The sequence below is a fragment of the Bidens hawaiensis genome, unplaced genomic scaffold (assembly GCF_021521415.1).
Source record: "Bidens hawaiensis isolate Kalapana, Puna unplaced genomic scaffold, B.hawaiensis_p1.1 tig00010810_1, whole genome shotgun sequence".
Classification (NCBI taxonomy): Eukaryota; Viridiplantae; Streptophyta; class Magnoliopsida; order Asterales; family Asteraceae; genus Bidens; species Bidens hawaiensis.
Window position 1 is genome coordinate 316526 of NW_027491832.1, and position 144179 is coordinate 460704.

Below are 144179 nucleotides of genomic sequence, written 5' to 3' on the forward strand. Positions count from 1 at the left end.
TATTATTGGTGGCCCGACATGAAGAAGAATATAGCTACGTACGTCAGTAAATGTTTAACGTGTGCAAGGGTTAAGGCTGAATATCAAAAACTTTCGGGAATGTTACACCAACCGGAAATACCACAATGGAAATGGGAACAAATTACCATGGATTTTGTAACACACCTCCCTAAAACTTCCCGAGGAAATGATGCAATATGGGTGATAGTTGACCGACTAACAAAATCCGCACACTTCCTTCCAATCCGAACCACTTACATAACCGAAAAACTTGCTCACATCTACATCAATGAAATCGTATCCCGACACGGCGTACCCGTTTTAATCATCTCTGTCGTGATAGCCATTTTACCTCTCGTTTTTGGCAAGCCGTACAAGAAGCTTTGAGAACCCGAATTGACCTAAGTACCGCCTACCATCTCCAAATCGACGGTCAATCTGAACGAACCATTCAAACCTTAGAAGATTTGCTTCGCGCTTGTGTACTAGACTTCGGTGGAAACTGGGATCAACATCTTCCACTGGTTGAATTTTCGTACAACAATAGCTATCACAGTAGCATTCAAGCGGCACCATATGAAGCACTATACGGGTGGAAATGTAGATCACCTTTGTGCTGGACTGAGGTTGGAGATACCCAAATTACACGATCTGACTTGATTCAAGAAACCACCGAAAAAATCTGTAAAATTACAAGCAAATTGAAAATCGCCCGAGATCGACAGAAAAGCTACGCTGATGATCGTAGAAAGCCGTTATCCTTTGAAATAGGCGACAAAGTTTTTCTGAAAGTATCCCCGTGGAAAGGCGTCATTCGATTCGGAAAAACCGGTAAACTTGCCCCGCGATACATTGGGCCATATGAAGTTATTTCTAAGATAGATCCGGTAGCTTACCGACTGAAACTTCCTGTGGAGTTGAGTTCTATTCACGATGTCTTTCATGTTTCGAACCTGAAAAAGTGTCTTACTGACGAAACCTAAATCGTGCCATTAAAAGACTTAAACATAAATGAAAAAATAAATTTTGTTGAGGAACCAGTGAAAATATTAGAGGGAAAAATAAAACAATTAAGACACAACAAAATCTCTCTAGTAAAAGTTCGGTGGAATTCATAATGGGGACCAGAATTCACGTGGGAGCGGAAATCTGAATTCAAAAAGAAATACCCGCACCTGTTTCCAAGCAAAGCAAAGTAGAATAATCAAATTTCGGGGAAAAAATTTTCTAAGGGGGGGAGAATGTGATATTTGAGCCAAAACAAGGTACACCTCAATACGTATTTACCGATTAAGCAAATAAACGCCTTTTGCGTAATAAACGAACGATTAACCGAACGGGTAGGGTTATGACCCAGATATCTCGGGGGGCCATCTATAAGTGATATACAATCTATACAAGCTAAAATATTAGAAATATGGTCTTAGTTTGATAGCAAACAAGTTAAACGAAAACATGCTCGTTTAACTACCCGCTATAGATTTAAACGCAAAAGATAGTTACAAAGCAAGCATTGTATCATCCGTTAAGCTGAAAAAGACTTTTCAAACACTTATTTGAAATGTTTTAAGCGATCCGTGAAAATATTTTTGATTTTTACAAACATATAGTATGTTTTTATAATTTTACACAAAACTAGCCGAAAAACACTCGTTTTCGCGTTGTTTAACGCACACGGTAAGTTTTTCGAGCCAAAAACCGAACCCGAACTAAATTTAAACCGGGATTTTCATATTTGGGCTTGAAAAATCAGAAACTTGGGCCAAAATGGGCCCAAGGTGGGCCCATGGAGCTCCGATCACAACAGCAGCGCCCCCCCCCTTTTAGTTCTTTCACATATAAACTAGATCCAAGATATTTTCAACATTATTTTCTTGAAAACTCTGGACACAAGTTCTGCTCCAGCCAAAAAACCTTCAAACCCTAAGGTAAGGAGCTTAAATAAGTAGCTTTTGTACTTGTTTAAACTTGTTTAATACCATAAAAACATGTCTTGATTACTAAAAATCATTCCTAACCGTGTAAAAATCCTAAAAATGGTCCATAAACATGATTTGATCATAAACACGGTAAGGAACCTGTTTTGGTAGTTTTTTTTGGCCATAAACACGGATTAAAGGGTTGAAACGACGTTTTTACGGCTCGAAAGTTCGTTTTTGTGCACTAGCCGAAACCCTAAGTTAAGGGCTGTTATGTTGATGAAAAATTGCTTGGTTTGTGATATAGGACTTGTACCTAGCTTGCTTAGAAGCACAAGAACCTGAAAACTTGATTAAAAAGTCGGAAATGAGCCAAACCCGCTAAGGTAATGCCGAAACACTCGCTTACGGGCTATTTAGGTTAAGGTTGTGATGTGCATATTTTTAGGACTTGAAATTTTGCAGGGACATCAGGGACCATGTCAATGAGTCCCTTTTCAAGTTTGGTAATTTTTCGACCATCCGAGAATATTTGGCGAATTTATTTCCAAATTGGGACGTTTATTTGGGAAAAATAGCTAAAATACTTCAAAAATTATGAAAATTTTCTGACACTTAGATTTGATGTATTTCCATCTCATATGAATTTTGGGATCATTTGGAGAAGTTTAAAGGTGTTTTGTTTATATGCGTTCGTGTGAATTTTTATAGCCGAATTTAGGCCGAAAAAAATATCGCACGAACTTTTTACATTTTGAAATTGATACAAGTTGTTTTGGAACATGATTTGAGCATTCAGGAATTTTTGGAAATATTTTAGGGTAAACGGACGATTTTCAGGCGAAATATAGCTGATAAAATGAATTTTTATAAATTAATAGATCAGTAAATAATTCCAGAAATATTTTTATAAAAATCTACATATTTTAGTTGATAAGTGGTTAAATTTTCATAATTTAATGATTAATGGTTAATTAATTATACTAATTTGAATATTAAACAAATTCAGTTTTTATAAAAACCGGCAAGTTCGCGACTAACGAACCTGCGGGAATATCAAAACACCAAGAGTGATCAAAAATCATATTTTTGAACTAATTAAGTGAAAACGAACTTTTCTATGAGAAACCTGGACAATCCGGATGGATTGTGCACGTTTCTTCTTAAATCAAACTTCTGAATAAACGGAAACGGGCCCTGTGGCTAATCCGGGACCCCAGTATGTGATCTTTCTTTATAACTTAATCATTTTGTTAACCAATATATTTACCCAAGCTTATTTTCTCATAACTGTTTTCTGAACGCGTAAACGAACAACTTGGCCCAGCTGGGAAAACGGGAATCTGAGCCAAGTTCGGTTTTAAGTATTAGACATTGAACAACATCACAACCTAAGCCTATTGCCACTTTCTGGGCGTTCCAGCTACACCCAGATTAGTTATACAGCCCAGTTTAGTATTGAGATTATAATAATATTAAAATATTAATATTATTATAATATTGATTGTAGGAACTACTGATAGCAGACCGAACAAACTACGAGCTGATATAGTACTGATTATCTACTAAACCGTGAGTTTCATGACCCCACTTCTAAACTGTTTTACGAACTTTTGGGGTGAAAAGCATGTTTGCTTATATCTATATACTTATCTGAAACATGTGATGATATGAATTATCTAAGTGCTAACACATGAAAGTCCCCACTAACACAGTGATTAACTTCGAGCCGGTGGCTTGTGAATAGTACTATTGGTTTGACAAACCTAGGCGGGGCCAGCACGGTTGCTGAGACATTATCCCGTTTGCACATGTCCATAATTTTTACGAACCAGCTATGTAGTGTTAGACATAGCTACCGGGGCATATTGTGGGCGGAAAGGGGCCACAGTGGTTGATTGAGCGTGGGAAATGGAGGCACGCGGCACGAACAGTCCAAGCTTCACTGTAGCTTAGCATAATTACATCACATACATCATTTACATACATACATACTTATTTCATGATTACAAGTGTTGACTTGTGAATACTTATTACTGTTTTCTTGAAACTCGTGAAACTCACAAACTCTAGTAGTTGACCCGTTTTAAACTGCTTCTCAGGTGTACCTAAATCGGAATGATTTGGTGATCTTTTACTTGCCCAAGGTGTGTGGTTGATGCTATGTGAATAGAGGCAAGGGTGTTAGTAGTAAGACGTATAGTTAACGAATTAATTTGGTTTGTATCACCTAGACTGTAAAACAATGATAGAACAAAGAAATGTAATATATTGTAAATTAGTTTGTAATGTTATTTATAAACAATGTGTTGATATCAGAGGTGTCTGTTACATTCCCGTTTTACGCTTCCGCATTGTGCTAGTCGGGGTGTGACAGATGAACAGGCTAAGTATATAATATGTATCTTTGGATGCGTATTGGTAAGCAAATGAATGAAATGCATGTTGCTTGATTAACTAAACCTCACTCAGCGTAGCTGACTTTTAGTATGCACGCAGGTAAATAGGTTAAAGGAGCTAGCTTGAGGGATACACATGGCATGGACTGATGAGGCTGGAATCTATGAAAAAATTCCATGATGTTTCCGTTTATGATGTTTATGTTAAGAAGATTTAAATGTTTAAGACAAAAAGTTGAATGTATTGTAATATATTGCTGAAGTTTTAATATTTGATATTTGGAACTGTGTTTATGAGTAAATCCAACACCCAATGTAGCGCACCAGAATTGGGGCCTTACATGTTTGTTCGTGCTACGTGGCTTCCACTATCCACGTTTACCACTATGGCCCTCCTTCCGCTCAAAACATTGTTAGGCCCCCGGTGTCTTACATTGGGTGTTGGATTTACTCATAAACACAGTTTTAAACATTAGGATGAATTAAAATTTGCACGGAATAATAAAAACTTCAATCATTTTCTACGTAAGTCTAAACTCTTTCAAATAATATTACACATTGTCTTCCAAATTCAAAACATAAAACATCACATGACTCTTTCTTCTTCCGATGCCGGCCTCTATTCTTCGATGCCATGTGTCCCTCCTCAAGTTAATTGTCTCATTCTACTCACTTGCGTGCATACTAAAAGTCAGCTACGCTGAGTGAGTTCTAGTTTAACAAGTCATAGGTTAGTCTTACACATTTATCTGACGTATTCATATATGTAGATACTATTCTTACCTTTATGCTGCACTTGCTCTCTTACATCTCACATACACCTTGTTTTACGCTTTCATATACACATAATCATTATTACGCATTCTTACATATTCATACAATTGTTACTTTCTTTACTGTTACATATTCATATATTTACTCTTATGCATTCTTACTTAACCATACAATTATTCATACAGACTTGCATAAATAGTATAAGGGTCTATTGCCCTAACTCTTGCAAAGATATTATAAGGGTTTGCCGCCCTAACTCTTGCACAGATATTATAAGGGTCTGCCGCCCTAACTCTTGCACAAATATCATAGAGTTGGCCACTTTATCCTAATTAAACAATTTAAACACACATGACAAATTCTTACAAACATTCTTTCATTCTTTGCAATAGTTATTCACACTCATCATATACATATATATTTAAATATCATTCTAGTCTTACAGTATGCACACAACCCCGAAAACTTTCAAAGAGAAGGGTCTCAAATTCACATGGATTCGGTTCCTTTTTGAGTTTATGGTCACACCTCTTCTCAGCTTGGCACGACTAACTGTTTAACAAGTTACAAGTATCAATTATCTAGTTCTAACTATCTCATACTTCTAGGTTAGTGGAACCCTTAACTAACAGGGTCCGAGGTCAGCACCCCTGGTAGCGGGGTCTAGAGGCAGCAACCCTTAGTAGGGTGCAAGGGTAGAGCCCCTGGCCGTGGTTGAGCTGCCAAGTCAGCTTGGAAAAATTTTATTCTCCTTAATAAGCCTTCACTAAAAACTCATCAGAAAACTGTCTTTCCAAGATTTTGAGTTAAGTCCAAACGAGTTGAATATGCCATTAGACTCGATTCGTTTCATTCAAGTCGAATTTCCATTAGACTCTATTCGTTTCATTCGAGTCGAATTGCCATTAGGCTCGATTAGTTTCATTCGAGTCGAATTTCTATTAGACTCGATTTGTTTCATTCGATTCGAATTGCCATTAGACTCGATTTGTTACTTGTTTTTCATGTCTTTCCTTACCGGTCACTTCCTTACATCCCATTATGCCTATTTTACTGATAAAACTAGTTCTGGGCCGTAACAACTTCATTCCCTTGCTTACCACAGCCCGAACATCGTGTGTTCATCCTGTTTTGTTCTAAACAACTTGTTTACTACAAATTCTCTATTTTTCTTACTTTATGAGACCTGATTTGCCTAGTTATTGGATCCTTAAAACAAACCGACATAAAAAACCTAACCTTTATAATAAAGGTACCTTCTTGGATTTCGGTTCGGTTCGGATCTGGACCAACTCGTGAATCTTGACGTGTTATTCTTGTTGTTTTTGATGTTTCTAGAACACGAAATATATTCCTATTTGGCTTGGATCTAGATTCGGATTGAAGAAAGAAATGTTTGTGTGTTTTAAGCGTGTGCATGGAGGCAGAAGGTGGTGAAGGAGAATGTTAGGGTTTTAGGGAGGTTTAGGAGTTTAAATACTCTAAGCTCTGGACCCTAGGCCCGTAACCATTCTCAAGTCCATGTATTATCCTTAAGCCTACCACTTGATCCCATTATTATTTAACAAATTTAGATAACGACACACATTTAATAATAAGACTTTCTTTATTTATTATTTCCAAAAGACGGATGTTACAAACATGCCCCGAGTAGCTATGCCTAACATTACATAGCGTGTTTGTATAAACATGGTCATGTTAGAATTGTGAAATGTCTCGGCATCCTTGACAGCCCCATTTGGGTTTGTCAAACCAATAGTAGTATTCACAAGCCACTGGCTCGAAGTTAATCACTCCATTTGTGGGGACTTTTTGTGTGTTAGCACATAGATAATTCACATCATGAAACATTTCCAGATATATAGATATAAGTAAACATGTTTTTCACACAATTTTTTCGTAAAACAGTTTAAAAAGAGGGGTCGTGAAACTCACCTCATAGTAATGTACTCAGCATAATATCAGTTTATAGCTCGTATAACTTGTTACCACTCGATTCATATAATCGGTATCATTATTTAATATTTAATATATTAAGATAGTCCCCAGACTGAATCGGGCTGTATATCTAGTCTGGGTATAGCTGTCACACCCAGAACATGTCGGTAGTCTTAGATTGTGACATTGTACAATGCCTAATGTTCAAAATCAAACTTGGCTCATTTTCACCGTTTCACGTGTTTGGCCAAGTTGGTCGTTTACGAAATTTGAAAATAGGAAGATCAAACAAACTTGAGTAAAAGTGTTAGTTAATAAAATAATTTTATTGATAAAGAAAATTCAGAGTTTAGATGTCTGGATTCGCTATAGGGTTCGTTTCAGTTTTATACACTCTAGTTTAGAGAAACTCGCACAATTTATACCAATTGTCTGAATTTCTTACAAAATGTTCAGTTATACGTATTTAATCCAAAAATATGACATTTGACAACTCTTGATGTTTTGATATCCCAGCGAGTTCGTTAATCAAAAAGTTGCCGGTTTTTTTATCAGAATTAGAACTTTCAAACTGCACAACTAGTAATCTGATTATTGTTAAATTACGAAAATTTATACAATCACTAATTAGTATATGTAGATTTTTATAAAAATAAATTTGAGATTATTTACTGTAACGCCCGTTAATTTACAGTTTAAAGATTTAAAGTTGTAAAGTATGTATAATTCTCAGGACTTAACCGACACTTCTCGGAATCCTTCTCGTCATCCCGGTACTTTATAACCTTTAACCTTTCAACCAAAATGTTAATTCTTTATAATTGGAGGGACTAGATGTGAAAATTGTTTATAACATAAACAACCTAACCCTAACCCACTCTAAACCTGCGATCGGCAGCTTCCAAGACCCCTCCCCCCTGCGATTTTTCTTTTTCCAGCTAAGGTGTGAGCGTTAAACACCAATTAAAGGTTAGTACTATGATTCCCCAAGTCCTATACACCTTAATTGACCATATTAACGTGCTTATTGGTCGTTAGGGTTGAGTTTTGATGATAACAGTTTGCTGACAGATTCGTATACGTTTATTGTAGGGTCTGTAACGCGATGATAATCCATTGTTTTTAAAAGAGTCTTGATTCCGACATATTCTACTTTGAGTTTAGTTTCCAGAAAGGTATAATATATAATTTTTGGACGAGATTTGAATGGTTTTTATGAATTTATAAAATCGAGTGTCAAAGCTGATGCAGGATGATGGACTTTGGTCTGTCTTCCCGACATCATAACTCTTTTTCGACAAGTCCAAATTAGTTGGTTCGACTTCTGGAACTTAATATTTTGAGTTAAGAATCAAACCCAATTGGAATCGTTTAATTTGGTTCGGTAATGAATTTTATAAAAATAAAACCATTTTGTTAAGCACTGAAATAGCTGCACGTATCTTGCTGTGTTGGAGGAATTTTTATAATTTTTGTGTCCACTATAAAAATATAATAAAAATAATTTTATAAACCTAAGAAATTTATTAAAGTTTTTTAAAAATTTAATAATTTATTTCAAAGGTTATCCTATGTAATTAAATGCATCTTCGCATGCTAAAATCTGCACGTTTTACTTGTTATTGACCGATAGGTTCGTTTTAGGCTTAACCGGTGGATGTTCAGTTTTATTCTTGTCGAGGCTGTTTGAAGTGAGTTTTTGCACCACAATCTTCCTAGGTATGTGCCGTATATCATACCTAAAAATCATGTTCATTGGTGTTCGTTAGATTGGTCAACTAGTTGTAGCTTGATTGTTAGTGTTCGGTTGACTAGAATTGTAGTTTGTTGCGTTTAACGCGAGGGTGGAAGTGATTAACGACCAATTCAGCTCGGGGGAACTTGGTTTGATGTACGGACTGTTGAAAAATCATTTTTATAAGTTATGGGGCTGAATTGGTTGTCGGTTACTCCAACGGGTCGGTACAACGCGCAATTGCGTTTATTGAGTAGTTGGTGCGTTGTACTTGCGAGTTACCGACCCATTTGACTCGTGTAGCGTTGTGTGGACTTGTTGGCTGTGATTTTATCATAATGGGTCCACACGGGGCTGACTTGGATGTTAACGGCCTAAACGACTCTTAAACGCGCGTATTGGTATCACCTAGTGCTTTCGGGGGTAATTTGGGAATTCTTTATTCCCGGGAGTATCTAAGGGTCGTATTGGTGAATGTGAGGCCTCTGGGGCTGTTGTGATTTAGTTTGATGAGGTCGAGGCTTTAGGTGACCCGAACCTCGTTAGAACGTCTCGTAAGATAAACGAGTCATCTTGATGTCGTTAGTATTGATTGAATGTAAACCGGTAGGTGTTTGAATCTTGGGATTACCTAGGGATTCTCTAGCTTGTGGTGAATCCGTGTCTCGTGTCAGGTGAGTTCATGATGCCCCTTTTTAACTCTTTTAAGTTTTGGGCTAGCATGCACACCTAAGTGATTTTCTTGATGAAACGTTTAAACTGTTTTACATAGGCTTGCTAGTATATGGTAGGCCTTGGGATGTTATAGTATATATACATATACATTATTGTTAGGCATTTGGCGATGTTGTAGTCGTATCGACTACTGATGTTACGTATGCCTACTTTTTGTTTGCATACGTTGATGAGATGTTACGTGTTTGGGTTGTACGTTTGCTCGACCCTGATGTTACGTGTTTGGGTTGTACATTTGCTCGACCCTGTTGTTACGTGTTTGGGTTGTACGTTTGCTCGACCCTGATGTTACGTGTTTGGATTGTACGTTTGCTCGACCCTGATGTTATTACTTGGATGTTATATATATATATTTATATATATAGGGATGCACTTATAAAGATGTTTATATGTAGGTTTGTATATGTATATATACATAAGGATGATTATTTATCGAAGACGATGGCCTAACTGATGTATCCCTTTTATAGTTTAAAACCTTGGGAATGACTATTATGATTATTATATTGATGTTATTTATTAAAACTTGAACTCACTCAGCTCAAGCTGACTTTGTGTGCATGTTAGCGTGAGTTTCAGGTTAGGAGGTGGATGCATTGCCGCTTAGACGTGCACGAAGCTACTTGGACGGTGGAGAGCATACTTAGTCGGATGTTTCAATAATAATAAACGTTTTCTTTTTAACATTTATTTAAATACATTTAAATTGGTTTTGGGAACTTATTTTATTATTTATCTTTTCCGCTGAATTATACTCTGAATTGGTTATTTTAATGAAATGTATTATTTTCAAGTTTAAATATTTTTATAAGTGTTTTGTATGAATACCAACTGTGGGGTTCCCGGGGTTCAGGGCCTTACATTTACTTATTTATTAATTTATAAAAATTTATTTTTAATGCAATTTTTAACCGATAAATCGTTCGTTTATAACAAACGATTTCCGAAAAATCCGATTATTTTTCTAAGTGATCAAAATGGCTTCCAAAAATCTCTGTAAAATTATAGAATCAAAAAATTTGGCTAAAATACCTTTTTGTGCAATAAACGTCCGTTAAAACTTGATTGAACGTGAATCCAGAAATTATAGTTAGGCCTATCCAATTGACCCCAAAATTTAGGTGTGACCTTGTGATGCATTATCTGAGTTCTTTACAAAATTTCATAATGTTTCAAGATTTTTAAGTATTTTTCCCAAATTATCCCTAATAAACGGTAATTAAGTCGATAAATATTATTCAATTATTGCAAAATTCCCAAATTTGGAAAGGGGCTCATTCATATGATACCTGATGTCCTTGCAAAATTTCATAGGCTAACAACAAGTACATCATATGATCCCGGGTGTTTCGGCTCCTTTCTTGCCTTTCTGGGTTCTTGGCTATCTAGCTAGTGTATCTACAGGCCATTTATCACAAAACCAAGGATATAACATCAACCATCAAGCCTTGAAACCAAGGTTTTGGTTAGGGTTTCAAAACGAGTTTTTGAGCTGTAAAAATGCAATATGAACCTCCTAACTCGTGTTTTTAGCCAAAAAAGTATTTGATTCAAATTCTACCCATGTTCAACCTCAAAGTATGTTTTTGGATCGTTTTGAAGAGTTTTACATGGGTAGATATGGTTTTACCAATCAAACTATAATATGTATATAAACATTATCAAAACAAGTTTAAACTCATCAAAACTAGATTTTACCTTACGGTTTGAATTTGGAAGTGTGAAGAATAATCTGGAGCAGAAGTTGTTATGTGAAATATCTTGTTATAGTAGGTTAAATTAGCTTATATGTGAAGATATCTCAAGGGGGTGGGACCTTTTCTAGCGGCCGCCACTTGGGGGGTTGGGTCTCCTTGGGCCCCTCATTTGACTATTTACATTGTTTTGTGATTGAACCTGATTGGATCTAGATCTTAAGATGACATCGATGAATTCATCGATTTCGTATACGATTAGGATTGGTTACATTAACTGTGTGTACTGTGTGTGTTCAGAGTGTATTTGGACAGAGTAACGAGGTGGAAGAAGGAATAATCAGAACTGTTACACATTAGAATTAGTTACAGGGGTATAAATAGGGGATGAACTTATTCGTTAAGAAAACCTTAACGAATGAGTCATTCGTTACATTAAAAGACTAACGAATGAAACAAGTCATTCGTTATACATTTCATACCGAATAGCCTTCATTCGCTATGTTCCATTCGTTAATCGGGGTTAACGAATGGAGCTTACATTAGAACGAATGTGACACATTCGTTACGGGGTAACGAATGTGCCTTACAATTTAGGCGAATGGGCAGAATACCTTAATTACCAAAATGCCCTTTTACATTAAACCCCCCTATAAACTAAAACTATTACATTATCAGACAAATAAAGACCGAGACGTACAAAACATGTATCAACAAACTCCCCCTCGTCTTGATCTCTTTATTCTTTAATGCTAGAACATCCTCGTCTTCCAGTATACACAACTATGAATCTTGTATGCATAACAGACTCGAACAACCTTCTGAAACTGCATAGCAAGCTCATAGTCGCATACATTAGCAAATCTTATATGACTTGTAAATAACGCATCGTTATCAGACTCAGATAAATAAACAAGCCACATCAGATCAATCACACCTATAGTCTTCGTGTTTGAACCGGAACCAAATACGATAACCGCTTCACCTGTATGATTATCATAATACCAATAATTAAACGAGGTGAAAAGACTCTGAGGAATGTCTTCATTGGAGCCCTCTTCATTGTCTTTGGCGGCTTTACTTGTAGAATCATCTTCCTCCAGCCTGTGCGTTGATCCATCTCATCAATGTACTTATGAGTAGGCACCTGCGGCTTGAAGAATTTGAAACCATAACGGGTTTCATACAATAAATGAGCATAGAACCACTCAGCCCACTGATCTTTCCCACGATTCACGAACGGTTTGTTGGCTAGTGTTCTAACATCCCACCTTGGCATAGATAATATATCGTGTGCGCGCTTGAAATAATAAATACCGTGTTCCCACTTTATGATACTGCCATGCGACTAAGTCACCTCTCACATCTTTCATCGGCTTATACTTCTTCATCTGGTATGCAGTTGCTCGAGCCTTTGCCAATCTGACTTCCACCTGTTCGTGATAACGAAAGGTCTCGATCATCTTGTTCATCCTCTTCACATCATGCTCAAACATACCATCCAAAGCAAGTTTGCGCTTCTTTTTTTTTACTGATAGATGACTTGTCTCTGCAACTTTATTCCATCTTTACCTTTCTTCTCTCAACGGATGTTCTGCTGATTCAAAATGTTCTATAGTGAAAAACGGAATACCTGAGTCGTCGTTGTTGTTGTTATCAGAGTAAAACTCAGGATACACCTCAATAGTAACATCCTCAACTTCCACTTCATCAAATTCAGGCACATTCTCAATTTCAACATCCACATCCACACTTTTACCCAATTCCTCAACCTATTCTTCATTTAGATCCAGAAGCAAGGCTATCTGCTCTTTAGTCATTGACTGATCTACAAACTCGCCTTCTTTGATCTCATCAGCATTCACCATACTATACACAATACCATTCAACCCAACAAATATAATCATGTTAGCCGGTATTACATCAATCGGCTTGGCTCTTGTGTAATCCTTGTATGGTACTATCTGCAAACTATTTCCTTTAGACCCACAACCAGCACTCGTATCAGTCTTATTACCCGCCGATGATGCAGAACTACCGCCCGATTGCTGATCCACCCCACCTGTTCCATCCTGATCATCGTCATCATTCTTTAACTTCTTCAACTCGTCATATTTACAAGTGAGTTGGAGGATTATCTCATCGTGTTTATCCAATCTCTCCCCCTGAGCAGAAACCAGTGCTTTCAATTCCCGATTCTCCTTCTGTATAAACTGAATACGTCTGAACATATTCCGCTGCTCTAACCACATTTGTTCCTGAAATGAACGATCTGATTGAATCTGGGTTTGTTGCATATGAACTAGATTCAACAGATTAAAACATTGGGTATTGGGAATCAACTCATAAAAATGTGGATGAAGCAGTTGCATCGGACCCTGAGGACGGTTGAAAGTCATAAACGAATGCTCAGGTCTTGGCAACGGTGTTGGAGTAACAGGTGTAGAAGCAGTTTGTTGTGGAGATTTCATACGTGCCAACAATGTCTGCAATACATCTCCAAAATAAGGATCTGGTCTTGCAGTAGTAACTAAAGTCATAGAGGGAGGCACAGGAGAAATAGGCATTTGAATAGGTGTCGGAGATCCAGTAAATGCAGAAGTAGGAGATCTTGGAATACTCTGAGTCAATGGAGAAGTAGGAATTGGAGCTGAAATAGATACCGGTGGAGTTGATATCTCAAAAGGTTGACTGGGAATCTCAATACCAGAACCACGTCGCACCCTTTGCTTCTTTTGTTTTTCTCCTTTCTCCAGCATCGGTTCTTTGCCTTTACGTTTACGTTTTTGCGCATAAGTTAACTCAGCATGTGGTCCAGGACCACCATCATTTCTACCATCTCCACCATCACCACCTTCACGTTCAGAGTTAGAATCATCATGAGCCCAACGATCATTAGGTGGTGCAACATAATCAATATTCACAAGATGACCAATCAAACGCTTAAATCTTGGTCGTTCTTCCAGACTCTGACCTCAGTAAGATCTTAAACGTCGCATTGTCTCGTCATTCATGTGCTCAAGCTTCATAACCTCATCTTGATATTTAATCAAATCAGGCTGTAGGTCATTGATCATCATTTGCAGAAATCTCGGATACATAAGAAACTTGTGACGGCTCGTGAGATTTTCCTTCAAGTGATAATAAACCAATTCAGAGAAGTTGAATGGTTTATTCATCACCAAGGCAACAAACGCAGATTGTAACATTACTCGGCACTAGTCAAAACCACCTTTGCGTCCACCGAGACAATGTATCAACACATGAAGCAAGTACTTGTATTGTTCGCATAAGTTTGCTTTGTTGTACATTGATTTACCCAAATCTCCATTATACCTTACCCTTCCAAATAACCCACGTATCAAACTCCGATCAAACTCGCATATATCAACTATAGTATCACGGAAACCCAAAGAATCACGAATAACCCCAACATCAATCACTACTCGTTTATCTTGAATTACAGCTTCAATTTGGTTCTCAGACTCATTCAACTTAGCTGTATCCCAAAAAACTCGAATAATCTTCTGATAAACAACTGCACGAGTAGAGATTGCCTTGTAAATTCTCAAACGTGTCAAGAAACTAATCATTCCTCCAAAGATTAGAGAGTCTTCAAAGTTTGGCTCTAGGTATGCACAGATGTTGTGGCTCTTGTTCCATGATAGTAAAACTGGAGCTTGTTCAGGTTAAGCTTGAGCCTCAGGTTGTTGCACTGGATTAACCTCTGCTTGTTGCTCGGGAGCCGGGTTTTGATTAATCTCGTCAGCCATTACTGTGTAATCAAGAATAAATATTTGTAAAATATTCAAAAATTTCACACTGATTAACGAATAAGCATCTCATTCGTTATAAAAGATTATACGAATGAGACATTCATTATACAATTAAAAATAACATTCTTTATATAACAAATCATTCTTATTCGTTAAGATATTCGTTATAATAATGAATCTTAATTCGTTATACTTATTCATTATGAATCCAATAACCCATTCGCTACCCTAGCGAATAAGACTATCATTCGTTTACTCTTAACGAATCCATTTAATCATTCATTATATGAATAACGAATCAGGTTTAAACATAACCATTTGACCAACAAAAGTCAAAGTACCAATATTTTTGACTAATTACAGTCAATAACGACGAACATCGTCATTCAATCCATAGAAATCATATTAATAAACGACTCAGAAACTCAGTTAATACTCTTAAACGTTGATTATCAATTAGAAATTCATCAAAGTGTATGTTTTAATTTGTTAACTGTTTGTTTTATGAACGATCATCAAAACAATCAATTATACCCTAAACACCCGATGAAATAACATGAATCTAGTATACTTATTCGTTATAAATCCAATAACCCATTCGCTACCCTAGCAAATAAGACTATCATTCGTTTACTTTTAATGAATCCATTTAATCATTCGTTATATGAATAACGAATCAGGTTTAAACTTAACCATTTGACCAACAAAAGTCAAAGTACCAATAATTTTGACTAATTACAGTCAATAACAACGAACATCGTCATTCAATCCATAGAAATCATATTAATATCACAATCAGATTCTATGAAACGACTCGGAAACTCAGTTAATACTCTTAAACGTTGATTATCAATTAGAAATTTCATCAAAGTATATGTTTTAATTTGTTAACTGTTTGTTTTATGAACGATCATCAAAACAATCATTTAAACCCTAAACACCCGATGAAATAACATGAATCTGGTATCTCTGATCTCGTCATTACCTGTATAATGCAAATATGTCAGTCAATGTAGCTAAAATGCAGGTTCGTGATTTTGGAAAAATTTTGACAGGGGTTCTTCTTAATATGGAAATAAAATAAGAATAGGCGAATGAAGGGTCATTCGTCTGCCCTTGGGATTATAAACCCCAATAATTTCATGCTTTCCGAGGTCATTTGTTCAAATTTGAACTAACGAATGGCCTCATTCGTTAACTTAAACCTCTGATTCGTTCAAGATTTTTAAACGAATAAGATTTCCATTCGTTAAACTTAAACGAATATTACATTAACTTTTCTTATTGGTTAACTTTCTAATGAATATAAGAATCATTCGTTAAAATCTTAATGAATGATACATTAAATTCATTACATTCGTTAAAAGTTTTAGCGAATGAATTCCGTTCTTTATGTATAACGGAAGCGAATGTTGATATAACGAGTAAGAGACTTATTAGTTATGGTTAAATAACGAATGACTTTACATTCGTTAATTCAATTAACGAATCACCAAATTCCTTAGCGAATGAGATAAAACTCTCATTAAGGATTTAAATAATATTAAAACCAATTAGGGTTTTAATCATAGAATTAAATACTCAATTAAATCCAATTAGGGTTTTAATTGTATTAAATAAAATTAAAACCAATAATGTTTTAATCAATACATTAGATTACCGATTAACTTAAAATTAGGGTTTTAACTTAAATGGATTTTTACGTTAAGATCAATTGATACCAAATGAAAATTACGTTAAGCACGATTAACTTAAAATTTTGGGGTATCAAATTCTTCGTTTTGATTTGGATTATTCGTCAGCTTGGTAAATCAAAAATAACGCAGAAATAAAATCTTTTTGAGTTTTGAAATATCTTTCAAATAACAAAAAAAAAATAAAGAAGTAAGACTAACTAATAAAGCAGTACATATTTTTGTGAGTCGAGCAGGGAATCATATTGATCAAAATTTCCGACCATACCAGTTTTATTATCAGCTTTTATTATGACATGTGTTAAGTCGATTATTGGTATTGTTGTCCACTTAAATCTTCTAACAAATTTTTCAGAATTTTCGGTGATATATATTAATATGTTAAATTAGGCACAAGTATATGAAAGAATTAGTTTAAATCTTGATTCAAGCGTAACTTGATTTTCTCCAAATCACTCCAACTTGACTATTAATTTTTAAGTAATCATAGTCCCTAATCCCCACTACAAGATATACCCCCGTTATCAAGCAATACCATAAGGTCTGTTCCCATGGATGAGTATGCACGATTTCATCTGTCGGTTAACAGACATTGTGTCCCTTGTGGTCCGTTTTTTGATGGTAATAAGACGCGAGCAAGGGGACAATGTATGACTCACAGCGTGGTTTGATCAAATCTGTAATTCATTTTGCACACGAAGTACTTTTTGCGATCAAGTTTAGAGACTTAAGCAGTTACACTGCGGGTTCGCTTTTACAAGCATTTTTAATATTCATCGAAATGAATACCAGATGTAAAACCCCATAAAGTCCCAATGGAATCCGGAACCTTAAAGCATCCCATCAATACAGGATTTAAGGCCACAAGACCATACATTCGTTGAAGCGTTAACCACCAACTAGACACTTTTGTTAAAATTGTTTTCAAATTGATTTGATGGCTTGAGTATGACCAGATTGTTATATTTCTGCCATCATTTTCAAGACCCTTTATAGAACTAATCTCCCTGAATACTTAGCAATTTATGTTTATATCATTTACTAATCCATACTTGTTTGTTCAAAGACCTACCAATACATCAATACAATTAAGCACACAGTCTTTTATTACTTACTTTTTACTGGACTTAGGAGCAAATGATCAATGTACTTTCATTTTCCCTTTTTGCTTCTAAACTCATTTTGAGGAGCATTTTTCATTGTTTTTGAATTTTTCAATATTGGAATGTTTTTGGAGTTTTTAATTTTCTCTATACAAATTGAAAACCCAATATTTTTGGATTTTTATAACTTTTCTCCCCCTAAAAACAACAAAAATTGTACTAAAACAAGAAAATACAAAATAAATTGATTTAACCAAACTTTTGAATATCTTTCAAAGTTTTTAAACCATTTATACCCAACAAATATTGAAAAAGTGTTTTGTCAAACTCTTTGGTATAAAGGTCAGCCTTTTGAAAATCCGTGTGAATTTTATCAATCACATTAACTTCTTTTCAAAGCAATCACATATAAAGTAATAACGGATTTCAATGTGTTTGGTTTTCGAATGGTGAACCGGATTTTTGGTGATAGATATAGCGGCCAAATTGTCAATAAAAATAGGAGTAGTAAGAAACTTCAAACCGTAATCTCGCAAATGTTGCTGGATCCAGAGAACTTGTGAACAGTAACTCGAGGCCGCCACATACTCCGCTTCGGCTGTTGAAGTTGAGACCGTCGTCTGCTTCTTACACTGCCAGGAAACAAGCCGGTTTCCTAAGAACTGTCAACCCGCTGTTGTAGACTTGAAATTGATCTTGCATCCTCCATAGTCTGAATCAGTAAAAGCGGTGAGATCAAACTTATCGTCCTTGGGGTACCACAACCCGATATCGGGATTTCCCCTCAGATAATGTAAGATGCGTTTTACTGCCGCCAGATGAGTCACTCGGGGACTCGATTGGTACCTGGCACACAAACAAATAGCAAACATGATATCAGGTCGAGATGCAGTCAAATACTTAAGAGATCCGATCATTTCTCGATATAGGGTTGGATCTACGCTAACCTCCAATTCATCCGGTGATAAATTGTGACCCACGGGAAGAAGTGTCGAAGGAATTTTTCCGTCTGATATCTTGAATCGGCTCAAGACACCGTTCACTTATTTTGTCTGATGGATAAAAATCCCGGAATCAGACTGGTGAACTCGCAATCCTAAGAAAAAGTTCATCTCTCCCATCGAACTCATCTCGAATTTGGTTTGCATCATCCTCTTGAAGTCTTTGCACAGGCTGTCGTTTGTCGAACCGAAAATGATGTCGTCCACATAGATTTGGACGAGGAGCAGATCATCACCCACGTTCTTGTAAAACAATGTACAATCCATAGTTCCCCTCGTGAATCCACTTTCTATCAAGTGGTCAGCCAACGTGCTGTACCAGGCTCTCGGGGCCTAGTGTAAATCATAAAGAGGCTTGTTTAATCGATAAACGCGCTCTGAAAAGTCTGGATCCTCAAAACCGGGAGGCTGCTTCACATACACCTCTTCATGAATATCTCCATTTAAGAACGCCGATTTCACATCCATTTGATAAACCTTAAAAATTTTTTAGGTTGCATAGGCAAGAAAAATACGTATAGCCTCCAGTCATGCCACAGGAGCATATACTTCAGTGTAATCAATGCCTTCTTGTTGATTGTAACCAAGAACAACCAATCGTGCCTTATTTCTCACGAGTACCCCGCGGTCGTCCTTTTTGCACTTAAAAACTCATTTTGTTGGAATAGCTTTTTTCACACAGTCAGGTTTATCAATTAAGTCCCATACACCCAGTCGAATAAATTGTTGCAGCTCCTCTTGCATCGCTGTAACCCAAGATGGTTCCTTAAGTGCCATCATGACACTTGTCGGTTCAATCTGTGAGAGGAAGCAGGTGTATTGTGCAATACTAAGGATACCCGAAGAGTGCAAATCCGCATAAGCACATACTGTCGAATCCTCAGTAGTAGATAAGTTACAATTAACCATATCATCACATACATTAGCTATTTGGTGTCTTGTACGAACCCCATCGTTCACATCACCAATTATATGTTCCTACGAATGATTAGAATGAATCTTTAAGGAAGGATTAGCAGATACAGATAAGTTGTCACCCAGATTGGTGATATGTTCCTCTGCCGTGTCTAAAGAGACAGTTGGTGAGTCATCAACAATTAGAATAGGCTCGTTTGTGTCTGTAGCTTCATCCAATGGAACTGACGATGATTCAACAAAATCAGCTTCATCGGAAGACTCAGAAACCTCATTTGATGTTTCTGATACATTAGGAGAGTCCTCTACATCAATCGAAGAAGACCTTGGAATAGAAAGACATTGTTTTTCCAGATATGATCTAATAAAATCTTCAGGAACTTCTTCAACCATAGACATAAATGAATTAAATAACCCGTCGTAGTCGAACATCCAATCGGGACCTGTACCAGTTTGAGGAGTAGTATAACTTTGGCAATCAACATGATACCATTCTACTACACAACCAGAAGAGATATTGAAGATCTGTTTCTTAGGAGAATTGTATCCCAAGAAATAACCCTCAAAAGCTTTTTCATCAAACTTTCCAGCATCTCTCTTCAATACAGTACACGGACACCCGAACGGTTCCAAATACTTTAAGTTTGGCTTACGATTGTTCAGAATCTCGTAACTAGTCTTCTTGAACTTCTTTACACTTAGTACATGATTCAGTGTGTAGCACGCTGTATTCACAGCTTCGGTGCAAAAATTAAACGAGTAGCATAGAATCAGCAAGCATCTTTTTCGCAGCTTCAATCAACGTACGATTCTTTCTTTCAGACACACCATTTTTTTGAGGAACATAAGGCGCACTGAATTCCCGATGAATTCCTTTCTGAATGCAGAAGAAATCCAATACATTATTCTTAAATTCAGTTCCATTATCACTCCGTATTCCGTCTCACTTTTAGTTTGTAAAGTGATTCGATCTTCGTGATAAGGTTCTGAATTAAGATAGGCGTCTGATATTTCGACCCCATAAATAGAACCCATGAATATCGTGAGAAATCATCAGTAACCACCAAGCAGTACAGATCACCAGCGATACTAGCATGATTCACTGGACCAAAGAGATCCATATTAAGTCGTTCTAGTGGTGTATCAGTCGAGTTAATTGACTTGTTCGGATGTGACTTCTTCTTTTGTTTGCCCTTCTTGCATGCAACGCAATGATCATTAATCTTGAAGTTTTTTTAAGAGAAACACCATCCACCAATTTATTTGAAATGAGAAAATTCATTTTACTTATGTGAATGTGTCCCATGTGTTGATGCCAAAAGATAGAGTCTTTTTCTATTGCTTTTGATACGAAACACGTAGCCAAGGGCGAAAAACTTACATTACAACTCATGTCAAGTACATAAATATCATTTGATCGAGGTGATCTCATGACACACCATGTCTTCAGGAGTCGTGTATCCCGGTTGAATGATAACACATTCCATATCTGTGAAAATTGTGGTAATCTTCTTATCACATATCTGCGAAACGCTCAGCAGATTATGATCCACCTTTTCACAATAATTAACCTTTTCAAACGTCACTTTCCCGTTTGAAACTTCTCCTTCCTTAGTTATCATCCCACCGTTGTTACCAGCAAACGCTACAAAACCCCCTTGAATATCGTTGACATTATTCAGAAGATCCAGGTTGCCAGTGATATGCTGAGAACATCCACTATCCAATATCCACTTATGATTTGACACGGATCTAGGTTAACTCTTCACAACAAGGTAAAGATATTAGTTCAAAAAGGCAGCCCAAAGCTCAGTCCTGTGCTCTCCCTTTGATAATTTCGGAGAAAAAGATAAATTAACACTAGCATTCGGTACTTGAGTATACGTGACCATTTTCTTGTTTTTCTTCTTTAAGTAACCGTCACGTATGATTCCCGAATCAGTGTTTTTACAAATTGGTTGAACACGGTTAAAAAATTTGTTAGATACATTAAACGATTCAACCCAAACTACTTTCTTCGGATTAACATTTGAATACATTATAATACACTCATCAATGTGTTTTTCTTTCAGATTCTGATTCATTTCAGTCTTTCGTTTTGATGACAACTTGATATCATCAACCCTTGCTTTATGTAACGCCCGCTAATTTATCGGTTTAAAATTTCCTGCTTGTAGAGTATGTATGTTTTCTTGGGAGTTGTCCGGCATCTTTCGTTGACCCGACCATCTTCCCGGTACGTTAAATTACCTAATCTTTCCTTCCAAGTTACCATATCCATTAAACCTTGAGGGCTAATGTGTAACATTTGTTTTATATCATAAAATATGAAATAATCCTAACCCTAATCATTCTAGCGGCCGATTGGACTCATCACCCCCCCTGCTCGAAAATATTCTGTCCAGCCAAGTTTGATCCTTAAAAACTTCAATTCAAGGTCGGGTTTATGATTCCCCATATCTTTTACACCTTAATTGATCATATTAACGCGCTTATTGGTCGTTAAGGTTGAGTTTTGATGATAACAGTTTGCTGACAGATTCGTATACGTTTATTGTAGGGTCTGTAACGCGATAATAATCCATTGTTTTTGATCTATTCTTCTTTCCATAATGTTCTAATTTGAGTCTAGTTTCCAGAAAGGTATATTATGTAGATTTTGGACAAGATTTGAATGGTTTTTATGAATTTATAAGGTCATGTGTCAAAGCTAATGCGGGATGATGGATTCTGGTCTGCGTTCCCGACATCATAACTCTTTTTCAACAAGTCCAAATTAGTTGGTTCCACTTCTAGAACTTAATATTTTGAGTTAAGAATCAAATCCAATTGGAATCATTTAATTTGGTTTTGTAATGAATTTTATAAAAATAAAACCATTTTGTTGCGCACTGAAATAGCTGCACGTACCTTGCTATGTTGGAGGAATTTTTATAATTTTTGTGTCCAATAGAAAAATATAATAAAAATATTTTTTTAAACCTAAGACATTTATTAAATTCTGGTAAAAATTTAATAATTTATTTCAAAGGTAATCCTATGTAATTAAATGCATCTTCGCTTGCTAAAATCTACACGTTTTACTCGTTATTGATCGATAAGTTCGTTTTAGGCTTAACCGGTGGATGTTCAATTGTGTTCTTGTCGGGGGCTGTTTGAAGTGAGTTTTTGCATCACAATCTTCCTAGGTATGTCCCGTATATCATACTTAAAGATCATGTTCATAGGTGTTCGTTAGGTTGATCAACTAGTTGTAGTTTGATTGTTAGGTTCGGTTGACTAGAATTGTTGTTTGGCGCGTTTAACGCGAGGGTTGAAGTGATAAATGACCAATTCAGCTCAGGGACACTCGGTTTGATGTACGGGCTGTTCAAAATTCATTTTTATAAGTCATGGGGCTGAATTGGTTGTCGGTTACTCCAACGGGTCGGTACAACGCGCAATTTCGTTTATTGAGTAGTTGGTGCGTCGTATTTGCGAGTTACCGACCCATTTGATTCGTGTAGCGTCGTGTGGACTTGTTGGCTGTGATTTTATCATGTTGGGTCCACAAGGGGCTGAGTTGAATGTTAATGGCCTAAACGACTCTTAAACGCGCGTATCGGTATCACCTAGTGCTTCCGGGGGTAATTTGCGAATTCTTTATTCTCGGGAGTACCTAAGGGTCGATTTGGTGAATGTGAGACCTCGGGGGCTGTTGTGAGTAAGTTTGATGAGGTCGAGGTTTTAGGTAACTCGATCCATGTTAGAACGTCTCATAGGATAAACGAGTCATCTTGATGTCATTAGTATTGATTGAATGTAAACCGATAGGTGTTTGAGTTTTGGGATTTCTTAGGGATTCTCTAGCTCGTGGTGAATCCGCGTCTTGTGTTAGGTGAGTTCATGATGCACTTTTTACTCTTTTTACTTTTGGGCTAGCATGCACACCTAAGTGTTTTCTTACTTGATGAAATGTTTTAAACGGATGTATATAGGCTTGCTAGTATATGGTAGGCCTTGGGATGTTAAAAAAAAAAATATATATATATATATATACATACATTATTGTTTGGCCTTTATTTGGCGATGTAGTCATCTCGACTATAGAATGTTGCGTATGCCTACTTTGTGTTTGCATGCGTTTAATGTTACGTGTTTGGGTTGTACGTTTGCTCGATCCTGAATGTTATACGTGGATGTTATATATATATATTGTTATATATATAGGGATGTACTTAAAGAATGTTTATATATGTATATTTTGTATATGTACATTTGTATGAGAATGTTTAGTCTTCGGTAATGATGACTTAATGAATGTACTCTTTTTTATTTTTTTAAAATTTTTGGCATGACTATCATAATTTCCATTACTGATAATATTTATTTAAAACTTGAACTCACTCAGCTCAAGCTTACTTTGTGTGCATGTTAGTGTGAGTTTCAGGTTAGGAAGAGAATGCCTTATCGCTTGGACGTGCACGAAGCTACTTGGACGGTGAAGGGCATACACGGATGGAAGAATGAATTTTGAGCAATTTATTTTAATTAGTTTTAGGAATTATATTTAAAATTGGTTTTAGGCAAAATTCCCGGGTTTTAGGGAACTTATTTTACGATTAATGTTTTCCGCTGAATTTACACTCTGAGATGTTTGTTTTAATAGAAGAAACCGTTTTCAAGTTTAATCATTTCAATAAGTATTTTGTATGAATACCAACTGTGGGTTTCCCGGGGTTCGGGGCCTTACACTTTACATTTCTTTGAAACATGACCCGGTTCACCACATTTAAAGCATAAACGTGTCTCTAAGGTCTTATGTGGTGAAACACTTGGTTTACTTTCATGCACAGGTTGAGGAACCTCTAACTTAGATTTTTCAAAAGTTACTTTCTTAGGAACAGTATATTTGAATCCCTTTTTATTTTGATAAAACTCTAGGTTGGTTGAAATAGAAGAATTCTCCATCCCAGATGATTTTACAAATTTTATGGGTTTAAATTTTTTATCATTTGCCTTTTCTTGAACATTCTCAAGTTTTGATTTGTTAAAACTCTGTTAAAGCTCAGTAACTTTTGATGTGTCATCTTGAAAAACACTTTCAATCATTTCAGGATTTAAAAGATTCAAAGGAACTTGTTTATTTGAAAACACTTTTGACAACCCTTTTATCTTAAATATCTTCCCACTTGAAGATTTATGTTGAGGATTGATGAACCTCATCAACTCTTCATCAGACACGGAGGGTTTGTCTGATTTAGGTACAGTAGGTGATACGTTAGGAGTTTTTAATGAATCACCTAAAGATTTTATACCATACACTGCTTGTTTAAACTCTTCAGGTTCACATAAAATGTGATTGTCAACAGGTATGTTCTTGTTTTTATAATCTCATTTGGTTCAGACAACTCCTCAATAGAACCATCCACTTCACTTTTGGTAAACACTGATTTACTTGTAATATGAATCGGTTCTTTAGTTGTTTTAATTATTTCAACATCATCAGATTCAACTGTATGCATTTCTGGGCATTGTTTCACATCGGGAATGCTACAGTAATCTCCTTTAAAAGGAGGAGGAATCTCGACGTACCCTAATCCCGCTTTACCATTTTTCTTGTGAGAATGGTTTACTTCAATGATCTCATTTAAAAGAAACGAGGAATCTCGAAATCTTCCAAGTTTATTTTTAAGTTCTAAAACTTCATTTTCCAGATTAGAAATGTAGGTTTAGAGTAAGAGAATCTCATTGAAATGTTGCTCAACCACAATTTTCTTACATTGAACCTCAGCTTTGAGATCACGATTGCTTTCAGACAGATTTTGAATTTTTAATGTAGATTGTTCTAGTAATTTTGATTTCTGTCGATAGCATTCATTGATCATAAAGTAATCGTTGGTGAGATTAGTGTTTTGAATTAAAGCTGATTCAAGTTTAGTTTTGAGTTCAGCACATTCAGTACACTCAATCACACCAGCTGAAGGTTCAGATAAATTAACTTGAGGTTTAGGACATACCTCCTCGATCTTAGCCATGCAAGCATAAGATTCAACTTGATCATGAATTGATTTATCAGATTCGATTTGCACAGACAAACCTTGATCAGAATCAGTTTTAGAGTCAGAGGAGTCGCTTTCTTCAGATACATTATCACTACTTGCATCTTTAAATTTCTCAATTGGTTCAATGACAGCAAGGTTGGCCTAATTTCCCAACAACCTTTGAGACCAATCAAACCCTTCATTTGTTACAAGAGCTTGAGTGTTGGACACTTTAGATTTGTCACTTTCTGATGAATTCTTCTTACTTTGATCACTTACCGATGCATTCTTTCCTGGGTTCTCTTAGCATTGCGTGGCCCTGAATACTCCTTTCTTGGTTTATCACATTCTTAGGCGAAGTGGCCAAAGTCCCCACCATTTTAACACTTGACCTTTAGTTTATCAAACCCAACTCGCTTGTTAAGGGTAGGAAGGTCTTTCCCGTTCTTTGCATAAACCTCTTAACCTTTCTGACAATCATTTCCATAGTCCATTTGAGATCCACTAGCTCAAGGTCATCGGGATCAATCTGATCATAGTCTTTATTGGTCAACTCACTTGTTGCAATTTTTCTACCAACCAGTTGTTCATATGAAGTCATGAATGCACACACAAAAGCAAATTACTGTTCAGCTTCTTGAAGATTTACTTTTGGCAATGAACTTGAAGCATTGGCAGTTGACTCAGACTTTGCACCAGTTGCCATAAAGCATACATTAGGTGAGATGTTTACATTAGAGGTCTCAACTTGAGCTTGAGTGAAGAAAGCAGTAATTGGAACATAACTTGAACTTGAAGAATTGTTTGCTGGCATTGCTCCACCATAAAGTGAAGGATTCTGGTTTTGATTATCCTTCAATTAGTTTTGGCACTTCAACTCAAATTCTCTTTCTTCTATCTTGTTAATAAATTGCACCGCAGTGAGCTCTGGGTTACGAAAGAAATCATTTTCTTTTAACACAAAGAGGAAAGTAGAATATGATGAGGGCAATGCGTTCTTGAGAGTATAAATTTTGTCAGTTTCGGTTGGCTCAAGATTCACACTTGCCATTTCAACAACTAGATGACTAAAACGATTAATCATCTCTTCCACAGTTTCATTCTTCATCAAGATAAAATTTCTAAACTGAAACTTTACAAGATTCTTCTTACTCTCTAGCGTATTACCCAAGCTTCTTCTTTTCAGAGTATCAAATAGAGATGCACAAATCTTTATAGTGCTATATTGGTGAAAGATTTGTTCGGGTAAAGCCATTGTGAGAGTTGAATACGCCTTTGTCTCACTTTCAAAATCTTTCAGTTCTTGTGCTTCATAATGCATAAATTCCTTTAGAGTCCAACCAAGATTGTCACTACCTACAAGAGGTGCTGCATAAACAACATCGAGATACCGTACACTACTTGGATAAACCGACCCTAAGTGAGCACGAAAACTCGGTTCCCACCGAGCAAAATCATAAAGATTCAGAAGTTTAGGACACTTGTTGTGACTACCAATCTCCTTGTCCATCGTCAGCATTTGTTGCATTAAAGCATTATGGGATGCTAATGCATTGAACGAAGCATTCTGAGAAGCCATGTGATAACAAGTTTTGAAATACAGGGACCAAGCTTGTCAAATTTTAAAACTTATGATTTACTGTTCAAACGAATCAGAACAATATTGAATGAGTAACGAATGGAGTGATATTCGTTTACCAATTCAAGCGAATGTGAGAGAAAATCAATGAGTCTTGTAACGAATGAGAGTCTTGTAACGAATGTGAAGTTTAAGCGAATGCGAGGGATAACGAATGAGATATTGCGAATGAGTTTCACGAATGATGATTGTTTAACGAATGAGTTGTAGCGAATGTGTTGTAACGAATGATCAGTTATAGCTTAACGAATCAATATTCATCAGATAACGAATCAGAACTCATGTTAACGAATGAGTCATCATGTTCAAAAATTTTCAGATCTTAGTTCGTAATCATCCGTAATCAGTAAGACTTAGATCATTCAACTCGCAATAAAATTCCGAACCTCTTCTTATCAGTCTGAAATCATAAGCAACTACAATACTAATCCAATTAATCTGTTCGTGTACCACAACTTCGTATAATACTCAAATCATCTCAGTCAAAAATCAATCACGTCAATCCGAACTCAAATCATACTTAATTCAAACTAAAATCTCGATTATCTATCTTCAATTACCTGAATCTTAGTCCACAACCTTTAGAACAGTCTAATTACAGTTAAACTGAAAAGCTCTGTATCACCGGAGCTTAACTAATCACGAATTAGATCGATTTATAACGATATTGATTCATTCCTTGATTAATCAATACAATTATACAACGAACAACATCGAAGATCAGATTAGAAGGCTCTGATACCACTTGATTGAACATGATTGGATCTAGATCTTAAGATGACATCGATGAATTCGTCGATTTCGTATACGATTAGGATTGGTTACATTAACTGTGTGTACTGTGTGTGTTGAGAGTGTATTTGGACAGAGTAACGAGGTGGAAGAAGGAATAATCAGACTGTTACATTAGAATTAGTTACAGGGGTATAAATAGGGGATGAACTCATTTGTTAAGAAAACCTTAACGAATGAGTCATTCGTTACATTAAAAGACTAACGAATGAAACAAGTCATTCGTTATACATTTCATACCGAATAGCCTTCATTCGTTATGTTCCATTCGTTAATCGGGTTTAACGAATGGAGCTTACATTAGAACGAATATGACACATTCGTTACGGGGTAACGAATGTGCCTTACAATTTAGGCGAATGGGCAGAATAGTTTAATTACCAAAATGCCCTTTTACATCAACTAAGTGTTTTGTAAGTCTTTTTATCTTGAAGTAATTTTGGAAATAACTTCATACGGCCTAGTCGGTATGCTACGGGAACAATTTTGGAAATAACTTGAATGAGCATGGAGTTAATGATCAATATATGATTAGATCTACTTCTTTGATATGATGTATAGATTCGTTGAATATACTATTAGGAATACTGATAGATCTGGAAGCAATTTGGCAGAGTGAAAGTAAGGTTTCAATAATCACTGCTTCTATAAATAGAAATAAAGGAGATGAGGTTCATTCGTTAGACACGCCTAATGAATGAACACTCATTCGTTACATCATACGTTATCTTCTAACAAAAAGACCCATCCGTCTTCCCATTCGTCTTCCCGTTCATTATAAGTGAATAACAAATGAGCAATACATTAGCGAATGGTCACATTTGTTATAGGCATATAACGAATGTGCCCTACATTATACGAATGAGTCAAATTCGTGACTTACAATTACTAAAATGCCCCTATACATTATTTCTAATAAATTAATATATTACACAAAAACCGAGACGCAAAACCATGTACTAACAAACTCCCCCTTGTGTCGTGCTCTTTATTTCTTCAAAAATACTTTAATGCTTGAATCTGCTGGTCTTCCAATCAACATAGCTGTGAATTCTGAATGCATAACAAACTCTAACAACACGCTGGAATTGCAAAGCTAAGTCATAATCTTTAACACCCCCCCATCTGATTTGATTGGTATAAAGCACATCATTATAGGATTCAGATAGGTTTACCAGCCATATCGGATCTATCACTCTGATAAACTCCGTCTTCAAGCTCGATCCCAATACTATTACTGCCTCACCAGTTTTATTGTCGTAATACCGCCAATTAAATGCCGTGAAAAGACTTTGAGGAAACGTCTTAACAGGCACTTTCTTTATAGTACATGGTGGTTTAACATTCAAAACCAGTTTTCTCCAACCGGGGCACTGATCAATCTCTTCTTTGTACTTACGAGTTGGCACTTGAGGTTGAAAATACTTAAACCCAAAACGCACCTCGTGTAACAAGTGTTGATAAAACTATTCAGCCCACTTATTGTTACCACGATTAATAAATGGTTTATTCGCCAGAGTTCTCACATCCCATCTCGGCATTGATAACACATTAACAATACGCTTGAAGTACTATATCCCGTGTTCCCATTTGACGATACATACCTTAAGATCTGAATCATACATCCAAGATATAATATTACTTTTCACCGTCTTTTCACTCATGTACTTCTTCATTTGGTATGCTGATGCTCGAACTTTCACCTGTTTGTAATACTCATGTTCGTTGTAACGTAAGGTCTCAATCATGTTGTTCATTTTTTGCACGTTATGTCTGAACGTACCTTCCAAAGAGCGTTGTGTCTCAGTCTTGACCACCTTCTCTTTTCCTTTACCCTTATCCTATCTCAGACGTTCTTTGGCTTCTTGAAAGTGTTCAGTAGTAAACAAAGGAATTCCCTCATCAGTGTTTGAATGAGTATACGTATCGGGATATTCCTTAGCCATCACGTCCTCAACTTCAATGTCTTCAAAATCAAACGAAATATTCCCAGTCGGAATACTCGTATCAACACTTACATTAACTTCCTCCTCTATCTCAATGTTAGGGCACAGATTTTCAGTATCCTCAACAAACATTATATTCAAAGCGAAACTAGGATGCAGTATCCTCTAAGGTAACAGGTATCCTAATTATGTTATATAACTAACGCATAGTCTGCTACTTTCCTTATTTACCAGGTCAAATGTAGTTGCCATGATCTCCCGAGAACTCACACTTGCTGTTATTAGAGCGTGACCAATAAGGAAACGTGATGATTAGAAGAATTAATGGCTAATTGGACTCATTCCAAAGCTTCCTTAAATATAAGACTTCTTGTTAGTTTTATTTGGGTATAAATAGAGCTCTATACGGATCATAACACACACTCTAGCACTCGAGAACTTACTAGTACTCGCATTCTCTGTAATCACGATCAAGTATGAGCTCCACAATTGTAATCACCTTTATTATTAATAAACCGGTGGTGATAGTTTTCACCGCCCGGGGTTTTTTGCTTGTTATCCTAAGGATAACGAGTTTTTTCCTCGCAACAAATCCTCGTGTTCAAGCACTTTTACATTCATTTCATACAAGCACCTAGTCCCGATTACTAATTTGGTTACGAAATCATTGTTGTTAATTTTTGACCAAAACAATTTGGCACCCACCATGGGGCTAACGGTGCTTTAATCGATTAAATCCGTTTATTTCATTCACCTTCATTCTCTTTACAATGGCCTCACAACCAAAAACCAGCTTAGTCATTGCTCCGGTGGTCACTACTGCTTCAAGTGTTAACCCAGGACCTCCACCATTGCCGAAGAAAAATACTCAGCCTAGAGGAAAACTTCCACCATTTGCGGGATCCTCTACACGGGTAGACCCGGTTATTTCTTACAATGATATTTTTTCTTTGATGAAACAGGTCAAAACACACATGGAGCAGCAAGAAAATACCAACTCAAGGCTATTTAAGGAGATTGAAGGAATCAAAAAGAAGCCAGGGCAGGAGGCTACTCCAATCATGCCTAGGGTTCTTGATTTTGGTTCTCCAGGATCAACCATCCTTTAGAATCCCGGATCCTTGGGAACACAATCAGCAAGGATTCCATTGCAGCAGCAATCAGGATACTGGGGAGCTTTACCTTCGGTATCCTCGGAGTTACCCGGACCAACGAGGCCAGGGTCCATCAACATGCAGCCTCGCTCAACCGTGCCTACCGGCATATTCTCATTAGGATTCCCTACGGTGTCCTCGGAAGTGCATGTTAGAGATGACATCCCTATGTAGGCACCGCCTTATCCTGGAGATACCTTAAATGGAGGAATTAACCACCCAAGCTCAGGATACCAGAGACCTAACCAAGATCCTGGTAACAGTTTACTTAATTTATACACTAACCGTGGATCTGTGTAGGACAAGGGGATCTCCCCCGATATAGCCAGGGAATTACAGAAAATGAAAGATATGATTTCCAGGATCCCCGGGATAATCCGTTCCATAGCTGAAGTTCCGGCGGGTAGTCACAAACTTTCCAGGTTCACTTGGCCCATATGCGACGTGGAGATCCCGAGGAAATTCCAGACACCCAACATGAAACTTTATGTCGGCACTACGGATCCTGAGGAGCATTTAGCTCAATACAGAGAAAGGATGGAGGTCAACCCTATCCCCGCAGAAATCAAAGAAGCCTGTCTATGTAAAGGGTTTGGTTCAACACTAACGGGGCTGGCCCTCAAATGGTTATTAAGTATTCCTTCCAATACTGTCACTTCCTTTGCTCATCTAATTAACTTGTTTAATAATCAATTTTCTTGTAGTAGATCTTTTGAGAAAATGACAGGTGATTTATATCGAATTGTTCTGCATAACAATGAATCCTTAAGGGATTACATAATCAGATTTAGCAGGGAAGCTTTGGAAATCCCCATCCTTGATATGGCAGCTGCTGTTGAAGCCTTCAATATGGGACTTAGGAGGATTCTCCATTCTACGACGACCTCGTCATGACTCCATGCAGGAATCTTGATGAAGTCAGAAACAGGGCGTTGAGATACATTCGGCTGGAAGATGATAAGAAGGCTCATGGAGGTTTGGTTATCCCAAAGTACGAGTCTACCAACAGGAAATCAAACTCTCCCCAAAAGTTCTTTAGGCCAAAGCCTTATTCCAAGTAGGATAATCCCAAGATCAACACTGTGGAAGAAGACGAAGAATATCCTAAAATATCCAAATATTGTTTTAACCTAGATATTGGTGGTGTAATTTGTGCCATGGAGGATCTAGGTGACAAGGCTAGATGGCCTAAGAAAAATGAGAAGCCCGGATCCAACAAAGACAAGTCAAAATGGTGTGCATTCCATGAAGACTTTGGCCATCGGGCAGATGATTGTATAGCACTCCGGAAAGAGATAGGATACCTTCTCAGTAAGGGACACCTGAAGGAAGTATTTTGAAGAAATAAGAACAAGAGTCTGGATCCTGTCAAGATACCTGAAAGGGCACCTTCTCCACCACCCGGAGCTAAGGTGGTATCCTTCATCTCAGGAGGATCTGACATCTGCGGAACCTCGAATTTAGCAGCCAAGAAACGTTCCAGAGAAACAAAGATGGATAACGGAGAAAGACCACTCCGTACTTCCACATTGACAACTCAAAGAACCATATCCTTAGATGAGGAGGATAGATGTGACCTTATGGATCCCAACCATGATGGTTTGGTAATCACTTTATGTATAGCTAACTGTTTTGTGCGTAGGATACTCGTAGATGGAGGAAGCTCTGTAAACATTATCCAGATGGATGCCTTGAAGAAAATGGATATCCCGGAAACGGAAATTATCCCGAAATTTTCAGTCCTTGTCGGATTCAGTGGCAAGACCAAAACCATCTTGGGAGAAATCAAACTTCCAATATATATTGAGGGAACTAACTCCCTACAAAAGTTTTGCGTTATTGACTCTTTATCTTGTTGTAATGTGATTTTAGGCAGGCCCTGGATCCACAGCATGAAGGCAGTACCTTCAACCTACTATCAATGTGTGAAACTCCCAAGTCCTTATGGGGTCATCAAAATTGAGAGTGATCAACAAGATGCCAAGGAATTGTTCGGTCTGATTTATGATAAGGAAGATTGGAATCTTCTCAACCTCCTCAGAAAACGGTTAAGTATGGACTTCGAGCAAGCCTAGACGATCGAGCATGGTTTTACTACTTCGAGCAAAGTCTTCAGAACCTTAAGTGGTTGATTCTTCCAAGTGCTAAGGCTTCGAGCAAGCTACACCTCAACGAGCAAGAGTATTCTTCTATCGAGTATGGATTTCCAATCGAGCAAACAACTTGATCATACAAGTTTTAACCAAGTGTTACGAGCACAGGATGATCGAGCACATGGGGACAAGCATGGATGCAATAAGAAGATGTCAAGTGATCAAATCAAGGACTTTGAGCACAGTTCAGTTCCCGAGCAAGATTTAAATCCGAGCATGCTAAAGATTGCTGAATAAGAAAAGCTGAACACATGAAGAAGAATGAGCTTGCTCGATGGACTAGTTCGAGTAAAGCATGGACCAATCAAGAAGAATGAAGTCTGCTGGAAGGGAATATCTTCACTGAAGACATTCTAAGTAAAGTATGCTCGAGGACACACATCGAGCATACCTAGCATAGTGAGCTTGCTCGAGCAAGATTGCTATCTTGCTCGAGGACTCAACACTTGTATTATTTTGTATTACATTATGTAATGATTAGGAACTTCTAGAAGGAATGTCAGGGTCTATAAATAGGGGTCCTAGGATACCTTTTAGGACATGGATTTCCAGATGGAATACAAGCTGGCACACACTGAATAAAAAAACATTCCAAAGAATATTGTAACACCCCAACCTGGAATAGGCTGACGTGTCATATTGTACGGAGGTATGCAGAGGCAGAAGACATAATTCCACTAGTTAGTAATCTTTATAAGCATCCTAAAATTTTATTTCACTCTCTCCATACCGCCCAAAGTAACTTGTAAACCTGAGAGGGGAAAAAATTTAGGGGATGAGCCGAATGCCCAGTACGGATAAAAGGCTCAAATAACCATGCAATAAATAAAAACAAATATAGATAGATAAAGAGATAAAATAACATAAATGATACGATACAAAGTATGCAAGCCAATAAAATAAATCGTATCATACGGATGATACCCATGAGCCGAAAACATATAACATACCAGTGGGACTACATAGTCCTGTAGAACCATGCACCCAAAATAGTGCGATGGGGTGTTGGCATACACTTAGCCATCCACGATCATACCATACATATCCATACAACCTAGGATCGATCCATATGCCTCCTAATAGCTGTGGGCCACACTTACCCTTAAGAGACGCTGTGAACTAATCTCTCTGTCACGGAAGGAGCACACAACATCGATACCACAATGTTGTGCCTGTGGGACACTCCACAGTAAGCGTAGAAATCAGGGTACCAGAGTACAACCAATTCCAGTAATGCGATTAGAGTACAAATGATAACAACAAATATATATTTACAGCATAATAAGTTCAGTAAATGCAGGTAACGCACTCAAAGTACAAACAGTATCAACAAATTATCTATACAGTGTAATAAGTAACAGAACATGCGATATTGAGTACAAACTTAAGAATTATTCGCATGCGTACAATATCAATCTATATTTTGAGTCCAAACGAGCATAACCGGATCTCGAAGCAAAATAAATTAGATCCGATTTATATTCCAAAGACGTTTAGGAGTTCCAAAAGAATGCGAAACATCAATAGGGTTTAAACAATCGAGCAAGATAATAACAAGGGGAGGGGTAAGAATCTGTACCTTTATTTTAGTGTTGTGTTGATTTACAAAGGTGCGATACTCACTTAGGTGTGTTTGTAACAACCTACATAGTAGTTATAATCTAAATGAGAATTTATTATAAAATTTCTTTCAATTAGAAAAACATTTGAATCAATGTCTAATGAAAATTTTACCAAATTTAGTATTGTTATTAAGAATACATTTAGTTTAAATTTAACTAGATTGTTTGTTATCTTTTGAATTCATTTAGTTTAACGACCAAATGCAATTTGCTTATTATTTGAACCACATATTTGTTTTATGTTTATAAATATAAGATATCGAGCTTAAAATGTCCTTGTTTGGAAAAGAATATCTATGGATCTATTTATTTGTTAAAACATGAGTATGTAATTAATATAATGTATAAGACTATGGATTGACAAATGAATCTGGTTAAGTGTGTTATTAGAAGGAATATATGCTTTAAACAAAACCATTAGAGAAGTCATACAAGAAAAAGGGTGTTAAGGGACTCATGTGTCGTCTGCATCCTTATTATTATTATTATTATTATTATTATTATTAAAACTTTTCAAATGGTTACTTGTTGTTTTTGAGCTGTCGGCTACAAAACCCAACTACGCATAACGTTGAGTTGTCGGCTACAAAACAACTACACATAACGTATTTAACATATATGATTAGCTTTAGGGGTTCGGTTATAGCTTACCTCGGTAGCAAGCGGCGTAAAAAAAACTAGTTGTTTCCGGAAAACGACTTGCAGCGATGGTTGAAGGTTGTTACGGTGCTACTAGTGGTTCGAGGTGGCGGCACGTAGCGGAGATGACTAGCGGCGAAGTTGGTTTCGGGTTGCAATGTTGTCTCTCCATGTCGAAGATCTCGTTTCTTGCCGAAAATGGAAATCAAACTAAGTAGAGAGATAGAGGTGTGATGGACAATAAGACGCGATTGTAACCAGATTGGCTCTTGATTTATAGCCGGTGGATTCTGATTGAAGTTGTCTGGCATCTGTGGGGGGCGGGGTTCACGCGGCGTGCAGGTGGGTTGCGGGCAGCGGTACTGCAGCTCCTGTGTCCTCTTGTCTGTGCATGTGATGTACAATATATATTATAAAATTATTTCTTACTATTAATCGGTTGATATTTTTAAGGTTTTATTTAATTATTATTTGTTTTTTTTTCTTTTTCATTTTTTTTTGTTTCATAATTAACCAATTAACCGACAAACAAGGTGATATTTCTCATTTAATTACCAATGCAGATACAATATGACTTTCATTGTTGTTTTATTATATGAATGAATACCTACGTAACATTGTTAATTTGTTTATTTATTTATTTATTTATTTTGCAATCAACATTTTATATCTATTTTATGTTTATATATGTTTTACTATATTAATATTAGTTTCATATTATATATTTTATTTAGCATGTTTTTCGTCCATATTTCAAATATTCTCTTTGTTTTTCCTGGTACAGCCGCCGCCGTCACACGAAACCCTAGACATTCCTTTCACTGTTCCATTAATGATATATTAAATACAGTGAATCTTTGTCTTTGAATGATCTTTTATTGACTATCTATTATTGTTTTGTGTTTGCTATTTACACTCCTTCGTTCCCATGAGTTGGATATCCTGATTCCGCCGGGATATTCAACAGGCCTTCGGGTAACAGAGTCGGTGTGTTCTTGTCAACCTTTTAGAAGGTTTCACCCGATTATCGGTCCTGACAAGTGGTATTAGAGCTTGTGTAAGCTCGCTGAAGGCCACGAGACTGAAGGTGTGTGATAATGCTTGAAGCACCTTGTCTCTATAGGAAATATTGTGGGCTATGTTGGTAAAATGAAGAATGCTGAATTACTGATACAAATGGAATTCTTGAAGAACTTTGTCTCTATAGGAAATATTGTGGGCTATGTTGGTAAAATCACTGAAGGAGAGAAGTATAAAAAGGTGTCACCACCTTTTTATGATAGCTACCCACTGAAGGTAGACAAGGAGAATAGAAGTGAGTATCTCAAACAATTCAAGAATGTCTTTGATGATAAGGCTGAGTTTGCTAAGCAATATGGTTATGTGATTGTGGATGAGAATGGAGAGTTTGCAGTAAAGTAGAGTGAGGAGCAAGGGATAGAGAAAAATGAGAAGATAGAAAGTGAGAAGAAGAAGTGGAGTGAGTAGTCCAGTGAAGACAGTAACTGCAGCTATGGAAGCTCTAAGTCATCTAAGAGCAAGAAGAAAAAAAGAACAAGCAAAAAGAAAAGTGATAAGATTCCTCTTCTACCTAAGATGACTCTAAAGTTGAAAAAGCACTATGAGAAGATGAGAAGGGAACATGTAGTGTTCGACATATGTGCAAGACCACAGCCTGTTATCAAGAAAAGAACAGAAGAAACTGTGAAATCTTCCTATGATCAGTCACATTCACCAATTTATCCTGTTTTCTCTAACCGTGAGTTATTTGATATTGGGGATGTTGATTATGTTCCAAGGAAAAGGTCAGTTAAAGAAGAAAAAGGGAGCAGCTCCAGAACCCACTCCATGCTCAAGCCTGTTGTATTTGTCAAAGAAAAATATCATCTGGAGCCTGATCTGAACAAACCAATCAAGATGGACTTTAGCAATTCACTATGTCCTAGGACCTCCCTAGGCTTTGATTTTCCCAAACCCAGTGACAAAATTAAAGACAAGCAATTGCTTGAGGACATGGGTAGTTATGCAAAGATCTGGTGCAAGAAGTGTGATGCATATGGTCACTACACTGACTCTTGTTGGTTTGAAGAAGAAGAATTTGAGGTTCCTGATATAGTTTGTGGGTTTGATATGAAAGGCTACAAGAAAATGTATCAAAGATATTTAAATGAAGAAAGAGGCAATTCAGATGATGAAAAGAAGAGTTCAGTTCTTGAAAAGAGACTGAAACAAATTTTAAAAATCACGGATGAACCAAGTGTATCAAGCAAACCTGTAAGGAACAAAAGGTCTAGTGACAAAGGAAAAGAGAAGATTAGACCTGGTGTTCTCAATGGAGATGATAAATTTATGATGAAACAGGGATTTGAACCAAGAGGGTTCCAATGGAAGACTATGAAGGAGGTGACTAAGGAAAAGAACTATGTGATCGAGCAGACTAAAGAATTAATTAAATCACAAGTTGTAAAGAATGGGTCAGATTCAGACACAGATGAAGAATGTGAAGTTGTATATGAAGATCCACTTCTAGTTCCAGTTCCATTTCCTGATGAATCTTCAAATGATACTGAATTACAGACTGATTGTTGGTTCAGTCGGGACCGAGACGATCCGAGCCGGTTCGAGACGGAAGGTTTGATAACCAAAGACGGATAGAAACAAACACGAAACAAACGATTTCATTGATAAAAAACGAAAGATTACATGCTTGTTAAACACTGAAATCATGATCTATGGCAGGGGGAGGTCGAGCATGGCCTCCCCCCTCATCCGGACAGCACCTGGGCCCCGGGCACGCAAATCCTTAACAAACCACGCCTGAAAGCTGGGTATTTATACCCACTGCTATTCGATCAGGACTCATTCGATCGAATGAGTCCTATTCGATCGAATAGCAGACTCATTCGATCGAATCAGAGACTCGTTCGATCGAATGAGTATCCATTTGAAAATGCTCTTTCGAATGGATGACTTTTGGCGTGGACCACTATCTAGGTGTACAGCATACAACATAAACATTCTAAACTATTCGCCAAGCGACGGCCACAAAACATGCACCAACACTGATGCAGTTTGTGACTCAGATTACAACTAATTCTATTTTATGTATATGTGCAGGAACAGTCCTTGAATAACAATGATTTATGGTACATAGACAGTGGATGTTCCAGGCATATGACTTGTGACAAAAGTGCACTGATCAACTATGAAAGAAAATATGAAGGGCCAGTTGCCTTTGGGTGTGATGAAAATGGAGGGAAGATAGTCGGAAGAGGAACACTCACCAATGGCAAGGTATCCTTTGAGAAAGTTCTACATGTTGAAGGACTTCAATACAATCTGTTGAGCATTTCTTAAGTTTGTGACAAAGGATACAAGGTAGCCTTCAATGATGAACATTGCCTGATTTTGAAACCTGAGTTTGTGATTCCAACTGAAATGATAATGATGATGGCTTCAAGAAATGGCAACCTCTATGAACTAAGAATGAACACTGTAACTTCAAGAGGTGGTTCATGCTTCAAGAGGTGGTTCATGCAACTGAAAATGAAACAAAGCTATGGCATAGGAAGATGTGTTATGTGAACTTAAAGAACATGAACAAACTTGTCAAAGGTAAACATGTTGTTGGCCTTCCCACAAGAGAGTTCAAATTGGAAGAAAAATGCACATCTTGCCTAAAATGAAAACAAAATAAATCCTCACATAAAAGCAAAATGATAAACACAATTGATGAGGTCTTGAAACTGTTACACATGGATCTATTTGGTCCTGTAAGTGTTCCAAGTATTGGAAAGAAGAGATACTGCCTGGTGATCACTGATGATTATTCAAGATTTACTTGGGTATACTTCATGGGCAGCAAGGATGAAACCCCAGACCTGATCAGATCCTATATGCTAAAGATGGAAAATCAGCTTGAAAGGAAGGTAAAGGTCATTAGAAGTGACAATGGAATAGAATTCAAGAATGGAATTATGGATGAATTCTGCACTTCTAAGGGTATATTTCAACAATACAGTGCACCTAGAAATCCTGAACAAAATGGTGTTGCAGAAAGAAGAAACAGAACATTAATGGAAGCTGCAAGGACCATGATTGCTAATGCCAATCTGCCAGTCACCTTTCGGGCAGAAGCAATCAATAACGCATGCTATGTGCAGAACTGGGTTCTACTGAAAAAGGCTCAAAACAAGACTCCATATGAGGTTATCTTAAAAAGAAAGCCTTATGTGAAGTTCTTAAAGCCTTTTGGATGCAGATGCTCACTCCTGAATACAAAGGACTATCTGAACAAATTCCAGTCCAAATGACTAGAATGCTTCTTTGTGGGCTACTCATCTCATTCAAAGGCTTACAGAGTCTATGTGAAGGAGCACATGGTGGTCATTGAGTCATCAGACATAATTTTCAGTGAAAATCATTTTAACAATGTCGATGGTCCCAAATGGCTGTTTGATCTAGAGAAAATGATCAAGTCATTTAAAATCTACAATGAAGATATGGATGACAGTATGTATAGAGCCAGCTTTGAAGAAAAATGAAAAGTCAAACAAGTTGATCTAGACAAACTATGGACATCAGTTGCTCCTAAAACAAATGGATTTAATTTTGGGAGAAGCACCCAAGGAGAAGCTGAAGTTGAAAGGAATGGACAGGAGGCTGCAGTTGAAGTCTCAAATGAACGTCCAAGTGATGTTGAAAGTGAACCTATTCAGAGTCAACAACCTGCTCAGACTGAAGGGATACATCAATTTGAAGATAGGTTTCAATCTTTGTTTGACTCAATGCAATTTGGATTAAATGAAGAATCAGCATCTGAAATCAATCAAAATCAAGAATCTGAAGAAAGTCAAGAGAGAATTGAAGATGAATCTGCTGAGTTAAACATGACAAATCTAGAGACAGAAGTGTCTGCACAACAAGTTGTGCAGACCACCTCTGTTGAAAGAAACCATCTTGTAGAAAACATAATAGGAGACTTGCATGAAAGAGTTACCAGAAGCTCATCTGAAAAGGCAAATATCTGCCTGTATGCTTGCTTCTTATCCCAAGTTGAACCAAAGAACATCAATCAAGCATTAAAGGACAACAGCTGGGTAGAAGCTATGCAGGAAGAATTGGCCCAATTCAGAGACTTGCATGTATGGGACTTGGTGGACAAGCTCAGAGGCAAGTATGCTATAGGAACAAAATGGGTATTCAAGAACAAGAAAGATGAAAGGGGGGTAGTGATCAAGAACAAAGCAAGATTGGTGGCTCTGGGATGCTTACAGGAAGAAGGAGTGGACTTTGAAGAAGTCTTTGCTCCAGTTGCAAGACTAGAAGATATCAGGATCTTTCTAGCATATGCAGCATCAATGAACATTAAAGTCTATCAACTTGATGTAAAATCTGCATTTCTGAATGGAAAGATTGATGAAGAAGTTTATGTCACTCAACCTCCTTGATTTGAAGACCCAGTTCATCCAAACAAGGTTTACAAGCTTAGCAAAGCACTTTATGGACTACCCCAAGCACCAAGAGCCTGGTATGATGAGCTGCCAATCCATTTGCTGGAAAACGGTTTCTACAGAGGAGCCATTAACAAAACTTTATTCTATAAGAGAAGAAACAAAGATCTGCTGCTGCTGCAAGTGTATGTGGATGACATTATCTTTGGCTCTACAAATGAACATATGTGCAAAGAATTTGAGCAAGTGATGAAGTCCAAGTACAAAATGAGTTCTATGGGGGAAATGAATTTATTCCTTGGACTTCAGGTGCAACAGAGAACTGATGGAATCTTCATAAATTAATCAAAATATGTACAAGAGATTCTTAACAAATTCAAGTGCCAAGACTTCAAGACAGTGTCCACACCAATGGACACACATGAGAAAATGGTACCTGATGAAAAGGGGGAGCCAGTGGACCAGCATGAATATAGGGCCAAGATAGGATCATTGATGTATCTCACAGCATCTAGGCCAGATAAGGTCTCATATATGCTAGCAGTGAAGAGGATATTCAGATACTTGAAGGGAAAACCAGATTTGGGGATTTGGTATCCAAAGAACCCTTCCTTTGACTTGATGGCCTACACAGATAGTGACTATGATGGTTGCAACATGAGTAGAAAATCAACCTCTGGAGGATGTTAGTTTCTTGGGAACAGGCTGGTGTCTTGGCAATGCAAGAAGCAAACTACAGTGTCAATTTCTACTGCTGAAGCTGAGTATATTGCTGCATCTGCTTGCTGTGCACAGGTTCTGTGGATTCAAAATCAACTGCTGGACTATGGTCTGAATTTCTTACTTACACCTATTTTAATTGATAATACTACTGCTATGTTTATTGTTAAGAATCCAATCCAACATTCTAAGACTAAGCACATTGAAATTAGACATCATTTCATTAGGGACTGTCAGGAAAAAGGCTTAATAGAGATGAAAAGGGTAGATACATATGATAACTTGGCTGATTTGTTCACTAAACCTTTGGATAAAACCAGGTTTCATTTTCTGTTAAAGTGCTTAGGAATGATAAATGCTGATGAAGTCTGATTTAGGATGTTTGCTTAAGTGAGGTGCTAATTGATTATATGTGTTACTCACTTTGAATGTTTGCATGATGATTTGCTATGCTTAAATGATTATTCAAATTGGATGAATCATGTATGTGACTAAATTGTGTGAAAATCTTGGTGAAATATCTTGCTATTATTGTTTACAGCATTTGGTACTTTGATCTGTGCATGAATGAGGTATTTCTGTGATTCTAAGTACTTCGAGCATGAATCTATGCTTGATAGTGTGTTTGTTGCTCTTCGAGCACAGGCATAGACTATTCTAAGTCATTCGAGCACAGATGTCATAGCTCAGCTGCTCGAGCACAGAAGTTGGTCTTGAAAACTTTCCAAGTATTTCGAGCATGACTCTGTGTTGCATGGTGTGTTTAATGCTTTTCGAGCACAAACAAACCATACTTGTGGTCTCTCAAGCAACTCGAGCATGAATGATGTGTTACTTGTGGTCGAGCATGGACATGTGTCTTAGAAAACTTTCTAAGTAGTTTAAGCACAAGTATACTGCTCGAGCACTCAGCTAAGTCTTTCGAGCACAATCTGTAATGATAAATCTTGCTCGAGTGACTTTCGAGTATGCTCGATGAACTTCTGAGCATGCTCGACAGACTTTTGTGATTATCTGAATGATTTCTATTGTTTGAATGAATGTGTTTTGATACTGTGACAATGTGTGCTTGTTAAAACATGCTTAAATTACAACACTGTTTTTAAAAATCAATATTTCTCAATTGAACTTTCAAAAGGAAATGATTTTTAAAATGGTAAAAGTTTTTGACTAACCAAAACTGTTTTCGGTGAATTTTTCATAAGAAAGATGATAATATTAACCAAGTTCCTAGCTTCAAAGAAGCTAGAAACTACTTTATGTGGAGATTGAATCCAACCCAAAATGGGAAATGATAGAAACTGTTTAAGATAACTAACCCATGGATTATAAGTTCAAAGGGCTTTGAGTATAGTCATTGGCAAAGTACGGTAACTTTCCATAGTCTGTAGTTGTAATATGTGATATACACTTAAATTTGCTAAGTATGATGTGGTGAAACATTGGAAAATAAGGTATGTTCTCTAGCATATCTCTCCGAATGATAGGCAGAAAGGTTATTATCCAATCATACACGAGCCCGTTGGTGTTTCTGGTCTATAAGAATATCTATCAAAAGAATATCTATAAGTATTTGAGCAGAAATAAATTATTGATATATGGCAAACCTATCAAAAGAAAAGAAAAAGAAAGAGATTGAAAAGTATAAAAAGATCAAAAGTACAATCTATATATAATAAGTTATCTGATTTCATGACTTAAGGGGCACTAAGGGAACTACATGGGTGGGGCATACAAGTAAGTCCTAAACACCCTGAATGTAAGGCATGTATGTCCGGATGGCATGTAAGTCCAACGTTCAACCTTACAGTCTGTTATCAAAGACAAAAATATAAATTAGTAACTGCTCTATTATACAAAAATTAATTTTGACCAGGGCATCAGGGGGTCGGAGTCAATTCGAGGTGATTTGGAGAAAGCTAAATATGCTTTGAGAAGAGATTAGAGGCAATCTGAAGCTATAGTGATAACCATTCCTAACTTATGCTCTAATTGAATCCTAAATGTATCACAGAAAGCAACGACCATTATGCTAAGTATACCTGCTGTCAACCTGACTTGAGTCATAATAACACTGACCATGAAGTGGTGTGATTGTTGTCTTAAATAGTCTGATCCCATGTTGAGATCTTTCCAAATAATCTAAAATGAATTTTATCTTGAACTGGATTTTGATCTCTTATTTCACCTTAAACTAACTGTTTAGGTCAGCTCATCAAATTGAAATGATCATTTTTAATTCGAGCAGAAGAACTAAGCTTACAAAGCATGATAACATTGTATGAAGCATCTTATGTGACTTGTTTAAATCATCAAGTGTTTCGAGCATGACTCTTTCAAGCATACTGAAAAATTTGTTATGTGATTCGAGCATGCATCTTGCTTACAGGCACCTGAAATGAAGTGAATAGTAATGTATGTGTATCGAGCATGATTGCATTCTTGTTTGTCAAGTATTGAGTGCAAGGGATTCGAGCATAAACGTGTGCTAGGTGTGTCGGCATGAGAGTTCGAGCTTAAGAAACTGGATCATTTTGTTAAGAAGTTCGAGCAAATTTGTAGACTAGACACTTAAGTTGTGAGTTATGTGTGAGCTCGAGTACAGGCATAAAAACAATTTAATATGCTAAGGCTTTGAAGCGTAAGAATACATCGAGCACAATTGAGCTTTTGTAACCTAAGTTATTCGAGCAAAGGCTCTAACACTTAGGAATGCATCTCAAGCATAGGCCATTGTCATGATATAATTATAAGTATCTCGAGAATGATGTATAGTCGAGTAAGGTTCGATTGCTGGTGTGTCTCGGAAATTTTTATTGACTAAATTTTGATTTGTAGTCGAGCACACTACACCTTGAGTATGACTTCATACTCGAGCAGGTACTATGATAATCACTAGAAATCTGGCTAAGGCATTGAGCACAAATTTGTTCGAGCACACGTTCAGCTGTTAATTTGGCTGTATACTCGAGCAAAGGCTGTACTATGTACTCGAGTATAGTTGGATACAGCTGTTAATTTGGCTGTATACTCGAGCAAAGAAGGTACATTAAATTTGAAATTAAATGACAACTGTCGTGTGCTAGACGGCAAACTGAGGTACTATACCACCCAAACGTTAGGTATAAAAGGGGGACTTAGAAACTTTTTCACATATTTCTTCCTCTTCCTCTTAAACCTAGACAAAAAACCCCTTTGCTCGTGCTATTTCCTACTTGCTCGATTACAAAATTTTACTTTGATTACAGCCATTAGCTCTGTTTCGACTTTGGTAAGACATCGTTATTCGATTATCTTCGCACCGATTTCGAAGATAGGGTTTTCAATTGATTTTCGAACTAACTGTTTACTTGTTTTTACAGGTATGCATATTACTACGGAACAGGTTATTGAAGATACTAATATCATCTACTCATCTCTTTGACTGTTAGTTTTGCAATTGTGTATACTGACATATGTTTTATCTTACAGGACTAATGGCCCTAAAATTTGAAAAGAGGCACAATATGTGCGCTCAGTTGGAGCTCGACGATGAAAACATGGAGTTGGAAGTCATGATAAATTTTCTAAGAAACTCCAATTTACAAATGGCGCTGACAGAAAACCCCACACTCTACAGGAACCATCTTACAGACTTTTGGCAGTCAGCAACCTATGTTAGTGATGTGAACGGGAAGAGGATCGAGTCATCTGTGTTAAACAATGATATTGAAATTACAGAAGCTTCCATTCGAGCTGCATTGGACCTCAATGACAACTTTGAAGCTCAACAATTGTATTCGGTTCCAAGATTGCTGCGAGTCTTTCGAGAGACCATGGGCTATCAAGGGGGTGTAAAAGAGGGACAATTTCAAAAGGGGAGCTTTCCATTAATCTACACGTTCCTGATTCATCATGTGATTCAGTCCCTATCTCCTAGGAGAGGGACTTGGACCTTGTTGAGTAGAGAGCTTGGGAATCTCACAGTAGCCATACTGTATCAGCAACCTTTCAACATTTCCTGACTTATTTTTCAAGGGTTGGCATCAAATGCAAAGAAGCAAGTCAATCAAAGATTTCTTATATATCCACGCTTTCTACAGATCTTGATAAACAGAGAATTACCTGATCTTCAACAAATGGGGGAGGTTTTGAAACTGCAGGACCCCAACATATGCAAAAGAATGAAAGATGCTCAGAGTAAATTCATGGACATTGATGACTGGGATGTACTCCCATGGTTGCTCGTACCAGCTCTAGGCACTATTAATGTGCCTAGAACCCCAGGAAATAGTGATGAGGAAGAAGATGATGATGGTGTAGGCGATGATGATCAAAATGATGATGGAGGGGATGGCCCGGAGGGTGGAAATGACATGGTTATTGATAATAATGATGATGCACAGGAGGTAATTGAGCAAAATGTGCCTTTGATTGATCAAGTTGCCTATGAGGCAGATAATGCAGAGGTAGAGGTCAATGAGGAGATGAATGTACCAGTTGTGAATCCGATCTCACAGGCTACAGATAAGATGGATGATGATACTTTTGTCGCAGGTGTTGTATCAAATGTTACTACAACAATCCAGAAGATAACTCCACCTGACTCCCCACCACCTGAAGTTTACAATGATGACACAGTTTCAGTTGAACTAGATGATGCTAATGATGATATTCCTTCTTCACCAACCCCAACTGAACCTGCCCTATCTGATGCTGAATCAACTGTTAACATTCCTGTCCTCACACCATCTACATCTCCACTGCAAGACTCATATATCCAAGCTCAACCTACTACTGAAACTACTCAAAAAACCCAACCAACCCAACCAACTCAACCAACCCCATCCTCTGAACCATATAAGGTCCCATCCCCTGAACTGCTGATTCTGAACCATTCTCTGAACCCGCCTCAAAGCCAAATCAAGAAACCACATCATCAAGCCCTAACTTATATGATATCGTTTGTGAGAATGCCATACTTGAGTTTGAAAATATAATGTTGAAAGAACAAAATGCCATATTGACTACAAGGAACTCGACATTGGAGGCTGCCCTGAATGAAGCTCTATTGAAGATTTGAAACCTAGAGGGGCATCCTGAGGTTGAGAAGACCTCAGATGCACCAAAACAAGGGGAGAATACTAAAGGTGCAGAGAGTTTAAGGGTAATTGGTGAATTATATGAAAGTTCTGAAGAGGAAGTGGTTGAGGTTGAACCATCAGATGCTTTAAACATGTTAAATCAAGCATATGATGATGGAGACTCGGAGGATGAGGGGGAGGATAAAGAAGAAGAAGAAACTGAAGAAGAGATTTTGAAAATAAAAGCAAAGGGAAAGGGGGGTGGCACTTACTGATGATGATCTACATCCCCTGCCCCAACATATAGTTCAATATGATGATGTTATGTACAAAGAAAATGTAATTGATCCAGTTGCAGAAGCTGAATCTGTATAGACAGCCATAAACTTAATGAATGAAGAATTAGAGGCTTTGGAGAAAGAAGAGGAGGATGAAATCCCTCAGGAAGTGCTTGAAGCACTTATAAACATGAAAGAGAAAGAAGAGGCAGATGAGAGGAGTATGAAAGAGGCTGATGAAACAATAAAGTCTACACTTGATGCCTTGAGAGAAAATATGATTATTGATGAACAAGAATAGGACATAATTGAAGAACCTGTGACAACTGAACAGAAAACACCTGCAATAATTGAACCTGAAATGCTTGAAACTGAATCTGTCGAGATTGAAATAGAAAAAGATAATGAGCAAGAAACGGGTCCGGGCATAAGAGAAGAACCTGAGGCACCAAAGATGCCGTGAAACGTATATGTAAAATTCATTACACAATTGGTAATGCTCAGAACACATTATGAAATCTTGCTACATCCGGATGAGTTCAGACCGGAAACTGTAGCTACAGCCAGGAGGGCTCAAGAGGAGCAAAGACAATAGCAGTGGGGGAAAAGCCAATTCTTGTTGACAGACACATATGAACCAATCATAGAAGAAGATGTTGATAAAAATAACCATGAATCAGAAGGGTCTATGACCTCAGAGTCAGTTGATGAGGAAATTATATTGGATGGACCAGAAGTTGAAATGCATCAATCTAGCTCTCCCACTAATGATCAAACTGAACTGAAAAGAAAAGCTACATCTGAAGTTGAAACACCAAAGTCCAAGAGACAAAAATCAGTAAAGAAGATGATATACAAACTAAGGAAAGACAAACTTGATGAAATAAAGAGAGCTCAATCCGAAAGAAGTGAAGAACCAATGATTGAAGCTCTCTATGATCTTGAAGAAACAATTGATCTGGAAGATGTGAAAGAGGATGACGAGGGATCAGAGGATAATGAAACGAAAAATGATGACAGGGAATATCTGATCAGATTGGAATATGACTTTAAACATCTTCAAAGACTGACAAAAGAACAATTGTCCAAAGAAGCAGAAGGTTGGAGACACAGAGATGTACGAAGAGAATTTCTAATAAAGGCTGGGTATAAGCCTGCATTTTTAAATCTACAATCCTTTGAATCCATCGATAAATTGTACAAAAAGGCTCTAATAGATGATATGTTAAGCATGGTTGAGAAGGTGAACAAAAGAAGAAAGAAATATAAGGACAAGGACTATGAATCCATGAAAAAGAAACATTATATTCAATTCCTTCAAATTCATGGTTTTGAGTATGAGTCATTAATCAAAATCACTCTGGAGGAATTAAAGAAGAAAGTGCAAAACGTGAAAGACTCTCATTCAAGAAAACAGATAGCTGCAAATCTTGAAAGAGAGAAAAGGGAAAATGAGCAGAAAGAAAAAGAGAGAGTTGAATCTGAGAAAAAAGAAACTGGGGCAAAAGAATGGTTTGAAGACCCTCAGAGAGTCCAACCTTTAAAAGATCTAGTAATGGACAAGGGTATAATTGAAGAGGAATTCAATAGAATGCCCCATGCTCAACTACTAGAGATATACAAAAGGGAGCAAAGAATGTATACGGAGACAGAAAGAAAGTTGCAGGAAGAAAGAAGGAAGATGGATGATCCAGTGAGAGCAGAATTGATGAGTGCATTGCACAGGAAAGGAGTGAGTATAGGAAGACTAATCATTCAATCTGATGAAACATTGAAGAAATGGTATGAGGAGGAAGGGCTTGGAGCACAAAAGAAAACTCAGCATGGAAGCACAAGCCTGACTCCAAGGTCAGAGTTTGTGAGGCCTGAACCACCACGTAATGTAAATTTTCCCACACATCTCTTATTCGATAAACAATCAAAGACCTTGAGAGTCATTACTGAAGATAAGGAAGAACATCTCATCATCTTTAGGGATGACTTGATAAATTTCACAAAAGCACAATTGACCAGGATGGCTGAATAGACTTTATATGACAATCAAATCAGAATTCAGCCATTTGGTCAACAAAGAAATGATCTCTCGAAATTCATAAAAGAACAAGCAGAAAGGGGTTTCCCATTCTTGCAACAAAGGAGAAGAGAAACAAGAAGCAAAGCAGAGATGGAGAAGAGGAACAAGAGGATCAGTGAAGTGAACATCTCAGAACTCTCCCTCTTTGATTCCAAGAAATGAAAGTCTGAAGCAAGCAGCTCACACCATAAAAGGAAGACCTTTAAAGAGTGCTTGGCGATGAGGGAAGTGATGCAGGAACCAAACTCGATTGTACAACAATTTGGGAGAATCATGAAAGAAAATGCCGATGCAGGGAGGAGGAGAAGAAGATAGCAGAATGGAGCTCAAAGAGAATCAATTTGTTTCTATTTATCTTTGTTTTTTTGTTTAAATTTGTATTTGATGTATAAGAACTTTATTTTGTAATGCCCTAGTGGTAGAATTCCTACTTATGTAATGAAATGACATGTTCTCAAATGATATTTTTTTTATGGCTGATAAATGTGTAACTCTATGCAGGTATGTTTTGGTGCATCTGAGCTTGTTCCATCTAGGGGGAGATTGTTGGGTCGGATTTATGATAAGGAAGATTGGAATCTTCTCAACCTCCTCAGAAAACGGCTAAGTGTGGACTTCGAGCAAGCCTAGACGATCGAGCATGGTTTTAATACTTCGAGCAAAGTCTTCAGAACCTTAAATGGTTGATTCTTCTAAGTGTTAAGGCTTCGAGCAAGCTACACTTCAACGAGCAAGAATATTCTTCTATTGAGCATGGATTTCCATTCGAGCAAACAGTTTGATCATACAAGTTTTAACCAAGTGTTACGAGCACAGGATTATCGAGCACATGGGGACAAGCATGGATGCAATAAGAAGATGTCAAGTGATCAAATCAAGGACTTCGAGCACAGTCCAGTTCCTTAGCAAGATTTACATCCGAGCATGATAAAGATTGCTGAATAAGAAAAGCTGAAGACATGAAGAAGAATGAGCTTGCTCGATGGACTAGTTCGAGCAAAGCATGGACCAGTCAAGAAGAATGAAGTCTGCTGGAAGGGAATATCTTCACTGAAGACATTCTAAGTAAAGTATGCTTGAGGACACACATCTAGCATACCTAGCATAGTGAGCTTGCTCGAGCAAGATTGCTATCTTGCTCGAGGACTCAACACTTGTATTATTTTGTATTTCATTATATAATGATTAGGAACTTCTAGATGGAATTTCAGGGTCTATAAATAGTGGTCCTAGGATACCTTTTAGGACACGGATTTCCAGACGGAATACAGGCTGGCACACACTGAATACGAAAAACATTCCAAAGAATATTCTCTTTGTTTTTCCTCGTACAGCCGCCGCCGACACCGTCACACGAAACCCTAGACATTCCTTTCACTATTCCATTAATGATTTATTAAATACAGTAAATCTTTGTTTTTGAATGATCTTTTATTGACTATCTATTATTGTTTTGTGTTGGCTATTTACACTCCTTTGTTCCCACCAGTTGGTTATCCTGATTCCGCCGGGATATTCAACAGGCCTTCGGGTAACAGAGGCGGTGTGTTCTTGTCAACCTTTTAGAAGGATTCACCCGATTAACGGTCCTGACAGGAATGTTATGCTTCATCAATGAAGTGGACTACAAAGCCTACTCAAGCATAGCAATTACAGAAATAGCCGAGGAAGGTCCTGCAAGTAAGAGAATAGGATGTAAAGGAAGTATCTTTGAATCCTCAGGATACTGAGATAAAAGTATTGCTAGGATCAAGTATTCCTGAGGATATTGAGATAGAGTTGATATCATTCCTAAAGAAAAGAGCTTCTACATTCGCTTGAAAACATGAAGATATGACAGGTGTCTCTAAATCCATAATAAGTCATAAACTTGGTATAGATAAATCTTTCAGGCCAGTACATCAAAAATGAAGAAAGTTTGCTCCTGAGAGAAACGTTATCATACAAGAAGAAGTGCAGAAGCTGCTCAAGACCAAAATGATAAGAGAGGTCCATTATCCTAAATGGTTGGCCAATCTAGTTGTGGTCCAAAAGAAGAATGGGAAGTGGAGAGTGTGCGTGGATTTCACAGACCTGAATAAGGCCTGCCCAAAAGATCCATTTCCACTCCTACACATCAACTCAATGGTGGATGCAACCGCTGGCCATGAACTGCTAACCTTCATGGACGCATCCTCAGGATTTCAGCAAATTCAAATGGAACCTTCAGACCAGGAAGACAAAGCCTTCATGACTCCTACAGGTATATACTGTTATACTACAATGCCTTTTGGACTTAAAAATGCAGGTGGAACATACCAAAGGCTCGTCAACATGATGTTCAAAGACCAACTGGGGGACACGATGGAAGTCTACATAGATGACATGGTGGTAAAGTCAAAGAAGGCTGAGGATCATCTCAAAGATTTGGCAACAACATTTGATATCCTGGATAATTACAACATGAAGTTAAATCTGGCCAAGTGTTATTTTGGGGTCAAAGAAGGAAAATTCCGCGGATACATGGTCACCAAAAGAGGAATAGAAGCGAGCCAAGAGCAGATCAAGGCTATCCTGGATATCAAATCACCAAGAAATGTTAAATATGTCCAAAGGTTGACCGGAAGAATAGCTGCTCTCAACAGATTCATCTCGAGATCTTCAGAGAAGTGTAAAGACTTCTATGATATCCTAAAGAAGAATCAAAAGTTCGAATGGGGAGAGAAGCAAGAAAGGGCATTGGTATCCCTGAAGGAATACTTATCCTCAGAACCACTCCTAATGAAGCCAGTTGATGGTGAACCTTTATCCCTATACATAGCCGTTTCTGGGAGTGCAATCAGTGCCGTCATGGTCAAGGATCATGAAGGTCAACAACATCCAATATATTATGTAAGTAAAAGTCTAGTAGATGCTGAATCCAGGTATTCTTATCTTGAAAAGTTAATTTTAGCACTTATAATGGCTTCAACTAAACTAAGACATTACTTTGAAACTCATGCTATACATGTAAAAACTAACTATCCTATTAAAGTTGTTTTGAGAAAACAAGAAATGTCAGGTAGGATGGCAAAATGGGCTGTAAAACTTAGTGCATATGATATCTTATATGAGCCAAGGATAGCCATCAAGTCTCAAGCAGTTGCCGACTTTGTGGTTGATTTTAGCCAGGATATACTTGAAGAAGTTGAAATGGAAGTTCAACAATTGGAGGTCAAGGAAAGTTGGACCTTACATACTGACGGTTTCTCCAACATAAGAAGAACAGGTCTAGGTATCCTACTAAAATTGCCACAGTGGGACATAATACCTCTATCTATATCTTATGAATTTCAGGCTACTAATAATGAGGCTAAATATGAAGCCTTCATAGCTGGTTTACAATTAGCTAAGGATATGAAGGTCAGGTATCTTGAAGTTTATGTTGATTCTTTGTTACTAGCTAACCATTTTAACGGCTCTTATGCGGTGAATGCAGAAAACCTAGCAAAGTATTTAGAAATAGTTAAGAAGTTAGCTATGTTTTTCGAAACATTTGATATAAAACAGGTACCAAGGGAAGAGAACACTGAAGCAGATGCCTTAGCAAATTTGGCATCAGCTCTCAAGATACCAGATGATATCAAGATACCCATCGTTCATATCTAGACTCCAGCAACAAAGGAGAACTATGAAATCATGGAGACTTCAGAAACTGAAAACTATCCGGTATCCTGGACCCATCCCATAATACGGTATCTCCAGGATAACGAGACCCCTGAAGGAGAGAATCCCAGAGCATTCCGAATGAAGGTAACCCAGTATATTATCCTAAACAATGTGTTATATAGAAAATCACTTGCAGGTCGATACTTGAAACGCTTGGAAAATCAAGAAGCACAAGAAATTCTCAAGGATATACGTGAAGGTGATTGTGGAAACCACACTGGGGGCAGGGCCTTAGTATCCAAGATACTGAGGACAGGTTACTTCTGGCCAACAATGAAGATAGATGCAATGGATTTCTCCAAGAAATGTGATGCTTGCCAAAGACATAACAACATATTGCATCAACCAGCTGAACCATTATATCCTATCATATCCCCATGGCCATTTATGAAATGGGGAATGGATATTGTGGGAAAGGTCTTTATGCTGGCGATGACAGATTACTTCTCCAAGTGGATAGAAGCAGAGGCATTCGTTCAAGTTAAAGAAAAGGATGTGATCTCATTCATCAAACGCAATATCCTGACAAGATTTGGTATCCCGGCGGAGATTGTTTGTGACAATGGCTCACAGTTCATCGGTAGTAGAACAACCAACTTTTGTGAAAGTTGGGGAATCAAGATGGCAACTTCAACTCCAGTACATCCTCAAGCTAACGGTCAAGCAGAATCCATTAACAAGATCATCATCAACAATCTGAAGAAGAAATTGGGATCCAAGAAAGGAAAATGGGCCGAAGAACTACCATTTGTTCTTTGGGCCGATAGGACCACTTCCAAAAATGCAATGGGACAGACACCTTTCTCCTTGGTGTTTGGGGCCGAAGCTGTTATCCCTACCGAGATGACGATCCTTACAGCAAGAACCAGCATGCAGGATGCTGAGACCAACAACCAAAGTCTTGCCGAAGACCTGGACACCATTGATGAAATCAGAGATCTTGCCAGGATCAGAATGGCGGCGTACCAACAGAGAATAGCCAAGTCCTATAACAATAATATCATAATTCAAAGATTCCAAGTAGGGGACATGGTATTAAGAAAGTCATTTCAGAATACCACTAACCCAGCAGATGGAAAGCTAGCTCTGAAGTGGGAAGGTCCTTACCTGATATATTCGGAGGCAGGAAAAGGGGCCTATAGGTTAATCACTATGGAAGGTGTTCCTATACCAAGAGCTTGGAATGCTATCCACCTCAAGGCATATTTCTGTTAGTATACTTAACTAGTATGTTGGTATCCTCAAGATGAAGGTATGTTTCCTTATCTATTCATACATTTTTTAACTCTATTATCTCTAAATCAAGTTTACTGACTTAAGCATCGGAGGGGTGTTAGCCCACCCCTCATCAAGAGCTTAGTGTTTTGCAGTTATCCTAAAGATAAATTATCTAAACAAGAGTCAGAGGCTGATCACCTCCCACACGAATGTGATATCCCTTAAGGTTTAAAGGTCTTCACCTTTCCAACGAACGCCAGGGGCGCGCGAAAACGATGTAACGCCCGTTAATTCCGGTTTCAAGAATAAAGCTTGTAGAGTATGTATAACTCTCGGGATTTATCCGGCGTTTCTTGGAAGCCTTTGCGTCATCTCGGTACGTTAAAAAAACCATTTAACTTTTCTTCCACAATGCCTTATGTTTCAAATTGGAGGGACTTGGATATAACTTTTGTTTTATATCATAAAACAAAAGCTTAACCCTAACCCTGACCTCAGCTACGATCGGTCGAAGAACAGCCCCCCCTTCTTTGCTTCGACTTTTTGAGCGATTCCAAGGCACTTAGAAGTAGTTCAAGGTATGTACTACAATCCCCAACACTCTTTTTGTTCACCCCTAATCGTTTTGATGCTCAATTTTGCCGTTACTTTTCGTTGGCCAGATTTCGGCCAAGGTGCAATTGACCCACTTCCCGTGGATAAAAATTGGAGTTTCTGGTGTAGAAAGATTCCCAGGTATGGCATTTACATCATATTAAAATTTCGTGGCCATTGGAGGTGTTTAGGTCGGTCAATCGATTTTAGTTCGAAAACTAGGGTTTATCGGGTGTAGAATTGTCAATTGTTGAGTTTGATGCGTTAATCGACTGAATGACCAACCGAATCAGTTTGCATGGCCCTAGGGGAGTCTAAGGGCTGTGGGAAAATTATTTTTTTGATACTCGGGGCTGATTTGCTTGGTGATTGGTCAATCGAGTCAGCGGTGAGCGAATTGTCGTTTAAATGTTAAATTGAGAGTTGTAAAAATGAACCGTCAACCCTATCAACTCGGGTGACATAATTATGATGTATGAAAATGTTAAGATGGGAATTTGTTTCATTTGGGGCTGATTTGTTTGGCAATTGGTTTTAAGATTTATTATGCTTGTATTCGACTCAATTTGATTACCGGCGGGTGAGTTGTGCATCGTGGTTAGCCCCGACCATGATCGTAGGGTGGATTTGGTTAATTGAAAGGTTTTAGGGGGTTGAGGTAAAGTAATTGGGTATGGGTTGGGCCTCGGGCCAAAGTGTTGGGCTTGATCGGCCCATTAGGCAAGTGTGTTCTTACGGTCAAGTTTAGTGACGCGTTGTGTGCAATTTACAGGCCCTTACTTGTGAGTGAGCACTTAGGAAGTCCTTAGCTCATTGCTGGTGTTTGGTTGACCTCAGGCGATTTTGCTTGATGAAATGTTTTAAACTATTTTGCATAGGCTTGCTAGAATTGGTAGGCCTTAGAATGTCATAGAATGTGTGTATGTATATATATTATTGTTTGGCCAATATTTGGCGAATGTTGTAGTCGTTATAGACTACGGAATGTTAAGTATGCCTACTTTGTGTTTGCATGCGTTGAATGGAATGTTACGTGTTGGGGTTGTACGTTTTCTCGGCCCTGAATGTTATCCTTGAATGTTATATATATATATATATTTATATATATAGGAATGCACGTATAGAGATGTTCATACGTAAGGATGATTATTTATTAAATGTGATGACCTAACTGATGTATTTATATTTACAGTTTTAAAACCGTTGGAATGATTATTTAGACTTTTGTTACTTATTTAAAACTTGAACTCACTCAGCTTAAGCTGACTTTGTGTGCATGTTAGTGTGAGTTTCAGGTTAGGAAGATGATGCCTTATCGCTTGGATGTGCACGAAGCTACTTGGACGGTGAAGGGCATACGGGATTTGAAGACTTTATTATTAAACATTTCCTTTTAAAAAGTTTTATTAAAGATAATTAAGTTGGTTTTGGGCAAAATTCCCGGGTTTTGGGAACTTATTTTATTATTTACGTTTTCCACTGAGTTTTACTCTGAAATTGGTTGGTTAATGGAACGATTGATTTTTTTTTAGTTTAAATAATTTATAAGTGTTCTGTATGAATACCAACTGTGGGGTTCCCGGGGTTCGGGGCCTTACAGGTTGGTATCAGAGCCTTGGTTCGAGGGATCCGAGCATCCTCGAATGTTAGGACTCGAACTGTAAGCAAAGAGACACGTATGCCCACCGCGAGTAGTTGCACGCCAAGAGGTAACTTTTAATTATTTAGTCATTCCTTTAAATTTAAAAGTTTCCGGTATGTGATTAACTGTTTAAGTGTTAGATACAAGGCTAACGTTGTTAGGGGCAGGGGGTGGTTAGGACGGGTGGGTAAAGTAAGCGACTAATTACACTTGATCAACGTCATTAGTAGTTTACCCTTACCTTACATGTTCTAACTACCACTTGTACTTGACCGTGTTAAAATTCTGTCTTTGTAGGGATAAGACATGGTTAATACTCGAGCTGCTAAGAGAGGTGGTCCTATTGTTCGCGGCCGTGGTCGTAAGCCACGTGCCGAAGCCGAGAGAGAGATTCCTACTCCCCAGCCGGAGGAGACCCCGATTCATGAGGAGGGGGATAACCCCGCCTTAGATCCTACTATTCGCGCGGCTATCGCCGACGAGGTTTACCAGGTGCTCCATAGCGCCATTCCCAAGATCGTTGCTGAGGCCGTTAGGGTCATGGAATAGTCATTGGTTGGTAAAGGTTCGGATAAAGGGAAGAAGGGTAAGGAGACACTGGTCGAGGAAGAGGAAGATGAAGAGGTGTATGTACCGAGTGGGGATGAGGATGAGGTTTGGACTATTAGTGTATCTACTCGGGGTTGTTCGTATGGGGACTTCAAAAAGTGTGACCCTCCTTCTTTCGATGGTACTAAAGATGCTTTGGCTGCTCATCAGTGGGTGAGAGAGATGGAGGCCGTTCTGAGGGTTACTAAGTGCAAGGGAGATGACATGGTCACTTATGCTACCGCCTCGTTTCGTTCTGAGGCATTATGTTGGTGGGATAATCTGGTGCAGGCCATGGGTGATCGATCGATTAGGAGGATGACATGGGATGGATTGAAGAAGTTGGTTCTCGATCAGTTCTGTCCTCCGCAATAATTGGATAAAATTGAACAGGAATTCTTGACCTTGTAGGCGGGCAGTATGACACATCAGGAATACACCACCAAGGTCCACAAGACGGCTCGCTTATGTCCCGATCTGTTTACCCCTGAGGCAAAAAGGATTAAGAAGTATGTGAAGGGCCTTTCGGTGAATATTCGTAGGGGTGTGGTGACCACCGACATGAACTCCTTTCACTCGGTGGTTACCTTGGCAGGTACATTGTATGATCAGAGGGAGAAGTTACCGCCGACCGAGGCTAGGAAGACCTGGAACACTAATTCGTATGGTAAGTGGCCCGGGGGAAACAATTTTAGTTCGTCTGGGAAAAGGGTGAAGACTGAGACTTCTGAGTTTAGGAGGGATGCGGCTTTCAATAATTGCAAGAAGTGCGGCAAACTACACAAGGGGTAGTGTAAGAGTGGGTCCGGCACCTGTTTTTCGTTGCGATAAGGTTGGGCACCCCCATTACGAGTGTCCGACTCTGACTTGTTTCCGCTGTAAGGGTTCCTGTCACTTGTCATCAAACTGTCCAACTAGTAAGGTGGGGGATGGGGGTCCAGTCAGGGGACTTCCTCAAGAGGGAAGATGGAAGAGAAGCCGAAGGCCAGGGCAAGGGCCTTCAACATCTCCAAGAAGGAGGCTAAGGATGATGCGGATGTCGTTTAAGGTATTTTTCCTTATTTAGTTTTCATTCCACCGTTATAATTTCTTGTTCCTTTGAAATCGTATGTGTTGACCATGTAGCTAAGCAGTAGTATAATATCGTCCCAGGTACTTTTCTACTTGATGAGTTATAGGTGTTAGTTTTATTTGATTCGGGCGCCAGTAGAAGTTTTGTGTCTATCGCTTTCTGTTCCTCGTTGAATAAATCACACGAGTGCGTAGTCGATGTGTTTGAGGTTGAGGTCGCCGTAGGAAAATCCGTGTCCGTGTCTAGGGCTATTCAGGGTTGTTCCATCGAGTTGTCTGGGTATAGATTTCCGGTGCGGTTGTATTTAATGCCGCTTGGCTGTTTCGGTGTGGTGCTCGGGATGGATTGGCTCACGAGTGTTGATGCTCAAATCCTTTGTGGTCAGAAACTTGTTCATCTGAGGGCCCCGGATGGGACCCAAGTCACTGTCTTCGGTGATCGGAATGTTGCAACGCCACATATTATATCCATGCTAAAGGCGGTAAAGTTGATGCAGCGGGGGTGCGGGGCGTATCTGGCGTATGCTGTAAACGTAAATACCGAGGTGGCTACCGTCAGTGATGTTTCTATTGTTCGGGTTTTCTCGGATGTATTTCCAGATGATTTGTCAGATGTGCCACCAGATCGCGAGGTCGAGTTCCAGATAGACCTTGTATCGGGCACCAAACCCGTTGCCCGAGCTCCTTACCGCCTAGCGCCGAATGAAATGAAGGAACTTATGGCTCAGTTGGAAGACTTGATCGATAAGGGCTTTATTCGACCAAGCATCCCACCTTGGGGTGCCCCGGTCATGTTCGTTAAAAAGAAGGACGGTAGCATGTGGATGTGCATTGACTATCGTGAATTGAACAAGCTCACTGTTAAAAACCGGTACCCTCTACCAAGGATCGACGATTTATTTGATCAGCTCCAAGGATCTAGTTGGTTCTCGAATATCGACCTTAGGTCCGGGTATCATCAGTTGAATATTTGGGAGGAATATATTCCTAAGACTGCCTTCCGCACTCGTTATGGACATTATGAATTTCTTGTGATGTCTTTCGGTTTGACCAAGGCACCGGCTGCGTTCATGGATCTTATGAACCGGGTGTGTAGGCCGATGCTCGATAGTTCGGTTATTGTGTTCATCGACGACATTCTTGTGTACTCTAAAAGTGAATCCGATCACGCCGGTCATCTCATGGAAGTGTTGGAGGCTCTGCGGAAGAACAAATTGTATGCGAAATTTTCTAAGTGTTCCTTTTGGTTGCGTGAGGTTCAATTCTTGGGTCATGTTATTAACTTGAGTGGTATTCTGGTTAACCCTGCAAAGGTGGAAGCCGTGAATGAATGGGAGTATCCTAAGTCTCTATATGAAATCCGTAGCTTTCTGGGTTTGGTGGGGTATTACCGCCGCTTTATTCCTGATTTTTCGAAAATTGCTTCTTCACTGACCAGGTTGACTAAGAAGAGTGTTAAGTTCGTTGGGGGTACTGAGCAGGAGGAGGATTTTTTCGAGTTGAAGAACAGGTTGACGCATGCCCCGATTTTATCTTTACTCGATGGCACCGATGACCTGGTGGTTTATTTTGACGCCTCTTATCAGGGATTTATTCTGATGCCTCTTATCAGGGGCTTGGGTGTGTTCTAATGCAGCGAGGTCAAGTCATCGCGTATGCCTCGCGGAAATTAAAGCCTCACGAGGCGAATTATCCTACTCACGATTTGGAGCTTGCGGCCGTTGTGTTTGCGCTTAAGTTGTGGCGGCATTATTGTATGGTGTTCCTTGCGTTATCTATATCGATCATAAGAGTTTAAAGTATTTCTTCGAACAAAAGGAACTAAATATGCGCCAGCGTCGATGGTTGGAGTTGATTAAGGATTATGATTTGGAGATTATGTACCATCCAGGTAAGGCTAACGTGGTGGCTGACGCGTTGAGCCAGAAGGAGAGACCGAAATCGATTCGTGCAAAATCTTACCAGCTTATCCTTAAACCCAATATTTTGAAGCAAATAGCCAGTGTTTAGAATGAGGCTTTACAGGTGGAATGTATTATGTCAGAACATGTTTGGGGTCAGGAGAAAATGTTGGAAGACATCGGTGACGGGGTGAAGTATAAGGATGGTCGTTTATGGGTACCGAAGTATGGGGAATTTAGAGATAAAATTTTGGATGAGGCATACAAGTTGCGCTATTCTCTTCACCCGGGCGCGACCATGATGTACCAAGACTTGAAGAAAAATTATTGGTGGCCTGCGATGAAGTTGTATTGATCGTGGAATATCATTGAGAAATAGGAATCCGTGTTATCAAAGGATTTCCTGCGATTCTTTCTAGTATGGAATGAGTCAATCATCCACTTTTGTATCTTATTGAACAAAAATGGTGATATTGTTCCTCCATTGATATAGACTTTCGATTTTTGGCAAGTCTCACGATCATCCAATAAGAAGGGTTTCAATTTTTTCATTTGAGTAAGTGTTTGACGTGTTTACATGTTAAGGCTGACCATCAAAAGCCGTTCGGGAAGCTTCAACCTTTAGAAATACCTGAGTGGAAGTGGGAGCATGTTACTATGGATTTTGTGACTAAATTGCCTCGTACTCCTAAGGGTAGTTATGACACCATTTGGGTAATTGTTGATGGATTGACCAATAGCGCTCATTTCTTGCCGATCCGTGAAACTTTTAATTCCGAGTAGTTGGCGATGTGTTTATTCGTGAGATCGTTTCTAGGCACGTGGTGCCAGTATCTATTGTTTCGGATAGGGATACGCGTTTTACCTCCAGGTTTTGGAAAAAGTTTCACAAGGAGATGGGTACCAAACTCCTTATCAGTACTGCCTATCACCCGTAGGCAGATGGTCAATCCGAGAGGACCATTCAGACTCTTGAGTATATGTTGCGGGCCTGTGTAGTCGATTTTGGTGGTAGTTGGGATCGTCACTTACCGTTGGTAGAGTTCTCGTATAACAATAGTTATCACGCCATGATTGGGATGCCACCGTTTAAGATGCTGTATGGTAGGGGGTGTAGGACTCCAGTCTGTTGGGGTTCCATTGGTCAGAAATAGTTGGGTAGTTTGGAGGTGGTTGAGGCTACGACTGAGAAGCTGGATAAGATTAAGGCTTTTATGAAGGCCGCTTAGGATCGTCAAAAGTTTTATGCGGATAAAAGGCGAAGGCCTATTGTGTTTGAGGCTGGGGACTGGGTTATGTTGAAAGTTTCTCCTTGGAAGGGCATTATTCATTTTCGTAAGAGGGGGAAGCTCAGTCCGAGGTTTATTGGTTCGTTCCGTATCTTGGCCCGAGTTGGTGAGGTAGCCTATAGGCTGGAATTGCCCGAGGAGCTCGCGGGGAACCATCCTACTTTTCACGTGTCCCATCTGAGGAAATTCTTAGCGGATGAAGAGGCCCATGTGTCTCTTGGTGATATTGAGCTTGATAGTAAGCTGAACTACGTTGAGCAACCAATTGCTATTCTTGACCATCAGGAGAGGCGTCTGAGGAATAAGGCGGTTAGGCAGGTGAAGGTGTAGTGTAGGCACCGTAGGGGTTCCGAGGCTACATGGGAGTCCGAAGACGAGATGATGAAGCATCGGGATTCGGGGACGAATCCAATTGTAAGGGGGGTGGACTTGTAACGCCCGTTAATTCCGGTTTCAAGAATTAAAGCTTGTAGAGTATGTATGACTCTCGGGATTTATCCGACGTTTCTCGGAAGCCTTTGCGTCATCTCGTTACGTTAAACCATTTAACTTTTCTTCCATAATGCCATATGTTTCAAATTGGAGGGACTTGGATGTAACTTTTATTTTATATCATTAAACAAAAGGTTAACCCTAACCCTAACCTCAGCTGCGATCGGCCGAAGAACAGCCCCCCCTTCTTCGCTTTGACTTTTTGAGCGATTCCAAGGCACTTAGAAGTAGTTCAAGGTATGTACTACAATCCCCAACACTCTTTTCGTTCACCCCTAATCGTTTTGATGCTCAATTTTGCCGATACTTTTCGTTGGACAGATTTCGGCCAAGGTGCAATTGACCCACTTCCCGTGGCTAAAAATTTGAGTTTCTGGTGTAGAAAGATTCCCAGGTATGGCATTTACATCATATTAAAATTTCGTGGCCATTGGAGGTGTTTAGGTCGGTTAATTGATTTCAGTTCGAAAAAAAGGGTTTATCGGGTGTAGAATTGTCAATTGTTGAGTTTGATGCGTTAATCGATTGAATGACCAACCGAATCGGTGTGCATGGCCCTAGGGGAGTCTAAGGGCTGTGGGAAAATTATTTTTTTGATACTCGGGGCTGATTTGTTTGGTGATTGGTCAATCGAGTCGGCGGTGCGCGAATTGTCGTTTAAATGTTAAATTGAGAGTTGTGTTGGTGCATAAATGTCAGTAGTTCATAGTCTAGAGTCTGTAATCGAGTCTGTATTGTTATTTATGTTTTTGTTTATAAGCGAAGTTGTCAACAAGTTCGCCTAGGCGAACTTATTGAACAAGCGAAGTTATGGACAACTTCGCTTGAACATATCAGGCGAAGTTGTCGTGTATTTATATTAGATGTTACGGCTTGGTTTAGGTTAATCAGTGGGTTGTTCAAGTTAGTCGTTTGAGTCGATCGAGTTGACGTGAGTCTGTAATAGTGATACGTATCACGTGTTCGGTTATCAATATAACGTGTTCGTTTATCGTATTGTGTTTGTTTGATTTGCGTTCTATACTCGTAACGATCTACGCAGGGATTCCGCACCTGAGTAGACCGCGATATCTCGTACGATCCGTCCAGGGAACCTACAATTGGTATCAGAGCTTCAGCTCGATTGTGTGGTTCGGGATATTCACGCGGGTGTAGATTTCGTCCCGTTTCGACTATTCGCGGGACGTGTTTTCGTGTTTCTAAGTCAATCTTACCTACTACCACAGTATTCAAGCCTTTGCACCATCAAAAACCTTGTTAAATCCAGATTCCAGATCTTCAAAAACGTCCGTGTTCATCAGGCGAAGTTGCCGTCACTGTACGTAGGGTTTCGGCGAAGATATAAGGTTAAGCGAAGTTATCCACAACTTCGCCTACCTTTTCAAGTTCGCCTGTATCAGCGAAGTTATCTACAACTTCGCCTCATTCCTAAGTTCGCTTACCTTAAGCGAAGTTAAGAATCAGCGAAGTTATTCAGCAGAGTTATCAGCGAAGTTCTTCAGCGAAGTTCTCTACAACTTCGCCTACTTCAAGCGAAGTTATCCGTAACTTCGCCTACTGTACTTTAAAAAAAAAAAAAAAAAAAAAAATTACTTTTCAGGTTTCTTACTTTTCGGAAAAGATGTCGTCGATCAACATCTCTGAGTTAGTGAAAGATGGAAGTTGAATCAGGGTCGGCTACCAAGGCCCCAAGATTGCTGAAGGGAACCGATTTCGTTGCATGGAAGGATCGGTTCATACAGTACGTCAAATATCAGGATGCGAAGATGTGGGTATGCATCCAGGATGGTTATATTCCACCAATTATGGAGTATGAAGGTCGTGACCAAATCAAGAAGTATAGTAAAATGGAAGAAGAAGAGAAGAAGATGTATGAGGCTGAGAGCAAGGCTCATGCTGCTATTACCATGGCTCTTCCACAGGAGATCCTTCATACTTTTAGGAAGTACACTTCAGCAAGGGAGCTTTGGGAAGCTCTTGAGAGCAGATTTGAAGGAAATGTAGGAATCCGGGCTTCAAAAATAAAACTGCTCACGACCCAGTTCTCAGTCTTCAAGTATTTGAAGAATGAATCATTAGATGATATCATCACTCGATTTTATCATCTGATGACTGAATTGAGCAACTATTCCATTTCCTACCGAGAAGAAGAAATAGTTGAGAAAGCTTCTGGATGCTCTCCCACCAAAATGGGAGATGTACACTGTGCTGATGAGGGAAGACAAGGACTTTCCCACTTATGATCTCGAAACGACAGTCAACAAGCTCAGGACCTTTGAGCTTAACATGGTAAGAAAGGAGACATCTATGGATCAGGTTCAAGATCCAAGTATGTATGGAGCTAAAGTCAACATAGCTCAGGCTCAAAGACTGAATCGGCTGCTTACTACTCGAAGGGAGAGTCGGGCCCCAACTCATCACATGAGGGGCATGTGTCAGTTAACTCAAATGGGGATGTTTGCTATGTAGCAGCTGGATCTAGTGGTTCTCAACCCCAGGCAAGCAAGAGTAGTTGCTCTTCAAGTGCTCCAAGCAACAACTACTCCAAGATGCCTATGAGTGTCAAGTCTGCTGAATAGCAGTTTGGCCTCTATGCTTCTTTCATTGCTTCCTATGAGAACTATATTCAAGGGAAGATTGTTGATCCAGCTATGTTGGATGAAGATTACGATTAGATTGATGCTCACGATATGGAAGAAATGGATCTACAATGGCAGATGGCCACGATTGTAAGGAGGGTGAAGAGGTTTATGAATAAGACCGGTAGAAAGTTTGTCGGAGGACGACCAGGGTTCGACAAGTCAAAGGTAAGGTGCTACAATTGTCAACAAAACGGTCACTACGCAAAAGAATGTAGGAATGAGCGTGTAGAACGAAGTCAAGGAAAGTCTACACAGCATAATGAGGGAAGAAAAGATTATAGTGCCATGATTTCCAGAGGAGATGGTGAATACAACTGGAACCTGCTTTCTAAAGAAACTTTTGAGCAGGCAAATTTGGCAAAGGTTGAAACTGAAGAAAGTGAGAGGGCTACCAAAGAAGAAAAAGCTCTTATGGCAAATGACAATGACCAGCTCTCCGAGGTATGTTCTAAACCTATATGTTCAAAATGTGAGAACTTGTCTGAGCAACTTGCAACCATAACTGATCAGTATGTTAGGTTGGATGCTGAATTTAAAACCTTAAAAGAAGATCATCACTTTATTAAATCAAGAGAAAATAACTATAAAATTAAAATAAAAGCTTGTGAAAAAGATGTTAAAAGTTTAAAAACTAAACTTGCTGAAAAAATTGAAGTGATTGATTTAAGTTATGAGGTTTTGGAAGAAAAGACCAAACTAATTGCTGAGAGAGAAAAACAGATTGCTGACCACCAGGTGAAAGTGGTGGAACTGAATCGAAAACTGGAGCAGTTCAGAAATTCCTCTGCTATTCTTGATCACCTTGTTAGTGATCAAGGTTCCTCTACCAAGAGAGGAGGAATCGGTTATCATGAGGTTCCACCACCGTACAATCACAATTACACTTTTAACCCTAGTGTTCAGAAATCTGTTGACTTTGAGGTTGCTCAGACAGTGCCAATTAAAGTAACTGTTAAAGAACCAAATGTTAGTAGAGGCGACACAAGTTCGCCTGTTTCAAGTGTTGAAATTTCTGATCAAAGTCCAGTCTCGTCAGATTCGGATAAGTCATCCGAGTCTGGTAAGGCAAAAGAGGAGGTTGTGTTATCCAAGAGTGGAGAAAAAGATAAAACGAATAAAAAGCTTACTCCACTAAACCCGTACGTCCCACCTTATGTGAGACGAACGGGCAGTAATATAGCCTCGACATCTAAAACACCTGTTGATAAAAAAGTTGAGCATAGGTGTTGTTTTAGATGTAATCAATTAGGACATCTTGTTGCAAATTGCCCTCTGAAGCAGCGATTCAGAGGTGTAAGGCCTACTAAAGCTGAGAATAAACCTAATGATAATTATCATACTGCTAAATATGAAAACTGTTCAAAATTCAAAAATGTGAATAATTCAGGTTTTCATAGAAACAAATCTCAGTTTTACACTTCTAATAACCAAACCACAAGCAATAATACTATCAATTCTCAAAGGTTTGGAAGGCCTTACAATCAATCTTCAATAAGATATCCTAATGGGACTTACAGGAGTTATCGAGATACTAACTTTGGAAAGCCAAAGTTTGGGATGTTTAGATCCAAGACCAATTGGTCTTGGGTCCCTAAATTCTAATCTTTTGCTTTATTGTGCAGGAACAGTTGAACAGGGCTGCCAACAATCTTTGGGTTGTAGATAGCGGCTGTTCCCGGCACATGACGGGTAACAAATATTTGTTACACGATTTGAAACCTGTTCAAGGAGGGAGAGTAAGTTTTGCCGGAGAAAGTGGAGGCAATATTACTGGAAAGGGAACGGTGTCGAACGGAAAGATGACGTTGGAGAATGTCAACTTTGTAGAAGAATTGAAATACAATCTGCTAAGTGTGTCGCAGATTTGTGATAAGGAGTACACCGTTCATTTTACAAAGAACGAGGCGATTGTGTTGAAACCAGGTTTTCAGATACCTGAGGAGTGGATCTTAATGAAGGCTCCACGTGAAAGAAATACGTACACTATGGATATGAGATCAACTGAAATGGCCACGGCAGAATCATGCCTTTTGACAAAAGCGAGTGAAACAGAGTCAGAATTGTGGCATAGGAGAATGGGACACATTCATCTTCGGAAGATGAACCACATTGTCAGGAATGCGCTTGTGCTGGGCGTTCCCTTGAAAAATTTCAATTTTGAAGATAAATGTTTAGCGTGCAATAAGGGAAAGCAGCACAAGAAATCCCATCTCACCAAGAAAGTCAATTCAATTGCCTGTACTCTGGAGTTGCTTCACATGGATCTCTTCGGTCCCGTGAATGAAAAAAGTCTTGGAGGAACTTCTTATTGCTTGGTGATCACTGATGACTACTCACGATATTCGTGGGTGTATTTCCTGAAATCAAAAGACGAAACGGCTCAGATGGTGAAGAATTTGATTACCAAAGTTGAGAACGTAATGGATAAAAGGGTTAAGTTCATCAGGAGTGACAATGGAACGGAGTTCAAGAATTTTGAGATGGAGATCTTCTGCCTTCAGAGAGGGATTGAACACCAATACAGCGCTCCGTATACACCGCAACAGAATGGAGTGGCTGAAAGGAAGAATAGAACGTTAATTGAAGGAGCCAGAACTATGCTGGCTGATTCGAAGCTTCCTGTGGTGTTTTGGGCTGAAGCTGTTGCTACAGCCTGTTATGTTCTGAATAGAGTCTTAACTGTTAAAAGACTGGGTAAGACATGTTATGAGCTTATGCATGGAAGAAAGCCCAACTTGAGTGGTCTAGAACCATTCGGGTCCCCTTGTTCGATTTTGAAGACAAATTCTAAATTTGGTGAAGTAGCCGATGAAGGAATCTTAGTCGGTTATGTTGTTGGGACTCCCAACAGACGTGTCTTCAATACATCGACCAGCAAGATTGAGGTGGTGTGTAACACAGATATCACAATTTACCAACCGCCAAAACCAAGCAACGGACCTGCGGAGTTTTTCGACTATGTTAAACTTTTTAAGTCTTTTAACATACCGGATTTAGATATCTCTGAAGAAGAAGAAAGAGTTGCTACGAAGATGATCCTTGATGAGGAAGAAAATCTATTGCAAAGACAGCTGATTGATAAATGTCAACCTTCCTCATCAAATACTATCGATACCCCTGCTGCCTCAACTGAAAAAGAATTTATCAATCCTTTTCACTCTCAGCATGAAACAACCATTGACGAGCTCTCTTCTAACTTGGAAGACAATTTGCATGTCGGTTCTGTTCCGACCACGAGAATTCATAAAGATCACCCTTTGGAGAATGTGATTGGTGATGTGTCCTCCGGTGTACAAACAAGACGTAGCTTGGATGAGCACACCTGTGTTTACACAAGCATTAAGGAGACATGAATAATCAACGAATGCTTGTACACCTGCTTTATCAGCCAGATTGAACCGAAAAATTATCAAATGGCTTTAAAGGACAGCTCGTGGGTCGAAGCCATGCAAGAAGAGTTGGCTCAGTTCAAGAAAATGGAAGTTTGGGATTTGGTTGAAAAACCAAAGCATGTGCATGCGATTGGCACAAAATGGGTGTTTAAGTGCAAGAGAGATGAGAAAGGGATTATCATAAGAAACAAGGCGAGGCTAGTTGTAAAAGGATTCAATCAACAAGAGGGGATTGATTATAATGAAGTGTTCGCTCCTGTGGCAAGGTTGGAAGCCATTAGATTGTTTTTGGCGTTTACTGCATATAAAAAGATGAAGGTATTTCAGTTGGATGTGAAGAGTGCGTTTCTGAATGGGAAAGTTGATGAGGTTGTGTATGTTGAGCAGCCTCCGGGTTTTCCTGACCCAGACTTTCCTGATCACGTGTACAAGTTGAGCAAGGCATTGTATGGACTACATCAGGCACCTCGTGCCTGGTATTCAACTTTATCAGACTACTTGCTTGAAAATGGGTTTGAAAGAGGGAAAATTGATAGCACGTTGTTCGTTAAGAGAGAAGGAAGCGACTTCCTGCTGGTGCAAGTCAACGTGGATGACATTATCTTTGTTGCATCTAAAGTCTCCATGTGTTAGGAGTTTGAGGACGTTATGAAGAAAAGGTTTGAAATGAGTGCTATGGGTGAACTAACTTTCTTTTTAGGATTGCAGGTTGATCAGAAGAAGGATGGGATGTTCATTCATCAGACCAAGTATGTCCATGATGTGCTCAATCGATTCAAGATGGAGGACAGCACTCCATTCGACACTCCTATCTGCGTCAATCACAAATTGGGTGCTGAGTCAGACGGTGATGCTGATGTGGACCCAACTCAGTATCGGGCTATTATAGGTTCTTTAATGTACTTAACTGCTTCTAGGCCTGATATAATGTTTGCTGTTTGTCTTTGTGCTCGTTTTCAGGCAAACCCAAAGGAATCTCACATGAAGGGTGTGAAGAGGATCTTGTGGTATCTCAAGGGCAAACCAAAGCTGGGGTTGTGGTACCCGAGAGGAGGAGACTTGGAGCTAGTCGCTTACACAGATTCTGATTATGGAGGGTGCAATCAGAGTCGGAAGTCAACAACTGGAGGTTGTCAGTTTCTTGGTGGCAGATTGGTGTCGTGGCAGTGCAAGAAACAGACTTCGGTCGCAATTTCAACCTGTGAAGCAGAATACATGGCAGCATCCAACTGCTGCTCCCAGGTTCTTTGGATTCAACAACAGTTGCGCGACTATGGTCTGAATTTCTTACTTACTCCTATTTGCATTGATAACACAGCTGCTATCTCAGTAACTAACAATCCTGTGAAACATAGTAAAACTAAACATATTGACATACGTCATCATTTCATACGGGATTGTGCTTAGAAGAAACTGATAGTGCTTGAAAAGGTGGATACGCTTGATAATTTCGCTGATCTTTATACTAAAGCGTTTGATAAATCAAGATTTCAAAACCTTATCGAGTTTAATGGGATGATCAATCCCGAGTAGCCATGCTTTTCATGTTATATTAAAAAAAAAAAAAATAAAAAAATAATAAAAAAAAGGGTCACTATCGCTTAAAATTTTGTCGGTTACCACAGTTTGAAGGACATGTCTTCGGATATGTTTTGGTCCTCATTTTCTATTTGTAGAGTTTGAGGATAGCCATTAACCAGATGACTGAAAGTGACCGGGGCGGTTTATGATGAGTTTTCATTTTTCGCTTAAAATTAGTCGATCATACTTAGTTAGAAGGACACATACTAGTATGTGGTCGGTCCAGCTGATCCATTGGATCTTCGGGATAGCCGTTCACCTGAAGACTTGATTTGATCGGGGCGATAAATGTTAAAATTTTTACAAGGGAAATGAAATTATTTTTCAAGTCTACTACTTCGTAAGAAGTATGTTTGCTATGTTAAACAGAAAATTGATCCAACCTTGGAAAATGATAGATATACTAACTTTGTGTGCTTAACTGGTGAGGTTATTAGGCTTAAAAGGCTTTAGGACAGTCATTGTATGTCAAGGTAACTTTTTATGGTGCGTAAAAGTAGACGTGATACAAACTAAATTTACTTGATTTTACGTGGAAACTCCTTAAGAGTTTTGCTTGTCTTCATTTTTATCTTTCCAAGTGATAGGCAGAAAAGCAATTACCCAGTCATACACGAGCCCATGGGTGGTCTGATTCCCGTGAAGATAGCGTTTCAAGAAACTGCAGTGATCCAGATTCGGGACTTGCAGTTATTTACTACCCTGAAGTCTATGTAAATTTGTGAGTTAAAAAAAAAAAAAAAAAAAAATTGTGAGTATTGAAACATTCTAGAGATGAAAGTGTCAAGACTTCTCAATCTTAGAGTAAGAAGAAGAACGGGAACCAGATGAAGAGTACTTACAACTTAATCAGACACTATGGGTCGAAGTCAATTCGGGGTGACTTGGGGAAAGCCAAATACGCTTTGAGGATAGATAGGAGGCATCAATATTTCTGAGTTGTTGCCCACTTAAATTTTGAGGCTTAATTGAACCTAACTCGTATCACAGAAACGATGAAAACCATCTTAAGCTATTTACCTGCTTACAACCTGTCTCTTTATGTCATAATACAGCTAAACACGGATTTATGTGACAGTCACATACTTAGTATGATTCCTGTTCGGATCTTTTCTAAAACGTAGCAGTCCCTATCCAGACTGAAATTTGATCCCTTATACTTAAATTTTTTAAAGTTTTCTTTTTCTGTAGTTGTATTTGTTTATAACGGGTTACTTGGACTTGAATGTGTCATTTAGTTCTTAAAGGAAAGTTTTATAACTTAATTGGAAAAATGTTAAACTTATAAGGTTAAATTTTGTAAATATATAGGCGATGTTGTTGAACAGGCGAAGTTGTGGATAACTTCGCCTAGGCGAAGTTATCCGTAACTTCGCCTGAATAACTCCGCCCATATATATGGATTTTCAACAGTCAATTCGTTCATTATTCTAAATATCAGCGAATTTATTCTCGTCTTCACAGCGAACTTACACAGATACAAAACTTGTTATCTTGTTCTTCGATTTCAAACCGATCTAAAGGTTGTTTGGGTTCTTTTATCACATGTTATATGTTCATTGATGTTAATCTAAGGTTGTTTCGACAACCGGTTAATAACCTCGAACAACCGATCTTTAAACCCGAGTTCAAAACTTGTTTTACGTGTTCATGTACAAACTGGTCGTTTAGTTATCATTAATATAATGTGTTTGAGCCTCCTCAATCGTCAAAGTTAATCGAAACACCGGTTTTCTGGATTTCGATTAACCTTACTGTCGCCGTTTCAGATTCAGGCGAAGTTAAGGTTTAGGCGAAGTTATCCGTAACTTCGCTTGGAGCTTAAATTCGCCTGAGGCGAAGTTATCCGTAACTTCGCCTGATGCTCAACTTCGCCTGAAACTTAAATTCGCCTGAGGCGATGTTGTGGTGGTGCGAACTTAAAGATGAAGCGAAGTTGTTCCCAACTTCGCCCCAACTTTAACTTCGCCTGGAACCTTTTTAACTTAATAATTTTTAGTCGAACTTAAAGCTGAAGCGAAGTTGTTCCCAACTTCGCCCAAACTTTAACTTCGCCTATACAGTCTTTATCACAACTACGCTCATGGTAATAAGCGAACTTGTGTTATGCTTTAATGTTTATCTAACTTGGTTCGTTTATTGCATATATGGCTGCTGTTGCCGGTGCTGGAGGTGCTGGAGGAGATGACGGAGGAGACAATCAGAGGCAATTCTTCCCGGGTCACAACATGTTCATCACCTTAGACCCGGAAGCGAGTGGTGTGGAGGATTATCGCGAGATATTCACATTCCTCCTACGCTCGAGGATATTTCACGCAATCACGACAACACTGCCGATATCCTTACCCAATATCGAGGACTTCTGGCAGACGGTGGAGTACGATTGTCGTGTTGAGCCCCCGGTTATGAGAGCAACAGTCAATAACCAAGAAGTTCAGTTCTCATCTGAACAAATTCGGGTGGCGTTACGCTTTGGAGAGGAGACTCGGAACGACCCTACGGAGTTTGTGGCTCCGTTTCGTGATGGAGCATTTCTAAGAATGGGCTATTCTGGTCCATTGGGCGATACCCAGAGACGGAAGGGGTTCCTACTTGATCAGTGGCGCTTCCTCATGCACGTTATGATAGTATGCATGTCTGGGAGGAAGGCGGGCACTGACTGTATGGGTGCGACCATGCAGTCCGCAGTGACTGCACTGACCTATAACAAACGTTATAGCTTCAGTCAAATGGTCTTCTACGAGATTGATAGACAGAGGAGGGCGATGGCTCGTGAGCGGTTCATAATGTATCCAAGATTCATCCAGATGATCTTGAACCATGTGGCTCCAGCTTTGCCTCAACGACGCCCGATAAGATACGTGGAGAATGTGAGCAAACGTATCTTTGCTCAATGCCGTACTTCGAGTGCGAGGAGCAAGCCTGAACGTCGTCCAAGTCATACTCCACTCTTCGGGTACTTGATAAACCCGGGGTATGTGCCAGCTCGGGGAGACGAGTTCATAGACCCTCAACCACAACAGGCAGGAGCAACTCGTGATGTACCTACTGTGCCTGTTGTATCGGCTGAGGAGGATGTAGACCTTGATGCTGCATTTGGCGGCCAAGATTTCTTTGACATGGATCGTTTTGATCCACATGAAGAAGTGCAGGTCTCTGCTGCACAGGTTAGGGAAGTGAGTGTAACTAGAGCAGCTACGACTGTGGCTGACTCAGATCTTGACGATGTGATGGATGAAGCGAGAAGGATGTTGGTGACTAGAGAGAGGACGTTGGGGAAGAGAAAGAGGACGGTGGATGATAGTGAGTCAGAGGAAGAAGAGGAGGACATACACAAGTTGATCAGACGTTCGAGACGGGAAAGGACAGGTGCTGGTATGGGAGCTGGAGAGACTTCACGTGTTATACGTTTTGCTCTATCCGCACTGTCAGGTATGTCAATCGTTCCTACTTCTGTACAGGTTACAAGCGATGCAGATGTTCCTGTGGTGGCTACATCAGCTGTTGGCATCCCATCCATCACACTACAGACGACGACTCCGGAGATTGTGTCGTTACCACCTCCAACGCTTACTCCTTTAGAGGTGGTGGCACAATTTGTAGAGTCGACGGTCGTCGCAACTGCAGGGTTGTCGGTCACGATACCACCTGCGGTTACGTCCACAACTGCTTCTGAAGTCCCAGTTGCATTCGAAATCCCTGCTGAGTATACTCCAGATACATCTAATATGAGATTTGATTTAGATGCAACCATCTCAGACTCGGAGAGAATAGCTGCACTTGAGCGGGTCGTGGCAGAGAGCAATCAAGGATCAACTTTATCCAGACCCAGGCTATTCAACACCTTGTAGCAGAAAATCAACTACAGTCGTCCCTCCTGGTTGAGCATGGGAGGATTATAGATGCTATGAAGGCGTTCCTGGCATCTCAGGGGGAGACAGGCTGTAGAGGCGACGAGTTAAGGACTAAGAAGAGAAACGACAGAGACGATGATCCCAATGCACCGAAAGGTGCAGGTGGTGAGTTGCCAAGAACTACTCAAGCTCTTGGGACTTCCACAGCTGAGGGGGAGTCTGCAGGTGCAGTTGGTGGTGATGAGGTGGTGATGGTTGATGATGAAGATGATGTGATTGATGCGTTGAGAGAGTTAGATGATGATATGCTAGATGATGATGTGTTTGATGATGATGTGCTGCCGTGTGAGGAGATTAAGAAGATTGGCGCACAGATTGTGATTGAAGATGGGATAGAAGAGGGGGAGATAGTAGAAGAAGACGTTGAACACGAGATCCCAGATGTTGAGAAAGCCGACATGGGTACTGAGATGGATGAGACTGAGTGGGAGGAGCAGCCTAGGTGGAAGGAAGGCTGTGCTCATTGGTTTATTAAGACCAAGAAGCCTGCTGTTCCAGCCATGTTCAAGAAGAGTTATAACATCAAAGGCTATGCTGAGTCGAAGAAGGGAATTATCTGTTGGATATATGATGAACAGATAAAGTTGTTTGTGGTGAAGCGTTATGATGGTATTCAATACTTCAAAAGAACCATGAGATCTCTCAATACGTTGCCGGAATGTGAGGTGAAGGATTTGGCCAGGTTGGGCCTGATAAATAGAAGTGAAGACAACATGGCAAGAGTGATTGGGAAGATCGTGTGGAAAGAAAGCATAAAAGAGAAGAAGTTTGAATTATTAAAGCCACAGAAGGGAAAGCTCGTGGAGGATACAGAAAGGGGAATGAGAGCAGATGGCAAGCCATGGATGGTGATGAAGTACAAACCGATCCGATGCATCAAGGAGGTTCCTATGAAGACTATGCCTCAAGATGTGTTGAAGAATCTTAAATGGTGGTATGTTGATTGCCAGACTGCTGAAGCCGTGATGGAAGACGAAGACGAACAAGAAGTGCTGAGGGTGTATGATCCGATGCATCTTGTTAACTTATCGAAAGCTGATCTGCAAGTGTTGAATGAAATGAAGATATTCTATATTCCTGCTTGGAAGGACGAAGCAAGGAAATATCAGCGAGTAGTCACGGTATGTGTTAGAGAAGGAATGCATGCGTGAAGATACAGGATTACAAGACAAGAGCTTAAAGATCAAGATATGAAGCTACTGCCAAGGGGGAGTCTGTTGGTGCATAAATGTCAGTAGTTCATAGTCTAGAGTCTGTAATCGAGTCTGTATTGTTATTTATGTTTTTGTTTATAAGCGAAGTTGTCAACAAGTTCGCCTAGGCGAACTTGTTGAACAAGCGAAGTTATAGACAACTTCGCCTGAACATATCAGGCGAAGTTGTCGTGTATTTATATTAGATGTTACGGCTTGGTTTAGGTTAATCAGTTGGTTGTTCAAGTTAGTCGTTTGAGTCGATCGAGTTGACGTGAGTCTGTAATAGTGATATCGTATCACGTGTTCGGTTATCAATATAACGTGTTCGTTTATCGTATCGTGTTTGTTTGATTTGCGTTCTATACTCGTAACGATCTACGCAGGGATTCCGCACCTGAGTAGACCGCGATATCTCGTGCGATCCGTCCAGGGAACCTACAAGTTGTAAAAAGGAATCGTCAACCCTATCAACTCGGGTGACATAATTATGATGTATGAAAATGTTAAGATGGGAATTTGTTCCATTTGGGGCTGATTTGTTTGGCAATTGGTTTTAAGATTTATTATGCACGTATTGGACTCGATTTGATTACCGGCGGGTGAGTTGTGCATCATGGTTAGCGTCGACCATGATCGTAGGGTGGATTTGGTTAATTGAAAGGTCTTAGGGGTTGAGGTAAAGTAATTGGGTATGGGTTGGGCTTCGGGCCAAGTTGTTGGGCCTCGGGCCAAAGTGTTGGGCATGAACGGCCCATTAGGCAAGTGTGTTCTTACGGTCAAGTTAAGTGACGCGTTGTGTGCAATTTACAGGCCCTTACTTGTGAGTGAGCACTTAGGGAGTCCTTAGCTCGTTGCTGGTGTTCGGTTTACCTCAGGTGAGTTCTTGATGCCCCGTTTAACTCTTTTTATGTTTTGGGCTAGCATGCACACCTAAGCTATTTTGCTTGATGAAAGGTTTTAAACTATTTTGCATAGACTTGCTAGTATTGGTAGGCCTTGGAATGTTATAGAATGTGTGTATGTATATATATATATTATTGTATGGCCAATATTTGGCGAATGTTGTAGTCGTTATAGACTACGGAATGTTACGTATGCCTACTTCGTGTTTGCATGCGTTGAATGGAATGTTACGTGTTGGGGTTGTACGTTTTCTCGGTCCTGAATGTTATCATTGAATGTTATATATATTGGAATGCACGTATAGAGATGTTCATATACTTAAGGATGATTATTTATTAAATGTGATGACCTAACTGACGTATTTCCGTTTACAGTTTTAAAACCGTTGAAATGATTATTAAGACTTTTGTTACTTATTTAAAACTTGAACTCACTCAGCTTAAGCTGATTTTGTGTGCATGTTAGTGTGAGTTTCAGGTTAGGAAGAGGATGCCTTATCGCTTGGACGTGCACGAAGCTACTTGGACGGTGAAGGGCATACGGGATTTGAAGACTTTATTATTAAACATTTCCTTTTAAAAATTTTTATTAAAGATAATTAAGTTGGTTTTGAGCAAAATTCCCGGGTTTTGGGAACTTATTTTATTATTTATGTTTTCTGCTGAGTTTTACTCTGAAATTGGTTGCTTCATAGAACGATTGATTTTTTTTTAGTTTAAATATTTTATAACTGTTTTGCATGAATACCAACTGTGGGGTTCCCGGGGTTCGGGGCCTTACAAACAATATCCCGGATATCTCAAAAGGTTTAAAGGTCTTCACCTTTCTAACGACGCCTGGAGCGCACGATGATTCAGATATAGTTCGTGGCAGGCTGACCAGACCAGCTGACAGTCCGTCTGCTGTTGGCTATATACCGGATCCTTAAGATAAGTGGCAGACGTGTCACACATATGGTTTATAACATTTTCATGTTATCTAAGGTTTATAACACTTTCGTGTTATCTAAAGTCTTGGCATTATCATGCCCATGCATTTGTGACCTTCCCCTGTTTAACCTCAAGTCTAGACATTTTCATGTCTCTAAAGTAAAGGCCTAGTCGCCAGTAAAAAGGCTTTATTGCCAGTTAGTAGGCTTAATCGCTAGTCAGTGGGCTTTATCGCCAGGACTATCTAACCTTGACAGATCGAAGATCGGACAATCACTAAATGGAGAGATGTTACAAAGTTGTTTTTGACTTTGCAAAATTCCAGAAACATGATACTTCAAAAAGCTTAACAATTGGGGACATCATATGTAAGCTAACTAGATTTATAAACGATCTTCATGAATGTACTCCTTACACTTAGTTCTATCACTCAATTTATATTTCAAAGTATGATCTTTTGGTTTGATTGCGATAACTCACACAAGGCATAATGATATATTGTCTTTAAGATATTTTCAAATCCTAATAAGTCTTTTGATTATGTTTGCTGAAAACATAAAAGTATTTCATGTTCAGGATGTATGATCCTTAGGATATCTTGATAAAATGTCTTAGAAATATATTTTCTAAAACTATAAATATTCAGGAACATATTTTCAAGATACACTATCCTCGAAGTAACTTATTTCAGACATTTAATATTCCAACTAAAACTTGTAAGTTACTGAACACAATGAGTAAAGCCAAAAGATTATATGATTACTAACCATAAGGGTAGGAAATTAAAAGGCAACACACGGGTTTCGTCTTGAAAAGCCAAGATCCCTCCACCCAAATATTACCATATGTTTAAAAGTCAAGATAACAAGGGCTTCGTCTTGGAAAGTCAAGATCCCTCCACCCATGTATCCTATTATCCTAAGCTTACTTGTTCAACACAGAAAAATAAAAATTGTTCGACAACCATTACAACCAAACATCAAATACATAAACCTTAAAACATGTAAGGCCCCGAACCCCGGGAACCCCACAGTTGGTATTCATTCAAAACACTTGTAAAATAATTAAACTTAAAAACAATTCTTTTCATTAAAATAAGCATCATAGAGTATAATTCGGCGAAAAACGTAAATAAGTAAATGAGTTCCCAAAACCCAGAAATTTTGCCCAAAATCAACATAATTATTTTTAAATAAAAAATTTTAAAAATAAATGTTTAATAATAAAATCTTCAATTTCCATATGCCCTTCACCGTCCATGTAGCTTCGTGGACGTCCAAGCGATAAGGCATCCTCTTTCTAACCTGAAACTCACACTAACATGCACACAAAGTCAGCTTGAGCTGAGTGAGTTCAAGTTTTAAGTAAATAATATCATTAGTAATAATTATGATAGTCCTATCAAAAGTTTAAAAAGTAAAAGGGTGCATCCATCAAATCATCATTACCGAAAACTAAACATTCTCAAACATACATATACAAAATGTATATGTAAACATCCTTTCAATTACATCCCTATATATATAACAGTATACATATATATAACATCCACGTATAACATCAGGGTCGAGCAAACGTACAACCCAAACACGTAACATCAGTGCATGCAAACACAAAGTAGGCATACACAACATCATTAGTCGAAACGACTACAACATCGCCAAATATAGGCCAAGCAATAATGTATATATATATATATATATATATATATATGTTTAACATCCTTTCAATTACATCCCTATATATATAATAGTGTATAAATATATAACATCCACGTATAACATCGGGGTCGAGCAAACGTACAACCCAAACACGTAACATCAGTGCATTCAAACACAAAGTTGGCATACACAACATCAGTAGTCGAAACGACTGCAACATCGCCAAATATAGGCCAAGCAATAATGTATATATATATATATATTTAACATCCCAAGGCCTACCATATACTAGCAAGCCTATATAAAATCGTTTAAAACATTTCCTCATGTAAGAAAACACTTAGGTGTGCATGCTAGCCCAAAAGTAAAAAGAGTAAAAAGGGCATCATGAACTCACCTGAAATTAATCGAACACCTTAAACGAGCTAGGAAATCCCTAAGTGCACAATCACAAGCATGGGCCTGTAAATTATACACAACGCGTTACTAAACTAGACCGTAAGGATACTCTTGCCTAATGGGCCGTTCAAGCCCAACAACTTGGCCCAAGGCCCAACACTTGGCCCAAGGCCCAACAACTAGGCCCAAGGCCCAACAACTTGGCCCAAGGCCCAACACTTGGCCCAAGGTCCAACACTTTCAATTAACCAAATCCACCCTACGATTAAGGTCGGGGCTAACCATGATGCACCACTCGCTCGTCGACAATCAAATCGAGTCGAATACGCGCGTTTACGAGTCGTTTAGGCCGTTAACATCCAACTCAGCCCCGTGTGGAACTATTATGATAAAATCATAGCCAACAAGTCCACACGATGCCACAAGAGTAAAATGGGTCGGTAACCCGCAAGTACAACGCACCAACTATTCAATAAACACAATTGCGCGTTGTACCGACCCGTTGGAGTAACCGACAACCAATTCAGCCCCATAACTTATAAAAATGAATTTTGAACAGCCCGTACATCAAACCAAGTCTCCCCGAGGTGAATTGGTCGTTAATCACTTCAACCCTCGCGTTAAACGCGCCAAACTACAATTCTAGACAACCGAACATAACAATCAAACTACAACTAGTTGATCAACTTAACGAACACCTATGAGATGATCTTTAAGTATGATATACGGGACATAACTAGGGAGATTGTGGTGCAAAAACTCACTTCAAACAGCCCCAACAAGAACACAATTGAACATCCACCGGTTAAGCCTAAAACGAATTTATCGATCAATAACGAGTAAAACGTGTAGATTTTAGCATGCGAAGATGCATTTAATTACATAGGATAACCTTTGAAATAAATTATTAAATTTTTACCAGACATTAATAAATGTCTTAGGTTTATAAAAATAATTTTATTACATTTTTCTATTGGACACAAAAATTATAAAAATTCCTCCAACACAACAAGGTACGTGCAGCTATTTATGTGCGCAACAAAATGGTTTTATTTTTATAAAATTCATTACCGAACCAAATTAAACGATTCCAATTGGGTTTGGTTCCTAACTCATAACACTAACTTCCAGATGTGGAACCAACCAATTTGGACCTGTAAAAAAAGGTTATGACGTCGGGAAGACTGACCAGAATCCGTCATCCCGCATCAGCATTGACACTCGATTTTATAAATTCATAAAAACCATTCAAATCTCGTCCAAAAATTACGTATTATACCTTTCTGGAAACTAGACTCAAAGTAGAACATCATGGAATCAAGAATCGATCAAAAACAATAGATAACCATCGTGATACAGACCCTACAATAAACATATACGAATGTGTCAGCAAACTGTTATCATCAAAACTCAATCTTAACGACCAATAAGCGCGTTAGTTTGATCAATTAAGGGGTAAAAGACATGGGGAATCGTAAAACTGACCTTGAATTGAAGTTTTTACTGTTGAAACACGGCTGCACAGAAGAAAATCGAGCAGGGGGGGTCTTAGCTGCGATCGGCTGCTGAAATAGGGTTTAGGGTTTTTTGTTTAGTGTTATATTATAAAACATTTTCATTCTAGCCTCCGGAATTTAATAATGATGCAATTTGGAAGAAATGTTAAGCGATTAGACGTACCGAGATGACGTAAAGGCTTTCGAGTAGCGTCGGATAAATCCCGAGAATTATACATACTCTACAAGCTTTAATTCCTAAAACCGGAATTGACGGGCGTTACAAAACATTGGGCTCAAGCTTTTTCTTTACCACTATCATTGCCCAATTGCACCTCGCCACCAATCGCCTTCGTCGCTCCCTTGGTCGCCACATCCACTGCCTCCTCCGCAACCTTCTAGCTCAGACCAACTTCCTCCACCGTTTCCCCATCAAGCTCAGCCAATATCTTCTTCCAACTAGCTACATCACAGAAAGGAGTATCTAGACCGGCATCCTTCGCCTCTTTAGCCATCCTAAGCCAGGATTGAAATACGGAAACAGCAGAAGAATTTTTCGCCCCTTCCATAGCCTCGTAAACCTTTACCAAGCATTCAGCCTCTTGATGGACCAGGTCCTTCCTTGCCAGTGACAGCTCCAGTTTCGTGTCTTCTAGCTCTTTGGTCTTCTTATCAAGAAGACAGGTCTTTGTAACTTTATCTTCATCAGTTTGGAGATATGAGTGTGGGCTTCATGGAGATCGAGGCTCATGGTAGCAAACTTGGAGGAAAGATACTCAAGACCCTACAAGGATAAAGAATCCTCATTATAAATTATCCTCGAAATATAGGGGATCATGAAAAAATGAAAAGATACCTGCTGAATTCACGGCATCATGGAAGTCAACTTCGTGCACAGGAATGGATTCACTGGTCTCTTGGCCCTTCCGCTTGTTAGAGCCCTTTGTGCGGCTGCCTTCAGGTCGGGGGATGGAGTTGGGGGCATGTTCCTTCTTGATGGTGCTTCGGGTGGATACAATGCTGTCAATATCTTCAAGAGAAAAAGCAGAGGCAGACTTGCCTACAAATATACAGGTTAGTATTTCTGATCCTTAAAAATCATACTAATGTCTCGAATGTTTCTTAGCAGACATAACGGAACTCGAGGATGGAGATGGTTCTTGAAAGCTTGACTGAAGATAAAACGTCCTCTCTTCCTCGTTAATAAGAAAGAAGGAGTCAAGCTTATCCTCGGTTTCACTGGTGGGAGGAGCGATCTCGAAAAACTTCAAAGCTGCAAAAAACAAAAGAAAACACGTCAGTCACAAAAAATATCAGTATATGTTCAAGATACAGTATCCTACTTTTGGAAACACGGAGATACGGAAGAGTATCGGGCTGTGGAAGAGAATCTCTCCTAACAAAGAAATATTGTCTCTTCCACTGGTCGTTGTTTTGGGTATTTTTCAAAACAAATGGAGGCCAACCGGATTTAATTTTAAGAAGATATCTTGAAGACCCATGGCTGCGAAGGTCATATACAGAAGCATGCTCAAAGAGGGTAAGATCGAGAGCGTGGTCGGCGATTAATCTCTCCAAAATGAACTAGGTCCTCCAAACCATGGGCATGGTTTGGGCATAATTGAGACCAGTTTTGGAAAAGAACTCGCTGGTAAAGGCAGGAAATGGATAGGAAAAACCGATTTTAAACGGGAAATATGGAAAGCAGATCCAGGTCTTTGAAACAAAATCAGAAGAAAGGGCGGAATCAAAAGGTCTGAAAACATTTCCGGTGGAAAAACAAACCCGAGACCGAAGATTCGCGATATTGGTGTTGCCAAAGATACATATTTCATTCGCAGGACTTGCAAGGAGATTCTGAGACACAAAATCCTCAACACCGGAAGGACGAAGTATAGGACTCATGATTTAAGAAGAAAAGAAAAGAAAAGTTACCTGAATAGAAGAAGAAGATGGATGGAAATATTATTTATCCAAGTAATTATGAGGCCGGCCTAGGGTTTACCCAAAGAACGGATGGGTGACACGTGTATCAACAATCTACCATATACGCAAATATTTGAAATTCAAAATTCAAAAATTTACAACTGTAGTGCATATCTACAGCCATTAAAATTTGGGGACAATTGTTAGGGCACGGATTTTCAGCATCCTCCGCAAACATTATATTCCAAGCGAAACTAGGATGCGGTATCCTCAACAGGTAACATAATTATGAGATATCTCGTGTAGATCCGGCTGGGAACCTACAATTGGTATCAGAGCTTTTGCTCGATTGTGTGGTTCGGGATTATCACGCGGGTGTAGAAATCGTTCCGTTCGACTATTCGCGGGACGAGTTTTCTGAGTTTTTGTGTTATACTCACCTCCTACAATCATAAACAACCCAAAACACCTTCACAAACCTCATAAAATCCAGAAATCTAACCTGCATATTCATCGTGTTCATCAGGCGAAGTTGCCGTCACTGTTCGTAAGGTTTCAGCGAAGATATAAGGTTAAGCGAAGTTATCCACAACTTCGCCTACCTTCTCAAGTTCGCCTATATCAGCGAAGTTACCCACAACTTCGCCTACTTCACAAGTTCGCTTACCTTAAGCGAAGTTATCTACAACTTCGCCAAATCAGGCGAATTTAAAAAGAAAGCGAAGTTCAGAATCAACGAAGTTCAGACTTAAGCAAAGTTATCCACAACTTCGCCTACAGCACTGTTAAAAATAAAATTTTTATTTTTCGGGTTTCTGTGTGTTTCGTGAAAGATGTCTTCAATCAACATTACGGAACTAGTTAAGATGGAAGTGGAAGCGGGTTCGGCTACAAAGGCACCGAAGATGCTTAAGAAAACCGATTATGTAGCGTGGAAAGATCGTTTTGAACAATATGTCAAGTACCAAGATGCTAAGATGTGGGTATGCATTCAAGATGGTTACATTCCACCTGCTGCTGAGTATGAGGGTCGTGATCAGATAAAGAAATACAAAGAGATGGAAGAAGAAGAGAAGAAAATGTATGAGGCTGAAAGCAAAGCTCATGCTGCGATTACTATGGCTCTTCCACAAGAGATTCTACACACCTTCAGAAAGTATAAGACTGCTAGAGAGATTTGGGAAGCTCTTGAAAACCGTTTTGAGGGTAATGTGGGAATTCGTGCTTCAAAGATTAAACTACTTAAAACCCAATTCTCGGTCTTCAAGTACTTGAAGAATGAATCACTTGATGATATCATCACTAGATATTATCATCTGATGACCGAACTCAACAATTATTCAATTGCTTACAAAGAAGATGAAATTGTTGAAAAGCTTCTTGATGCTCTCCCACCGAAATGGGAGATGTACACTATGTTGATGAGAGAAAACAAAGACTTTGCTGACTATGACCTGGAAACAGCAGTTAACAAGCTACGAACTTTTGAACTAAACATGGTTCGAAAAGAAACACCTACTGATCAGGTTCAAGATCCAGGAATGTATGGTGCAAAGGTTAATACAAGTTCAAGTTCGAAGTTTGATTCGTCTGCTTACTACTCAAAGGGAGAGTCGGGCGCTAACTCAACACATGAAGGTCATGTATCTCTCAACATGAATGGTGATGTATGCTTTGTAGCTGGAGGATCAAATGCTTCTAACCCTCAAGCAACCAAGAGTAGTTTTACCCAAAGTGTTTCGAACAACAACTACTCAAGGATGCCCATGAGTGTTAAATCTGCTGAATAGCAGTTTGCTCTCTATGCATCCTTTATTGCTTCGTATGAAAATTACATTCAGGGTAAGATTGTTGATCCAGCAATATTGGAGGAAGACTATGATCAGATCGATGCTGATGATCTGGAAGAGATGGATCTGCAGTGGCAGATGGCGATGATTGTGAGAAGGGTTAAGAGGTTTATGAAGAAGACAGGAAGGAAGTCTGTTGGTGACAGACCGGGTTTTGACAAGTCAAAGGTGAGCTGTTACAACTGTCAACAGAATGGCCACTTTGCGAAGGAGTGCACGAATGAGAGAGTTGAACGTAGTCAGAACAGGTCGACACACCAGAATGGGGGTGGTAATGATAATAGAGCCATGATTTCCAGACAGAATGGGGAATATAACTGGAATTTGCATGTTGAAGAAGTGTTCGAACAGGCCAATATGGCGAACATCGAAACTGCAGATACTGAGGAAGTGACTGGCGAAAGTGAAGCTTACATGGCAGAGGCTCAAAATGAAGCTTGTATGGCAGATGTGAAAGATCAGCTCACCGAGGTAAGTACTAAACTCCCTTGCACTAAGTGTGATAATCTGTCTGAACAATTGACAACTATAACTGATCAGTATGTTAGTTTGGATGCTCAATTTAAAACCTTAAAAGAAGAACATCATTTCACTAAATCTAGAGAAAATAGTTATAAAGTAAAAATAAAAGCTAGTGAAAAAGATATTAGAAGTCTTAAAGCAAATCTAGCTGAAAAAATTAAAGTAATTGATCTGAGCTATGAAGTGTTAGAAGAAAAAACCAAACTAATAGCTGAAAGGGATAAACAGATAGCTGATCACCAGGTGAAAGTGGTGGAACTTAACAGGAAACTTGAGAAATTTAGAAATTCCACCGCTATACTTGATCACCTCGTTAGTGATCAAGGTTCCCCAGTTAAAAGGGGAGGAATTGGATATCATGAAGTTCCGTCACCGTACAATCATAATTACACTTATGATCCTGGTAATCAGAAATCTGTTGATGTTGATTATAGTCAGACAGTTCCGGTTAAGGTAGCTAGTAAAGAACCAGAAGTTAGTAAAGGCGAAACAAGTAAGCCTGTTTCGAGTGTTAAAATTTCTGCTCCTAGTCCTGTCTCATCAAACTCGGACAAGTCATCAGAGTCGAGTGAGACAAAAGAAAAGGCAGTATTACCAAAAAGTGGAGAGAAAAATAAAACAACTGGAAAGAAATCTCCACTAAACCCGTATGTTCCACCATATGTGAGACAAACGGGTAGTAATGCAGCCTCATCATCTAAAACAATTGTTGAAAAGAAAGTTGAACACAGGAGTTGTTTCAGATGTAATCAATTAGGACACCTAATTGCTGATGGCCCTCTGAAGCGGAGATTCAGAGGTGTGAGATCTTCAAAAACTGAGAATAGAACTAATCACTATAATGGTAAAAATGAAAACTCTTCAAAGTTCAGAAATTGGACTAATCCAGGTTTTCAAAGAAATCAACCTCAGTTTTTCCCCGTTAACAACCAAATTATGAAAAATAATTCATTTAATTCTAGAAGGTTTGGATGGCCTCATAGTCAATCTCCAAGAAGGTATCCTTTTAGGACTTACAGAAATTATTCTGATACTAACTTTGGACAGCCAAGGTACGGGATGTATCTACCCAAGACCAATAGGTCTTGGGTCCCCAGATTTTAATCATCTGCTTTAATCGTGCAGGAACAGTTGAACAAGGCTGCAAACAATCAATGGGTTGTGGATAGCGGCTGTTCCTGGGTAACAAGAATTTGTTACACGATTGGAAACCTGTTCAGGGAGGAAGAGTGAGTTTCGATGGAGAGAGCGGTGGAAGGATTACAGGAATTGGGACGGTGACTAACGGAAAGATGACGTTAGAGAAAGTAAATTTTGTTGAAGAACTGAAGCACAATCTGCTGAGTGTTTCGCAGATTTGTGACAAAGACTACACCGTGCATTTCACCAAGAATGAAGCGATCGTGCTATATCCTGGTTTCAAGATACCAGAGGATTGGATTGTTATGAAGGCTCCAAGAGAAAAGAATACGTATATAATGGACATGAGGTCGACTGAGATGACCACAGTAGAATCGTGTCTTCTGTCGAAAGCAACTGAATCGGAGTCCGAATTATGGCATAGGAGAATGGGGCATATTCATCTTCGAAAAATGAACTACCTTGTCAAGAATGGGCTTGTGCTGGGTGTTCCCTTGAAGAATTTCAACTTTGAAGACCAATGCTTATCGTGCAAAAAGGGAAAGCAACACAAGAAATCCCATCGCACCAAGAAGGTTAACTCAATTGTCAGTACCCTAGACTTACTTCACATGGATCTCTTTGGTCCCGTGAATGCAAAAAGCCTAGGAGGAACATCTTACTGCTTGGTGATCACTGATGATTTCTCTCGATACTCTTGGGTATATTTCCTGATGTCAAAGGATGAAACGGTTCAGATGGTGATAAATTTGATTACCAAAGTTGAGAACATTATGGGAAAAAGAGTTAAATACATCAGGAGTGACAATGGGACTGAGTTCAAGAACTATCAGATGGAGCTCTTCTGCTTACAGAAAGGAATCGAACACCAGTACAGCGCTCTGTATACTCCGCAACAAAATGGAGTGGCTGAGAGGAAGAACAGAACGTTAATTGAAGGATCCAGAACCATGCTGGCTGATTCGAAACTTCCTGTGGTGTTCTGGGCTGAAGCTGTTGCAACAGCCTGTTATATCCTTAATCGAGTGTTAACCGTTAAAAGATTAAATAAAACATGTTATGAACTTATGCATGGGAGAAAGCCCAACTTGAGTGGTCTTGAACCATTCGGGTCCCCGTGTTCGATATCAAAGACAAATTCTAAATTTGGTGAAGTAGCCGACGAAGGAATTTTAGTCGGATATGTTGTTGGGACTTCCAACAGACATGTCTTTAATACATCGACCAGCAAGGTTGAGGTGGTGTGTAACACTGTTATCATGATTACAAATCACCAAAACCAAGCACGGGACCCACTGGGGTTTTCGACTATGATAGACTTTTCAAATATTTTAACATACCTTACTTGGATTGTGCAGAAGTAGATGAAAGAATTGCTTCGAAGATGATTTTTGATGAGGAAGACAATTATGTGCAACGACCAAAGTATGATGAATTTCAGCCTTCCTCGTCAAAAGCTGTCGATACCCCTGATGCCTTTACTGAAGAAGAATTTTTCAATCCGTTTCACTCTCAACAACAATCACCCACTGATGAGCTACCTTCGAACCTGGAAGACAATCTAGATGTCAGTGCGGTTCCGACTACGAGAGTTCACAAAAATCACCTATTGGAGAATGTGATAGGTGATCTGTCCGACGGTGTACAAACAAGGCAAAGCATGAATGAGCACACCTGTGTTTATACAAGCATTAAAGATTCAGGCATAATCAACGAATGCTTGTACACATGCTTCATCGGCCAGATTGAACCAAAGAATTATCAAATGGCTCTCAAGGACAACTCGTGGGTCGAAGCCATGCAAGAAGAATTAGCCCAGTTTAAAAAGATGGAGGTATGGAACTTGGTTGCAAAACAAAAAAATGTGCATGCGATTGGCACAAAATGGGTCTTTAAATGCAAGAGAGATGAGAAAGGGATTATTATCAGGAACAAGGCGAGGCTAGTTGTAAAAGGCTTTAATCAGCAAGAGGGGATCGATTATAATGAGGTTTTTGCTCCTGTCGCGAGATTGGAAGCCATTCGTTTGTTTTTATCATTTGCTGCACATTAGGAGATGAAGGTATTTCAGTTGGATGTGAAGAGTGCGTTCCAAAACGGTAAAGTCGATGAGGTTGTGTACGTTGAGCAACCTCCGGGTTTTCCTGACCCAGACTTTCCTGATCACGTATACAAGCTAAGTAAAGCACTGTATGGACTACATCAGGCACCTCGTGCCTGGTACTCAACGTTATCCGACTACTTGCTTGAGAATGGTTTTGAACGGGGAAAGATTGATAGCACTTTGTTCTTTAAGAGAAAAGGGAGCGACTTTCTACTGGTGCAAGTCTACGTGGACGACATCATCTTTGCTGCATCAAAAGTCGCCATGTGTCAGGAGTTTGAGGCCGTCATGAAGAAGAGATTTGAAATGAGTGCTATGGGTGAACTAACATTCTTTTTAGGACTGCAGGTTGATCAGAAGAAAGATGGGATGTTCATTCATCAGACCAAGTATGTCCATGATGTTCTCAAACGCTTCAAGATGGAGGACAGCACTCAATACGATACTCTAGTCTGTGTCAACCACAAATTGGGTGCTAATTCAGACAACGATGCAGACGTGGACCCAACTCAATATCGGGTAATAATAGGTTCTTTAATGTACTTAACTGCTTCTAGGCCTGATATAATGTTTGCTGTTTGTCTTTGTGCTCGCTTTCAGGCAAACCCAAAGGAATCACACTTGAAGGGTGTGAAGAGGATTCTACGGTATCTCAAAGGCAAGCCTAAGCTGGGGTTGTGGTACACGAGAGGAGGAGACTTGGAGTTGGTCGCCTACACAGATTCTGATTATGGAGGGTGCAATCAGAGTCGGAAGTCAACTACAGGTGGATGTCAGTTTCTTGGTGGCAGATTAATGTCATGGCAATGCAAGAAGCAGACTTCAGTCGCGATTTCAACCTGTGAAGCAGAATACATGGCAGCATCTAACTGCTGCTCCCAGGTTCTTTGGATTCAACAACAGTTGCGCGATTACGGTCTGAATTTCACTCATACTCCTATTTGCATTGATAATACTGCTGCTATCACAGTAACTAACAATCCCGTAAAACACAGTAAAACTAAACATATTGACATCCGTCATCATTTTATACGGGATTGTGCTGAGAAGAAACTGATTGTGCTCGAAAAGGTTGATACGCTAGATAATTTCGCTGACATGTTTACGAAAGCGTTTGACAAAACTAGATTTCAAAACCTTGTTGAACTGAATGGGATGATCAATCCCGAGTAACCGTGTTTTTATCTTAAAAAAAAAAAAAAAAAAGGTCACTATCGCTTAGAATTATGTCGGTTGCCTCAGTTTGAAGGACATATCTTCGGATATGTTTGGTTCTCATTTCTACTTGTTGAATATAAGGATAGTCATTAACCAGATGACTGAAAGTGACCGGGGCGGTTTATGATGTGTTTTTATTCTTTCGCTGAAAATTAGTCGATCATACTTAGTTAGAAGGACACATACTTGTATGTGGTCGGTCCAGCTGATCTATTGGATCTTCGGGATAGCCGAATTGATCGGGTCATGTAGGAACAAGGTTCAAGTCTACCGGTCTGTTAGGATGCCTCAGCTGCATACATCACTGCACTTCCACTTGACACCTATCGTAATGATAAACGGCTCATCTCGCCGTGACCTTCTCTTGAATTCTCAAAACTTCTGTCGCTCCATCCCCGCAGGGGCAGAGAACCCGTCGCTGTCTCGGTTGTGCTACCGGAGGCTCTGGGGAAGTCGGAATAGGAGAGCACTCATCTTGGGGTGGGCTTACTACTTAGATGCTTTCAGCAGTTATCCGCTCCGCACTTGGCTACCCAGCGTTTACCGTGGGCACGAGTTTACCTGAAAACTTCAATTTGATCGGGGCGATTGAAGTTAAAAATTTTTACGGGAGATGTAATTATTTTTCAAGTCTACTACTTCGTCAGAAGTTCCTTTACTATGTTTAACAGAAAATTGATCCAACCTTGGAAAGTGATAGATATACTGATTCTATGTGCTTAACTAGTGAAGTTATTAGGCCTAAAAGACGTTAGAACAGTCATTGTATGTCATGGTAGCTTTTTATGGTGCGTAAAAGTAGAAGTGATACTAACTAAATCTACTCGATTTTACGTGGAAACTTCTTAACAGTTGTGCATGTCTCCATATATATCTTTCCGAATGATAGGCAGAAAAGCGATTACCCAGTCATACACGAGCCCGTGAGTGTTCTGATTCCCGTAAAGATAGCGTGTCAAGAAACTGCAGTGATCCAGATTCGGGACTTGCAGTAGTTTATCTGAAGTCTGACTAAATACTTAAAAAAAAAAAGTCCAAAACTGTGTGAGTTATTGAGACATTATAGAGTTCATAATGATAAGACTTCTCAATCAAGATGCAAGATAGAGAACGGGATTAAGAGTCCAAAGATCGAAGAGTTCCTACTATTTAATCAGACACTACGGGTCGAGGTCAACTCGGGGTGACTTGGGGAAAGCCAAATACGCTTTGAGAATAGATAGGAGGCATCATAATCTCTGAGTTGTTGCCCACTTAAGTTTTGAGCTTAATTGAACCGAACCCGTATCACAGAAACGATGAAAACCATTTTAAGTTATTACCTGTTTACAACCTGTTTCTTTATGTCATAATAAAGCTGAACATGGATCTGTGTGACAGTCACGTAGTAAGTATGATTCCTGTTCGGATCTTTTCTAAAACATGGTAGTCCCTATCGAGACTGAAATTTGATCCCGTGTACTTTAAATTTTAAATTTTTTCTACTTATGTAGTTGTATGATTTTATATCTGGTTACTTGGTCTTGATCGTATTATTTAACACATTAAAGGTTGTTTTAAAACTTAATTGCAAATTGTTCAAATTATGGGGTTTGTTTTGAAATTTTTTTTAATTCCGGCGAAGTTGAGCATAACTTCGCCATTTATTGGCGAAGTTATCCATAACTTCGCCGGAACAACTCTGACCCTATATAAAGAAATTCATAGGTCAAACTGGTCCATTATTTTCCAAAACTCCAGCGAACTTATCTATCAAATCCCTAGGCGAACTTATCGTATACGTGGGCGAACTTCATCTCGATCTTTCTGTATTCAATTTTCTCAAGTTCTAATCCGTGTTTAAAGGTGTGTAGGGTAATCAAATCGATTAATCATGTTCATTAACGTTTATCATCGGTCGATTCGACCCGTTTCACGTCCTCGTTTTTCGAACCCTTAACAACCGATTTTCTAACGTATATTTACGTGTTCATAATCAATCTAATCGTCTAAATCGTCATTAAATCAAGTTTTATGAGATCCGCAATCTCAAAATTGACCAAATCACGTCGTTCGATAAACCTAACTGATGCCATTTCATATTCGGCGAAGTTACAGTTTAGGTGAAGTTGTCCGTAACTTCGCCTGAGGTTTAACTTCGCCTGATAATTATTTTTGAAACAGTTTATGAGGCGATGTTGTGGTTAGGTGAAGTTACCATTAACTTCGCCTGGACTTTTTTACTTAACAGTTAACAGACGAAGTTAAAGTTGAAGCAAAGTTGTTTCCCAACTTCGCCCCACCTTTAACTTCGCCTATACTGAAAAGATCACAACTTCGCTCATGGTAGCAGGCGAACTTGTGATTTGCTTTGTCGCTTATCTAACTTAGTCTGTTTGGTGCAGATATGGCTGCTATAGGTGGTGCAGGCGGTGATGACGGTGGTGATAACCAGAGACAGTTCTTCCCGGGTCACAACATGTATATAACATTAGACCCGGAGGCGAGCGGAGTTGATGATTTCCGCGAAATCATCACATTCCTACTGCGCTCGCGTATATTCCACGCGATTACGACAACACTGCCAATATCCTTGCCAAACATTGAGGATTTTTGGCAGACCGTGGAATATGATTGTAGGGTCGAGCCCCCGGTGATGCGAGCAACATTCAACAATCACATTGTTCAGTTCTCATCTGAACAGATCCGGGCGGCTTTACGTTTTGGAGATGAGACGTGGGATGACCCGACAGACTTTGTAGCTCCTTTCCGTGTTGGAGCGTTTTTGAGGATGGGATACTCAGGTCCCTTGGGAGATACGCAGAGAAGGAAGGGGTTTTTACTTGACCAGTGGCGCTTTCTCATGCATGTCATGATTGTTTGCATGTCAGGGAGAAAGGCGGGCACTGATGGCATGGGTGCGACCATGCAGTCGGCAATGACTGCTCTGACTTATAATAAGCGTTACAACTTTAGTCAGATGGTCTTCTACGAGATCGATCGACAACGAAGAGCGGTGGCGCGTGAGAGATTTATCATGTATCCAAGATTTCTCCAAATGATCTTGGATCATGTTGCTCCAACGCTACCTCAGCGCCGACCAATCCGATACGTAGAAAGTGTGAGCAAAAGGATCTTTGCCCAATGCAGATCCTCCAGTGCGAGGAGCAAACCTGAGCTCCGTCCTCGGCATACTCCACTATTTGGGTACTTGATCAACCCGGGGTATGTGCCTGCTCGTGGGGACGAGTTTCGGGACCCGGCACCACAACAGGCAGGAGCACCTCAAGCTATACCTGCTGCTCCTGTTGTGTCACCGGAGGAGAACATAGATCTTGACGCAGAGTTTGGCAGTTAGGGATTTTTTGACATGGAAAGCGTTGATCCAGAGGAGAATGTACAGGTCTCGGTTGAACAAGCTTCGGGTGTGAATGTTACTAGGGCAGCTACAACGGTGGCTGACTCAGATTCTGATGATGAATTGACCGAAGCGAGACGGATTTTGGTAACACATGAACGGACTCATGGGAAAAGAAAGAGAGCTGATGATGATAGTGAGTCAGACTATGAAGAAGAAGTTCAACAGTTGATCCGGAGATCAAGAAGGGAACGGATAGGTGCAGGATCGGGAGCCGGTGAGAGCTCGAGGGTGGTACGTTTCACCCCACCCGCACTGTCCGGTATGACAATGGTTCCCTCATCATTACAGGTTACAAGGCCAAGCGCCACGGAAATTCCCGTGGTGGCTACCTCATCCTCATTTGGCCTTCCACTCACTTCATTTCCACTTTTGGCTCTGGAAATCGTATCGTTGCCACCTCCAACTCTTACTCCAACGGAGGTCGTGGCACATTTTATTGAGTCGACGGTTGTGGCCACTGCAGGGTTATCGGTGACGATACCACCTACGGTTACGTCTACTTCTGAGGTCCCGGTTACATCGGAAATCCCTCCTCAGTACACTCAAGATATATCACATCTGAGGTTTGATTTCGATGCAACCTTATCAGACTCAGAACGAATAGCAGCACTTGAACGGGTCGTGGCAGAGCAGTCAAGGATTAATCTTATCCAGACCCAGGCTATTCAACGCCTAGTTGCAGAGAATCAGATGCAGTCGTCCCTGCTGGTAGAACATGGAAAAATCATTGATGCTCTGAAGGAGTTCTTGGCATCTCAGGGGGAGACGAGCTGTAAAGGCGATGAGTTTAGGACCAAGAGGAGAAATGATCGAGACGATGATCCCAATGCATCGAAAGGTGCAGGTGGTGAGTTGCCAAGAACTGTACAAGCTCTTGGGACTTCCACAACTCAGGGGGAGTCGACAACTACAGCTGGTGGTGATGATGTGGTGGTAGTGGAGGTTGAGGAGATGGATGATGACTTTATGTGTGATGATGATGTATTACCGAGTGATGAGATAGAGAAGATTGGTGAAAAGATTGTGATTGATGATGAGATAGAAGAGGGAGAGATAGTAGAAGAGAATGTAGAGCATGAGATTCCAGAAGTCGATAACGCAGATATGAGTAAAGAGATGGGAAATGATGAGACTGATTGGGAAGAGCAGCCTAGATGGAAAGAAGGCTATGCTCAGTGGTACGTCAAAACGAAGAAACCAGCGGTCCCTACTATGTTTATGAAGACTTACAACATTAGAGGCTATGCTGAAGCGAGAAAAGGGATTATTTGCTGGATATACGATGAGCAGTTGAGGCTCTTCGTGATTAAGAGATATGATGGTATTCAGTACTTCAAAAGAATGTTGAGATCGTTGAACACACTGCCAGAATGTGAAGTGAAAGACTTAGCCAGATTGGGATTGATAAATCGAAGTGATGATAATATGGCTAGAGTTATCGGGAAGATAGTATGGAAGGAGAGTATAAAGGAAAAGAAGTTCGAGCTGCTGAAACCACAGAAGGGTAAACTTATCAAAGATAAAGATAGAGGGTTGAGAGCAGATGGCAAGCCTTGGATGATTATGAAGTATAAACCGATCCGGTGTTTGAAAGAAGTGGCGATGAAACAAATGCCCAAGGTTGTGCTCAAAGAGTTGAAGTGGTGGTATGTAGATTGTGAGACAGCTGAAGCAGTGATGGAAGATGAAGATGAACAAGAGCTGCTGAGAGTCTATGATCCGATGCATCTAGTTAACCTGTCTCGAGCTGATCTGCAGGTGCTGAATGAGAAGAAAATCTTTTATATTCCTGCTTGGAAAGACGAAGCGAGGAAATATCAAAGAGTTGTTTCGGTATGTGTCCGAGAAGGAGTGAATGCTTAAAGATGAAGATTCAAGATTGTTGAAGATTACAAGATACGTGTTTGAAGATAAAGAGATGAAGCTACTGCCAAGGGGGAGTCTGTTGGTACATGATGTCAGTAGTTCAGTGTCTAGTGTCTGTAATCGAGTCGTTTGGATTTGTGTTTGTATGTAAGCGAAGTTAGCTCACAAGTTCGCTGATACAGGCGAACTTGTGAACTAAGCGAAGTTAGTGACAACTTCGCCTGAACATGCCAGGCGAAGTTGTCGTGTTATATATTGATTAGGTTACGGCTTAATCAATAACACTAGGAGGGATTCAATCAGAGTATTCAGTTTACGTGTAACGAGTCCAGTATTAGTGATACATATCACGTGTTTAAGGTTGCAATATAACGAGTATTTGTTTATTGTAACGTGTGTTTAATCGTATCGTCTTCTACACTCGTAACGTCTTACGTAGGGATTCCGCACCTACGTAAAACGAGATATCTCGTGTATATCCGGCTGGGAACCTACATGAATGATCAACAAATTCACCTTCTTCGATCTCATCTGCGTTTACCATGCTGTACACAATCCCATCCATACCCACAAACAGAAGCATATTAGCCGGAATAACATCTATTGGCTTGGCTCTTGTGTAATCTTTGTATGGAACAATCTGTAGATTACTTGCTTCAGATCCACCACCAGTTCCTGAATCAGTCTTATTACCCGCCGACGGAGCAGAACTACTGTCCAGTTGCTGATCAACACCTCCCGTTCCATCCTGGTCATCTTCATCATTCTTCAATTTCTTCAACTCATCATCTTTACAAGTGAGCTGAAGTATGATTTCATCTTGTTTGTCTAATCTCTCCCCCTGAGTAGCAACAAGGGCTCTAAGTTCCCTATTTTCGCGTTGAGTAAATTGAATATGTCGCAACAAATTCCTTTGCGCTAGCTCATGGGCAGCTCTGTCAGCTTGCATTTGAGTCTGTTGAAGGGGCAATAGATTCATCATATGAAACCATTGAGTTTGAAGATTCAAACCAAAGAAGTTAGGATGAACTGGTTGCAAAGGACCATAAGGGCGAGTAAATGTCATAAATGAGTGCTCAGGTCTCGGCAACTGTGTAGGAGTCATTGGAGTAGCTGGAGTAGTTGGCTGTGGTGTAGGAATACGAGCCAACACTGATTGTAATACATCTCCAAAATAAGGATCTGACCTCACAGTAGTAACCAAGGTCATAGACGGAGGCATTGGAGAAGTAGGCATTTGCACAGGAGTCGGAGAATGAGGAAACTCTGTAACTGGAGTAGGAGTAGGAGATCGTGGAATACTCTGTGTACTGGAGAAACAGTAGCAGGATTGACAAGAGCGGAAATAGTAGTAGAAGAAACAAACAGTTGACTAGGTATCTCTATACCCGAACCTCTTCTAACCCGTTTGTTTCTTGGGTTTTTCCCCCATTTCCACCATTGGTTCTTTCCCTTTACGTTTACGTTGCTGAGCATAAGTTAATCAGCATGTGGTCCTGGACCACCATGTAAGGCACCGAACCCTGGGAACCCCACAGTTGGTAATCATACAAAACACTTATAAAATATTTAAATTAAAAAAAAAATCAATCGTTCCATTAAGCAACCAATTTCAGTGTAAAAATCAGCGGAAAACGTAAATAATAAAATAAGTTCCCAAAACCTGGGAATTTTGCCCAAAACCAACTTAATTATCTTTAATAAAAATTTTTAAAAGGAAATGTTTAATAATAAAGTCTTCAAATCCCGTATGCCCTTCACCTTCCAAGTAGCTTCGTGCACGTCCAAACGATAAGGCATCCTCTTCCTAACCTGAAACTCACACTAACATGCACACAAAGTCAGCTTAAGCTGAGTGAGTTCAAGTTTTAAATAAGTAACAAAAGTCTTAATAATCATTCCAACGGTTTTAAAACTGTAAACGGAAATACATTAGTTAGGTCATCACATTTAATAAATAATCATCCTTACGTATGACATCTCTATACGTGCATTCCTATATATATAAATATATATATATATATATATATATATATATATATATATATATATATATATATATAACATTCAATAATAACATTCAGGGCCGAGAAAACGTACAACCCCAACACGTAACATTCCATTCAACGCATGCAAACACGAAGTAGGCATACGTAACAATCCGCAGTCTATAACGACTACAACATACGCAAAATATTGGCCACACAATAATATATATACATACACACATTCTATAACATTCCAAGGCCTACCAATACTAGCAAGCCTATGCAAAATATTTTAAAACATTTCATCAAGCAAAATCGCTTAGGTGTGCATGCTAGCCCAAAACTTAAAAAGAGTTAAATGGGGCATCAAGAACTCACCTGAGATCAACCAAACACCAGCAACGAGCTAGGAAATCTCTAAGTGCACACACACAAGTAAGGGCCTGTAAATTGTACACAACGCGTTACTAAATTAGACCGTAAGAACACACTTGCCTAACGGGCCGCTTGTCAGGACCGTCAGTCAGGTGAAACCTTAGCAAAGGTTCGACAAGAACACACCGACTCGAATACCCAAAGACCAATTGAATATCCCGGCGGAATCAGGATATCCAATGATTGAGAATGAAGGATTGTGAACAAATATCAAACACAAAACAGTAAATGATAATCAGTAAATGCTATTTTAGAGACAAAGATTCACTATATTTAATGATTCATCAATGGAACAGTGAATGGAATTTCTAGGGTTTTGTGTGACGGCGGCGGCTATTGTACGATGAACAAAATGGAATGTTTTTTGTAATCAGTGCGTGCCGGCCTGTATTCCGTCTCGAAATCCCTGCCCTAAAGGTATCCTAGGACGTCTATTTATAGACCCTGACGTTCCTTCTAGAAGTCCTAGTCATTACATAATGAAAGACAAATCAAATACAAGTGTTACAGTCCTCGAGCAAGGTACATACCTTGCTCGAGCAAACTTCCTATACTAGGTGTGCTCGGTGAATGTCCTCGAGCAGACTTTACTTGGAATATATTTTCTTTCGAAGAATACAAATTCCCTTTTGAGTAGGTTTCATTCCTCTTGACTTGCTTAAGCTTTGCTCGAATTAGTCCATCGAGCAAGCTCATTCTTCTTGATGTCTTCGGCTTTTCTTATTCAACAATCTTTAGCATGCTCGGATGTAAATCTTGCTCGGTAACTGAACTGTGCTCGAAGTCTATGCTTTGATTCACGTGACATCCTCTTATTGCATCCATGCTCGTCCCCATGTGCTCGATCATCCTGTTCTCGTAACACTTGACTAGAACTTGTATGATCAAGCTGTTTGCTCGATTGGCAATCCATGCTCGATAGAATAATTCTCTTGCTCGTTGAAGTCTAGCTTGCTCAAAGCCTTTAACACTTAGAAGAATCAACCATTTAAGGTTCAGAACCTTGCTCGAAGTAGTAAAAATCATGCTCGATTGTCTAGGCTTGCTCGAATTCCATACTTAGCCGTTTCTGAGGAGGTTGAGAAGATTCCAATCTTCTTTTTAGAAAATCCAACCCAACAATCTCCCCCTAGTTTGGAACAAGCTTGATGCACCAAAACATACCTTCATAGAGTTACACATATACCGTGGATACACGGTATGTAATAGTTCAAGGTATGTATTACAATCCCCGACACTCTTTTTGCTCACCCCTAATCGTTTTGATGCTCAATTTTGCCGAAACTTTTCGTTGGACAGATTTTCGGCCAAGGTGTAATTCACCCATTTACCGTGGATAAAAATTAGAGTTTCCGGTGTAGAAAGATCCCCAGGTATGGCATTTACATCATATTAAAATTTTGTGGTCATTGGAGGTGTTTAGGTCGGTCAATCGATTTTAGTTCGAAAACTAGGGTTTATCGGGTGTAGAATTGCAAATTGTTGATTTTGATGCGTTAATTGATCGGGTGACCGACCGAATCAGTTTGTACAGCCCTATGGGGGTTTAAGGGCTGTGGAAAAAAATTTTTTTTGATGATCGGGGCTGTGGTGGTTAGTGCTTCGTCAATCGAGTCGGCGGTGCGCGAATTTTCGTTTAAACATTAAAGTAAGAGTTGTAAAAAGGAACCGTCAACCCTATCAACTCGGGTGACATAATCTTGATGAATGAAAAGATTTAAAATGGAATTTGGTCCATTTGGGGCTGATTCGTTTAACAAATGGTTTTAAGGTTTATTACACGCACATTCGACCTGATTTGCCTACCCTTGGGCCTTGGGCCAAGTGTTGGGGCTTGGGCTAAGTTGTTTGGCCTTGGGCCAAGTTGTTGGGCCTTGACCTAAGTGTTCGGCCTTGTGCCAAGTGTTGGGCCTTGGGCCATGTTGTTGGGCCTTGGGCCAAGTTGTTGGGCCTTGAGCCAAGTGTTGGGCCTTGGTCCAAGTTGTTGGGCCTTGGGCCAAGTGTTGGGCCTTGGGCCATAGTGTTGGGATTGAACGGCCCATTAGGCAAGTGTGTTCTTATGGTCTAGTTTAGTAACGTGTTGTGTATAATTTACAGGCCCTAGCTTGTGATTGTGCATTTAGGGATTTTCCTTGCTCGTTGCAAGTGTTCGATTGATTTCAGGTGAGTTCATGATGCCCCTTTTTAACTCTTTTACTTTTGGGCTAGCATGCACACCTAAGTGTTTTCTTACATGATGAAATGTTTTAAACGAATTTATATAGGCTTGCTAGCATATGGTAGGCCTTGGGATGTTAATTATATATATATGTATATACATTATTGCTTGGCCTATATCTGGCGATGTTGTAGTCGTTTTGACTACTGATGTTGTGTATGTGTACTTTGTGTTTGCATGCACTGATGTTACATGTTTGGGTTGTACGTTTGCTCGACCCTGATGTTATACGTGGATGTTATATATATATATATACTGTGATATATATAGAGATGTAATTGAAAGGATGTTTACATATACATTTTCTATATGTATGTATGAGGATGTTTAGTTTTCGTTTATGATGATTTGATGGATGCACCTTTTTACTTTTTAAAACTTTTGGTTTGACTCTCATAACTATTGCTACTGATATTATTTACTTAAACCTTGAACTCACTCAGCTCAAGCTGACTTTGTGTGCATGTTAGTGTGAGTTTCAGGTTAGGAAGAGGATGCCTTATCACTTGGATGTGCACGAAGCTACTTGGACGGTGAAGGGCATACGGGAATTAAAGTTTTACTATTAAACATTTATTTTTTTTAAAAAAATTTTTATTTAAAGATAACTATGTTGATTTTGGGCAAAATTCCCGGGTTTTAGGGAACTTACTTCACTATTTATGTTTTCCGCTGAATTTACACTCTGAGATATTTGTTTTAATGGAAGAAACCGTTTTCAAGTTTTAATTATTTTAGTAAGTATTTTTTATGAATACCAACTGCGAGGCTCCCGGGGTTCGGGGCCTTACAATACATCAGAAATCGTTGAGTAACATTCTTCTCTGCATTTGAGATCACCCCTTGAAAAATAAGTCTTGAAATGTTGAAGGGTTGTCGATATAGTATGGCTATAGTAAGAGACCCAAGCTCTCTACTAAGCAAGGTCCAAGTCCCTCTCCGAGGAGATAGGGACTGAATTACATGATGAATCAAAAATCGGTAGATCAAAGGAAAGCTCCGCTTCTGAAATTGACCTTCCTTGACATCTCCTTGGTATCCCATGGTCTCGTGAAAGATACGCAGTAATCGAGGAACTGAGTACTACTGCGAAGCCTCGACGTTGTCATTCAAGTCCAAAGCAGCTCGAATGGACGCCTCTGTAATTTAAATATCATTGTTGTGCACAGATGCTTCGATTATCTGTCCGTTTACATCACTGACATAAGTTGTTGTCTGCCAGAAATCTGTAAGATGGTTCCTATAGATAATGGGGTTCTCTGTCAGTGCTACTCGTAGATTGGAGTTTCGTAGAAAGTTTATCATAACTTCTAGCTCCATATTTTCATCATCGAGCTCCAATTGAGCGCACATATTGTGCCTCTTTTCGAATTTAAGGGCCATTAGGTCTGTTCCGTAGTAATATGCGTACCGAAGTCGAAACAGAGCTAATGGCTATTATCGAAGTGACATTAATGAATAATAGACCAGCGAGCAAGAGGGAGATAGCACGAGCAAGAGGGCTTTCGTTTAGGTTTAATTAGAGAGAAATGTGTGAAAAGCTTTCTAAGTCCCCTTTTTATACCTAACGATTGGGTGGTACAGTACCTTGGTTTGTCGTCTAGCACACGACAGTTGTCATTTAATTTCAAATTCACCTGTACCTCCCTTGCTCGAGTATACAGCCAAAATAAAAGTTGGCTCCCCCTGTACACAAGGACATGGTACAATTCTTGCTCGAGTATACTTAGAAATATATCATGTCAATTCCCTATGCTCGAGATGCATTCCTGTGTGAACTTAGCTTTAGACATCTATAGCCTAATATGCTCGAAGTACAGTGTGCTCGAAAGCCTTATATCAAACTAAATCTTTCCTAATCCCGTACTCGAACACATAAATCTGGTACCCTTGTGTGCTCGAAAATTTCTTAGCAATAGATTCATCTCTCCTAATCTCGAAACTCTCACTAAGACACCTAGCACAGACCTTGCTCGAAACACTTATGTGGTTTCCTATCATTCAGTTCTCGTGGTCGTAGACTTGAAATCATACTTACTCATGCAATCATGCTCGAAGATAGTAAAATAACAAAGTATATCTTCGTGCTCGTAGATCAAAGAACAAAAAGCAAGCTCGAAGTACAGTCTAATTCCTAGATCATACTCGAAAATACTTAGAACAAACACAGATAACATTGGTTAAGTCAATATCATTTGCCTAGAAGTTAAGACAAAGATCACACTCAAACTTTGCAATAATTAAGATTACAAGTTAATGAAATCATTCCGTCTGTTCAAGCTTGGGTTTGAGGTGAAAAAGATATCAAAATCCAGTTCAAAAAGTTATTTCAAATAATTGGAAAGATCTCAACATGGGATCAGATTGTCCAATAACTATCACACCACTTCATTTTCAGCCGTATTACGACTTAAGTCAGGCTGACACTAGGTGTATGCTCTTAGCATGATTCTTATGACTTTATTTTTGTGATATTCTTAAGGTTCAATTAGTTGCTTGAGTTAGAATGGTCACATTTTAGACTGTAGTTGTTCCTTATCTCTTCTCAAAGCTTATTTAGCTTTCTCCGAATCACCCCGAATTGACTTTAAACCCCTGATGGGTTGGTTAAAAAAAAATTTTTAGTTGTCCGAGCAGTTTAGTTTATAATAAGATACATAGATATCATACCATAAGGTTGAACGTTGGACATACAAGCCATCCGGACTTACATGCCTTACATTCAGAGTGTTTAGGACTTATTTGAATGTCCCACTCTTGTAGTTCTCTTAGTGCCCCTTAAGGTCATTATATATTTATTTATCATTAATTATTTTGAAGCATATTTCATTTTCTTTTTTACTCTTTTTCATTTGCTTCATTTTCTTTTGATAAACATTCATATATATATATATAGCTATTTTGTAGCTGCTCATAATTTGAGGACTTGTTTTTGTTAGACCAAAACATCAACAGGCTCGTGTATGATTGGATAATTGCCTTTCTGCCTATCATTTGGAGAGATGTGCAAGGAAACATACCTTAGTTTTCAAATGAATCACCACATCAAACTTAGCATGATTATAGTATTTGTATCACATAGGTCATTGCACTCATGAGAAGAAGCCACACAAATTGTCAGTTTAATGAGCAGAAATCTTTTAAGCCTATAATCCATGAGTTAGGAGATTAGACAATATACTATCATTTCCCATCATTAGTTGGATTCAATCTCCACGTCAAAAACAATTTTCACTTCTGATTAGGAACTTGGATAATGTTATCATCTATCTTGTATGATCACCAAAACAGTGTTGCTTATCATAAAACATTTTACAGTTTCAAAATCATTTCTTTTGATAGGTCATTTTTAAGCTTAGATTCTGAAAACAGTGTTGTCTTTTAAGCACAATTGATTAGCAGACACTTCAGAACTGTTACACAGCATACTCGAAATCCTTTCGAGCAGATTAGAATAAACAAGCTAACTTAGAGTCAAAGTTTCCATGTTTCCATGCTCGAGCAACTGAGCTCAGATGTCTGTGCTCGAATACCATGAAGTTGACACTTAAGATCCAATGCCTTTGCTCGAGGAGCAATAAGCACACAGTTGAGCACAGAATCATACTCTAAATACTTAGACTCCTGAAATTTATCATGTATGCATAAGTCAAGATATCAATAGCTGTAAAAACACAAATCAAGATGTTTCAGACAATTTAGTCACACTCATGATCAGATTGATTATTTCAGCACACAGAATAAACAGTTACACACATGATTAAATTTATCATTTCAGCCCCCAGAATAAACAGTCACACACATGATTAAGGCAAGCAGAATAGTCAGTTAAGTACAGCAATCAATCATGCAAACATTCACAGTGAGAAACATTCACTTAAGCACACATCCTAAATCAGACTTCATCAGCATTAATCATTCCTAGGCATTTTAACAGCAAATGGAATCTGGTTTTATCTAAAGGTTTCGTGAACAGATCAGCCAAATTTTCAAATGTGTCTACCCTTTTCATTTCTATTAAGCCCTTTTCTTGACAATCTCTAATGAAATGATGCCTAATTTCAATATGCTTAGTCTTAGAATGTTGGACTGGATTCTTAGCTATAAACATAGCAGCAGTGTTATCAATTAAAATAGGTGTGAATAAGAAATTCAGACCATAATCCAGCAGTAGATTTTGAATCCACAGAACCTGTGCACAGTAGGCAGATGCAGCAATGTACTCCGCTTCTGCAGTAGAGGTTGACACTGTGGTTTGTTTCTTGCATTGCCATGACACGAGTCTGTTTCAAAGAAACTGACATCCTCCTGAAGTTGATTTTCTACTCATGTTGCAACCATCATAGTCACTGTCAGTATAAGCCATCAAATCAAAGGAAGGTTTCTTTGGATACCAAATTCCCAAGTCTGGTTTTCTTTTCAAGTATCTGAATATTCTTTTCACTGCTAGCATATGTGACACCTTGGGGTTAGATTGAAATCTTGCATAGACACACACAACAAACATAATATCTGGCCTAGACGCTGTGAGATACATCAATAATCCTATCTTGGCCCTATATTCATGCTGGTCTACTGGCTCCCCCTTTTCATCAGGTACCATTTTCTCATGTGTGTCCATTGGTGTTGACACTGTCTTGAAGTCTTGGCACTTGAACTTGGTGAGAATCTCTTGAACATATTTTAATTGATTGATGAAAATTCCATCTGTCTTCTGTTGCACTTGCAGTCCAAGGAAGAATTTCATTTCTCCCATTGAGCTCATTTTGTATTTGGACTTCATCACTTGCTCAAATTCCTTGCACATTTGTTTATTTGTTGAGCCATAAATGATGTCATCCACATACACTTGCAGTAGTAGCAAATCTCTTCCTTTTCTTTTGTAAAACAAAGTCTTGTCAATGGCCCCTTTGCAGAAACCATGTTCTAACAGATGGTTAGACAGCTCATCATACCAGGCTCTTGGTGCCTGATGTAGTATATAAAGTGCCTTGCTGAGCTTGTAGACTTTGTTTGGATGAACTGGATCTTTAAATACAGGAGGTTGAGTGACATAAACTTCTTCATCTATCTTTCCATTCAGAAATGCAGATTTTACATCAAGCTGATAGACTTTAATGTTCATTGATACTGCATATGCTAGAAAAATCTTGATAGCCTCTAGTCTTGCAACAGGAGCAAATACCTCTTCAAAGTCTACTCCTTCTTCTTGTAGGCACCGTAGAGCTACCAATATAGCTTTGTTCTTAATCACTATCCCCCTTTCATCCTTCTTGTTTCTAAAGACCCATTTTGTAGCAATTGCATACTTGCCTCTGGGCTTGTCCACCAAGTCCTACACATGTAAGTCTCTGAACTGAGCTAATTCCTCCTGCATAGCTTCCACCGAGCTGTTGTCCTTTAAAGCTTGATTGATATTCTTTGGTTTAACTTGGGATAGAAAACAGGCATACAGGCAGATATTTGCTCTTTCAGATGCACTTCTGGTAACTCTTTCATGTAGGTCTCCAATTATGTTCTCTGTAGGGTGATTTCTTTCAACAGAGGCAGTTTGAACAACTGGTGGTACAAACACTTTTGCTTCTAGATTTGTCATATTCATCTCAGCAGATTCATCTTCAGATCTGTCTTGATTTTCAGTAGAGGTTTGAACATGATTGAGTTTTGATGTAGATGCCTCCTTTCCTCCTAGCTGCAATGAGTTAAACAGGGTCTGAAACCTATCTTCGAATTGATACGTTTCTTTAGTCTGAGAAGGTTGTTGACTTTGGATGGGCTCACTTTCAATAACACTTGGACCTTCATTTGAGATTTCAACTGCAACCTCTTGTCCAACTCTCTCTACTTCATCTTCTCCTTGGATGTTTCTTCCAAAGTTAAATCCATTTGCTTCAGGAGCAACTAAGGTCCATAGTTTGTCCAGATCAACTTGTTTTGCCTTTTCATTTTCTTCAAAGCTGGTTATGTACATACTATCATTCATGTCTTCACTATAGATTTTAAATGATTTGATCATTTTCTCAAGATCAAATAGCCATTTTGGACCATAAGTATTGTTGAACTGGTTTTCATTGAAGATTATGTCGGATGATTCAATGACTACCTTGTGCTCTTTCACATACACTCTATAAGCTTTTGAATGAGATGAATAGCCCACAAAGAAACATTCCAGTGATTTGGACTGGAATTTGTTCAAGTAGTCCTTTGTGTTCAAGAGTGAGCATTTACATCCAAAAGGCTTCAAGAACTTCACATAAGGCTTTCTCTGGTAGAGAATTTCATATGGAGTCTTGTTTTGAGACTTGTTAAGTAGAACCCTGTTTTGCACATAACATGCAGTATGTATTGCTTCTGCCCAGAAGTTAACAGGAAGGTTGGCATCAGCAATCATGGTTCGTGCAGCTTCAATTAACGTTCTATTTCTCCTTACTACAACACCATTTTATTCAGGGGTTCTAGGAGCACAATACTGCTGGAAAATACCCTTAGAAGTGCAGAATTCACTCATAGGGTCATTCTTGAATTCTGTCCCATTATCACTTCTAATTACCTTCACTTTCCTGTCAAGTTGATTTTCCATCTTCAGTACACAAGATTGATTAGGTTTGGGGTTTCATACTTGTTGCCCAAGAAAAATACCCAAGTGAATCTTGAAAAATCATCAGTTATCACTAGGCAGTATCTCTTCTTTCCAATTGATGTGTGTCTAATAACCCTATAAATATGAACCTCACAACTAAGCTTTAATATTAAAACGAAAATCCTAAAACCACACACAACCGGCAAGTGTACCGATCGCAAGTAGTATAGACTTAGGAAGTCCGAGTATCGAACACGTGGACACGTCAGAACGCTAAAGATCACTAACCCAAGACAAGACCTACCTTAGAATAATAATTATATTGATTTTTGATTTTTAAATACTTAACTGAACTAACTAGACTGACTAACAAAACTTACCATAAATAGAAAACTTAACGAGGAACTAACTGTGTTAACTTAGGAATGGAGAAAAACGTCTACCTATGTCTGAATCAAATTGTAGGCCTAACAAGCTAATGGATTGAATGATATATAGACACCGGTCCCTAAAGATGACACGACTAAGGATCGCTCGGGCTCACTGGATTACCTCTCGGTCTCACACAACAAACCCTAACTACTCAAAATCGGCTAAAACGACAAAACCGGGAAACAATTGCTAACGTGTTCTAATGAAGGATCACCTCTCGGTCTCACCAACACTCGACCCTAATGGCAATGAATACTACACAACCAAGGATAGAGGAACAATTCAACTTAAACTAAAATAGATCAACTAGTTGCTCAAAACACCTAAACCTGACAAGAAACGAACTCGCCCTCGCACAATCCTTATTTTAGCATGCAAAGGCAATGAGACAACCCTAACTTCCTATCACCTCTCGGTCTCAAAGAAGGTGTTTAACCGCTGTACTTAATCCAAATAATCACGCAACAAAACCCTACGGTTGTACCTACCGCAAACAAACCCTAAACACAAAGTCTAGAATCAAACAATGTACCGATCAATCAATACAAAACTAATCAATCAACACACGGGGTTTATGCAATGAATCACCAAAATTTCCAGGCACTAAACACAACCTATTTCATGTCTAAATCAAACATTACAATTGCAATTCAAGTCTATCAATCAAACAATCCAACAAGCTCATCAAACACTAACAAGAATCATCATTCCTAGGTAGAACTAACAAGTTTAGCCAATAATCATCTTTGGACAGCCATTAATACTAATTAAGAACATCATTAAACCCATACCAATCATCATAATAATCATTAAACGATCAATAACAATCATAAACACTTCAATCTCTAACACAATTGCAAAACAAATTAACAATTGATCAAGAAAATAAAGTTTGATGAACAAAGTAATGAATGAAAGGATATATAGATGAATTGGGGCTGTTCCTTGCTGCCAAAACCGATGGTGAACGATCCCGAGACTTGTCCTTGCCTTCCTCTTCCTTCCCTAGCAGCCAACACCTCCAAACCCTAGCTTGAAAAACCTTTTTTTCTTCCTTTCCCTTCTGGCCGATCGCAGCAACTGTAGCAGTTTAGGGTTTTTTATTTTTTTTTTATGTTATATTATAATATTGTCTTGGGCCTCCATGATGCATACGGGTCGGGCCTTGAGCTTTGTCTTGAACTTGTATGCGTAAAAGGATCGTAGAATGCTCGAAAAGTCCCCGTTTTCTTCTTTCTTTCACCCAAAACCTACAAGGTTATTAAACTTATGTAAAACCTATCTAAAACGAGTTAAAACATATAAAATATAATGTAAAACGTAGATAAAATGTGCAGAAAATGCGTGTGTTTACAACACATCACCAATACTTGGAACACTCACTGGACCAAACAAGTCCATGTGAAGTAATTCCAAGACCTCATCTATTGTGTTTATAAGTTTGCTCTTGTGTGAGGATTTGTGTTGTTTTCCTTTTAGGCAAGATGTGCATTTTTCTTCTAGCTTGAACGAGGATTTGTGTTGTTTTCCTTTTAGGCAAGATGTGCATTTTTCTTCTAGCTTGAACTCTCTTGTGGAAAGGCCAACAACAGGTTCACCTTTCACTAGTTTGTTCATGTTCTTCAAATTTACATGACACATCTTCCTATGCCATAGCACGGTTTCATTCTCAGTTGCCTTTGATACAAAACATGAACCACCTCTTTAAGTTACAATATTCATTCTCCGTTCATAGAGGTTGCCATTTCTTGGAGCCATCATCATAATCATTTCGGTTGGAATCACAAACTCTGGCTTCAAAATCAGGCAATGTTCATCATTGAAGGCAACCTTGTATCCCTTGTCACATACTTGAGAAATGCTCAGCAAATTGTATTGTAGTCCTTCAACATTTAGAAAATTCTCAAAGGATACTTTGCCATTTGTGAGTGTTCTCTTTCCAACAATTTTTCCTCCATTTTCATCACTCCCAAATGCAACTGGTCCCTCATATTTCTTCACATAATTAATCAATGCAGTCTTGTCACATGTCATGTGTCTTGAACATCCACTGTCCATATACCATAGATCATTGCTACTCATGGACTGTTCCTGCACACACACAAAAGGAATCAGTTTGATTCTGAGTTACAAACTCCATCAGTTTGTAATTCAGAGATAGTGGAGGATGCATCAGAAGTTGGGATTGCAGCAGGTGATGAATCTTCATACACGACTTCACAGTCCTCATCAGTGTCGGACTCTGATCCAGAGTACACAGCAGACACTTTAATGCTACTATCAACTTCCTCAATCACCTTTTCCTTCCCTTCATCTACTTCCTTCATTGTCTTTCACTTGAATCCTCTTAGTTCAAATCCTTGTATTAACAGAAACTTCTCTTCACCATTCAGAACACCTGGTCTCCTCTTGGCTTTCTCTTCATTTGGTGACCTTCTGTTCTTGTCTGTTGTTGTCAGGATTTGGTCATTTTTTTTTATCTTTAATTGTATTGAGCCTTTGTTCCAACATAGGCTGAAGGTTCTTATCTTCAGATGGGTTTTTATTTCCATTCAAGTATCTCTCATACATTTCTTTGTAGCTTTTCATGTCATAGCCACTAACCACATCTGGAATTTCAAAAATACCCTCAAGAATCCAGCAAGAGTCAGTGTGATGCCCATGTGCGTCACATTTCTTGCATAATACTTTAGCAAAGGTTCCCACATCTTTAAGAAGTTTCTTATCCTTGATCTTGTCACTTGGTTTAGAGAAGTCAAATCCTAAAGTTGTCTTTGGATTCAAAGTGTTGGAAAAATCCATCTTGATTGGCTTGCTGAGATCAATTTCTTGTGGATATTTTTCTTTGACAAAAACAATTTTCTTCTGCTTGGATGGCATTCTTGAAGAACTTCCCTCTTGTTCTTTTGAATATCTTCTTCTTGGAGCATAATCCACATCACCAACATCAAATAATTCATGATTAGGAAAGACTGGGTAGATTGGTGGATGACTCTGGTCATAAGAGGATTTAATTGGTTGTTCTGTTTTCTTCTTGATGACTGGCTGTGGTCTAGCACATACATCAAATGAAACATGCTCTCTTCTCATTCTCTCGTGGTGATTTCTTACCTTTGATGTCATAGGAGGCAGAAGAGGAATTTTGTCACTTTTCTTCTTATTTGTTGTTTTCTTCTTCTTCTCCTTTGATGACTTAGAGCTTCCACAGCTACATTTGCTTTCTTCACTGGAGTATTCACTCCACTTCTTTTTCTCTCCTTGAAGCTATTCATCAATCACAGTTTCTTGCTTATCAGTCTGTTTCATCACAAATTCTCCATCCTGATCTACAATCAAATCATCATACTGCTTGATAAATTCAGGCTTATCATCAAACACATTTTTGAACTGTTTGAGATACTCACTTCTGCTCTCTTTATCAACTTTCTAAGGGTAACTGTCACAGAAAGGTGGTGGTACCTTCTTGTACTTCTCTTCCTCTGTCATTTTTTCAATATGACCAACAATGTTTCCTGTAGAAACAAGGTTTTTAAAAATTCCATTTCAATCAACAGCTCTGCATTCTTGAGTTTTTCTTCAGCAAACATTTTCTTTAGTCCTTCTATCTCAATTCTCGTTCTGGATTGAACTTGATATGATACCATACAATCATCCTCCAATACCTTGATTTGACTTTCATATGTAGCCTCACTAGCCTCATACACATTCAGAAAGACATCCTTCCATCCACATTCAGTTTTTCATTTTCCAACCTCCTGATTTAATTCATCAATTGTAGCAAGAAGATCAGAAATAGAAGTATCAGAATGTATCTGAGTGTTGGAAGATTCAGCCTTGTCATGAATTTTGGCCATAAATGCAACATTTGCTTTCTCCATTTCTGCAGCATCATTACTCCATTCAAACTCTCCATCCTGAGCCACCCTTGTAACAGCTACATTCCCTTGATCCCTTTTGCTGGTTCACAACATTTTGAGATGGTTTGTTTTGATTTGTGTGAACCTGCATCTGATTATTTCTTTGAGGTTGAAAGGTTTGTTGCTGGTTTCTGTTTTGGTGTTGATATGGGTTATGCTTGGGGATTTGAGTTCTTTGCTGGAAGTTTTGGTTTTGATTTTGGTAGAATTGAGTCTGGTTCAATTGGTTTCCAGCTTGTTTAGGTAAATTACACTCTCTTGCAAAGTGACCTGGTTGTTGACAATTGTAGCAAATGTCCTTTATTTATCAAATCCAATTCTCTCATTAGGTCCATTGAAACTTGTCCTACCAGTCCTGTTGTATAGTCTTTTGCTTCTTACTTCCAGCATGGCTGCCTGCCACTTGATATCCATATCTTCCAAGTCATCAGCATCAATTTGTTCAATATCTTCCTACACAATGCTTGTATTGATGAGATTTTTGGCTACAAAGGCATGATATGAATCAGTGAACGTTGAAAACAGGGCTTGATAATCTATTCCATTGGCATTGTTGTTGTGTAGGAAAGCAGATTATCCACCAGCAGCAGATGGAGCCTCATCCTCAATCAATTGGACGTTAAATCTTAACTGTCCACTGCAAGTTGAGCCTGTGTCTGATGGTTCTTCAATGATTGGTTGATGAGATTTGATTGTGAGGTTTCCCATCGGTTCTACTAGAGCATTGTTCATTTGAAATCCGGGTTTATCCTCCTTAATCATGTGATTCTCAATAATTTCATGCTTAGCAGCCTTAAGAAAGGAAATCACATCATCCAGTTTGAAGCTAGGAAAACTTGCCTTTTCCTTGATAAACTTGCTTGTAGTGTACCATTCACCAGATAGAGATGATAGAAGCTTCTTGTTTAAACTGCAAATCAGTGGTTCTAATTTCATTCACAATGGTCATGAACCTTTGTAACACTGACTTCAACCTTTCTCCTTCTTTAAACTTAAATCTGTCCAACTGCTGCTTCAGTCAGTCTTTCTTAATATCTCTCAATTCAGTGTTTCCTTCAAACATTTCAATCACTGCATCATACATATCCTTTGCGGTTTTATGATGATTTACAGTGGTTAAAATTTCCCATGAAAGCCCCAACTTCAGCATTGACAGTGCTTTATCATCCCTCTTTTTCATTCTCAAATCGACCGCAGCGTTGTTGTTTGGAGCTGTTGAAGGAACATAGTTCCCTTCAGTGATAGCCATCCAAAGTTCGGGGTCGTTATAGTTCACTGCAGCTTCAAATAGCACTTTCCATTTTATGATGTTCTCTTGTCCAAGTAGCCTTGGAATCTTGTTGGTTGATACTTCCTGGTCTTCCATTTCACCAGATCTGAGTTTTTCAGTAGTACAGCACAGTGAATATTCAAGCTTCTTCACAAACCCTCACTCCCGTGGTCTTCAGTGAGCTTACTCAAGCTTTGATACCACTTGTCAGGACCGTCAGTCGGGTGAAACCTTAGCAAAGGTTCGACAAGAACACACCGACTCGAATACCCAAAGACCGATTGAATATCTCGGTGGAATCAGGATATCCAATGATTGAGAATGAAGGATTGTGAACAAACATCAAACACAAAACAGTAAATGATAATCAGTAAATGCTATTTCAGAGACAAAGATTCACTATATTTAATGATTCATCAATGGAATAGTGAATGGAATGTCTAAGGTTTTGTTTGACGGCGGCGGCTATTGTACGATGAACAACATGGAATGTTTTTCGTAATCAGTGTGTGCCAACCTGTATTCCGTCTCTAAATCTCTGCGCTAAAGGTATCTTTGGACGTCTATTTATAGACCCTGCCATTCCTTCTAGAAGTCCTTGTCATTACATAATGAAAGACAAATCAAATACAAGTGTTACAGTCCTCGAGCAAGCTACATAACTTGCTCGAGCAAACTTCCTATACTAGGTGTGCTCGGTGAATGTCCTTGAGCAGACTTTACTTGGAATATATTCTCTTTTGAAGAATACATATTCCCTTTTGAGTAAGCTTCATTCCTCTTGACTTGCTCAAGCTTTGCACGAATAAGTCCATCAAGCAAGCTCATTCTTCTTGATGTCTTCAGCTTTTCTTATTCAGCAATCTTTAGCATGCTCGGATGTAAATCTTGCTCGGTAACTGAACTGTGCTCGAAGTCTTTGCTTTGATTCACGTGACATCCTCTTATTGCATCCATGCTCGTCCCCATGTCCTCGATCATCCTGTGTTCATAACACTTGACTAGAACTTGTATGATCAAGCTGTTTGCTTGATTGGCAATCCATGCTCGATAGAAGAATACTCTTGCTCGTTGAAGTGTAGCTTGCACGAAGTCTTTAACACCATGCTCGAAGTAGTAAAAACCATGCTCAATTGTCCGGGCTTGCTCGAATTCCATACTTAGCCGTTTCTGAGGAGGTTGAGAAGATTCCAATCTTCTTTGTAGAAAATCCAACCCAAGGTAACCACCGAGGGAAAGGAGTTCATGTCGGTGGTCACCACACCCCTACGAATATCCACCGGAAGGCCCTTCACATACTTCTTAATCCTTTTTGCCTCAGGGGTAACCAGATCGGGACATAAGCGAGCCATCTTGTTGAACTTTGTGGTGTATTCCCGATGTGTCATACTGCCCGCCTCCAAGGTCAAGAATTCCTGTTCAATTTTATCCAATTCATGCGGAGGACAGAACTGATCGAGAACCAACGTCTTCAATCCATCTCATGTCATCCTCCTAATCGATCGATCACCCATAGCCTGCACCAGATTATCCCACCAACATAATGCCTCGGAACGAAACGAGGCGGTAGCATAAATGACCATGTCATCTCCCTTGCACTTACTAACCCTCAGAACGGCCTCCATCTCTCTCACCCACTGATGAGCTGCCAATGTATCTTTAGTACCATCGAAAGAAGGAGGGTCACACTTTTTGAAGTCCCTATACGAACAACCCCGAGTAGATACACTAATAGTCCGAACCTCGTCCTCATCCCCACTCGGTACATATACCTCTTCCTATTCCCTTTATCCGAACCTTTACAAACCAATGACTCTTCCATGGCCCTAACGGCCTCAGCAAAGTTCTCGGGAATGGCGCTATGGAGCACCTGGTAAACCTCGTCGGCGATAGCCGCGCGCGTAGCAGTATTTAAGGCAGGGGTTATCCCCCTCCTTATGAATCGGGGTCTCCTCCCGGTGGGGAGTAGGAATCTCTCTCACGGCTTCGGCACGTGGCTTACGACCACCGCCGCGAAAACTAGGACCACCTCTCTTAGCAGCTCGAGTATTAACCATGATTTATCCCTACAAAGACAGAATTTTAACAAGGTCAAGTACAAGTGGTAATTAGAACATGTAAGGTAAGTTTAAACTACTAATGACGTTGATCAAGTGTAAATAGTCGTTTACTTTACCCGCCCGTCCTAACCACCCCCTGCCCCTAACCACGTTAGCCTTCTATCTAACACTTAAACAGTTAATCACATACCGGAAACTTTTAAATTTAAAGGAATGACTAAATAATTAAAAGTTACCTCTTGGCGTGCAGCTACTCGCGGTGGGCATACGTGTCTCTTTGCTTACATTTCGAGTCTTAGCATTCGGGGATGCTCGTATCCCTCGAACCAAGGCTCTGATACCAACTTGTAAGGCCCCGAACCCCGGCAACCCCACAGTTGGTAATCATACAAAACACTTATAAAATATTTAAACTAAAAAAAAAATCAATCGTTCCATTAAGCAACCAATTTCAGAGTAAAATTTAGTGGAAAACGTAAATAATAAAATAAGTTCCCAAAACCCGGGAATTTTGCCCAAAATCAACTTAATTATCTTTAATAAAAATTTTTAAAATGAAATGTTTAATAATAAAGTCTTCAAATCCTGTATGCCATTCACCGTCCAAGTAGCTTCGTGCACGTCCAAGAGATAAGGCATACTCTTCCTAACCTGAAACTCACACTAACATGCACACAAAGTCAGCTTCGTGCAAGTCCAAGCGTTAAGGCATCCTCTTCCTCCCGTTCATGATAACGAAAGGTCTCAATCATCTTCGTTACATTATGCTCGAACATACCATCCAAAGCACGTTTGCGCTTTTTCTCAGTCGCCGACAAGTGACTTGTTTCAGCAACTTTATTCCACTTATCTATTTCTTCATGCAAACGACGTTCTGCTACCTCAAAATGTTCTGTAGTGAAGAAAGGAATACCTGAATCGTTGTTGTTGCTATCGATGTAGAACTCAGGATACTTCTCAGCAGTAACGTCTTCTACTTCCACTTCATCAAAATCAGGTACATTCCAACGAGGAATACCTGTATTCGTACTTTCTTCAATCTCCACCACATCTACGTCCACACTCTTTCCCAATTCCTCAACCTCATCTTCATTTAGATCCATAAGCAAGGCTATTTGTTCTTTTTTTAATGAATAATCAACAAATTCACCTTCTTCGATCTCATCTGCGTTTACCATGCTGTTCACAATCCCATCCATACCCACAAACAGTAGCATATTAGCCGGAATAACATCTATTGGCTTGGCTCTTGTGTAATCTTTGTATGGAACAATCTGTAGATTACTTGCTTCAGATCCACCACCAGTTCCCGAATCAGTCTTATTACCCGCCGACGGAGCAGAACTACTGCCCGATTGCTGATCAACACCTCCCGTTCCATCCTGGTAATCTTCATCATTCTTCAACTTCTTCAACTCATCATCTTTACAAGGGAGCTAAAGTATGATTTCATCTTGTTTGTCTAATCTCTCCCCCTGAGCAGCAACAAGGGCTCTAAGTTCCCTATTTTCGCGTTGAGTAAATTGAATATGTCACAACAAATTCCTTTGCGCTAGCTCATGGGCAGCTCTGTCAGCTTGCATTTGAGTCTGTTGAAGGGGCAACAGATTCATCATATGAAACCATTGAGTTTGAAGATTCAAACAAAAGAAGTTACGATGAACTGGTTGGGAAGGACCCTGAGGGCGAGTAAATGTCATAAATGAGTGCTCAGGTCTCGGCAACTGTGTAGGAGTCACTGGAGTAGCTGGAGTAGTTGGCTGTGGTGTAGGCATACGAGCTAACACTGATTGTAATACATCTCCAAAATAAGGATCTGACTTCACAATAGTAACCAAGGTCATAGACGGAGGCATTGGAGAAGTAGGCATTTGCACAGGAGTCGGAGAACGAGGAAACTCTGTAACTGGAGTAGGAGTAGGAGATCGTGGAATACTCTGTGTACTGGAGAAACAGTAGCAGGAATGACTGGAGCAGAAATAGTAGTAGAAGAAACAAACGGTTGACTAGGTATCTCTACACCCGAACCTCTTCTAACCCGTTTGTTTCTTGGGTTTCTCTCCCATTTCCACCATTGGTTCTTTCCCTTTACGTTTACGTTGCTGAGCATAAGTTAATCAGCATGTGGTCCTGGACCACCATGTAAGGCACCGAACCCCGGAAACCCCACAGTTGGTAATCATACAAAACACTTATAAAATATTTAAATTAAAAAAAAATCAATCGTTCCATTAAGCAACCAATTTCAGAGTAAAATTCAGCGGAAAATGTAAATAATAAAATAAGTTCCCAAAACCCGGGAATTTTGCCCAAAACCAACTTAATTATCTTTAATAAAATTTTTTAAAAGGAAATGTTTAATAATAAACTCTTCAAATCCCGTATGCCCTTCACCGTCCAAGTAGCTTCGTGCACGTCCAAGCGATAAGGCATCCTCTTCCTAACCTGAAACTCACACTAACATGCACACAAAGTCAGCTTAAGCTGAGTGAGTTCAAGTTTTAAATAAGTAACAAAAGTCTTAATAATCATTCCAACGGTTTTAAAACTGTAAACGGAAATACATTAGTTAGGTCATCACATTTAATAAATAATCATCCTTACGTATGAACATCTCTATACGTGCATTCCTCTATATATAAATATATATATATCATTCAATAATAAAATTCAGGGCCGAGAAAACGTACAACCCCAACACGTAACATTCCATTCAACGCATGCAAACACGAAGTAGGCATACGTAACATTCCGCAGTCGATAACAACTACAACATACGCCAAATATTGGCCACACAATAATATACATACATACACACATTCTATAACATTCCAAGGCCTACCAATACTAGCAAGCCTATGCAAAATAGTTTATAACATTTCATCAAGCAAAATTGCTTAGGTGTGCATGCTAGCCCAAAACTTAAAAAGAGTTAAATGGGGCATCAAGATCTCACCTGAGATCAACCAAACACCAGCAACGAGCTAGGAAATCTCTAAGTGCACACTCACAAGTAAGGGCCTGTAAATTGTACACAACGCATTACTAAACTAGACCGTAAGAACACATTTGCCTAACGGGTCGCTTGTTAGGACCGTCAGTCGGGTGAAACCTTAGCAAAGGTTCGACAAGAACACACCGACTCGAATACCCAAAGACCAATTGAATATCCTGGCGGAATCAGGATATCCAATGATTGAGAATGAGGGATTGTGAACGAATATCAAACACAAAATAGTAAATGATCATCAGTAAATACTATTTCAGAGAAAAAGATTCACTATATTTAATGATTCATCAATGGAACAGTGAATGGAATGTCTAGAGTTTTGTGTGACAGCGGCTGCTATTGTACGATGAACAAAATGGAATGTTTTTTGAAATCAGTGCGTGCCAACCCATATTTTGTCTCGAAATCCCTGCCCTAAAGGTATCCTAGAATGTCTATTTATAGACCCTGACGTTCCTTCTAGAAGTCCTAGTCATTACATAATGAAAGACAAATCAAATACAAGTGTTACAGTCCTCGAGCAAAGTACATACCTTGCTCGAGCAAACTTCCTATACTAGGTGTACTCGGTGAATGTCCTCGAGCAGACTTTACTTGGAATATATTCTCTTTCGAAGAATACATATTCCCTTTTGAGTAAGCTTCATTCCTCTTGACTTGCTTAAGCTTTGCTCGAATAAGTCCATCGAGCAAGCTCATTCTTCTTAATGTCTTCGGTTTTTCTTATTCAGCAATCTTTAGCATCCTCGGATGTAAATCTTGCTCGGTAATTGAACTGTACTCGAAGTCTTTGCTTCGATTCACGTGACATCCTCTTATTGCATCCATGCTCGTCCCCATGTGCTCGATCATCCTGTTCTCGTAACACTTGACTAGAAATTGTATGATCAAGCTGTTGGCTCTATTGGCAATCCATGCTTGATAAAAGAATACTCTTGCTCGTTGAAGTGTAGCTTGCTCGAAGCCTTTAACACTTAGAAGAATCAACCATTTAAGGTTCAGAACCTTGCTCGAAGTAGTAAAAACCATGCTCGATTGTCTAGGCTTGCTCGAATTCCATACTTAGCCGTTTCTGAGGAGGTTGAGAAGATTCCAATCTTCTTTGTAGAAAATCCAACCCGACAATCTCCCCCTAGATTGGAACAAGCTCAGATGTACCAAAACATACCTTCATAGAGTTACACATATATCAGATTTCTAGATAAATCATTTAAGAACATGTCATTTCATTACATAATCGGAATTCTGCCCCATGGGCATTACGAACTAATGTTTTTACAACTCAAACAAAATATATAGATAAACAGAAATAAAAATTAATCATTCATTACCTCCATTCTGTTATCTTCTTTCTCTGTTCCTTGCTTCAGCTCTTTCTTTTAGTTTCTTCACATATGCAGCTCTTTGCTTCAGCATGTCAAGTTCTGAGGAGTCAGGGGCATCACTTGGGAATCTTGCATCAATTAAATCTTGTAGGTCTTGAGGATGCATATAATACAGATCTCCATCCTCCCATATGACTGCAATAGGTATCCCAGACTCATTTCTCAAAGTGGTCGAATCATCTTGTTGAGTGTACGTTATGTATGTGATTCTTCCAAATTGTTGTACTCTTGAGTTGGGTTCCTTCATCACTTCTCTCGTAGCCAAGCACTCTTTTAAGGTCTTCTTTTTCTGGTGAGAGCTGCTTGCTAGAGTTCTTTGTTTCTTTGACTCAGAGAGGGAAAGCTCAGAAATGTGTACTTCGCTGATTCTCTTCTTCCTCTTCTCTCTTTCTGCTTGGCTTCTGATCTCTCTCTTCTTCTGCTGTAGAAATGGGAATCCCTTTTCTGCTTGCTCTTTCAGAAACTTGGAGGGATCATTCCTCAGTTGACCAGATGGTTGACTTCTTACTTGATTGTCATATAAAGTCAGCTCAGCCATCTTGGTCAGTTGTTCTTTTGTAAAATTTCTTAAATAATCCCTGAAGATGATGAGATGTTCTTTCTTGTCTTCAGTTACAACCCTTAAGGTCTTCGATATTCTGTCAAAATAGAGAAGTGTGGGCAGATTCAAGTTTCTTGGCTGCACAGGCCTCACACTCTCTGACCTAGGGGTTCTGATTGAGCTCCCCATTTCAACTTTCTTTATTTTGTCAAGACCTTCTTCAACATACCATCTCTTGATCGTATCTTCTGTTTGCATCATTAGTCTTGACATTTTTACTCCCTTTTGTGGAAGGCATACATCATTTCAGCATGAACTTCAGCTTCAGCCCTCCTTCTATCTTCTTGTAGTTTCCTTTGTGTTTCAAGATACATCCTCTGCTCTCTGTGATAGATTTCCATTAGTTTAGCAAGAGGCATGTTCTGAAACTGTTCTTCTGATATCCCTTTATCTGTTACAATAGATTTTAACATTTCCATCCTTTGAGGGTCCTCAAACCACTTCTTAGCCTCTTGATCTTTCTTTTCTTTTTCTTGTTTTTCTTTCTGCATCCTCATTTTCAGCTCCTGTTCTCTCTCTTATTTTTCTTGACTCTTTTTGTCCTTGTGAGAGTCTTTCACATGCTGAATTTTTCGTTTCAATTCTTCATAAGAGATATTTATCAAGAAGTTGTAGCCGTAGCCATACAGCTGAAGGAATTTTATATCATTTTGTTTTCCCTTCAAGGACTCATATTCTGCTTTATCACTTTCTCTCATTTAAGTCCTTTTCTTGTTCACTTCCCTCTCTGTTGTCACTCTCTCTCCTTCATTCTCTTTGGACACTTTCTTTACTTTGCCAGAAGCATCATCTATCAGAGCCCTTTTGTACATCCTGTCAATCTTATCAAAAGGTTGCAGATTAAGGAATGCAGGCTTGTGAACTGCCTTTATCAAAACTTCCCTTTTTCCTTTCCTTACTCTCCAACCCTCAGCTTCTTTTGTTACATCCTCTCTTGATAGCTTTTGGAGATAGAGTGGATCATAACCCAAACTGATAAGATACTCATTATCTTCATTTTCTTTCTCACTTTCTTTTACACCTTCCTCATCCTCATTTTCAACATCCATATCAACCTCTTCTTCATGCTCATGAAGAGCATCAATCATGAGTTCTTCACTTCTTTCTATTTGTGCTCTCCTTTTCTGTTCAAGCATATCTGACCTTAGTCTGTACACCATTTTCTTTAATGATTTTTGTCTTTTGGTCCTTGTTGTTTCAATCTCAGATGCAGTTTTTCTTTTTAGAGATGATTGGGTTGGAGTGGAAGTGTCGTGTTGATGAGATTCAACCTCTGGTTCTTCAAGAATAATCTCCTCATCAACTGACTCAGATTTGTCATTTTCGGGTTCGACTGTGTGAGTGTCTGCAGTTTCATCAATAATTTCTTCAATAATGGGCTCATTTGGTTCATGTGGTTCTTCAACTCTCTTTCCTTTTTCTCTGCCCAAATTGATGAATTCTTGTTATGCCTTTCTTGCTACTGTTACAATCTCTGGATGATGTCTTTCTGGATTGTTCAGTATAATTGTTATATCTTTCATTATCACCAGTTTGACCATTGTACTTGCTAAGACCTCAAGTGTTTCATCTTCTACATCTATTACAGGTCCCAGTCCCAGTTCTTCTTCATTCACTTCAGGCTCTTCAGCCACTTCAGTCTCAATAATCATAGGTTCTGCAGCCTTGTCTTGTTCTTTTTCTTGTTGATCATTATTCAGACTTTCATTCAAGGCATCAATTGTAGCCTTGATTGTTGCATCAGCTTCCATTAACCTCCTCTCATCTTCTTCCTCGTTGTCTTTCATGTTTATCAATGCTTCAATAACCTCTTGAGGAATCTCCTCCTCTTCTTCAACCATTTCTTCCCTTTCAAGGGCCTCCAGCTCTTTATTCATTAGATTTATCGCTGTTTTTACTGACTCAGCTTCAGCTACATCCGGATCAACTACATGTTATTTAAATAAAATGTCTTCTGACTGAACTGGATGTTTAGGCAGGGGATGTAAGTCATCTTCATTAGTTGCAAACCCTTTGCCTTTAGCTTTTCTTTTCAACCTTTCTTCTTCAGTCTCTTCTTCTTCTTCATCCTCCTCTTCATTCTCCGACTCTTCATAATCATACATTTGATTTAACATATTTAATGCATTTGAAGATTCAACTTCAACCATTTCTTCCTCAGAGCTTTCATATAATTCACCAATACCCTTCAAAGCCTCTGCAACATCAGTATTCTCCCCCTGTTTTGGTGCATCTGAGGTCTTCTCAACCTCAGAATGCCCCTCTTGGGTTCGAATTTTAAAAAAAGGCTCATTTAGTGCAGCTTCCAGTGAAGTATTTCTTGAAGTCAGGAAAGCATTCCGTTCTTTTAAAAAATATTTTCAAGTTCAAGTCTTGCATTCTCACAAACAATGTCATACATGTTTGGACTGGATTGTGGGGTTTCCTGATCTGGCTCTGGTGCTGGTTCAGAAAATGGTTCGGATTCTGAAGTTTCAGGAGATAGGATCTTGTAAGGTTCAGGAATTTGGGTTGGGAGAGTAGGTTCAGTTGATTCTATAGCAGGTTGAGGATGGATAGCTATGTCTTGTAATGGAGATGTAGCAGGTAGTTCAGCAGCTGATAGGAAAGGCTCAGTTGTGGGAGCTGAAGAACGAATATCAACATTATCAGTGTGAATTGGAGAAAGTGGAGAATCTGGTTGAATAACAGTTGCAGCAACATGCACTTCCTCATGTACCGTTACCCCTGTATCAACTTTCTCACGAGCTTCTTGACCAATTTCAGACCCAGGCTCGTCAACTACAACCTGTGCATCAGCAGCATTGTCAATAACCATCTTATTTCCTCCATCGGTACCATCATCATCATTATCATCATTACCATCATTAACATCTGCCTCATTTTCATTGTTTCCCGGAGTAGTTGGTACATCAATGGCATCCAGTGCCGGAACAAGCAACCATGGAAGAATATCCCAGTCATTATTATCAACAAACTTACTTTTGGCATCTTTCATGCGCCTGCAGATGTTTGGGTCTTGCAACCTCAAAACCTGACCTGTTCTTCGAATATCAGGTAGAGCTCTGTTGATTAAGATTTTAAGAAACCTTGGATACATGTAACGCCCGTTAATTCCGGGTTCAAGAATTAAAGCTTGTAGAGTATGTATAATTCTCGGGATTTATCCGACGTTTCTAGGAGGCCTTTACGTCATCCCGGTACGTCTAATCGCTTAACATTTCTTCCAAGTTGCATTATTATTAAATTTCGGGGGCTAGAATGAAAATGTTTTATAATATACCATTAAACAAAAAAAAAAACCCTAAACCTAATGTGCAGCTGCCGATCGGCCACTTCCAGCCCCTCCCCCCTTTCATTGCTTCAGCTTTTTGATCGATTCCAAGCCCCTAGAAGTAGTTCAAGGTATGTACTACAATCCCCAACACTCTTTTTGCTCACCCCTAATCGTTTTGATGCTAAATTTTGCCGAAACTTTTCGTTGGACAGATTTTCGGCCAAGGTGTAATTGACCCACTTCATATTAAAATTTCGTGGTCATTGGAGGTGTTTAGGTCGGTCAATCGATTTTAGTTCGAAAACTAGGGTTTATCGGGTTTAGAATTGCAAATTGTTGAGTTTGATGCGTTAATTGATCGGGTGACCGACCGAATCAGTTTGTACAGCCCTAGGGGGGTTTAAGGGCTGTGAAAAAATTATTTTTTTTATGCTCGGGGCTGTGGTGGTTAGTGCTTCGTCAATCGAGTCGGCGGTGCGTGAATTTTCATTTAAACGTTAAAGTAAGAGTTGTAAAAAGGAACCGTCAACCCTATCAACTCGGGTGACATAATCATGATGAATGAAAAGATTTAAAATGGAATTTGGTCCATTTGGGGCTGATTCGTTTAACAAATGGTTTTATGGTTTATTACACGCGCATTCGACCCGATTTGACTACCCTTGGGCCTTGGTCCAAGTTGTTGGGCCTTGGGCCAAGTGTTGGGCCGTGAGCCAAGTGTTGGGCCTTGGCCCAAGTTGTTGGGCCTTGGCCCAAGTGTTAGGCCTTGAGCCAAGTTGTTGGGCCTTAATCCAAGTGTTGGGCCTTGGGCCATAGTGTTGGGATTGAACGGCCCATTAGGCAAGAGTGTTCTTATGGTCTAGTTTACTAACGTGTTGTGTATAATATACAATCCCTAGCATGTGATTGTGCACTTAGGGATTTTCCTAGCTCGTTACAAGTGTTCGATTGATTTCAGGTGAGTTCATGATGTCCCTTTTAACTCTTTTACTTTTGGGCTATCATGCACACCTAAGTGTTTTCTTACATGATGAAATGTTTTAAACGAATTTATATAGGCTTGCTAGCATATGGTAGGCCTTGGGATGTTAATTATATATATATATATATATACATTATTGCTTGGCCTATATCTGGCGATGTTGTAGTCGTTTCGACTACTGATGTTGTGTATGCCTACTTTGTGTTTGCATGCACTGATGTTACGTGTTTGGTTTGTACGTTTGCTCGACCCTGATGTTATATGTGGATGTTATATATATATATATACTGTGATATATATAGAGATGTAATAGAAAGGATGTTTACATATACATTTTGTATATGTATGTATGAGAATTTTTAGTTTTCGGTAATGATGATTTGATGGATGCACTCTTTAACTTTTTAAAACTTTTCCTTTGACTATCATAACTATTGCTACTGATATTATTTACTTAAAACTTGAACTCACTCAGCTCAAGCTGACTTTGTGTGCATGTTAGTGTGAGTTTCAGGTTAGGAAGAGGATGCCTTATGGCTTGGACGTGCACGAAGCTACTTGGACGGTGAAGGGCATACGGGAATTGAAGTTTTACTATTAAACATTTATTTTTTTAAAAAAATTTTTATTTAAAGATAACTATGTTGATTTTGTACAAAATTCCTGGGTTTTAGGGAACTTACTTCACTATTTATGTTTTCCGCTGAATTTACACTCTGAGATGTTTGTTTTAATGAAAGAAACCGTTTTCAAGTTTTAATTATTTTAATAAGTATTTTGTATGAATACCAACTGTGGGGCTCCCGGGGTTCGGGGCCTTACAATACATCAGAAATCGTTGAGTAACATTCTTCTCTACATTTGAGATCAACCCTTGAAAAATAAGTCTTGAAATGTTGAAGGGTTGTTGATATAGTATGGCTACAGTAAGAGACCCAAGCTCTCTACTAAGCAAGGTCCAAGTCCCTCTCCGAGGAGATAGGGATTGAATTACATGATGAATCAAAAATCGGTAGACCAAAGGAAAGCTCCACTTCTGAAATTGACCTTCCTTGACATCTCCTTGGTATCCCATGGTCTCGTGAAAGATACGCAGTAACCTAGGAACTGAGTACAATTGCGAAGCCCCAACATTGTCATTCAAGTCCAAAGGAGCTCGAATGGACGCCTCTGTGATTTCAATATCATTGTTGAGCACAGATGCTTCGATTCTCTGTCCGTTTACATCACTAACATAAGTTGCTGTCTGCCAGAAATTTGTAAGATGGTTCCTATAGATAATGGGGTTCTCTGTCAGCGCCACGTGTAGATTGGTGTTTCGTAGAAAGTTTATCATAACTTCTAGCTCCATATTTTCATCATCGAGCTCTAATTGAGCGCACATATGGTGCCTCTTTTCGAATTTAAGGGCCATTAGGTCTGTTCTGTAGTAATATGCGTACCGAAGTCGAAACATAGCTAATGGCTATTATCGAAGTGAAATTAATGAATAATAGACCAGCGAGCAAGAGGGAGATAGCACGAGCAAGAGGGCTTTCTTTTAGGTTTAATTAGAGAGAAATGTGTGAAAAGCTTTCTAAGTCCCCTTTTTATACCTAACGATTGGGTGGTATAGTACCTTGGTTTGTTATCTAGCACACGATAGTTGTCATTTAATTTCAAATTCACATGTACCTCCCTTGCTCGAGTATACAGCTAAAATAAAACCTGGCTCCCTGTACACAAGGACATGGTACAATTCTTTCTCGAGTATACTTAGAAATATATCATGTCAATTCCCTATGCTCGAGATGCATTCCTATGTGAACTTAGCTTTAAACATCTATAGCCCAATATGCTCGAAGTACAGTGTGCTCGAAAGCCTTAAATCAAACTAAATCTTTCCTAATCCCGTACTCGAACACACAAATCTGGTACCCTTGTGTGCTAAAAAATTTCTTAGCAATAGATTCATTTCTCCTAATCTCGAAACTCTCACTAAGACACCTAGCACAGACCTTGCTTGAAACACTTATGAGGTTTCCTATAATTCAGTTCTCGTGCTCGTAGACTTGAAATCATACTTACTCATGCAATCATGCTCGAAGATAGTAAAATAACAAAGTATATCTTCGTGCTCGTAGATCAAAGAACAAAAAAGCAAGCTCGAAGTAAAGTCTAATTCCTAGATCATACTCGAAAATACTTAGAACAAACACAGATAACATTGGTTAAGTCAATATCATTTGCCTAGAAGTTAAGACAAAGATCACACTCAAACTTTGTAATAATTAAGATTACAAGTTAATGAAATAATTCCGCTTGTTCAAGCTTGGGTTTGAGGTGAACAAGATATCAAAATCCAGTTCAAAAAGTTATTTCAATTAATTGGAAAGATCTCAACATGGGATCAGATTGTCCAATAACTGTCACACCACTTCATTTTCAGCCGTATTATGACTTAAGTCAGGCTGACACTAGGTGTATGCTCTTACCATGATTCTTATGGCTATTTTATTATGTGATATTCTTAAGGTTCAATTAGTTGCTTGAGTTAGAATTGTCACATTTTAGACTGTAGTTGTTCCTTATCTCTTCTCAAAGCTTATTTAGCTTTCTCCGAATCACCCCGAATTGACTTTAACCTCTTGATGGGTTGGTTAAAAAAAAAATTTTATTTGTCCGAGCAGTTTAGTTTATAATAAGATACATAGATATCAGACCATAAGGTTGAACGTTGGACTTACAAGCCATCCAGACTTACATGCCTTACATTCAGAGTGTTTAGGACTTATTTGAATGTCCCACTCTTGTAGTTCTGTTAGTGCCCCTTAAGGTCATGATATATTTATTTATCATTAATTATTTTGAAGCATATTTCATTTTCTTTTTTACTCTTTTTCATTCGATTCATTTTCTTTTGATAAACTTTCACACACACACACACACACACACACATATATATATATATATATATATAGCTATTTAGTAGCTGCTCATAATTTGAGGACTTGTTTTTGTTAGACCAAAACATCAACAGGCTCGTGTATGATTAGATAATTGCCTTTCTGCCTATCATTCGGAGAGATGTGCAAGGAAACATACCTTAGTTTTCAAATGAATCACCACATCAAACTTAGCATGATTATTGTATTTATATCACATAGGTCACTGCACTCATGAGAAGAAGCCACACAAATTGTCAATTTACTGAGAAGAAATCTTTTAAGCCTATAATCCATGAGTTAGGAGATTAGACAATATACTATCATTTCCCATCATTAGTTGGATTCAATCTCCACGTCAAAAACAATTTTCACTCCTGATTAGGAACTTGGATAATGTTATAATCCAATCTTGTATGATCACCTAAACAGTGTTGCTTATCATAAAACATTTTACAGTTTCAAAATCATTTATTTTGACAGGTCATTTTTAAGCTTAGATTCTGAAAAAACAGTGTTGTCTTTTAAGCACAATTGATTAGCAGACACTTCAGAACTGTTACACAGCATACTCGAAATCCTTTCGAGCAGATTAGAATAAACAAGCAGACTTAGAATCAAAGTTTCAAAGTTTCCATGCTCGAGCAACTGTGCTCAGATGTCTGTGCTCGAATGCCATGAAGTTGACATTTAAGATCCAATGCCTTTGCTCGAGGAGCAATAAGCACACAGTTAAGCACAGAATCATACTTGAAATACTTAGACTACTGAAATTTATCATGTGTGCACAAGTCAAGATATCAATAGCTGTAAAAACACAAATCAAGATGTTTCAGACAATTTAGTCACACTAATGATCAGATTGATTATTTCAGCACTCAGAATAAACAGTTACACACATGATTAAATTTATCATTTCAGCCCTCAGAATAAACAGTCACACACATGATTAAGGCAAGCAGAATAGTCAGTTAAGCACAGCAATCCATCATGCAAACATTCACAGTGAGAAACATTCACTTAAGCACACATCCTAAATCAAACTTCATCAATATTAATCATTCCTAGGCATTTTAACAGAAAATGGAATCTGGTTTTATCTAAAGGTTTGGTGAACAGATCAGCCAAATTTTCAGATGTATCTACCCTTTTCATTTCTATTAAGCCCTTTTCTTGACAATCTCTAATGAAATGATGCCTAATTTCAATATGCTTAGTCTTAGAATGTTGGACTGGATTCTTAACTATAAACATAGCATTGAGTAAGAAATTCAGACCATAATCCAGCAGTTGGTTTTGAATCCACAAAACCTGCGCACAGTAGGCAGATGCAGCAATGTACTACGCTTCAGCAGTAGAGGTTGACACTGTGGTTTGTTTCTTGCATTGCCATGACATGAGTCTGTTTCCAAGAAACTGACATCCTCTTGAAGTTGATTTTCTACTCATGTTGAAACCATCATAGTCACTTCCAGTATAAGCCATCAAATCAAAGGAAGGGTTCTTTGGATACCAAATTCCCAAGTCTGGTTTTCCTTTCAATTATCTGAATATTCTTTTCACTGCTAGCATATGTGACACCTTGGGGTTAGATTGAAATCTTGCATAGACACGCACAGCAAACATAATATCTGGCCTAGACGCTGTGAGATACATCAATAATCCTATCTTGGCCCTATATTCATGCTGGTCTACTGGCTCCCCCTTTTCATCAGGTACCATTTTCTCATATGTGTCCATTGGTGTTGACACTGTCTTGAAGTCTTGGCACATGAACTTGGTGAGAATCTCTTGAACATATTTTGATTGATTGATGAAAATTCCATCTGTCTTCTATTGCACTTGCAGTCCAAGGAAGAAATTCATTTCTCCCATTGAGCTCATTTTGTATTTGGACTTCATCACTTGCTCAAATTCCTTGCACATTTGTTCATTTGTTGAGCCAAAAATGATGTCATCCACATACACTTGCAGCAGTAGCAAATCTCTTCCGTTTCTTTTGTAAAACAAAGTCTTGTCAATGGCCCCTTTGCAGAAACCATGTTCTAACAAATGGCTAGACAGCTCATCATACCAGGCTCTTGGTGCCTGATGTAGTCCATAAAGTGCCTTGCTGAGCTTGTAGACTTTGTTTGGATGATTTGGATCTTCAAATCCAGAAGGTTGAGTTACATAAACTTCTTCATCTATCTTTCCATTCAGAATTGCAGATTTTACATCAAGCTGATAGACTTTAATGTTCATTGATGCTGCATATGCTAGAAAAATCTTGATACCCTCTAGTCTTGCAACATGAGCAAATACCTCTTCAAAGTCTACTCCTTCTTCTTGTAGGCACCCTAGAGCTACCCATCTAGCTTTGTTCTTAATCACTATCCCCCTTTCATCCTTCTTGTTTCTAAAGACCCATTTTGAGCAATTGCATACTTGCCTCTGGGCTTGTCCACCAAGTCCCACACATGTAAGTCTCTGAACTGGGCTAATTCCTCCTGAATGGCTTCCACCGAGCTGTTGTCCTTTAAAGCTTGATTGATATTCTTTGGTTCAACTTGGGATAGAAAATAGGCATACAGGCAAATATTTGCTCTTTCAGATGCACTTCTGGTAACTCTTTCATGTAGGTCTCCAATTATGTTCTCTGCAGGGTGATTTCTTTCAACAGAGGTAGTTTGAACAACTGGTGGTACAAACACTTCTGCTTCTAGATTTGTCATATTCATCACAGCAGATTCATCTTCAGATCTGTCTTGATTTTCAGTAGAGGTTTGAACATGATTGAGTTCTGATGTAGATGCCTCATTTCCTCCTAGCTGCAATGAGTCAAACAGGGTCTGAAACCTATCTTCGAACTGATACATTTCTTTAGTCTGAGAAGGTTGTTGACTTTGGATGGGCTCACTTTCAATAACACTTGGACATTCATTTGAGATTTCGACTGCAGCCTCTTGTCCAACTCTCTCTACTTCATCTTCTCCTTGGATGTTTCTTCCAAAGTTAAATCCATTTGCTTCAGGAGCAACTGAGGTCCATAGTTTGTCCAGATCAACTTGTTTTGCCTTTTCTTTTTCTTCAAAGCTGGTTCTGTACATACTATCATCCATGTCTTCACTATAGATTTTAAATGATTTGATCATTTTCTCAAGATCAAATAGTCATTTTGGACCATAAGTATTGTTGAACTGGTTTTCATTGAAGATTATGTCGGATGATTCAATGACTACCTTGTGCTCTTTCACATACACTCTATAAGCTTTTGAATTAGATGAATAGCCCACAAAGAAACATTCCAGTGATTTGGACTGGAATTTGTTCAAGTAGTCCTTTGTGTTCAAGAGTGAGCATTTACATCCAAAAGGCTTAAAGAACTTCACATAAGGCTTTCTCTGGTAGAGAATTTCATATGGAGTCTTGTTTTGAGACTTGTTAAGTAGAACCCTGTTTTGCACATAACATGCAGTATTTATTGCTTCTGCCCAGAAGGTAACAGGAAGGTTGGCATCAGCAATCATGGTTCTTGCAGCTTCAATTAACGTTCTATTTCTCCTTACTGCAACACCATTTTGTTCAGGGGTTTTAGGAGCACTGTACTGCTCGAAAATACCCTTAGAAGTGCAGAATTCACTCATAGTGTCATTTTTGAATTTTGTCCCATTGTCACTTCTAATTACCTTCACTTTACTGTCAAGTTGATTTTCCATCTTGAGTACACAGGATTGATCAGGTTTGGGGTTTCATCCTTGTTGCCCATGAAAAATACCCAAGTGAATCTTGAAAAATCATCAGTTATCACTAGGCAGTATCTCTTCTTTCCAATACTTGGAACACTCACTGGACCAAACAAGTCCATGTGAAGTAATTCCAAGACCTCATCTATTGTGTTTATCAGTTTGCTCTTGTGTGAGGATTTGTGTTGTTTTCCTTTTAGGCAAGATGTGCATTTTTCTTCTAGCTTGAACTCTCTTGTGGAAAGGCCAACAACATGTTCACCTTTCACTAGTTTGTTCATGTTCTTCAAATTTACATGACACATCTTCCTATGCCATAGCACGGTTTCATTCTCAGTTGCCTTAGATACAAAGCATGAACCACCTCTTTAAGTTGCAATATTCATTCTCAGTTCATAGTGGTTGCCATTTCTTGGAGCCATCATCATAATCATTTCGGTTGGAATCACAAACTCTGGCTTCAAAATCAGGCAATGTTCATCATTGAAGGCAAACTTGTATCCCTTGTCACATACTTGAGAAATGCTCAGCAAATTGTATTGTAGTCCTTCAACATTTAGAACATTTTCAAAGGATACTTTGCCATTTGTGAGTGTTCCCTTTCCAACAATTTTTCCTCCATTTTCATCACTCCCAAATGCAACTGGTCCCTCATATTTCTTCACATAATTAATCAATGCAGTCTTGTCACATGTCATGTGTCTTGAACATCCACTATCCATATACCATAGATCATTGCTACTCATGGACTGTTCCTGCACACACACAAAAGGAATCAGTTTGATTCTGAGTTACAAACTCCATCTGTTTGTAATTCAGAGATAGTGGAGGATGCATCAGAAGTGGGGATTGCAACAGGTGGTGAATCTTCATACACGACTTCACAGTCCTCATCAGTGTCGGACTCTGATCCGGAGTACACAGCAGACACTTTAATGCTACTATCAACTTTCTCAATCACCTTTTCCTTCCCTTCTTCTACTTCCTTCTTTGTCTTCCACTTGAATCCTCTTAGTTCAAATCCTTGTATTAACAGAAACTTCTCATCACCATTCAGAACACCTGGTCTCCTCTTGGCTTTCTCTTCATTTGGTGACCTTCTGTTCTTGTCTGTTGTCAGGATTTGGTCATTTTCTTTGATCTTTATAATTGTTTTGAGCCTTTGTTCCAACATAGGCTGATGGTTCTTATCTTCAGATGGTTTTTTATTTCCATTCAAGTATCTCTCATACATTTCCTTGTAGCTTTTCATGTCATAGCCACTAACCACATCTGGAATTTCAAAAATATCCTCAAGAATCCAGCAAGAGTCAGTGTGATGCCCATATGCATCACATTTCTTGCAGATTACTTTAGCAAAGCTTCCAAAATCTTTAAGAAGTTTCTTGTACTTGATCTTGTCACATGGTTTAGAGAAGTCAAATCCTAAAGATGTCTTTGGATTCAAAGTGTTGGAAAAATCCATCTTGATTGGCTTGCTGAGATCAATTGCTTGTGGATATTTTTCTTTGAGAAAAACAATTTTCTTCTGCTTGGATGGCATTCTTGAAGAACTTCCCTCTTGTTCTTTTGAATATCTTCGTCTTGGAGCATAATCCACATCACCAACATCAAATAATTCATGATTAGAAAAGACTGGGTAGATTGGTGGATGACTCTGATCATAAGAGGATTTAATTGGTTGTTCTGTTTTCTTCTTGATGACTGGCTGTGGTTCTGTTCTCTTCTTGATGACTGGCTGTGGTCTAGCACATATATCAAATGGAACATGCTCTCTTCTCATTCTCTCGTGGTGCTTTCTTACCTGTGATGTCATAGGTGGCAGAAGAGGAATTTTGTCACTTTTCTTCTTATTTGTTGTTTTCTTCTTCTTCTCCTTTGATGACTTAGAGCTTCCACAGCTACAATTGCTTTCTTCACTGGAGTATTCACTCCACTTCTTTTTCTCTCCTTGAAGCTGTTCATCAATCATAGTTTCTTGCTTATCAGTCTGTTTCATCACAAATTCTCCATCCTGATCTACAATCAAAGCATCATACTGCTTGATAAATTCAGGCTTATCATCAAACACATTTTTGAACTGTTTGAGATACTCACTTCTGCTCTCTTTATCAACTTTCTAAGGGTAACTGTCACAGAAAGGTGGTGGTACCTTCTTGTACTTCTCTTCCTCTATCATTTTTTCAATATGACCAACAATGTTTCCTGTAAAAACAAGGTTTTTAAAAACTCCATTTCAATCAACAACTCTGCATTCTTGAGTTTTTCTTCAGCAAACATTTTCTTTAGTCCTTCTATCTCAATTCTCGTTCTGGATTGAGCTTGATATGATACCATACAATCATCCTCCAATCCCTTGATTTGACTTTCATATGTAGCCTCACTAGCCTCATACACATTCAGAAAGACATCCTTCCGTCCACATTCAGTTTTTCATTTTCCAACCTCCTGATTTAATTCATAAATTGTAGCAAGAAGATCAGAAATAGAAGTATCAGAATGTATCTGAGTGTTGGAAGATTCAGCCTTGTCATGAATTTTGGCCATGAATGCGACATTTGCTTTCTCCATTTCTGCAGCATCATTACTCCATTCAAACTCTCCATCCTGAGCCACCATTGTAACAGCTACATTCCCTTGATCCCTTTGCTGGTTCACAACTTTTTGAGATGGTCTGTTTTGATTTGTGTGAACCTGCATCTGATTATTTCTTTGAGGTTGAAAGGTTTGTTGCTGGTTTCTGTTTTGGTGTTGATATGGGTTCTGCTTGGGGATTTGAGTTCTTTTCTAGAAGTTTTGGTTTTGATTTTGGTAGAATTGAGTCTGGTTCAATTGGTTTCCAGCTTGTTTAGGCAAATTACACTCTCTTGTAAAGTGACCTGGTTGTTGACAGTTGTAGCAAATGGCCTTAGATTTATCAAATCCAATTCTCTCATTAGGTCCATTGAAACTTGTCCTACCAGTCCTGTTGTATAATCTTTTGCTTCTTACTTCCAGCGTGGCTGCCTGCCACTTGATATCCATATCTTCCAAGTCATCAGCATCAATTTGTTTAATATCTTCCTACACAATGCTTGTATTGATGTGATTTTTGGCTACAAAGGCATGATATGAATCAGTGAACATTGAAAACAGGGCTTGATAATCTATTCCATTGGCATTGTTGTTGTATAGGAAAGCAGATTATCCACCAGCAGCAGATGGAGCCTCATCCTCAATCAATTGGACGTTAAATCTTGACTGTCCACTGCAGGTTGAGCCTGTGTCTGATGGTTCTTCAATGATTGGTTGATGAGATTTGATTGTGAGGTTTCCCATCGGTTCTACTAGAGCATTGTTCATTTGAAAACCGGGTTTATCCTCCTTAATCATGTGATTCTCAATCATTTCATGCTCAGCAGCCTTAAGAAAGGAAATCACATCATCCAGTTTGAAGCTAGGAAAACTTGCCTTTTCCTTGATAAACTTGCTTGCAGTGTAACATTCGCCAGATAGAGATGACAGAAGCTTCTTGTTAAGCTCAAAATCGGAAATCTACAAATCAGTGGTCCTAATTTCATTCACAATGGTCATGAACCTTTGTAACACTGACTTCAACCTTTCTCCTTCTTTAAACTTAAATCTGTCCAACTGCTGCTTCAGTCAGTCTTTCTTAATATCTCTCAATTCAGTGTTTCCTTCAAACATTTCAATCACTGCATCATACATATCCTTTGCGGTTTTATGATGATTTACAGTGGTTAAAATTTCCCATGAAAGCCCCAACTTCAGCATTGACAGTGGTTTATTATCCCTCTTTTTAATTTTCAAATCGACTGCAGCGTTGTTGTTTGGAGCTGCTGAAGGAACATAGTTCCCTTCAGTGATAACCATCCAAAGTTCCGGGTCGTTATAGTTTATTGTAGCTTCAAATAGCACTTTCCATTTTATGAAGTTCTCTTGTCCAGGCAGCCTTGGAATCTTGTTGGTTGATACTTCCTGGTCTTACATTACACCAGATCTTAGTTTTTCAGTAGCACAGCACAGTGAATCTTCAAGCTTCTTCACAAACCCTCAGTCCTGTGGTCTTCAGTGAGCTTACTCAAGCTCTGATATCACTTGTCAGGACTGTCAGTCGGGTGAATCCTTAGAAAAGGTTCGACAAGAACACACCGACTCGAATACCCAAAGACCGATTGAATATCCCGGCGGAATCAGGATATCCAATGATTGAGAATGAAGGATTGTGAACAAACATCCAACACAAAACAGTAAATGATAATCAGTAAATGTTATTTCAGGGACAAAGATTCACTATATTTAATGATTCATCAATGGAACAGTGAATGGAATGTCTAGGGTTTTGTGTGACGGCGGCGGCTATTGTACGATGAACAAAATGGAATGTTTTTCGTAATCAGTGCGTGCGAGCCCGTATTCCGTCTCGAAATCCCTACGCTAAAGGTATCCTTGGACATGTATTTATAAACCCTGACATTCCTTCTAGAAGTCCAAGTCATTACATAATGAAAGACAAATCAAATACAAGTGTTACAGTCCTCGAGCAATGTACATAACTTGCTCGAGCAAACTTCCTATACTAGGTGTGATCGGTGAATGTCCTCGAGCAGACTTTACTTGGAATATATTCTCTTTCGAAGAATACATATTGTTTTTTGAGTAAGCTTCATTCCTCTTGACTTGCTCAAGCTTTGCACAAATAAGTCCATCGAGCAAGCTCATTCTTCTTGATGTCTTCAGCTTTTCTTATTCAGCAATCTTTAGCATGCTCGGATGTAAATCTTGCTCGGTAACTGAACTGTGCTCGAAGTCTTTGCTTTGATTCACGTGACATCCTCTTATTGCATCCATGCTCGTCCCCATGTGCTCGATCATCCTGTGCTCATAACACTTGACTAGAACTTGTATGATCAAGCTGTTTGCTCGATTCGCAATCCATGCTTGATAGAAGAATACTCTTGCTCGTTGAAGTGTAGCTTGCTCGAAGCCTTTAACACTTAGAAGAATCAAACATTTAAGGTTCAGAACCTTGCTCGAAGTAGTAAAAACCATGCTCGATTGTCTGGGCTTTTTCGAATTCCATACTTAGCCGTTTCTGAGGAGGTTGAGAAGATTCCAATCTTCTTTGTAGAAAATCCAACCCAACACCGTTCAAGCCCAACAATTTGGCTCGAGGCCCAACCCATACTCTTTTATTTTACCTCAGCCCCTAAAGCCTTTCAATTAACCAAATCCACCCTACGATCATGGTTAGGGCTAACCATGATGCACAACTCACCCGTCGGTATGCAAATCGAGTCGAATACGCGCGTACTAAATCTTAAAAAGAAATTGTCAAACAAATCAGCCCCGAATGGACCAAAGTCCCATCTTAACCCTTTCATACATCATAATTATGTCACCCAAGTTGATAGGGTTGACGGTTCCTTTTTACAACACTCACTTTAATGTTTAAATGACAATTTGCGCACAACCGACTCGATTAACTAATCACCAACCTAAACAGCCCCGAGTTCCAAAAAAATAATTTTCCCACAGCCCTTAAATCCCCTTAGGGCTTTACAAACTGATTCGGCTGGTCATTCAATCAATTAACGCATCAAACTCATCAATTGACGATTCTACACCCGATAAACCCTAGTTTTCGAACTAAAGTCGATTGACCGACCTAAACACCTTCAACGAATATGGTTTTTAAGTATGACGTACTACACATACCTAGGAGGATTTTTTTTTATGATATAATAAAAATAGTTACATCCAAGTCCCTCCAAATTGATGTATAAAGCATTATGGAAGAAAAGTTAAATTCTTTAACGTACCGGGATGACGTAAAGTCTTCCGAGAAACATCGGTTAAGTCCCGAGAGTTACACATACTTTACATGCGCTAAATCAATAAACCGGAAGTTGACGGGTGTTACAAGTCCATCCCCCTTACAATGGGATTCGTCCCCGAATCCCGACGCGACAGGAACAACTGCGGATACAGTTTCATCATCTCATCTTCGGATTCCCAAGTAGCCTCGGAACCCCTACGGTGCCTCCACTGCACCTTCACTTGCTTAACCACCTTGTTCCTCAACCGCCTTTCCTGACGGTCAAGTATAGCAATAGGCTCCTCCACGTAGTTCAGCTTACTATCAAACTCAATATCATCAGGAGGCATATGGGCCTCCTCATCCGCTAAACACTTCCTCAAGTAGGACCCATGGAAGGTAAGATGAATCCCCACGAGCTCATCAGGCAATTCCAGCCTACACGCTACCTCACCAACATGGGACAATATACGGAATGGACCAATGAACCTCGGACTAAGTTTCCCCCTCTTACGAAAACGAATAATGCCCTTCCAAGGAGAAACTTTCAACATAACCCGATCCCCAGCCTCGAACACAATAGGTCTTCGCCTTTTATCCGCATAAGACTTTTGTCGGTCTTGGGCGGCATTCATAAACGCTTTAATCTTGTCGAGTTTCTCAGTCGTAGCCTCGACCACCTCCAAACTACCCAACTGCTTCTGACCAATGGAACCCCAACAGACTAGAGTCCTACACCTCCTACCATACAACATCTCAAACGGTGGTATCCCAAACGTGGCGTGATAACTATTATTATACAAGAACTCTACCAACGTGAAGTGATGATCCCAACTACCACCAAAATCGATAACACAAGCCCGTAACATATCCTTGAGAGTTTGAATGGTCCTCTCGGACAGACCATCCGTCTGCGGGTGATAAGTGGTAGTGATGAGAAGTTTGGTGCCCATCTCCTCATGAAACTTCTTCCAGAACCTGGAGGTAAAATGCGTATCCGTATCCGAAACAATAGATACCAGTGCCCCGTTCCTAGAAACGATCTCACGAATAAACACATCGGCCAGTTGCTCGGAATTAAAAGTCCCTCGGGTCGGCAAGAAATGAGCGCTCTTGGTCAATCTATCAACAATTACCCAAATGGTGTCATAACTACCTTTAGGAGTACGAGGCAATTTAGTCACAAAATTAATAGTAAGATGCTCCCACTTCCACTCAGGTATTTCTAAAGGTTGAAGCTTCCCGAACGGTTTTTGATGCTCGGTCTTAACTTGTAGACACGTCAAACACTTACTCACGTACTGAGCCACCTCAAACTTCATCGCAGGCCACCAATAATTTTTCTTCAAGTCTTGGTACATCTTGGCCGCGCCCGGGTGAATAGGATAGCGCGACTGGTGTGCCTCATCCAAAATTTTATCTCTGAATCCCCCATACTTCGGTACCTATAAACGACCATCCTTATACTTCACCCCGACACCGACGTCTTCCAACAATTTCTCCTGACCCCAAACACGTTCTAACATAATCCATTCCACCTGCAAAGCCTCATTCTGAACTGTAGGACCGATTCGGGACTCGGTTTCCCAACGATTCACGGGGCAACATGTTAGAGTGCGGAATCCTCTAACACGGCGATTCGGTGGTGATCAACGGGCACGTAGGTACGATTCCTAAAGGAGTTTGACGCCTAGGATTGGAGGAAACGACCAAGAACACGAAGAACGCTTGAGAGAGTTTCTGGAGGCTGCTGGTTCTGTGATTTACGTGAGTGTGTGTTCTGTTCAGAAGCCCTTGTGAAATTTCCTAAGTAACGTTTATATATCGAAAACTGGTTCGATCGAATGAGATACCCATTCGATCGAATGAGATCTGGTTCGATCGAATCAGTCACTGATTCGATCGAATCAGCTTCGTTTGACATTTTCAGTACGTTAACTTGGTTTCACGATCGTTGGTTTCTTGTTGAACCAACCTGATAGAACTGGGGACATACATGTGACATTTCATGTCCTAACAAACTCCCCCTTGGAGCCAGTTCTATTTGATTGTAACCAATCGAGTTCTCTTGCTCGACCGTAACTCCCCCTTGGAGTTATCTCACTCTCTCTTTTCTCAAAACTAGTGGTGCATACGTTGCATCCACAAACTCCTTACTTCATGGAGTTCTCTCTTTATCAAATGGTACAGTCAGTCAGACTTACCATAGGTTCCGCATATCCTGAGACGCTGTCAATTGGAATTTTGGATAAATATTTAAGCACAATTGTATTAGATTTGCAAAATTGACATTTAAAGCATAATCTATCACAATATTCCAAATCATATTTTATTCAATTCAACACAATTACAATCAGAAGATTTAACTTTGAATTACAACAAGAAACAAGATAAACGATAGACATGACAATTAATCTTTAGTTTCTTGGGCATACTTCTTCTGTTGTTCTTTCCAATTTGATCCTGCATGTATGTCATAGGCAAAGCAAATCCTAATGACATTTCTGTACGTTAACGCTTGCTCTATGTCTTCGGGAGCGTAAAGAATCTCTGTCTTGTACAACGTATAGACATCCTCCTTTGACAAATTTGTGAGCCACATTGGATCAAAAATACGAATTGTGCTCCAGTTTCCATAGTCATTAAGCACAATAACTGCCTTATGCAGTCTTCCATCATAGTACCAATGCCTGAATGATTTGTAGAAGTCCTGCTTCATCTTTCTAAGAGGAATCTTCTTCATTGTGAGTGGTGGCATGTACTTCAAAATAACTTTTGGCCTGTTGGTGATCGGATCGATCTCCTTTTTGCTTAGATATCTCTTCGGCCTTTGTGGTGTGATCATCTTCCATTTTGTGTTGTACTCTTTTCGCAACACATTCTGATAATACGTGGCAAATGGAGATGAGTTGGCGTATAGCAGATCAAGATAATTCAGACGGTTCAGATCATGAGTAGGAAGGGTCTTCAAATCAGTAATACGTTGAAAGTATTCAACCCCCCTTTCTCTCTTGACAGCTACGCAGTTAAGATCCTTCAGACATGCCCAAGCCATAATTTCTCCTGAAGTTCTGCGACCCTTCATTTTATATGACGTTGTATGAGGAATGGTCGGCTTCGCTTGTTGTCTGGATCTTATCTTCTCAAGAATAGCATTGAATGCTTTCTTGCATTCCTCGGTTTTCTCTAAAAATTCGGCTTGAACCGCTTCAGAAGGCTGTTCCATATTGTTTGACCTTTCTTTAGCCTTTTTCTGCATTTCCTCCTATGTTACATTTTGGAAGAAACTTGCAAAGTTAGGAAGATCGTCATTTTGAGACGTATAGTATTCAGGGTACTCTTCCTTTGACAAGTCTTCCATTTCAACGTCATCAAATTGAGAGGGATCGACGTGTGAGGGATCAGTGGCCGTAGATGATGATGATTCAGGTGTAGCAGCAGAAGAAGACGTTTGTTCGGTTGGAGGCAAAGCCAGATACTTGCCTGTTTCTACGTTGGATAACTCAAACATTTGTTCCAATTCTTCTTCTGTGAAATTATGAGAAATTTCACCTTCTTCCAAGTCTCCACTTGCGAAGTTTCGCTGCTCATTTGGATTGTCCAGTAGAAACGTGAAAAATTCTGCTGCTGTTTTTGATTGCAGCGGTTGGACATTAAACGGATCATCATCACCTGTTTGATTAAACAACCACAATGTAACAACAATTTTAAGTAAACATATGTAATATCATAAACATGAAATACAATATCATTACATATGAAACTGAGTTTATACAAAAATCATCATTTAACAAGATTTAACATTTAAATCCTCACTACATTCACTCAACTCACTCTTTAGTACCTTCACCTCCATCATCTGAAGAGTCAAGTTCGTCTGTGTCCACATCAACATTTGTTGGACCTTCCAAACGTAGAACATCTCCTTTCAATTCTGTTACTTTCGCCTCAAGGCTTAGATTCGACTCTCGTAGTTCCTTGATAGAAGAGCCCTGTTCGGCAACAGTCGCATTCAGCTGAGTGTTTTCAATTCTGAGCATGTCGTTTTCGGCTTGAAGTTTGGCAATCTGCTCATCTTTCAGTCGATTTTGCTCTTCTTGCCGTCTATTCAGCTCTTCTTGCTCAGTCTTGAACATGAACATCTTCATCATTGCCTTGTGAAGATCAGCTAGTTCTGTTGCAACCTGAGGAGGTATAGACATTTCTGGTTGAGGTTGAGTAGTCGGTTGTGGTGCTGATTGTGGTGCTGGTTGTGGTGCTGGTTGCTGTGGTGGTGGTGGTGCTTGTTGAACGGGAGGAGCAGCAGACGAAGTCCCAACTGATTGTAACGGTGGAGGACGTGGGAGATCAGAAAATAGACTACGATACTTCCTTGTAACCTTCTTCTTTTGCCTCTTCGCAGGCCTTTCTTCGCCCGCAATTATATCGGCCAGTTGCTCCTCGGCCCTAACCTCACCAGCAAAGTGCACATCCGATGCACTTGCTTCATCACCAGCATCCAGATCTTCAGCGTTAAAGAATGAATCAGCCTCTTTTTCGGCATCTGTTCTGGTGTCTGCCGGTACCGCCTCCTCCTCAGTGTCAGACTCGTCGCTGGTTTTCTGATAAGGTAAGTTCTCGACGTCTGAATCACTGGCGGCTTTCCTCCACTTCCTCTTCGGAGGAGCCTTGTAAGACTGATTTGCCACGTGCCCAAAACACCTTTTGTGTGGTGGCCTTGTGGGGCGGTCCTTGTATGATTTTAATCGATTGAGGGTTTCGTTCTTCATGTGGTCCAGTTTCACCACATCACCCTCATTTTCTTTCAGTAAACCCGGAGCTTGACTATCGACGATCATTTGCACAAATCGCGGGTACTGTAGAAACTTCTCACCCGCCCCTTGTTTTATTGTAAGATTCTCCACCATATGGCTGAAGGTCATCTGCGAGAAGTTGTAGGGGCGGTTCATCACTAATGCAGCCATTGTAAACTGCATGCTTTCCCTCAATTTGTCAAAACTTGTTCTTTGAGGCCCTAAGCAGTGCATCACCACGTGTGCCAGATATTTGAACTCTGGACACAGATTGGCTTTATGGAGTAGACCGGCATTTAGGTCACCGTCGTACTTCATTCTGGCAAAACAGCCTCTGGTTCCAGCAGGATGTAACACAGTAGGATCTGAATCAGAATCAACAAACCCACAGACTTCCCTAAGGATTTGGGCAGATACAACAATTTCGTGCCCTCTAACAGTGGAGCGAATTACCGACGGCACAGCTGTTTTGTCGTGCGAGGCATTCCTCCATAATTCCTGTTGAACTGACATGATGGGTTCTACTACCCTAGAGATAGGTCCGTGAATCCTGGACCGTTTCAGAAATTTGATCATGGTTGCAAAGTCTTTCCCATGGCTTGCCTTCTCGTCAAGAAAGGCTACAATGTTGTGCTTGATTGATGTTTTGAAAGGCACAAAAACTTCTGCAACTTCAGCCATTTTATCTGCAAACATAAACGTGTTAGAACGAACAGATATCGAAAAGACTGAATGCGTTTAACATTTTCAAACTTTCTGGACTGGTTCAATCGAATGAGTAATGATTCGATCGAATGAGCTACTCATTCGATCGAGTGAGATCTAGTTCGATCACAGACAGTCGAATGAGATAGATTTCACCTTTGACCTCTGATTCGATCGAACTACTGACCGAATAAGTCTCATTCGATCGAACAAGAGACTCGTTCGACCGAATAGACTGATTCGACTCCTTCAAACAGCAGCCCAGAATGTGAAGAATCCCGATCGAAATTTTCGATCGTTTACACGATACACAACACACAGATAGCAACATTAAACTTTTATCAACATTAAACTACAAGTTTTAAACGGTTAAAAACAGTTTATTGTGTGTTTCTTTCTAATGTCCGATTCCGAGAACAAAACGACCAAAAACTTGATCAAAACACGGTTATAATCCAAAAAATCTTACATATTTGTGATGTACGAGAAAAACCGAGTAAGATGAATGGATCAAAACGAGGGATTCGCGAAAACGATTTTGAGAGCAATTTTCTGTAAAATGTTTTCAAACTATTCTGACCGATCGAATGAGTCTGAGTATTTATACTGTTTCTGGACTCATTCGATCGAATGAGATGTCATTCGATCGACAGGACTTGTTCGATTGGACCAATCGATCGAATAAGTCTCTCGCAACAAATCTCATTCTCACAACAACTGTCTCGATCGAATCGTCTCATTCGATCGATTTACTCGATCGAATAGCCACATATTCGATCGAATGAGGAAAAAAAAAAACTTTGAAAAAATAAACTTTTAAACTTTTTATTCCCCGCCATCGATCGTGGTGCCTTTGAACCTGTAAGAAAACATAAACTTTTGACACTTGGTTAGTTTTCTTAGACATTTTCCGATAATGAGAGCTTAGTTCCTACAGAACATATAGACCATAAAACATTAGTAAACACACGAAAAAATATCAGGCACAACCATCTTTGGGTTTTCTTGCCACTTCTTCTTTCTTTCATGCACAGCCGGTTGCGCAGATAAACATTTAGCAACCTGCATGAAGTTTTCTTTCATTCCTACACACTGGATAAACATTTAGTAGGAATAGACAGGGATCAGACTACCTGTCACGATGATTTCTCATCGATTTTCAAACAAACAGAACTAAATAAAATGAAAAATAAATAGAAATAAAATCTTTTTGATTTTTTTTTTTTTTTTTTTTTTAAAGTATTTACAGGGAGGGACAGGGATCAGACTACCTGTCACTGGATGATTTCTCATCAACATTAAAGCAGAATAAAAATAAAAATAATTCAGAATAAAAATCTTTTTGAATTTTTATAGTATTCAAACTGAAATAAGCAACTGTACAAAATTTAAAGTACAATATTTTTGGTTGAGAATGATCTATAATAAGAAATCATACAGACTTATTTGACTATCTACTGAGACTTATCGTGATTTTTCACATGTTTTTGATTTTTCTGAATAAAAGAATATACAATATTAATCTAGACATAATAAACATTCTTTTTGTGAGAAAGATCCGAACATGGGATCAGTACTGACATTGTAGCACTCAGTAAGTTCAATATAATTTCTTTTGGTCGATACATATTACCGATGCGATTATGGGTATATTTGTCCATTTAAACTTAAACAAACATCCTCTCGTCTGTCAATGACCATTTGATAATTGCTTTAATCATATTTCTATGATAATTGCTTGTGATCACAGCTATGTGTCCCACCATATTTTTGATTGACTCATGTAGGACCTCACAACATATTGAACAGTCAAATCGGCGCATCTTATTTTTGACAAACGACCATAAGCTTATAGGATCCCCTTTGTTCGCTTTTCATCAAATTTTGTTGCTTTTCACATTCTTGCGAATTTAATTAGCAACTTGATGATTTTATCATGTTTTCACATACGTGTTCGGTATTCATTTACTTGTCCCAAAATCATTTATTTTATTTTTTTTTTCAGGAGATATCCAAGTTATCAGCGCTGTCCAGGTCGATACTTACGTATCACAGAGGGAGATAATAACTTTAGATATACCAGCATGGAAGAGCGCTGTCCAGGTCGATACTTACGTATCACAGAGGGAGATCATTCCAAAACCGGTGGAGCATAAGATATTTAATACAGATATCCAAGTTATCAGCGCTGTCCAGGTCGATACTTACGTATCACAGAGGGAGATAATAACTTTAGATATCCCAGCATGGAAGAGCGCTGTCCAGGTCAATACTTACGTATCATAGAGGGAGATCATTCCAAAGCCGGTGAAGTATAAAATATTTAATACTCCTCCTTAATCAACGTTTAAAGCATATGATTTAGAAGGGACTTTCGATGAAAGCAGACCTGCAACACGAAGATCTAACATTCTTTAAGAATTTAGGTTTTGGGGGAACCAATTTTGGGCCGATGGTAATTCGTGTACGCGTGATAAGACATATCCTCAATTGATATTGGTCTTTAGACAGTGACGTCTCGTCAATTTATCTTAGATGTACACCCATAGCTGACAATCTAAATGATTTAGATAGGTCAAATCCAGACTCAATTCAGTAAGATAAGCCTACCAATATATCACATTAGTACTATGCATGACCAATTTTTCACTTTATATCTTTTTAACATCATGCTACTGTCAGTGTGCCATCACTTCCCAAAGGTTGGATACAATTTCTCATTTTCTGATTATTTGAATGTTTTTTGGATTTTTTTTTTCAATATAAGGAAAATGAAAATAAGCTATACAGAAATGAAAATCTTTTTGATGTCTCAGTATGATAGCGTCTGTGTACTATCATCTTTCTTGTAACAAGATCAACTTCTCAAAATTTTAAAATTTTTGATGTTTTTGGGTTTTTGTATTTTATATTGTTTTTGGTTTTTCTTGAAACCTTTTTTTTTTTTTTTTTTTTTTTTAACTTCAATCGCCCCGATCAGTTCAGTCGTCAGGTTAACGGCTATCCCGAAAATCCAATGGATCAGCTGGACCGACCACATACTAGTATGTGTCCTTCTAACTAAGTATGATCGACTAATTTTCAGCGAAAGAATGAAAACTCATCATAAACCGCCCCGGTCACTGTCAGTCATCTGGTTAATGGCTATCCTTATATTCTACAAGTAGAAATGAGGACCAAACATATCCTAAGACATGTCCTTCAAACTGAGGTAACCGACATAATTTTAAGCGATAGTGACGTTTTATATTGTTTTTGGTTTTTCTTGAAACCTTTCTCCCCCTAAAAATTATAAAAACAAAATCTTTTTGGATTTTTCAAATTTTTTAAGAAAAGAAAAAATGAAAACAATTTAAATGATATCTTCAGGAACATCATCTGATTGACGTTTAACGCCGTTGATCTCTAGCAAATATAAAAACCGTGGTTTGTCAAATGCTTTAATGAAGAGATCAGCGCATTGTTCCTGAGTGGGGATTTTTACCACATCGATTAACTTCTTTTCGTAACAGTCACGAAGGAAGTGATATCGAATTTCGATGTGCTTCGTTTTGCTAAATTGGACAGGATTTTTGGTAATTGAAATAGCAGCAGAATTATCAAGATATATGGGAGTAGTAGAACATTCAATACCGTAGTCACGCATCTGTTGCTGAATCCAAATAACTTGAGAACAGCAACTGGCAGCCGCTATATATTCCGCCTCAGCTGTTGAAGTGGAAACTGACGTCTGCTTTTTGCATTGCCACGTTACTAAACGACTTCCAAAGAACTGACATCCTGCTGTTGTTGAATTGTAATCGAGTTTACAACCACCATAGTCCGAATCACTATACGCATGTAGATCAAAGTTATCATCATGAGGATACCAAAGACCCCAATCTGGAGTACCCTTCAGATAACGCAAAATTCTTTTGACTGCAATAAGATGGGAGACCTTCGGCTTTGACTGGTAACGTGCACAGAGACACGTAGCAAACATTATGTCCGGCCGAGAAGCAGTCAGGTACATTAGAGATCCGATGATCCCTCTATAGTGAGTTGGATTGATCAATTCACCCTTCTCGTCAGGATTAATCCGGTGATTAACCGCTAACGGAGTTCCCTGTGAAGAGGAACTCAACATCTCGTACCGTTTCAAGATGTCATTGATGTATTTTGTCTGGTGAATGAAGACACCGGAGTCTGTTTGATCAACC